Genomic DNA, 140,356 nt, shown 5'->3' on the forward strand with positions numbered 1-140,356 from the left:
AGTTATTAATCACCAGCGCTAGGAGGTTAGAGCGCACTGCCTATAAACCACAGCAAGGCCATTTTGGCTTAGTTTTAAGATTGAATTAATTATTCTAACTAGAAACAGGTTCACGGTTGCAAAGCATTCCCAGCGTTGGGCTCTGGAGTTTGGGTTCGGGCCCATCTGTAATTGAAGACATTCCCCCTGTGTCTCTTTCCATATGTCTACACTACATTTGGGAGTGAACCCCACGCAGCCTGGGTTCACGAATGACTCATGCTAGCGTGTCGACATTGCAACTCAGGCTAAAGCTCGAACTCTCAAGTCCCATCCCTCCCCACCCCGGCTTGAGAACCTGAGCTCCAGACCAAGTCACTACACCCGCACAGCTCTTTTTAGCACGCTAGCGCAAGTCCCATTAGCACTAGTCTTTGAACCCGGGCTGGGAGGTTCACTCCAAGCTGCACTGTAGACATACCCTAAGGGGTTTGATCCTACAAAGTGCCAAGAGCCTCACGAAGCACCGTAGGTACTCAGCACCTCGCAGGACAGAGCTCCTTGTGGGATTGGAACCTAAACCAGCTAGACCAGGGGTGGGCAAACTTTTTGGCCCGAGGGCCACATCGGGGTTGCAAAACTGTATGGAGGGCTGGGTAGGGAAGACTGTGCCTCCCCAAACAGCCTGGTCCCTGCCTCCTATCTGCCCCCCCCCCACTTCCCACCCCCTGACTGCGCCCCTCAGAATCCCCAACCCATCCAACCCCCCACTGACTGCCCCCTTCCGGGACCCCTGCCCCCTATCTGCTATCCAACCCTCCTGCTCCGTGTGCACTGACTGCCCCCTTCCGGGACACCCCGCCACTAACCACCACCCCCGGGACTCCACCCCCTATCAACCCCCCTGCTCCCTGTCCCCCAATTGCCCCAACCCCTATCCACATCCCATCCCCTGATAGGCTCCCCGGGACTCCCACGCCTATCCAACTCCCCCCGTTCCCCGTCCCCTGACCGCCCCCCCGAAACCTCTGCCCCCTCCTGCTCCCTGTCCCCTGACTGCCCTCCAGGACCCTCTGCCCCTTATCCAACCCCCCCGCTCCCCACCCCCTTACCATGCCACTCAGAGCACCAGGAGCTCGCAGCTGCCCGGCCCAGCCGGAGCCAGCCACGCCGCCCAGAGCGCACTGAGGCTGCGGGGGAGGGGAGGCAGCGGGGGAGGGGCTGGTGACAAGCCTCCGCGGCGAGGAGCTTAAGGGCCGGGCAGGATGGTCCTGTGGGCCGGCTGTGGCCCACGGGCCATAGTTTGCCCATCTCTGAGCTAGACATGTAATTACTTACCGTCTTTCTTTTGATTCGCCACAACGTGCCTCACCTAAAGCACTATGGTCTTCATGTATTAACATGCACACACATGACTCTATACAAGACAGTAGTAAATAGGCAAGCCTGCCAGAAGCGACCCCTACATGACAAACTCACCGAGCAGACACCCTGCTTCTCACACTGGCGCTTACAGTATGGGGGTGTGTGGAAAGGGTTAACTCCAAGGTTGAGGGCCCCGATGGAGAACACCCAGCCAGGGCGCCTTGTCTATTTCAAACCAAGGGTTACTTCCAAACTGAGCAAGAGATGTTGGCAGTTGCAGCAGTATGGCACAGAGGGAGAGAGACATTTTGCACCTAGGCAGGTCCCAGGCCGTCTAGAGCAGGGGTGGGCAAACTACGGCCCGTGGGCTACTTGCGGCCCGCCAGTCCTTTTTATCTGGCCCGTGAGCTCCGGCCAGGGGCTTGCTGCGCTCCGCCTGGCACTCTGGCCGGGGGAGCGGGGCCGGGGGTTTGGCTGCACTCCGGCCAAGGGAGTAGGGCCGGGGGTTTGCTGCTCTCTGCCCAATGCTCCTCAGTGATGTGCAGTCATTTTCAGCACCATCTTCAGGGAAGATTCTGCACGCAAAACGCCACATTCCTCAGGTATGACCTCACCACCCCTCCCTGTTTCCTATGGCCCCACCCTCGAGAGCCTCGAGTGGAGGGAAACCACCCAGGGCCGCAGCTGCTCCTGTCCGGGTTCTTCTGCATGTAGCACAGCTGCCTTGGTGTCACACTGCCTGAAGGAGTCCCTGGTATCACCCCGTGAAGCCCCCCATGCGCCACCCCTCGTGAGTCCTCTCGCCACACTGTAGTAAAATCCCTTATTATATACAAACTTGTAATGAACACAACCCTGCAAACAGAACTCAAAGTACAACAGTAAGAACTTTTTTGGGGGGAGGCTGGGGCATAAAGTTACAGGTGAGTTTACACCTGCCTCTTCTTGTCCACATGGGTTCTGGGATAGAGCGCCATGGCTCAAAATTGTCAGGGGCACTGACGCCCGGCAAATCCAGGCTAGAGAGAGGGCCCAGTTTTCTCACAGAGCTGCCATCTTGTAAAGCAGCAGTTTGAAACAAGGGCAGCAGTTAGGATTTTCTTTTCCCTTTCAAAAATGAGTGCTGCAAAAAAAAAAAAGAAAGAAAGAAAAAGAAAAGTAGACAATGAGTGTTGGGTTTTTAACAAAGAATGGAATACAAAATATTTTTTCACAATCGTGAACTCGAAGGCTGTGTGCCTGATTTGTCAGGAGAGCATCGCAGTTTCAAGGAGTACAACTTGAATTGCCATTTTTCAACGAAACATCCTAATTATAGCAGCAATTTAACAACTGAGGAAAGGGCAAGAAAAGCTGAGCCACTTGCCACAAACTTAAAAACTCAGCAAAATATTTATGTGCGACAGGCTGCAATTCTGGAAGCCGCTACCAAGGCAAGTTACGTTCTGGCCTTTAAAATCGCTAAACAAAATAAGCCTTTTGCTGAAGGGGAGTTTTTGAAAGAATGCGTGGCTGATGTTTCTGGCGTGCTGTGCCCGAAATACCAAAACACATTTGAGAACATTAGTTTATCACAAAGAACTGTTACTCGCCGTGTAGAAGTGATTGATGAACATTTGGCTTCTGAGTTGAATAAGGAAGCACAGGGCTTTACATTGTTTTCATTAGCTCTCGCTGACAGCACTGACATTAAGGACACAGCACAGTTACTGATTTTTGTCAGAGGAATTAACGACAAATTTGAAATCACAGAGGAATTTTTATCAATGGAATCAATGAAAGGCACAACTAAGGGATCGGATTTATACGAGAGGGTGTCTGGGTGCCTTGAACATCTGAAGCTCTCCTGGAGTAAACTGGCAAATGTAACCACAGATGGGTCACCAAATTTAACAGGGAAAAATGTAGGACTTTTAAAAAGAATTCAGGACAAAGTAAAAGAAAACGACCATGATAAAGAGGTGATTTTTCTGCATTGTATTATACATCAGGAGACCCGCTGCAAAAATGTCCTGGACATTGATCATGTTGTTTGCACAGTAGTGAAAATAGTGAACTACATAAGAGCGAAGGGACTTAATCATCGGCAATTCATTTCCCTTCTTGAAGGCACTGCCGCCGAACACCAGGACTTACTTTATCATACAAATGGCGGCTGACTCAGCCTAGGAAAGGTATTGAAGTGAGTGTGGGAGCTCAGAGATGAAATTCGCACTTTTCTGGAGATGCAGGGGAAAGAAAATGATTTCCCCGAATTAAAGAATTCAAATTGGGTGTGCGACCTCGCTTTTGGTGTGGATACCTTGGCACATTTAAATGAACTTAATGTAAACCTGCAAGCAAAGAATGTGTTTGTACACGTTTTGTATTCTAGTGTGACAGCTTTCAAAGCCAAGTTAGTCTTGTTTTCAAAACAAATTAAGGACAAAGTGTTTGCTCACTTTCCAACACTGAAATACCTGGAAGTGTCACCAGAGCAGAAAGAAAAATACAGCAAAATTTTGAGTGACTTGCATGGAGAATTTTCTCATCGATTCTCTGACTCTGAGAAGATAGAGAAGACATTGGAGCTGGTGTCATGCCCACTGTCATTTGACTACAAGAAAGCCCCACAAGAATTACAACTAGAGCTCATTGATCTCCAGTGCGATTCCACCATGAAGGAAAAGTACTGTTCAGAAAAACTGGATGAGTTTTATGCCTCCATGAGTGAAACAAAGTTCCCAAATATCTGCAAGATGGCACAGAAAATCCTTGTTTTGTTTGGCTCCACCTATGTGTGCGAACAAACATTTTCCCTGCTGAATTACAACAAATCTCGCTAGAGATCCCAGTTAACTGATCAGCATCTCAGCTCGGTAGTGCGGATTTCCACAAGAATTACACCGGACTTTGATGTCATTGTAAAAAAGGGTGACCAGCTGCATTGTTCACATTAATCAAAGGGGGTGCGGAAAGGCGTTAAGTTTGGTTTAATTATTGTAATACATTGTTATGATGGTATATTTATAATAATAAGTAAGGCTTTATGTTTATTTCCACTAAAATGTATCTGTATTAAATTTGAATATCTCTGAATTGTTAATTTCGTGAGCGTTCTTGGCCCGCCATGAGGCAGTCAGGGGGCGGGAAGTGGGAGGGGGCAGGGGCCAGGCACAGCCTTCCCTACCCAGCCCTCTGTACAGTTTTGCAACGCCGATGTGGCCCTCGGGCCAAAAAGTTTGCCCACCCCTGGTCTAGAGCTTGTTACATGTAATGCCTTGTTAGTACCTTTTTAGGGCATTAACCCTTTGAATCCTGATGGTCTAAGAATTCTCAAATGAAAAGCCTTTAGCTCTTTCCTGGTAGCTTGAGCTACTTAAAAGAAAAAAATAGAAGCCACCCCCCCCCCGGTTTAGTAACATTCTTGGAGTGATAACTGCATAAAATGCTGAAATCACATTAAATGTTAAGGAAAGGGGAGAAATTGGGTTTAGTGATTAATAATAGGATAGAATAAACTCTATTGTTCCTGGGAACTGCCTGCAGCCCTGTCAAAATGAGCTTTTGCACGAGTTTAAATTGCTTGAGTTACTGGAGATCTAACATTGCTCTACAGCAGTGGTTCCCAAACGGGGGTTCACGAACCCCTGGGGGTTTGCAGAACTTTACAGGGGGTTCACCAGAAAAAATTCACTAATGGTGGCCAGAGGACCCCGGGCATGGGAGGCAGCAGGTGGGACCCGGTTGCAGGGCAGACAGCCTGAGCCCCAGGGAGAGCGGGGCCGGGCAGTTGGGGCCAGCAGCCCGAGCACTGGCGGTCAGCAGGGTCCAGCAGCAGGAGCCCCACAGGGTGCAGAGCCCAGGGCCGGCTCCAGGCACCAGCCCACCAAGCATGTGCTTGGGGCGGCGCCTGGAGGGGGGCGGCGCGGCGGGGCACTCCGGCCCGAGAGTGGGGCCGCGACTGGGCTCGCCGCCCTCCCTGCGGCGCTCCGGCTGCCGGGGAGAGCGGAGCCGCAGCGGGCTTGCCGCCCTCCCCCCGGCGCTCTGGCCGCCGGGGGCTCTCCACCCTCCTCCCGGCACTCTGGCCGCCGGGGACTCTCCGCCCTGCTCCCGGCGCTCTGGCCGCCGGGGAGAGCGGAGAGCCCCAGCCGGACTCTCCGTCCTGCTCCTGGCGCCCTGGGGGAGGGGGGTGGCTTTTTTGCCTAGGGCGGCAAAAAAGCCAGAGCCGGCCCTGGCGGAGCCGGCAGCCCAGACCCTAGTGCAGGGCCAGTAACCTGAGCCCTGTGGTGGGCACGGCGACAGCTGAGACCCCAGACATACATGTGACAGCTCGGACCCCTGTCCTTGTTAGATAGGTGAAGTTGGCATCTAGGGCAGAGTGAGCAGGGGCCACGCTGTACATGGGGGGTGGTCCAAGCTAATTTGTCCCTTGCAGGGCACCCTCATACGGACGGACCTCATGGCGGAAGAAAAGCTGTTTGCAAGCCAAACCGGCCGGAAGCACGTTGTAGCCAGTGTAGCAGTGTTAACGTGCCTCAGTAATTGTCATTCTCTCCGGAGAAAGGGAAAAAAAGTGATCCGAGTAACTATAGGCCTATTAGTTTGACATCTGTAGTATGAAAGGTCTTGGAAAAAATTTTGAAGGAGAAAGTAGTTAAGGACATTGAGGTCAATGGTAATTGGGACAAAATACAACATGGTTTTACAAAAGGTAGATCGTGCCAAACCAACCTGATCTCCTTCTTTGAGAAGGTAACAGATTTTTTAGACAAAGGAAATGCAGTGGATCTAATTTACCTCGATTTCAGTAAGGCATTTGATACGGTTCCACATGGAGAATTATTAGCTAAATTGGAAAAGATGGGGATCAATATGAAAATTAAAGGTGGATAAGGAACTGATTAAAGGGGAGACTACAACGGGTCATACTGAAAGGGGAACTGTCAGGCTGGAAGGAGGTTACTAGTGGAGTTTCTCAGGGATCGGTTTTGGGACCAATCTTATTTAATCTTTTTATTATTGACCTTGGCACAAAAAGTGGGAATGTGCTAATAAAGTTTGCAGATGACACAAAGCTGGGAGGTATTGCTAATACAGAGAAGGACCGGGATATCATACAGGAAGATCTGGATGACCTTGTAAACTGGAGTAATAGTAATAGGATGAAATTTAATAGTGAAAAGTGCAAGGTCATGCATTTAGGGATTAATAACAAGAATTTTGGTTATAAATTGGGGACATGTCAGTTGGAAGTAACAGAGGAGGAGAAGGACCTCGGAGTATTGGTTGATCACAGGATGACTACGAGCCGCCAATGTGATATGGCCATTAAAAAAGCTAAGGCAGTCTTGGGATGGATCAGGCGAGGTATTTCCAGTAAAGATAAGGAGGTGTTAGTACCGTTATACAAGGCACTGGTGAGACCTCATCTGGAATATTGTGTGCAGTTCTGGTCTCCCATGTTTAAGAAGGATGAATTCAAACTGGAACAGGTACAGAGAAGGGCTACTAGGATGAGCTGAGGAATGGAAAACCTGTCTTATGAAAGGAGACTCACAGAGCTTGGCTTGTTTAGCCTAAGCAAAAGAAGGCTGAGGGGAGATATGATTGCGCTTTATAAATATATCAGAGGGATAAATACCAGGGAGGGAGAGGAATTATTTAAGTTCAGTACCAATGTGGACACAAGAACAAATGGATATAAACTGGCCATCAGGAAGTTTAGACTTGAAATTAGATGAAGGTTTCTAACCATCAGAGGAGTGAAGTTCTGGAACAGCCTTCCAAGGGGAGCAGTGGGGGCAAAAGACATATCTGGCTTCAAGACTCAGCTTGATAAGTTTATGGAGGGGATGGTATGATGGGATAGCCTAATTTTGGCAATTAATTGATCTTTGATTATTAGCAGGTAAATATGCCCAATGGCCTGTGATGGGATGTTAGATGGGGTGGGATCTGAGTTACTACAGAGAATTCTTTCCTGGGTGCTGCCTGGTGAGTCTTGCCCACATGCTCTGGGTTTAACTGATCACCATATTTGGGGTCGGAAAGGAGTTTTCCTCCAGGGCAGATTGGCAGAGGCCCTGGACGTTTTTCGCCTTCCTCTGCAGCGTGGGGTACGGGTCACTTGCTGGAGGATTCTCTGCACCTTGAGGTCTTTAAGCCATGATTTGAGGACTTCAATAACTCAGGCATAGGTTGGGGGGTTATTACAGGAGTCGGTGGGTGAGATTCTGTGGCCTGCGTTGTGCAGGAGGTCAGACTGGATGATCATAATGGTCCCTTCTGACCTTAAAGTCTATGAGTCTATGAGTGCTGTGTTGCTTCAGTGAGACTTGAGTGAATCTTCTCATTTTCTAGTTTGTTGGTTGTTAGCAGTCTCTCTGTGTTATTTTTATTAGACCTTTTGTACACAAGTTCAATGGATAAGTGGCTGAAAAAGGAAAGTGTAAAAATCCAAGAATCAGCTAGTGTTTCCTCAAGTCCAAACTGTGGAAAATCTACGTCTAATGATCATGATGGCCCTGGAAAGTCACTTATAAAGAAAAGAAAATATGACGATGATTATATAAAATATAGCTTTACATGCTGTCAAGGCTGCTTCCCCACTCTGAACTTTAGGGTACAAATGTGGGGGCCTGCATGAAAACTTCTAAGCTTAACTACCAGCTTAGATCTGGTCCGCTGCCACCATTCCCAAGTGGATTCCCTTCCCTGGGAAGCCTTGAGAAACTCTTCACCAGTTCCCTGGTGAATACAGATCCAATCCCCTTGGATCTTAAAACAAGGAGAAATTAACCATCCCCCCTCCTTCCTTTCACCAACTCCTGGTGAATACAGATCCAACCCCCTTGGATCTAAAAACAAGGAAAAATCAATCAGGTTCTTAAAAAGAAGGCTTTTAATTAAAGAAAAAGGTAAAAATCATCTCTGTAAAATCAGTATGGAAAATAACTTTACAGGGTAATCAAACTTAAAGAGCTCAGAGGACCTCCCTCTAGCCTCAGGTTCAAAGTATAGCAAACAAAGATAAACACTCTAGTAAAAGGTACATTTGCAAGTTGAGAAAACAAAGGAAAACTAACACGCCTTGCCTGGCTATTTACTTACAAGTTTGAAATAGGAGAGACTTGTTCAGAAAGATGTGGAGAACCTGGATTGATGTCTGGTCCCTCTCAGTCCCAAGAGCGAACGACTTCCCAAACAAAGAGCACACACAAAAGCCTTCCCCCACCCAAGATTTGAAAGTATCTTGTCCCCTTATTGGTCCTTTGGGTCAGGTGTCAGCCAGGTTACCTGAGCTTCTTAACCCTTTACAGGTAAAAGGATTTTGGAGTCTCTGGCCAGGAGGGATTTTATAATACTGTACCCAGGAGGGCTGTTACCCTTCCCTTTATAGTTATGACACATGCATTGATGATCAAGAACGTCCAAAACCACTGTGTGTGATTTGTGGTGATGTTCTAGCAAACAGCAACCTCAAACCTTCTCTGTTTCGGCGCCATTTAGAAACCAGGCATCCTGCACAACGCGACAAGCCTGTTGATTTTTTCAAGCAAAAATTAGCTGAGAGGAAAAGTGACATTACCAGTTTTATATCCAAAGCAAGTACTGATCATGAAAATGCACTTCAAGCGTCATACCGCATGAGCTACCGAATAGCCGAAGCCCATACCATAGCAGAGAGCTTGATTGGTCCATGTATAAAAGACGTAGTTCATTGCATGCTCGGAGAAAAGGCTGCAAAAAGGATTGACATGGTACCTTTGTCCAATAATATGCTGTCACGAAGAACTAATGACATGTCAAATAATGTAGAGACCACAATTGTACATAGAGTGAAAAATAGTCCATATTATCCTATACAGTTGGATGAATCAACTAATGTAGCTTATCTAGCTATTTTGCTACTGTTTGTATTTTATGTGAATGAAGGTATGGTTGAAAAAGACTTGTTGTTTTGCCGACCATTGGAAGAACATACAACTGGAGAAGATATCTTCAATCTGACTAATGCATATTTTCAAGAAAAGGAAATAGATTGGTCTCATTGACTAGGCATTTGCACTGATGGGGCCACATCAATGACGAGGAAGTATCCTGGATTTGTAGCTCGAACAAAAAAGGTTGCATCAAAGGTCTCTCTTGGACTCATTGCAGCATACATAGACAAGCACTCGCAACAAAATGCATGCCTGAGGGACTGAAGGAAGTCCTGGACAATGCAGTGAAAATGGTGAATTTCATAAAATCACGGCCAACAAATTCAAGAACATTTCACGTACTTTGTAAAGAAATGGGTAGTATACACAATTGTCTGTTGACCCACACCAAAGTTAGATAGCTCTCACGGGGCAAAATCCTTGTGCACTTGTTTGAGGTTAGAACGGAAATCCTAGTTTTTTTCAACAGCCACCCTTTCCACCTTGCCAGCTGTATAGAAAACAATGTCTGGCTTCAGAGCATAGCTTATTTAGCAGATATTTTCTCAAGAATTAATTACCTAAACTTATCTCTTCAAGGCCTCAATATAACAGTTTTCAACGTGCAAGAGCGAGTTGAATCCATGAAAAAGAAGTTACAGTTCTGGGAAAGTTGTTTGGAAAACAACCAAACTGAATGTTTCAGTAATCTTCATGACTTCCTGGCAGAACATAAACTTCAGTTGGATCAGTGCACTAAAACCAATATAATTGCACACCTAAAAGGACTTCGCACAACTTTCAGGGAATACTTTCCAGCTATGTCAGGCAAAAATGACTGGATTAACAACCCTTTTGATGATACCACTTTCTCAACACAGATATTGAACACTGAGGAAAAAGAGAAATTGATTGAGATCTCCTGTGATTACGAACTGAGAAGGAGTTTCAGAAATCTGTCATTGATCAACTTTTGGCTGAGTTTAAGAAACGAGTACCCCCTTCTGGCAGAAAAAGCTGCTGCAGTTTTGTTACCATTTTCAACAACATACTTATGCGAGAAAACGTTTTCCTTGTATGCACATCTGAAAACCAAATACAGAAACAGATTTGATGCCGAACCAAACCTGAGACTTTATCTTTCTCCAGTGGTTCCGGACTTCCAGGAGCTATGCAGAGCAAGCAAACACATCCATCACGCTGAGGAAATTTAAACTTAAATCCCTGGAAATATTCATTTTTAGGAGGGGGTTCATAAGATTTCACAATTTAGTGAAAGAGCTTTTGCAGGCTGTTGAAGTTTGGGAACCACTGCTCTACAGGGACAGCACCTGCCACGTCTGTTTAACGGTTTCAAAGGACTGTTTTTATTTTGTGGGGTTACAAAACCACCCCCACTATTAGTTCTGAGGCAACAAAACTGCACAGGACTGCGAGTGGCTGGGAGTGAAACGCTAAGGCCTCTGCTGATGCCTAAGTTGATCCCCTGAGAAAGTGGGTGACATTTTCACACAACCAGATTTCCAGCTGCAGCAATCCTCCCCTTGATCGCCCAACCTGATGCAATCCCCTCTACACAACAGAGACACGTCTCGACCAATATAAATGGGTGCATCCCTTTACTCCAGCAGGCTTGCCTAGTCCTTTGAACATTTTTAGATCCCCGTGTGCTTATGACACCGTCCTCCTAAGCAGTCATTTGGATCAGGGCCGGCTTTAGGACCTGTGGGACCCGATTCGAATACCCAGCGGCGGTCCAGGTCTTCGGCAGCACTTGGGCGGCAGGGGTCCACTTCGGGTCTTCAGCGGCACTGAAGGATGCCCTCCCCCCCCCGCCGCCAAAATGCCACTGAAGACCCAGAGTGGACCTCCCGCCGCTGAAGTGCCACCGAAGACCCGGAGCAGACCTCCCACCACCGAGGTGCCGCCACCGGGTGAGTAAAAAAAAATGTAAAAGGTGCCTAAGGCGCGGGGCCCGATTCTGGGGAATCGGGGGAATCGCCCTAAAGCCGGCCCTGATTTGGATTGCTTTCAGAGGTTTGGGGGGGGGGGGCACGAGGGGGTAGAATGCTAGCAGTTTAAGGATTCAGTTCTGCAAGGTTATCCACTGTGCAACTGCTGCTTCTCTTGTTGGCTGCTAGATTGCTACATGCCTCATTCACATGCCTCCAGGGCAGGGAAAGCATATTACCCTGGGCGAGCTACTGGGTAAAGTGATTCTGCAGCACAGTGGTGAATGACAGACTTAATGACAGAGACTATTGGTATGGCAAACAGAGCATGATTCACTCTGAGGGGCAACAGAGTGCGTCACAGCTCAACTACAAGAGCAAATATCAAAAAACAAGACCTTTCCTCTCATGTTAACACTCCTTGCTGCCAAACAAATTACTCTTTGCACTTGTCCGGCACCCCAGGGGCCCGCCTCAGCACTATCTTGGTTTTAATCTCAAATGCATCACCCCTCCCATAGATAAAGCTTTGCGCAATCCTCCAGCTTGTTAATCTACAACGTTTCTTAGAAGCTGTCCCAGCCCATCTTCCCTGCCAGCCCCCTAGCACCTTGCCAGGGGGGAGGGATAGCTCAGTGGTTTGAGCATTGGCCTGCTAAACCCAGCGTTGTGAGCTCAACCCTTGAGGGGGCCATTTAGGGATATGGGGCAAAAAGTGGTTGGATGATTAAATTGGGGATTAGGTCCTGCTTTGAGCAGTGGGTTGGACTAGCTGAGGGCCCTTCCAACCCTGATATTCTATGACTTTGAGCAAAGTCAGCCTTGTCTTGTAGTTAACTCTATTGTCACTCCAAAAGGAGTTAGAAGGGCCCGCAAGGGTCATCTAATCTACCCCCTGCCAAGATGCAGGGTTTGGCTCATCACTGTGGCTCATTCGAGAGCACTTGACGAACTACACACCTACCAGCTAAGCTTGGGGAGCAACTGGCGCACCGTGTTGCATGGCTGAGTGAAGTTTTGGCCCAGGATATCGGTGCAAACCCTTCTCTCTCATACAGGGAGTGTTGTGGGATCTTTCATGTGACTGTCAATACACGGGGGCTGACATGACAACTCTGTTTTCAGGGAATCAGCTGAAACGACCACTACAGGATATACTGCGTGCGCTCAGTTGATCTGCTAGAGTCAGGTCTAGGGGCTAACATTTGTAAGCCTGGGTGACTGTGTTTACACACTTATGTGGCCTGATTTTCAGAGGTGAGGCCCAGTCACAAGTCCCACTGAAGCCAATAGGAAGTTCAGTCGACTCAAGCAACACTAGTGAAAATTGGGCCGTTTATTTAGGTGTGTAAATATAGATTTAAGTGACTAACGTTAGGCAGCCACTTATGAAAACGTTGGGACCCAGAATCTGCTTATAGATCTGGCAGGTCCCAGGCCTTCCTTAAAATCACCACCTTACAGCTCGGTGGAGGAAAGCTATTTTACATATTATTGGCCGTTGTAATGTATGGGCTATAGGGTCTCCCCCTCTGAGCCTTGTACAGCATGACTCAAGGTAATCTCACTTTACAAAAGGAGATGTACAAAATACCACAGTGCCAGAGAAAGGATTCAAGCAGCTGTTAGGTAAAATAGACTATACAGAATATGGTGGTGGTGGTGGAGGAATGTAATAGAGTGGGTTTATTGGCCTTTGGTTAAGATGACTGGCATAACTTCCTTGTCGCTTTGCCAACATCTCAGCACATAGTTACGTGTGCCGAGACTACTTCCTTTTGAGGGTATGAGTCACCCAGTGCAAGGAATGAAGCGCATTCTTCAAAAGATAATAAACATACTATGACAAGAAGTGTAAACCCTGGGACGTGTGGCAGCAGATATGAATAAGCTGCAGGCAGAGCGGCACACACTCCAATTATTCCTGCCCTACAGACAGCTCCTGAAATAGTCACGGTCTTTGCAATGCACATTTTGGAACTGGTTCTGCTCAAGTCAGCACACCCGCTGCAGGGAGCTGACAGTGCACAGAACTGGAATTCGATTTCTTCCCCTTCACCTAGATCAGTGGTTTTCAACCTGTGGTACGCAGACTATGTCTAAGAGGTCCAAAAAACGTTGATGTTACCATAGAACAATGGTTTTCAACCTGTGGTCTACAGACCCCTTAGGGTCCACAGACTATGTCTAAGATTTCCAAAAGGGTCCACGCTGCCATTCAAAATTTGTTAGGGGTCCACAAATGAAAAATGGTTAAACCCCCTGATCTAGATACACATCCAGCTACTTCACTATGTTCATTACCTTTCCCCAGGGTAAATGAAGTCTCTCACCCTTGATAAAAGAGGGATATCTAGACACATTAAATTCCGAGTCCCCTAAATCCATAGGGTTAATAATGGATATATTATATAGGTGCTACCTGAATTCCTATAGACAAATAAGATGCATGACCGCCCCTTATAAAATGGTGCAGTGGTGGCCCGAGCTGGAACATGATTTGCTGTCCACAAATTGCTATAACTACCTCTCTTCTCTTTACCAAAGGTTTCCGCATAAATTGGTGCCATGTTGTATGCCCACTAACAAGTTACAAATCACCTTGTTCTTTTATTATTTATTTTGCGGTTGGACCGGTCCTAGAAGCTCCAATCACAGACCCGGAATTCATTGTGCTAAGCAAAATACCAATTCAGATCCCACCTTAGAGGATTAACACTGGAAGACTATTCAGAGAAAACACTACTTGTTCTCTAGTTTATCTTAGGCCTGGTCTACACTGGGGGGGGGGTCGATGTAAGATATGCAACTTTAGCTACGGGAATACCGTAGCTGAAGTCGACATATCTTATTCCAACTTACCTCCCGTCCTCACGGCGCGGGGTTGACGGCTGCGGCTCCCCCGTCGACTCCGCTACTGCCGCTCGCTCCGATGGAGTTCCAGGGTCAACAGGGAGTGCGTTCGGGGATCAACATATCGCGTCTTAACGAGACGCGATATATCGATCCCCGATAAATCGATCGCTACCCGCCGATACGGCGGATAGTCTGGACGTACCCTTAGATGTAAACTTTGCCACTTGCGTTCCATTTGGATGGATTTTTCTCTGTCACTTAAGAATTCCTTTCAGTTTCTGCCAGCCCTCGCGCCAGGCTGTTGTGTTTATGAAGCAATACAACGGAGAGGGATTCAAGTCATGCCCTTCCACCCCCCAAAAAAGTGTTCTTTAAATTAATAATTTGAACAATTGCTCTTCATACGGAATTACACAAACCCCTTTTCTTATCTCAAACCATCATTTAGGACCCAGAGAAACTGACTGTGCCCAATGACAGGGTTGCTTCTAGGTTCATGGCCAACAACAGCTGAATCCTTGGTCAGGTGCACAGGACTAATGGGTTTTATTTGGCTATCTCCCCCTTCAGGCCCAGCACCGCCTTCAGCAGTAGTGCTCAATGCCAACGAGCAAGGCACTGCTAGCACAACACAACCGCCGGCCTGCCTCAGGCCTACCTTCCCCCGGGTAGGCCGCAATGCCTTGAGCTGTTTCTGGCCCTAGCCAGGCTCCTCTCACAGAATGAGGTCTGCTCACCCTCCCCACCAGCCCCCCCCCAACTGACCCCTCTTAACCCCTCCTTCCAAGCCTGACACTGCTTGCAGGGTGTAGCAGGGTGGGGCTGACTGAGCACACGTCAACTTATTAACCCTTTCCCGGCCTGTGTGGGGTTTGTATAGTCTGCCACGCACCCCTTTGAAAATGATACTGTTCTGGGGCTATAAAGTGACCTAGTTTTTGTCTAAGTCCTATTCAACACGCTTGCAATCACCTTTACTTGTTACAGATTCCTCCCCTCACCCCCGCGCCTCAGAATCAGTAGCGTAGCTAGGGGGGGAGCAAGGGGAGCGGCCTTTTTAATTTTCATACTCACTCGGCGCCACTTCCGAGTCCTTCTGCTTCTGGGTCTCACTCGGCGCCTGCTCCAGCCCCTGCTTCGGGTCTCCCCCATGGCCCCTGCCCCTGCTCCATCCCACCCCCCAGCCCCCTGAAGACTGCAGCCAGGCCCGACCCTGCACTCACCGCATGGTAAGTGAAGCGACCCGGCCCCAGCCTGCTCCGCTCCCCTGGCTCCCAGCTGTACCGCTGGCAAGTGCTGGGGGGGCGGTTCACTGTTCCCCCTCCCCTCAAGCCTGGGAGCCAGTTCACAAACTTGAACAAACTTGAACTTTGTTCAGAAACAGTTGAATGTTTCTTGTTGTGAGGAGCTGTCTATTTTCTTTACTGAAAAGAGAATCTGACCAGACTTGTGATCTCTGTGGCGGCAAAGTCATGTCTGGTACAGACAAATGTGAATCTTGCCTGTTTGACCATAAGCCTCTGTTATTCATGGAGGAGCTAGAGGTGCTTGGGGAGCTCTGAGCTATGAGTTGCCGACTTGACCCGTGTCCTGCCAGGCTGGTAAGATCAAGTAGGGAAGTACTGAGTCTGTCAATCCCTTCCTTTGGTTGGCCCTTGCTGAAGAAACCTTGTGTAGTAAGTGAAGGCCCTGATAAAGGCCCAGTATGAGGCCTGAGGCCTGAACTAAAGTAATGGTCAAGACTTCGCTAACATAAAGCAAAGTTAAGCTGTGAGCCAGAGGCAGGCCCTGCTCACAGAAGCGGGCAAGGAAAGGGCTGATGTTGCATAAATATATATTCACCTAGCAAAGTTAAAGTATAAACATGGTACCAAGACATACCATACGGGAACATTCCACAGATAACATGGAACAGGCCGACCCATCCCAATGACAGGGGCAAAAGGGTAAAATGATGGATAGAGTTGTTTTGATCGAACCAACACGTACAAGGTGAGAGGCGGCACCTTACTACGTAGAAGGGTTGTACCTTGCTGCGTAGAGGGGTTGCACCTCAATACGTCAGGAGTGATGTGTAACTTGTTTGTACCTGTGTATAAGAATGTATCCCTGGGGTGGTGTCTTTGTCCGGCCGAGGGGGCAGTGGAAAGTCCCGCCACTGACTGAGCCAGATCCATTGCCAAGAGGCACTTTCTCGTAGTATGCCCGGTAGACTAAGAAACCTACGGGGAACTGCAATTGTGTCCGAGGTCACAATAAACCTGGTCGACGTGACTTTGCATCTTACTAGACTCTGTGGTTATTGGGGGTTCTCGTCGGGTTTGCTGTGTCAGCTATTTGCGCAAAGCTGGGGCAGCACACAGAGGGAACACACGGACGCGGCCGAGTGATATCAACATAGGAGAAAGCAGAGCACCATACCGGTAGCATCTGACAACAATCTGGATATTTAGATAGCAGCAGTGGCCAAGAATAAAGTTAATCTCTGTTTAGGAAGAAGGTTGTTAACTTTTTTCCTAGTTACATATGCAACTTTAGCGCCCTCATGGCCAAGATGGAGTCTGGTCTGCAGGCAGCTCTGGCCAAGAGAAGGCGTGCTCAGGAATGCAACAAGAAAAATCTCTTCCACCCCAGGGGCACCTGTTCCAAACCCCCCAGAGTGAACACACCCACCCCACAGGAAAAGTACAGTGGATATAACAAGGGAAATATTTATTTACAGAAGGATGAGAGGAGAAACACAACAAGGGGAAATATAGGAGCAGTAGGACAGGGCTGCATCCAAGCCAAGGCCCTACGGGCCCAGTGGTAGCGCAGTCTTGGGTGCTCCTGGTTGTCTTCGGCGCCTGTGAACTTTCCCCAACAAACCCCTCCGGTGCCCTCTTCTGCCGTTCTCTGCAAAGCTGCACAGAGCGACCCCCTCCCCATTTAACTAGCTGCAGCCTCCCTCCTTGTTCCCAATGCAGAGTCCCAAGCCCCAGTACTCACAGCCCCATGCAGCTCTGGGCAGCCGTGATTCTGGGTCCAGCTCCGGCCTGTCCTTCTCGGGCGATTCCTCCCTGGCACAGTGCTCCTCCTGACTTCTGTCCTGGGGTGTCCCCGATCGGCCGCCCTGTCCTTCCCAGGCTTCAGGCAGGTTCTCTGCTGCTCCCTTTGGGAGGGCCTGCAGGCTGCTCTCCCTCGCCCTCTAAGCTCCAGCGCCACCCCCTGGAATTTCCCTCTTTTTTTCTTACGCTCCCCCTCCCAAAGATTTAAAAGGGCCCTGCTCTCTAAACCCCAAAGGGGTTACACATAACTTGCCATGGTCCATGCCTGATGGGAGTCTTACGATGCACTGTGGTGGCTCAGTCACAGGGAGAGACTGTGGTGCATCATGGTAGACAGTGTAGTTGGGGAGCAAGGCACGTAAAGGAGAAAGGCAGCATGAGGGAACTGGAATTATAACTTCCTTGAGGCGCGATGGCTGCTCAGTTGGACACAAAGATTGTTGACTGAAAATGAAATATTTCATTTTTGACTACACGAACCAAAATTAAAATGTTTCTGTTCAATGAAAAGAGGCCCAAGCAAAATATTGGGATGTTTCTGAATAGAGATTTTTGGGGGAATTTATTTTTCTGTGAAGAATTTCACCTGGAGCTAGTGAAAACTCAGAATTTCCAGAAAGTTTGACATTTTGAATTTTGTTTTCAAAATGACCTGGCTGCCGTGTGGACAGTTTTTTTAATTAATCACATCCGGGGCATTTTTAGCCTTCCAAAATGGGTGGCGCCTTTTTTTATGTGTTCGCTCCCCCGATGTTAGAACCTGGCTACGCCACTGCCCAGAATGTCTACATGGCTTCAGCTTACGCCAATATGTCTGCGTCAGCCAAAGAATCAGCCCGCTGGACATTCCCCTTCTCCTACAGCTGCAGCGGTGGGATAGATATTTGAGTATTGATGTACTTTTAACATACCAGGAGCCAGCTACTCAGGTGGCGTGAATTGGTGACACTCCACGGTCATCACAAGGTCATACAGCTGAGAGTCTGGCCCGATTTTTAAAAAAAATATGTATTGATTTTAAACTCAAAGGGTCAGGCTACACCTATGACTGTACATGTGTTGTACCATAACCCCCCTCCTGTCCACACCTAAATCCCACAAGCATGTGGCTGAAAGTGAGTAATGGGGGAGTAAGCTACCACGTCTGAGGGGTGTGGGTAAATACATACCTCCGGCTGTGGCATGGCCCTGTACCCATGCCAGTGTGCAAGGTGGATAGGACTAGGGGGCATGTACTAGGTCTCAAGTTTCTTCCATCCTCATTCCTATAACGCACTGCACCCTTTTCTGCCTGACCCTTACCCAATCGATTTCTCCAGTTTGTCAAGATCATTTTGAATTCTAATCCTGTCCTTCAAAGTGCTTACAACACCTCCCAGCTTGGTATCATCCACAAACTTGATAAATGTACTCTCAATACTATTATCTAGCTTGATTGTGATTCAGTACAGTTTTCCCACCACTTGTGCACCCACCTTATAGTAGGTTTGTCTAGGCTAGTGGTCTCCAACCTTTTTACGCCCAAGATCACTTTCTGAATTTAAGGGAAACCCAGGATCTACCCGCCCCTTCCTTGAGGCCCTGCCCACTGCCCCCCCGTCGCTCACTCTCCCCCACCCTCACTCACGTTAACCAGGCTGGGGTAGGGGTTTGGGAGGGGGTGCAGGCTCTGGGCTGGGGCCGAGGGGTTTGCAGTGTGGGAGGGGGCTCTGGGCTAAGCCTGGGGCAGGGAGCTGGGGTGCAGGAGAGGGTGACGGGTGCAAGCTCTAGGAAGGCATTTGGGTGCAGGAGGTGGCTCCAGGCTGGGGCAGAGTGTTGGGGTGCAGGAGGGGGTACAGGGTGCAGGCTCTGGGAGAGAGTTTGGGTTCAGGAGGGGGCTCCAGGCTGGGGCAGAGTGCTGGGGTGTAGGAGGGGGTTTGGGGTGCTGGCTCTGGGAGGGGGCTCAGGGTTGGTTTGGGGTGCTGGCTCTGGGAGGAGGCTCAGGGCTGGTTTGGGATGTAAGAGGGGGTTTGGGGTGCTAGCTCTGGGAGGGGGCTCAGGGTTGGTTTGGGGTGCTGGCTCTGGGAGGGGGCTCAGGGCTGGGGGTGCAGGAGGGGGCATTGTTAGACCCACAATAGAGGTCTCCCTATGGGATGGGGAGCAGGCAAATACCAGGCACAGTGTTTCCCGGAACATAACAAGATTGTTTTTGAACAAATAGTTCTAGGCCTTAAGTTCCTGCTTCGGTTGCCAACTTGCAATGCACATATTCATGTTAAGCATGCGTCATTCATACCAGGCCTCAGTCACCTATACCATATTACATGGATATATGAATCACAATGTATATTGATGGGATATATATATATATATATATCCATCCCAACATCCCCCCCTTGATACATGATTAATGCCATTAATTATTGTATCCCTTTATAATTTTGCAAGCAATTAAATTTATATATATATATATATCACTTGCTCCAAAACGTCTTGTCGCTTTCTTATTCAGCAATATAAACATAGCATAATAAAGGTTAACAAAATCATTAACACAAAGAATATGACAATAGAATGTAGCATTAAATTTAGAAGAGCTGTGAAACTGGGAGACCATCCTTTAAAAACATCATACCAATGAAAAATTGCCAATTCTTCCCCTTCTTTCTCCAATTTTAATATTTGACCATTGTGGATCAAAATGTTTATTTTTCCCAGCTGAGCAGACTTAGATACATCTTTTGCATATTGATGAAAGCGAAAAAGTCAGGCAATCAATTTTTCCTATTGTTTCCAATGTATTCCCAAATCAAAGGACCAGTCCACATCTTTTGGTTCCCAATTTCCTTTTTTTTTTTTTTTTTTTTTAAAAGAGGACCTCGGTAAATAATTCGATTAATAATGACCTCTGTTACATTACATTTACATGACTCAATTGGGCCTTTTACTGTCATACTTCCCCAAAATACCTGTTTTTCAGCGGTTACCACACAAATACACCTGTTGCCTAAATCAAACACTCTTGTGTCATTAGAGGCTAAATATTGTATGGTACATTGTCTGCTTGAATGGTTCAAATGACATCCCTCTAGGAACCAAGTTAGTTGTGGGCAAACTCATTTACTTCGTCCCCAGTCTTCACAATGTTTCGTTAATTTTACTAATTTATAATCTTCTTGACTGAAGTGTGTCCCACTTACTTCTATTTGCTATAACTTTTCATTAATAATTATTGACAACACCCCGGCCTTTGCTGCTTTTCTTTGCGTCCCTGTGTTGTGTAACAGCATTCTGCCTTTCCACTCTCCCCTCAGAGTGGCTTGATCCCAATTAAACTCCATATATTTCTTCCATCCTGCAATTCGTTGATTCCATATATGAGGATCTTTGTGTGACGGGTTTGGTCACAGAGACCCCCTTGGGCCTGTCACCTAACATGCTGGAATTACCTCTGAGCCCATTTTCCCTGCCAGTTTGGGACTCCAGACCCTGCCTTGTTGAGCCAGACATGCTAGCCTGCTGCAACACAGACCCAGGTCTGGTTCACGCCCCCAAAACTGCAGACTTTAACCAAAAACTGCTCAGCAGGTCACCTATCTCCAGCACCCTGACACTCAGTTCCCAATGGGATCCAAATTTTGCTCTGTATAAAGCTTATAAAGGGTAAACTCATAAACTGTCCGCCCTCTATAACACTGATAGAGAGATATGCACAACTGTTTGCTCCCCCAGGAATTAATCACTTACTCTGGGTTAATTAATAAGCAAAAGTGATTTTATTAAGTATAACGAGTAGGATTTAAGTGGTTTCAAGTAATGACAGACAGAACAAAGCAAGTCACCAACCAAAATAAAGCAAAACACGCAAGTCTAAGCCTAATACATTAAGAAACTGATTTCAGGTACTATCTCATGCTCAGAGATGTTCCAATAAGCTTCTTTCACAGATTGGACTCCTTCCTAGTCTGGGCCCAATCCTTTCCCCTGGTACAATCCTTGTTAGTTCCAGCAGACATCTTAGGTGGAAAGCAGGGGTGTTCTCATGATTGGGACCCTTTTTGTTCTGTTCCCCTTTTATATCTTTGGCACAAGGCGGGAATCTTTTGTCTCTCTGGGTCCCCACCCCTCCTTCTAAATGGAAAAGCACCAGGTTTAAGATAGATTCCAGTATCAGGTGACATATTCACATGTCCTATGAGACCCCAGACTCCATTCTTCCAAGACTGGCTGCACACACCCAGGAAGGTTTGCAAGTAAACAGACCATTTACAACCAATTGTCCTAGTCAATGGGAGCCATCAAGCTTCCAAACCACCATTAATGGCCCACATTTTGCATAATTACAATAGGTCCTCAGAGTTATACATCACATTCCTAGTTTCAGATACAAGAATGATACATTCATACAAATAGGATGAACACACTCAGTAGATTATAAGCTTTGTAATACCTTACAAGAGACCTTTTGCATAAAGCATATTCCAGTTACATTATATTCATACTCAGAAGCACATTTCCATAAAACATTATGGAGTGCAATGTCACACTTTGAACCACTCAAAAGGCCATTGCCCATTACTTAACAGATTAACCATTCTCTCTATATATTGTATCCCATAAATTTGTGTCTATACACATTGTATTGCTAGTACAGTTTTATTGTCAATCTCAGACACACCAAATAGATTTACATTTAGAGTAGGGTGACCAGATGTCCCGATTTTATAGGGACAGTCCTGATTTTTGGGTCTTTTTCTTATATAGGCTCCTATTACCCCCCACCGCCTGTCCTGATTTTTCACACTTGCTATCTGGTCACCCTAATTTAGAGACATTTTCAAGGCTTGGGCTTGTTTCAACGGGAGTTCCACACTTCTTATTCCTTGTTCTGATAATGCACCAAAATTTTGTGTCACATGTGTCTGTATAGCCCCCAAAAACTTACCCAAAGATGACATTTTCCCTTGTAACGTCTCAATATCAAATGAGTTTAAAACTCCAGCTCTATCACCAATACTACCTATGATATATTCCCCTATACCTCTCTTATTTCATATAGTCCTGTCTCCCCACTGTTGTTGCCACACTTGTAAACCAAATCTCTTTTTCTCCGAGGCTTAACACTTCATCTACCAGGGGTGCTTCTTCAACTAACTTTGGTTTCTGGAAGTGGGCATTCATGCTCCTCTCCTTCCTTCACGAGGGCATACGGTAACATCATTGCTTGTTATTCTCATAAGTAACATCTCTGCTAGTTAACATCAAGGTCCATTGGGCCATCCTGGCATTCAATACTCCTTTCCCCTGCAGTTTCCCTGATAAAATATACTTCAGGGAAGAGTGAGGGGTTGTGCCAGTAGTCAAAGCAAAAGCTTCAATGGCCCACACAGCAGCTAAACATTCTCTTTCACAGATAACAAACTGCTGCTCCGTAGGGGTTAATCTTCTAGACTCATATGCTACTGGTATTAACTTTCTGTCCATTTCCTGCATTACTTGTTTTAAATGACAAAGTGTTTTCTTGTTCGGGCTCCCACTCCCATTCTACTTTCTTTTTTAGTAAACGCCACAAGGGTCCAGTTATAGCGGCAAAATTCCAGATGTGTTTCCTTAAATAGCTAAACCCTCCTAACATCACCTCAACACGTGAGAATCTTCTGGCCTTGGTAAATTCATTAATGATTTCGCCTTTGTTGATCTACCTGAATTCTTTGTTCCCCTAGGGAAATAATTCACTCTCCTCTGCACTAGCTGGGCTCTCTCTTTATTAGCCTTGAAACCCGTTTCCTGGATGAGTCTCAGGACTTTTTTAGTCAGCTCAGTCACCTCCTCTTCAGTGTCCCCCCACACTAATATGTCGTCTACATATGAGGTGACTTTCTCCCGATCCTCTTTGAATAATTAATCCAACATTCGCACCGCATGTTGGTGCGCAATAGCTGGAGTGCAGTGTGGGCCCTGGGGAATTCTTTTTAAAAAGTACTGTTGTCCCTTAAAATAAACGCAAAGCAGGCCCAAGAACTGGGATGCAATGGGATAGTGAAAAAACAATTTGCCAAATCTATGACAGAGAACCATTTAGGGGCCCCCTGTATTCTTGCCATCATTTGAGGTAGATCTGCTACTATTGGTGCCATGGGGGGTAGCTTTATTAATTTATTTAAAATCACTGTCAATCTCCAATCTTCTAAGGCTTTTAATACGGGCCAAATTGGGCTATCGTATGCGGACTTCCCCTTTTCAGTCATTCCCTGTTGTTCTAACGATTCAATTATTTTCTCAATTTCTGCCTCTGCTTGCACAGGATATTTATGTGGTCTCTGTGGTGGCATTTCGTCCCCCACAATTTTAATACACGCTTTGATTTTACCACATTCTGCTTTATTCTTAATCCATACATCGGGCAACTCCTTTACCCATATCCTGTTGATCCAATATAATCTTCTCCACTGTGTCTGAAGCACATGTTCTTGGAATGTACCCGGCTGTCAGGACACTTTCGGTCCAGCTGGGCACACACCACAGAACTCCATGAGTTAAATCCAAAACTAACCGATTCCTCTTCAGAAAAGGAGTCCCCAATATTACTGGCTCAGCTGCCTGATCTATCTGGAGCATCTGTTCTTTACAACAAAAGTCCCCCACTCTCTCTGAGTATAGCTATTTCTACTGAATGATACTTTTTTCCCCGTCACTCCTGCCCCAATAAAGGAGGCTGCTGTAATGATCTCTGACACATATCGAGTCAAATCACAACCTCTATTTACAAGATTTACACCCACCCCACTATCCAATAGGGCATCTTTGGGGCCATTATCTCCCACAATGACAGTTGTCCTAGGCCTCCCGTTTGAATCCCATCGTAATCTAGTTACCATCTCCCACTCCTGAGGACCCATTTCCAGTGGGAGCAACTTGTCATCGGGGCTTCCCTATAGATCAGGTTTCTCTGAATCCTCAGCTTGCACAGCTACAAGCTTTTTCTGCTCCTTAAACATTTCTTCTTCCATCCTTTGCATTTCTTTGATCAATTCATCAGTATGGCTCCCATTCCACTTATCCATATCGACTCCCCTCAATTTCAAAAACCTCCAAGTGATATTCTGAATCACATCTGCTCCCTTCTGGGGCTCATTTTGATGATTCCGTCCTCTACCTCTTTGGGGTGGGGTGTTTTGTCCTCTACCTTGACCTCTTTCTCTCTCACGGTATCCTGATCTATAAGCACTCTCATCTGAATATGTTATTGCTTCAACAAAAGGTACTCTGGGTTTCAATCCTTCTACCTGGCTTCCCGCTTTCATCATTCATTGGCATACTATCCAGTGCATCCATAACAATTAACCCCTCATCCAGGGCTGCTTGATTCATCAAATTAGTAGACATAGCTAATAAATTTCTGTCCAATCCCTCAAACACATCATTCCAAAATCCCCTCCGATTCAAATCAACTGCCATCAAACGATCAGCTGTGACATGTCTGGTGACCTCCATCCTGGAATTAGTCACCGGTTGTATTTCTCCAGCCAATAATCCCAGTGTTATTCTCCTTAACAGGTAATCCCTGGGTGAGTCTCCAAGCTTCATGTAATCTGCACTGGAGAACACCTTCATGGGTCTTTGATCTATCTCTTTCCCTAACCGCATAATAAATCGTGGTATCAATTGGTGTGCTTCTAGCTGCCTGTCCAAAGCATTTTTCACCTGATCTACTGCCTGTCTAATCTCTCCAGTGGTAGCTGCCCTGATTAACCGATAAGATTCACTCATATTTAAGTTCTCTTAATTCTGCCCACTGTACTAGCTATGTAGCTACATTTTTCATATTTGCTAGGCCTAATGACTTTACCATCAACTGTAAGTATGACTAACTCGCAGGAGTTATTTGTGTCTGCTCTGACTGTATTGCCCCCACTGTATCCTTAATAGCGATGTCCCTTCTATCACTGCTACCAACTTTTCTGGCTTAGGCTCTCCCGGCCAGTTTCTTATTTCTTCCCTCAACTTAGTATAAAGCCAGGTTTCAGAGTAGCAGCCGTGTTAGTCTGTATCCGCAAAAAGAAGAACAGGAGTACTTGTGGCACCTTAGAGACTAACAAATTTATTAGAGCATAAGCTTTCGTGGACTACAGCCCACCCGAAGAAGTGGGCTGTAGTCCACGAAAGCTTATGCTCTAATAAATTTGTTAGTCTCTAAGGTGCCACAAGTACTCCTGTTCTTCTTTTTAGTATAAAGCCCCTCTCGAGGTTGGTCAAATTCCCTTTTGACCCCCTCGCGGATCCTCTCCAAACCAAATATCATTGGAATCCAAATCTCTCTTTTTGACACACAGTCTCAACTTGCAGCTCCTGTATTTTCACTTGCTTTTTCAATGCTGCTATAGTTTCCTGGCACCCACCATGAGAAAGGAATGAAACAGTTCATTTGAAATTTGCGTAAGGAAAAGGAAGAGGCGATTACTAGCCTATCACTTGATGGTCTAATTTATCTTTGTCTGCTTTAATCTCTTCCCAATCCATCATTCTTTTCTCCAATTCCCTATGTTGTTTCCCCATTTGTTCTGAGTTTACAATATCTGTGCCTGCCTCACTTCCCGCTCCAAATTTTCCTGGCAAGTTTTGAAATTCTCTTGTAATATTTGTAACGCTGCACAGATTCCCCCCTTACATGCAATTGCCCTTTTTACAGCTTGCCACAACAGCCATACTACAGCTGTTTGCTTTTTACTGGCATTAGGCTTGTACAGCTGTACATATTTCTCAAACATGTTTTCTAAGGTATCAAATATTACATATGGTTCCACTGCACCTTCCATCCAAATTCAATAATCACCTTCTCTACCAGAGAAGAGGCTTTAACTTTAGTCCACTGGGGTGCCTTTCCCATCCCTTTACTTCTCTTCTTAAACAGTGTTTTAAACATTATAAATTACACTAACACCACATGGTATTTCCCCACGCGTTTTTTTCTCTTGCAAATTTCACAAATAAAGAGTCACCCTTATTAGTCTTAAATAACTGTAAGACCCGGTCATTGAAAGACCGCGTCTTGAAATCCAGCACTCCTTAATATCTCCCCCCGTCCCGCATTCTCCACCACGTTAGACCCGCAATAGAGGTCTCCCTATGGGATGGGGTGCAGACAGATACCAGACAGTGTTGATATATAATACTCTAAATGCTCTTTATTGATTAGAAAACAAAACCTTACTCACTCCACCTTCACACCCCAAACCTACTATACCAGAGTCCAAAGGTCAGAATGGTCCTGATGGCCAGTGGAGATGCCTTCTGGTCATAAGATCATAAGATGCGGGGAGCCGGTGAAAACCACATCTATATCCACACAGGGCTCTGGATCAATAAATCTCCAGTTTGCAGAAATCATAGGCAACCATTTATAGTCCATTCCATTGCATCATCAGTTCTTTGCCTTTGTTTACTAGGCCTTCTAGCCACACAATTCCCAAGAGACAATCCTGGGTGGGCCACCATGATCCAAGGCATGTCATATCCTCCAATTCTTATACAATTTTATATCAGTCCAGCTGGTGTCGTTTCCTTTTCTACTGATTCTCCATATTTTTCCCGGAAAATAACAAGATTGTTTTTGCACAAATAGTTCTTGACCTTAAGTTCTTGTTTCGGTTGCCAACTTGCAACACACATATTCATGCCAAGCACGCATCATTCATACCAGGCTTCAATGGGCTCAGGGCTGGGGTTCGGCCTTCCACTGGGCAGCACTTGCCTCTAATGGCTCCCGGTTGGCAGCACAGTGTGGCTGCCGCTAAGGCAGGCTCCCTGCCAACCCTAGCCGCCACGCTGCTCCTGGAAGGGGCCAACAAGCCCCTGAGGTGCCTGGCGGAGGGCGGGAAGCACATGGCTCCGCTCCCCCACAGCTCCCATTGGCCATAGCTCCCCGTTCCTGGGCAGGCAGGAGCAGCGTGCAGAGGGAGACCCTGGTCCTCCGCCCCCGGGGCCATGCTGGCCACTTCCAGGAGTGGCATGGGGCCGGCAGGGAGCCTGTCTTAGCGGCAGCCCTGCTGCACCACCGGAGATCGGGATCAACTGGGAGATCATCTAGGATCGACTAGTCTATCACGATCGACCAGTTGGTGACCACTGGTCTAGGCTATATATATAGGCTATATAGACCACTGGTCTAGGCTGGTCTAGATATATCACATGTACTGCTTCCCCACCCCCATCCATTAAGCTTGTTACCCTGTCAAAGAAGGGTATTAGGTTGGTCTGACATTATTAGTTCTTGACAAATCTGTTGACTGTTACTTATCACCTTATTTTCTTCTATGTGCTTACAAATTGATTTTTGATTATTTGCTCCATGATCTTTCCTGGTACTGAAGGTAAGCTCACTGATCTGTAGTTCCCTTGGTTGTCCTTATGCCCCTTTTTATAGATTGGTACTCTATATGCCCTTTTCCAGAACTTGGGTATCTCTCCTGTCCTCCATGAGTTTTCAAAGATAATCGCTAATGGCTCAGATATCTCTTCAGTCAGCTCTTTGAGTATTCTAAGGTGTATTTCATCAGGCCCTGCCTTCTTGAAGACATCTAACTGATCTACATATTTCTTAACTAGTTCTTTTCCTATATTAGCCTCAGATCCTACCCCATTTATGCTGATGTTCACTATGTTAGTTGTCCGATTGCTGCTAACGTTTTTGCTAAAAACAAACAAAAAAGGCATTTAACACTTTAGCCATTGCTGCATTTTCTGTTATTGTCTTTCCCTCTGTGACGATGCGGTTCTGGCGGAACCCAACTGAGAGTGCCAACTCAGGACAAATTGCTCAAACAGGGCAGTTACAGCCCAAGGCTGGGGTTTTTCCACCTCTAAGGCAAACCAAACCAGCCAGACTAAGAGAACTTCGGTCTCACCCCACTGGCTAACCGCAAGTCTCACAAGCAATTTCCTTAGACACTCCAGTTTCCCAGTATCACCACCAGTACCACTCGTTATGGGGACAAATGGTTATGAAAACCAATACCCAAGTAAAAGAGAAAAGGTTCTCCTGATCCCAAAGGACCAAGCCCCAGACCCAGGTCAATATACAAATCAGACCTTACCCACAAATCACGCTGTTGCCAATCCTTTAGAATCTAAAATCATAAAAGGAAAAAGATAGAGATGAGAGTTAGAATTGGTTAAATGGAATCAATTACATACAGTAATGGCAAAGTTCTTGGTTCAGGCTTGCAGCAGTGATAGAATAAACTGCAGGTTCAAATCAAGTCTTTGGAATACATCCCCAGCTGGGATGGGTCCTCAGTCCTTTGTTCAGAGCTTCAGTTTGTAGCAAAGTCCCTCCAGAGGTAAGAAGCAGGATTGAAGACAAAATGGAGATGAGGCATCAGCCTTATATAGTCTTTTCCAGGTGTAAGAACACCTCTTTGTTCTTACTGTGGAAAATTACAGCAAGATGGAGTCTGGAGTCACATGGGCCAGTTCCTGCATACTTTGCTGAGTCTCAAGGCATATTTGCCTTCTCTCAATAGGTCCATTGTATAGCTGATGGTCCTTAATGGGCCATCAAGCAGGCTAGGCAGAGCTAATCCCAGCTTGTCTGTGATGTCACCCAGAAGCATTGCATAAGTTTGCCATACAGACAGTGTAGAGCCAATATTCATAACTTCAACTACAAAACTGATACACACATATAGACAGCATAATCATAACCAGTAAACCACAACCTTGTCTTAGACACCCCATTTGACCCCCTTTATACAAGATTTGGGTGCCACTACAGGACCTTGGTTGCAACAATGATCTTTATGGTCCCAGTTTATGTCAATAACGTCACACCCTCCTCATTGAATAATAGGCCTACTCTGTCCTTGGTCTTCCTTTTGTTTCTTACGTATCTATAAAATATTTTATTGTTACTTTTTATGCCCCTAGCTTCTTTAATCTTATTTTTGCCATGGCCTTTCTAATTTTGTTCCTACATACTTGTGTTTTTTTATATTTATCCTTCATAATTTGACCTAGTTTCCACTTTTTGTATGATTCTTTTTTTGAATTTCAGGACATTGAACATCTCCTGGGTAAGCCAGAGTCGTCTCTTACCATTCTTACTATCTTTTCTACACATTGGGATAGTTTGCTTTTGTGTCCTTAATAATGTTTCTTTTAAAAACTGCCAAATCTCCTGAACTTTTTTCCCCCTTAGACTTGCTTCCCACAGGATCTTACCAACCCATTCTCTGAGTTTGCTCAAGTTTGCCTTCTTGAAATCCATTATCTTTATTCTGCTGTTTCCCCTCCCACCATTCCCTAGAATCATGAACTCTCTCATTTCATGATCACTTTCACCCAAGCTGCCTTCCACTTTCAAATTCCCAACCAAGATCTCCCTATTTGTCAGAATCACACGGAGAACAGCCTCTCCTCTAGTTGATTTCTCCACCTTCTCTAATAAAAAGTTGACTCCAATACATTCCAAGAACTTGTTGGATAATCTGTACCCTGCTGAATTATTTTCCCAACAGATTTCTGGGTAGTTGAAGTTCCCCATCACCACCAAGTCCTGTGTTTTGGATGATTCTGTTAGTTGTTTAAAAAAAGCTTCATCCAACTCTTCCTCCTCCAGGTTAGGTGGTCTATAGTAGACACTTATGATATCACCCTTGTTTTTTATGCCTTTCATCCTTATCCAGAAACTTTTGACAGGTCTGCCTCCCACTTCTATCTCAAATTCAGTGCAAGTACACCTCTACCCCGATATAACGCTGTCCTCGGGAGCCAAAAAAATTTACCATGTTATATTGAACTTGCTTTGATCCGCCGGAGCGCACAGCCCCTCCCCACCCGCAGTGCTGCTTTACCGCGTTATATCTGATTTCGTGTTATATCGGATCACGTTATATCGGGGTAGAGGTGTATAAGGAAGGATGGTCCAGGGTATAAGGTACTAGCTTAGGACTTAGGGGACCAGCAGCCTTCCTGTGGCACCTTGGGCTGGCTTGGTACCATTCTAGAAGATATTCTTTAGCCAAACACAAGTTATTGGCCTCAGTACTAGGGTGACTGGATGAAATTTAACGGCCTGTGTTATAAAGTTCAGACTAATGATCTAATGGTCCCTTCTGTCCCTTAACTCTATGAAAGTCACTTAAGCTTCTCTATGGCTCAGTCCCTCATCCGTACAAAGGGGATAAGAGCACTTCCCTATCTCAGAATGGTGTTGTGAAGATAAGTTTATCAAGTACTGAGGCATGCTCACATACTATAGAAATAGGGACCAACAAGTATCTCTATCGATAGATAGTAGCATATGTCAATGTTAGCTGGAACTCACAACATGCCTGGGTGTTATGGGGCCCCCAGGCTACAACCTGGAACTGTGGGATCGCTGTGCCCACTTAAGCAACAAACCAGGCTGGAGGGTTATGATGCTTTGCCAGTGATAAGCAGCAAACCCCTCCAGGTGCTGTTGTCACTCAGCCACCAGCATGCAGAGGCACACCCTGCTAAGTTGCATGAAGGCTCCTCCATCCCATCATGAACCAAACACAGGGAAACTTCAGCAAATCTTCCAAGCCCCCAGCCTCGCACTCCAGAAGTATACTGTCTTACACTGCTCAAGACCTTCTCTTGAACAGTGAAAGCTTATTAATTCACACTTAATCAAAGGAAAGTGAATATGCACAGCGTTTGTAACCTGAGCATATTTCCCAATCACTTTAGACAAACTCACTGATAAGGATAAAACATTAAAATAAGTTTAATAACTATAGAAAGATAGATTTTAAGTGATTATAAGTTATAGGCATAAAGGTAAGAGATAGTTACCAAAGAAAATAAAAAGTAAGTATACAGTCTAAATCCTAAACCTTATTAGACTAAGCAGTATTTGGATCAAGCAGTTTTTCTCACCCCACTGGATGTTGCAGGTAGGTTACAGTCCTTAATACACAGGCTCACTTTCCTTCTCAGCCTGGGACCAGTCTCCTCAGTTCATAAGAACAGCTGTATTGGATCAGACCAAAGGTCCATCTAGCCCAGTATCCTGTCTTCCGACAGCGGCCAATGCCAGGTGCCCCAGAGGGAATGAACAGAACAGGTCATCATCAAGTGATCCATTCCCTGTCGCTCATTCACAGCTTCTGGTAAACAGAGGCTAGGGACACCATCCCTGTCCATCCTGGCCAATTGCCAGTGATGGACCTATCCTCCATGAATTTATCTAGTTCTTTTTTGAACCCTGTTATAGTCTTGGGCTTCACAACATCCTCTGGCAAAGAGTCCCAGAGGTTGACTGTGTGTTGTGTGAAGAAATACTTCCTTTTGTTTTAAACCTTCTGCCTATTAAATTCATTTGGTGACCCCTAGTTCTTGTGTTATGAGAAGGAGTAAATAATATTATCTTATTTACTTTCTCCACACCTGTCATGATTTATAGACCTCAATCATATTCCCCATTAGCTGTCTCTTTTCTAATTTAGTCTTATTAATCTCTCCTCATACGGAAGCCATTCCATACCCCTAATCATTTTTGTTGCCTTTTCCTGAACCTTTTCCAATTCCAATATATCTGTTTTGAGATGGGGCAACCACATCTGCACACAGTATTCAAGATGTGGGTGTGCCATGGATTTATATAGAGGCAATATGATATTTTCTATCTTATTATCTATCCCTTTCTTAATGAGTCCCAACATTCTGCTTGTTTTTTTTTTTTGACTGCTGCTGCACACTGAGTGGATGTTTTCAGAGAACTCTCCAGGATGACTCCAAGATCTCTTTCTTGAGTGGTAACAGCTAATCTAGCCCCCATCATTTTATATGTACAGTTGGGATTGTTTTCAAATGTGCAGTACTTTGCATTTATCGACACTGAATTTTTTCTGCCATTTTGTTGCCCAGTAACCCAGTTTTGAGAGATCCTTTTGTAACTCTTCACAGTCTGACTGGGACTTAGCTATCTTGAGTAGCTTTGTATCTGTGATGTTGCACTCTATATGATTTTATGAAAATATGCTAATGAGTGTGAATATAATGTAACTGGAATATGCTTCATGCAAAAGGTCTCTTGCAAGGTATCATTACAAAGCTGATAATCTACTGAATGTGTTCATCCTATATGTATGAATGTGTCATTCTTGTACCTGAAACTAGAACTATGAAATATAACTCTGAGGGCCTATTGTAATTATGTAAAGTGTGGGCCATTAATGGTGGTTTGGAATCTTGATGGCTCCCATTAACCAGGACAATTAACTATAGATGGCTCTGTTTTACTTGTAGGTCTTCCTGTATACCTGTGTGCTGGCAAGTGGGTAATGAAGTCTTACAGTGACATGTGATCATGTCACCTGAACTAGAATCCATCTTTAACCTGGTGTTTTTCCATTTAGAAGGAGGGGTGGGAACTCAGAGAGGGACAAAGGCATGATTTCACTTTACAAAAAACATGTTGACTCTTCCTAGGGTGACCAGATCAGTGACAGGAAATATTGGGACGCGGGTGGAGGGGGGGGTGGAGCAAAAAAAAAAAAAAGCTGCTTTTGCAGGTGCCGGCCGTGCCGTGGCTGCTGCCCCTCCCCCTCCTCCCCCCGGGCACATGCGGCACGTCCCGCCGCCCCACGGGGAAGGAGCCGCGAGAGGCGCGGGGCTCCGGACCCGGGCAGCGGCGGGGGAGAGCGGATCAGGGCCACGCGAGTGGGCACAAAGTTTATTGGCTGGGGGGGACCCCGGCCGGCTCCTCGCCCTGCCCTGTAGGGGGGTAGTATCCCAACCCCGCGCCAGCATGTCCCGCCGGCCGCCGCAGGCCAGGTAAGGAACCGAGTCCCCCCTCCCCCCGGCTCCTCAGCTGAGCGGCATTCCTCCTCCCTCCCAGGCTTGCTGCTGCAATGCCGGCGCAAGCCTGGAGGGAAGGGGTGGTGGTGGCCAGCTTCCAGTTCCTGCGGCTTGTAAGTACGGGCACCGGGCAGGCAAGGGGGGCTGGCAAGGGGGCTGCTCCCCCAGGAGGGTGATGGGGGGGCTCAGCTGAGGAGCCAGGATGAGGGGGTAGAGGGCGACTCGGCTCCTTACCTGGCCTGTGGCAGTCGGTGCGACATGCTGGCGCGGGGCGGGGAGCCGGCCGGGGTCCCGTCCAAGCTGATAAACTTTACATGGCCACTCGTGCGGCCCCGAGTCGCTCTCCCCCACCGTTGCTGGGGTCCGGAGCCCACCCTCTACCTCCTGGGGGAGCTGCCCCCTGGCCAGCCCCCCTTGCCCGCCCAGTGCCCCTACTCACCAGCTCCAGGAACTGGAAGCCGGCCACCACCCCCTCCCTCCAGGCTTGCCCTGCCATTGCAGCAGCAAGCCTGAAAGGGAGGAGTGCCACATGCATGGGGAAGAGGCGGGGCCAGGGGGGTGATTTGGGGAGGGAGCCAATGGGGGATGGAGGGGTCGGAGTCGGGGTGGGGGGGGCAAGAGCCCTTCCGGGAGGGCAAAATTGCTTGTTTGTCCAGTGTCCCGACCGCACATTGGTCGGGACGCGGGACAAACAAGCAAATATCGGGACAGTCCCGATAAAATCGGGACGTCTGGTCACCCTAACTCTTCCCCAACAAATCATGTTCATCTATGTGTCTGACAATTTTGTTCTTGACTATAGTTTCAACCAGTTTGCCCGGTACTGAAGTCAGGCTTACCAGCCTGTAATTTCCAAGATCATCTCTGGAGCCTTTTTAAAAATTGGCATCACATTAGCTATCCTCCAGTCATTTGGTACAGAAGCAGATTTAAATGATAGGTTACAAACTATAGTTAGTAGTTCAATTTCACATTTGAGTTCCTTCAGAACTCTTGGGTAAATACCATCTGGTCCTGGTAACTTATTACTGTTTAGTTTATCAATTTGTTCCAAAACCTCCTCTAATGAAACCTCAATCTGGGAAGTTCCTCAGATTTGTCATCTAAAAAGAATGGCATGAGTGTGGGAATCTCCCTCACATCCTCAGCAGTGAAGACCGATGCAAAGAATTCATTTAGTTTCTCCGCAATGGCCTTATCGCCCTTGAATGCTCCTTTAGCATCTCGATCGTCCAGTGGCCCCACTGGTTGTTTAGCAGGCTTCTGCTGTACTTAAAAATGTTTTTGCTATTACTTTTTGAGTCTTTGGCTAGCTGTTCTTCAAATTCTTTTTGTCTTCCTAGTATGTTTACTCTTTATTTTCCAGAGTTTATGCTTTCTATTTTCCTCACTAGGATTTAACTACCACTTTTTAAAGGATGCCTTTTTGCCTCTCACTGCTTCAAGTCTTTGTCTTCCCAATGTTGCTGCCTTCAGCGTAGGTGAGGGAGTAGAGAGGTAATCGTGCATGATGCCATTGTCCCTTATTTTCATAGAATCATAGAATATTAGGGCTGGAAGGGACCTCAGGAGGTCATCTAGTCCAACCCCTTGCTCAAAGCAGGACCAATTCCCAACTAAATCATCCCAGCCAGGGCTTTGGCAAGCCGGGCCTTAAAAACCTCCAAGGAAGGAGATTCCACCACCTCCCTAGGTAACACATTCCAGTGCTTCACCACCCTCCAAGTGAAATAGTGTTTCCTAATATCCAACCTAGACCTCCCCCACTGCAACTTGAAACCATTGCTCCTTGTTCTGTCATCTGCCACCACTGAGAACAGCCGAGCTCCATCCTCTTTGGAACCCCCCTCCAGGTAGTTGAAAGCAGCTATCAGATCCCCCCTCATTCTTCTCTTCTGGAGACTAAACAATCCCAGTTCCCTCAGCCTCTCCTCATAAGTCATGTGCTCCAGACCCCTAATCATTTTTGTTGCCCTCCGCTGGACTCTTTACAAGAAGGATGTGGAAATATTGGAATGTGGGGCCCAAAACTGGCCACAGTACTCCAGATGAGGCCTCACCAATGTCGAATAAAGGGGAATGATCACGTTCCTCAATCTACTGGCAATGCCCCTACTTATACAGCCCAAAATGCCGTTAGCCTTCTTGGCAACAAGGGCACACTGTTGACTCATATCCAGCTTCTCGTCCACTGTGACCCCTAGGTCCTTTTCTGCAGAACTGCTACCTAGCCATTCGGTCCCTAGTCTGTAGCACTGCATAGGATTCTTCCGTTCTAAGTGAAGGACTCTGCACTTGTCCTTGTTGAACATCATCAGGGTTTTTTTGGCCCAATCCTCTAATTTGTCTAGGTCCCTCTGTATCCTGTCCCTACCCTCCAGCGTATCTACCACTCCTCCCAGTTTAGTGTCATCTGCAAACTTGCTGAGAGTGCAGTCCAAACCATCCTCCCGATCATTAATAAAGATATTAAATAAAACTGGCCCCAGGCCCAACCCTTGGGGCACTCCGCTTGAAACCGGCTGCCAACTAGACCTGGAGCCATTGATCACCACCCTTTGAGCCCGATGATCTAGCCAGCTTTCTATCCACCTTACAGTCCATTCATCCATCCCATGCTTCTTTAACTTGGTGGCAAGAATAATGTGGGAGACCGTATCAAAAGCTTTGCTAAAGTCAAGAAATAACACATCCACTGCTTTCCCCTCATCCACAGACCCAGTTATCTCCTCATAGAAGGCAATTAGGTTAGTCAGGCATGACTTCCCCTTGGTGAATCCATGCTGACTGTTCCTGATCACTTTCCTCTCCTCTAAGTGCTTCAGAATTGTTTCCTTGAGGACCTGCTCCATGATTTTTCCAGGGACTGAGGTGAGGCTGACTGGCCTGTAGTTCCCCGGATCCTCCTTCTTCCCTTTTTTAAAGATGGGCACTACATTAGCCTTTTTCCAGTCATCCAGGATCTCCCCCGATCGCCATGAGTTTTCAAAGATGATGGCCAATGGCTCCGCAATCACATCCGCCAACTCCTTTAGCACCCTCGGATGCAGCGCATCTGGCCCCATGGATTTGTGCTCATCCAGTTTTTCTAAATAGTCCCGAACCACTTCTTTCTCCATGGAGGGCTGGTCACCTCCTCCCCATACTGTGCTGCCCAGTCCAGCAGTCTGGGAGCTGACCTTGTTTGTGAAGACAGAGGCAAAAAAAGCATTGAGTCCATTAGCTTTTTCCACATCCTCTGTCACTAGGTTGCCTCCCTCATTCAGTAAGGGGCCCACACTTTCCTTGACTTCCTTCTTCTTGCTAACATAACATTTTATACCCTCTGTCCATGTGCCTGGAAAATACTAGCCCAGACATGTCCTGGTGGACCTTGAGTCACAGAGTTGAGCAATCCCCATTGTGTGATGCTTGTGCAACTCTCTTACAGAATTGTAAATCCCCCGTTTACAACTCCCCTGCTGATTAATGGTTGTTTAATGCCCGCTGGCCCGTGGGTCACCTCCTTTGTAGTCTCTGGAGAACTAGCAGTGGGCATCTCCCAAACTCAAAACATATTTCAACCACCATACAGCAAAATCTCATAACTTCATACACACTAACAGACAGAACAAGGGGTTTCAGCACATCATGACCTTTCATATGATATCTTACATAGCATGCTTTGTATGAAATATCATAACCACATATGAATGATGAATATGGGTGTTCCAGGGTGCTACTCTGAGGAACAGTCTGTCACACTGGGGTATTATCCCCATTTTACAGATGGAAAAATCTGAAGCAGAGACTTGCGCAAGATTAATGTCAGAGTCACAATGAAAACCCCCAGAGTTCTTAGCTCCCAGTCCAATGTTCCAGCCACTAGATCAGGGGTCGGCAACGTTCGGCACGCGGCTCGCCAGGGGGAGGCCGCAGCCAGCACATCCCTCGGCCCCCGCCACTTCCTGCCACCCCCATTGGCCCGGGACGGCGAACCGCAGCCAGTGGGGGCCGCGATCGGCCGAACCTGCCACGTCAGCAGGTAAATAAACTGGCCCGGCCCACTAGGGTGCTTACCCTGGCGAGCCGCGTGCCGAACGTTGCCGACCCCTGCACTAGATTCTACCTCTTTCTCCATTATATGTAATCTGAACATCAGTAGCACCTGTAAGAGCTGCAAAATGTTAGGAAGCAAAGACTGAATACACAGACAAGCTATTTAATGAATAACCTATATGTCAGTGAATACATGTTAATAATTCTCATGTATTTTCTCATTTCAGACAGTTTAGTTAGTTACGATTAATATGGACAGGCACACCTGATCTGGTATCATTTCACCCAGGAAGTTTTGTGATATGGGAGGCAAAGGTCACAATTTCCATGCCTGGATACAACATCTAAGTGATATCATGACTATCTAGATCAATTGGAGAGTTTAGTCTCAATTTTATGCCACATCACCTGCCACTTAATTCACTCACTGGGTAATTTGATCAAAACCTCTAGAAAGAAATTACATGTGATAATTTGATTGCTATTTATTGCATAGGGAGGGGGCTTATATTCTAAATGCAAGAGTAGATAAAGAAGACATGGGGTAATAAGAGCCGGCAATGCCAAGATGTATTATTCAGATATTATTGCTGATGTTTTCAGCATGACGTTATTCTGAGACTCTCTACTGACCACACAGAGAACAAGTCCAACTGCTTATTCCAAACAAACAGCAAGGCACTTCCACCTGCACAGTGGAAGTTTTATAGTTACTTCAAGCTGGGAAAAATATTATCAACTGTATTGCAATAATGCCTAGAGGGCCCATCTGAGATTAGGGACTCTGTGTGCTAAGCAATATACAAACACATAAGAAATTGTCTATTGATATTGAAAGTGTTCTGGAGCAGAGACTAAAAGGTGGATGGGGAAACAGAAGCACAAGGGAGTGAATGAACTTGTCAAAGGTCACACACCAGGTCAGTGGCAGAGCTCAGGTCTCCTGACTTGCAGTCCAGTGCCTTAGCCATTGGACAACACCACTGGACTGCAAGTCAGGAGACCTGAGCTCTGCCGCTGACCTGGTGTGTGACCTCTGGCAAGTTCATTCACTCCCTTGTGCTTCTGTTTCCCCATCCACCTTTAGTCTCTGCTCCAGAACACTTTCTTGCTGTAGTAGACAAAGCCTGGAGCACTGGGCCTCGTGCAAGATTTAAGGCCTGAACTAGAAGCTGGGAACCAAAGTCAGGCCATGTATTAAAGCAGATACTTACGAGATCACTGTTCAGTCACCTTGATCGATCGGTCCATCAGCCCTCACAGAGAGAGCGCCGATCACAACATGCCATTTATGTTGTTCTAGCCAGTTTTTCAGTCACCCACTGGCCAGGGTGTCAGTAGCACCGGACACCCAATCAGCATAACAGCCCAGAACCCCTGAGATCTGCCAGCCTTAGCTTCCCAAGTATCCAGGATTACAGGCACACGCCACCACACCCGACTTGCTGTTCAGTACATGAATTTAATAAAGCTGGTGCTAGCTTACTAGGCATTAGATATTTACATAAATATATTTCAGTTAGTACAGATATATTCCAATCTAGTACAAGATAAGACGGTTTGACAAAATAATGAATAAGGATGTTTTATCCACTATATTAGTCATGAATCACCTAAGATGGTACGTAAATGGTTTGTCTCAGTCTATAAATGTCAGGTTACCTTGCCTGAACCCTTTGTCCAGCCTAGGGAGATGCAGAATGTCCCACTGCTACTGAGCTGAGTCCCTGCCACTGGGCACTCATGTGTTAGTGTACCCGTAGACATTGATCCTGGAAGCAAGTACTGTGTCTCGAGGACAATAAACCTTGTTGAGCGCCTTCACCACCGAACCGTGCCAGTGGTCTTTCTTTATGAATAACATTGAGGTCTGCTGAATTAACATGCTACAGTATCTGCTAATACGGATAACATTGGAGCTCCAAGGACAGAAGCATTAAGCAACCTGAACAGCGTTACCAATGCAATGAGCTTCCAGCCTTCAACAATTACCTTGGGCTGTGGTAAATGCAGTTCTTTCTTTGTTTGTTTTTTAAAGCATCTACTGTGTTTGAGTGTAAGTGGTACAGATTACCACCAAATAGCTCATCGTCCAAATCATCTAGCTACCTTATGTAGCAATGTACAGGAAAGATGATAATATAAACAGACTTAGCCCATACTTGCTGTCACTATATTGCATTGGTTTGCTAATTTTAAAACCTCGCTTTTATCTCCAGCAATATCATAAATACTAGAAAGCAGAAGTTATTTCTGCCAAGCACAGAAATCCAACATGGGGTTCACCACCATGTTGTAACAACTGGGCCTACAAATTACCTTAACTGTAAACTCAATAGTAATAAAGTTTATGAAGTATTGCAATAACCTATAACAATAAATGTTGATGGGGAAAAGGTGCAAACAGGAGTCACAAAGATTAGTCGGAACAAAAAGAGCTGCTATTATAACTCAAGGACTGTGTAAAGGTTGGTAAACAAGGGAAGTGGGGGACTGGAAATTAATTAACCAAAACTGGTGCGTCGGAAAACAGGCCTAATTGATGAACAAACTAATGAAGGGATGGGTTCCGCCCATCACTCCTTTTTGGGGTCTTTAAAAGAAGAGTGTCAGAGGGGTAACCATATTAGTCTAGATCTGTAAAAAATGACAAAGAGTCCTGTGGCACCTTATAGACTAGCAGAAGTATTGGAGCATAAGCTTTCGTGGGTGAATACCCACTTCGTCAGACGCACGAAAGATTATGCTCCAATACTTCTGTTAGTCTATAAGGTGCCATAGGACTCTTTGTCGTTTTTAAAAGAAGAGACGTTGGTAAGGGAAGTGGAAGCGGACTATGCTCACCGTATTTCTTCTCCTTCCTTTCTCTCTCTCCTTTTTCCTTCTGTCTAATAAGAGTCTGGTTTAGTCGGTGAAGACTATGTTTTTCAACACGGCTGTATGCCCAGAAAGAGGCAGCTAAACACAATGTTCTAAACAGCCTGCTGCTGGTCTGAATTTGCCAAGTCTCCAAGTAACGACAAGACCGTGTGTTCTGCCTGTGTTTTTCCAGCAGTGAGGCTGCAACTGAGAGTCAACACCAAACCCACAAGCTGCATTTTCTGGCTCTGCTGTTCTTCTCTCTCCCTTCTTGTATGTGTTTGTCTTGTTTCATCTCTTAGGAAACACAGAGAGACTTTAACAACAGCCCAAGCCTATCTCAACTATTTTCTCTTTTCCCAAAATAGGAAAGTTACCACCATCTTTAACACCATCTAAAAGACCGTCAGACAAGGGGGAGGCTCTTTCTATAAACTCTCTTCAGCTAAAGTGAAAGTGAATGAAGGATGTTGTTAAAATAGAAGCCTTAATACTTTATTTTTCAAATGATTTTTAACCATTTCCCGCCTTTACTGTATCTTTAATAAAAGGTCAAAATAATGCTTAATGATGTATTTGTCATGGTACTACACAGGCTGAAGTCTTTGTATATCAAAGCCCCAACCCCTAACGTTGGGCAGTGACAGGGTCATTTTAGCACCTTCAGCTCTGGGCCTATTCCATCTAAATTAATACAACAACCCCCATGTCCCATGTGAAACATCCACTGCTGAAGTCAGTACCATGTCCCAAAGGCAGAAGGGTATCATACTGCAGTCCTGGGGTGAGGGAGGAGGCCAAAACTGGATTAAATGTTCTTTCCAGAGACTGACTAGATACAGTACATTCCTTTTTTACTTTAACTAATGCAGTGCTGCCATCTAGTGACCGGTTATCCATGCACTGCAGTCAAGAATTCCTTTTTAAGCTCATCTAGAAATTAACAGGGACTTAAATTAGTTCAAGGTGCCACTGGATGGGGCCTCACAGCTCATCACAGAAAACTGCTGGAAACTGGGCCTGTTAGTTAGGCGCTCCCTTGTTTAAAACGATGGATGCTGCCACATACATGCTAATGACCTTGTGCTTCCCTAGGGCCTTTCACTCTGAAGGGGCCCCTGGTGCTTTACAAATGTAGCTGACTGATGTACCAGCTAGACACAGGGCTGGTCTACATGACTGCTTAAATCGAAGCAACTTACATCGCTCAGGGGTGTGAAAAAGACACCCCTTCCCCTCCCGAGTGACATAAGTTACATCGACTTAAAGCGCTGTCCACACCGTGCTATGTTGGTCAGAGACGCTCTCCTGCAGACCTAACTCGGAAGTGGAATAATTATGCCAATGGGAGACCGCTCTCTTGGCATCTTCACCAGACGCGCTACAGCTGCACGGATGTAGCGTGGTAGCGTAGACTGGCCCAGAGATCACTTCATCCCTCACTGGGATGCAGCTGCAGAAAGCAGCAGCTGTTTGATCAATACACAGCACTGTTACATGGCCTTACGGACCTGGGAGCAAGGAATACTTTTTGTAAACTGAAGCTGCAGGGGGAATTTAAAGGTGGCAGGATGTAATCACCCCATCAGAGATCTGCCCTCTTATGAAAGGCAAAGGATTTTTACAGATAATTCCTAAAAGCAACTGGGGGTGCATAAACTATGTAACGAAAGGGCAATGAGAATGTACCTGTGTATCTGGTGGTTCCTTGCATGCTCTCCCCTGTTCCACTCCTCTCTACCTCCAGTCTGTCATTCTAGCACTTAAATGACTTCTCTGCTTCTCTCTGGGACGTCAGAATGGGGGGAAAACCAGTGTGTTGCCATAAGGCACATTGTATTCCAGAAACAAAGGCAAACCTGCTATAATGATACCAATTGGAACCAGATCACATGCTCTCAGAGACCGGACACGGAAAAGTTTCAGACAGACATTCTCTGCTCAAGTTAGGACCAGATGAAAACAAGAAATTAATCTAGAATCATCCACATTTGTCCGGGTTAGGTGGACAGCGACTACATGACTTCACGGGGCTCACATAAGAAATTGCTTTGGACCACATTGAACTGACCGGAAACGGTGTCCCATGAAATGCATATATCCTGTAAGGTACACGAACAAATAAGACAGGGTGCCCAAGATCAGGCTCCTTCTGAAGTATGTTTCTCCTTTGATCACTGTCATAAATATTGTACAGTCAAATCGGATGCTTTGGTGCTGTAACAATTCTAGAGTAAAAAGCCCAGAAGTAAGTGTGTTCCTAAGAGGGATAATCTTGTGTCTTGCTTCCTCAGATACAGGGCTAAATCCATCATTAAAGCAATGCATAGTGTGCTTTCATCTCTAATGAGATCTTCAGTAAATAAATACAATCAAAAACAGCTTTTTCTCCAATTAAAAAAAACCCCACTGTTTAATATAAACAGGCTTCTGTTTTTATTACGTACTTGATCACAGCATAAGACACTCTGGTTTTCTACGATCATCATCCTGAGGTTTAAATGAAGAACTGATTTTGTTTGTTTGTACGGGGAAGAGAGAACCAAGGATGAGAGAAAGAGGCAGAGATGGAGAGACTGGGGAACACCCAAAGATTACATGTTAAAAGAAAGACGTTCTCGACTTGATGCACGGGAAGTTAGCTATTCCTCCCCGGAGATGAGATTAGCCCTATGAAAATTAACTCCAGGAATGAGTTCTTTCATTAGTAATAAAATGCTTTTACATCATCTCCCTTAGTTTTGCATGTTCGTCTCAGTTTGCCCAGTGACCAGAATGCATTGGGATAAAGCTTAAATATTGCAAAAAGTCTGGGCAATCATAAAAGCCAGTCACCTGAATGTGCACCACTGACAGAAACTAGCCACCCTGAGGGGCAACATGTGGGACAAGCGTGCCAATGTTCAGAAAGAAAATCTGTCAAGTCCAAGTGCATCTAGTATTGTACAAGTTACGCAGTCCGGGTTTCTTACAGTGAAACGTAATAGACAGCCACTTGGAACATACATCGACCACGGTACCCTCTTGTAACAGAGGGATAACCCCAGACCTTATTCACAGCGTCCTCATGAACAGCTCTTGTCTTGTCCTTCTTCTGATGAGCTTGTCCAAGGACAATCAACTTCATTTCTCCAAGGACCTCAGTAACAATACAGAGATGCTAGCTACAGACCTCCTCACTTCCAACACGTCGGAGCCCGATCTAGGACATAAAACCAACCCCTTCCTGTTTTCAAAACAGGTCATAGAGGACAGCAACGTGCCTCGGAATTTCTAACGCTTCATCGACGACATCCATGGTCAGGACCAGCTCAGGTGAAACGGTTAGCTGTGTCAAGGGGCCGAGACGCTGCTGCACGCAAGCATGGCACAGGTAGCCACCTTGGTCTTTGCTGCCATTGCTCTGTGGGAAAAGAACCAGTAGGAAATTGTAAAAGGAGGAGGATTGGAAAATACAGAGTCTCTGCCTCCCCTCCCTCAGACATACTGGGCCATTGAACTCAGACACGGGATGAAACAGGAGTTGGGGACATTGCTGTTGATTCAGATCCAGTGTGTTTGGTATCTGTCACCTATTTGTCGCTAAAGAAACCCCTTATAAAGCAGCCTGCGATAAAAATTATACATGCAATTTCATTATACCGGGGCCTTATCCAGTGGGGGTGATGAGGGCAGGAGGGCTCAAGGGACAGGTATATAGCTATGTACTTGTATGGCTCCTATCACAGTGGTATCATGCACCTGTCAGACATGGTTAATGAATGTTTTACTTCCCCACCTTCCTGGGGAGTCAAGTAAAATTATCTCTGTTTACAGAGGGCGAACTGAGGCACAGAGAAATCACGAGCCCATTCCTCAGCTGGGGTTAAATTGGCGCTGCTCCATGGACGTCAACATAAGGCTCTGTCCCACAGTGACTTGTCCACGGTATCGCACCAAGTCTTTGGCAGAGCTGGGAACTGATCCAAGATCTCTGGAGCACCTTAACTCCAAGGCCATGCTGCTGAGATAACAAATGTCTCATCCAGGTTCAAACCCAGCCCTGTTTGGTAGGGGTCAAGATTATTCTATTTATCAACCATCGTCTATGGGAAAGGAAGTGGTGGGTCCCAGGCCAGAAGGTAGGTGTCAACAACAAAAACACACCCACAACTGGCACAAACTGAGCCCATTTTAATTTTTGGGTATGTCTACACTGCAATTTAAAACCTGCAGCTGGCCCATGCCAGCTGACTCGGGTTCGCAGGGCTCAGGCTAAGGGGCTGTTTAATTGCAGTGTAGACAGTCAGGAGCGGGCTGAAGTTCAGGCTCTAGGACCCTGCAAGGAAGGAGGGTCCTACAGCTTGGGCTGCAGCACAAGCCAGAATGTCTGAGCCTCACGAGCTGGAATCGGCTGGCACAGGTCAGCTGTGGGTTTTTAACTGCAGTGTAGACATGCCTGAGAAGGCAAGGCTGGAACGAGCCATGAAGACTAAAATACCCCTCAGAAGCCTAGAGACCAGGACAGGGCTGAGTTACAATGGCGGATGATGGCTGCCTTGTGCCTGTCCATTTTGTGCACAGGCAGATCTCATCTGCTACTTCTGTGATCATGGCTAAAAGCATGGGTGGCAGGTATCGTAGGCAGGGGAAGGTGTTGTCTTCCCAAACAGCTTGATGTCCCCCTGCCCATGCTCCACCCCCAGTCCCCAACCTGCCTGCTGTTCCCTGGGACAGGCAGGTTGGGGGCTGTGGTTCACCCCCGAGGCCGCGCCATGGTGCCCATCCTCCTGGTGCTGGGGCCACGCTGCCTGCCCAGCGCGGGGGCCTCTCTGGCTGTGCCACCTGCTCTGTGCTGGGGCTGGCAGCTTGGCTGGGGGACACATTCTGGGATGCGGGGGCCAGCTGGCCAGAGGTTGGGCCCAGCAGTGCAGCCCGGGGAGGCTGGGGCATGCCGGCCGGGGGTTGGGCTGGACGGCACCGCCCGGCTCTCCAGTGCTCCAGGGCTGGGGGTGTTAGCCTGGGGCAGGGGCCAGCGAACAGAGAGGGAGCTGGGCTCCAGTGGGCGCCGAATGGGTGGGGTCTTGGGCAGAAGGCGGGTTGGGGGGGCTAGCTTCCCCAAGCCAGGGGTTCACCCACCGCCCATGGCTAAAAGGCTGGTAAGTGACATCTCCAGGGCTATCAACCTGGCACATTTCATTGGCACCAAGGTCACAAAATACAACTAACAAGCAGAAAGGAGAGGAGAGAGAGGAGACTTACGTAAGCGAGGGGCACTTTCTTCATGGTTAGAATTGAGTCAGCAGGCACAGCGTTGTGGCACTGTGACACGGAGCAATGAATTGCCCCTTCCTTTAAGGCCTCACTAGTCAACTCTGGCCGCAAGAAATACTCCTGAAAAGGGAAAGAACAAGGCGTGCGGTGAACTCAGGGCATCGGAATGTGTTGTGAGCAACATTAGAGCTTAAAAAAATATCCAACCGCAAAAAAACACTTGAAAGGAAGGAACTGGAACGAGACTATGAGGCCTGGACATGCAGGAAAGGGAACATATACACTTGTGGTGAGGGAGAGAGGCAGAATCAGATACGAGTCTAAAAGCAGTAGTTATTCATCACTGAAGCTGCACTTAAAACCACAACATCAGGAAACGGGAAGGCTAAGAACCAAATATCTCCTCAGTTACTCTGGACCTAAACTGGTGTAACTAAGAGGAGAATTCAGCCCATTGTTCAGGGAACAATATGAATCTTAGTTTCCCTCCTTACTATATAATTTAACTGTCCTTTATTCTGCTCCTATCCAGTCACCAGACCTCCTAAACCCCTCAAGCATGAGACACTTTAGCACAGATGTTATGGGGAGTGTAGTGAGGTGGTGTGGTTCCCCGCCGCCCCGGAGAGAGACGAGCCCCTCCGGACACCAGAGTGGGCGGAGCTCGTGAGCTCTGAGCCCGCCCCTCAGAGGGTCAGAAGGTGCCCTGGAAGTATAAAGGCTCAACCTCAAAGCTCATATTCCTCTGGCCTAGGCCGCAACTGGGAAGCGCCAGTGATCTGCGGTCTATGCAAGAACTGGCCCGATCTGCCCTGCGCTCGCTACCCCGGCACTTTGAAAAATCAGCGCCTATGGTAACATCCCCCTCCATCTGCTCACAGATCTAAGTTACAGTCACTTTGCCATGGCATGTTTAACTCACCCCAGCCAAAGTCAAAAGATATTCCAGGGACTTTGTCATTAACAGATGCTTTTTGGCACGAGTCACTGCAACATACAGCAAGTTCCATTCATCTTCAGCAGACATGTCTAGGCAGAGATTAGAGAGAACAAGTCAGAAAAAAAAAAAAAGTGTTACAAGATAACTGATGAAACTTCAGAATTTGTTCTGGTATTTCAGCTAGTTCTAATTCACTGCTGAATTAGGATGAACACTTAAAACAAGAGCTGGGTATGTCACAGAAATATGGTTGGTGTCTCTGTTAAGAAGGAGATAATATGCAGAGTAGCATGGCTGCATGGTACCCTGCCATGTGTTTGTTACACAATCATGACAGGACTTGTGTAAGACCTCAGTGACAGCAAACAGAACCAATATTCTCTCCCCTTGGGGCATACACATTCGTTGCTGATCAAAGCAGGAACAATGCATGTTCCCTGAGTGATGAACCTGCCCTTACGTGCCAGGCCCATCTCCCAAGCACAGACTTACACAAAGGAACTGCACCACAAGTGAGAAGTCAGTGAATGACAGCAAGCTTGAGAGGACATTGCTAGGTACAGCCAGAGACAATCCCAAGCATACCTCCAAAGAGTGCTGACTGAGGGGGTGTGCCAATGGGCCACCCTATGCATCACCTTTCCCTTTAGGGAAAAGAATGGTTCCAGTATAAAGGATCTCCCTTACCAGTGATAAAGTGAGGCAGCCTCTGGAGATTATGCCTGGCACAAGGGACTTTCATAAAATCATCTGCAACCAGCACAGTATCAAACTCCAGGCCTTTGGCTTTGTACACGGTGCCTATCACATAATCTAGAACCAAAACACATCAGGGAACAAGGGCGGGGGGAGAGAGAGAGAGAGGATATCAGCCAATATATCTGTACTGCTGTTTTTATATCTTGTTATTTACTGAACACTATGTACAGATTAACTTCCTATGTTCTGCATTTATAGTTTCACTTGCTTTTAAATGTGAACTGGAAGCCAGACAGAATGGGGGGAGTAATATCTTTTATTGGACCAATTGCTGTTAGTCTAATAAAAGATATTATCTCACTTACCTTGTCTTGCCAATATCCTGGCACCAAGACGGCTACATCAACACTGCAAACTGAAAGCAAAGCAGAGAGAGAGGGAAAAAACCCCAGACCAGAGCTCCTCTCCTGCACTAATCCACTAACCCATTAACGAGGACTGGCCCCCCAAGAAAATGCCCAGTTGCCTCACACCCCAGTCCAGACCTGAACTTAAACAAGAATGATTTGTTGTATTTTGATAGTCCACCAGTATTCTTCCAGAAATCACTGCAAATTTAAGCCAGTATCCAAGATAAGGCATTAGGTCAGACTGCTAGATCCCAGGAAATACTGACTGAATCCTCATTCAGCTCCAGCAGAACCTCACTTATCAGTGCTCCAGTGGAAAATTCATTCTACTGTGACCCCAGGAATGTCCCAGAAGGAGTTGTCTTATTCCTTCCTGGGCGCAAGACCATCTTGGACCAAGTGCACTATTTCTGAGGAGCAGGGGGAAGTGAGGTTGGATTAAAAAAAGGGAAACAATTTCCTTCTTGGGGGAAAAAATACAAAAAAGGTGCGTTTTGCTTTACCTGCAAATGCTATATTTGATACGTGACTGTTCTTTATCCTCGCCACCAGCTCGGGAATGCGGACATTGTATTTCTCCACTATTGTGATCTTCACCTCCAGCTCCCTGTCTTCAGTTTTGGCTGCATAGTTCTTTAAACCCTGGAAGCCATCCTTTTCAACCCACTTTTTGATAAAGTGGTCATCAATTTGGAGTTTCACTAGTGAGAAGTGCATTGGATAATGTCAATACACAAGAAAGGCACCATTGGTCGCATTTTTAACTTCAAATGAAATGGATATAGAGAGAGTAGGGGAGACCGGTTGGAGAGAGCACTGGACTAGGACTCAGGAGACTTGGGTTCTATTCCCAACTCCAACCCTGGCCTGCTAGATGAGTTTGGGCAAGTCACTTCACTGGGCCTCAGTTTCTCCATCTGTAAAATGGGCATGATGATACGGACCTCCTTTATCATAAAGCACTTGAGTTATACCGATGCAAAGTTCTATATAAGAGCTAGGTATGATTAGCAGTAGCAAATGTCTCAAAAAACCTATGTTTATTATTTTTCTAAATGGTAGATGTCCTTTTGGAGATACTGGGATACTTTTAGGTTAGCAGAACAGTTTATAGGGTGGATTCTTACAGAAGTCAAGATATTCTTATAGCTATGAAGATGGCCAGTGATGGAACAGTGGTGATAAGCTGAAATGGATATGCCACATTCTCTTTCCTGACAGAAAGGATTTCCTGTTCACAAAGTGCAAGTTGGTGGCTGTACTGGAGGAAAAGATTCTTGGATTGAAGGGACAAGTAGAGATGCTGCTGAAAATCAGTGAAGCTGAGGCTTTCCTAGACAGCCAGGTTTGGGAAACAACAGGCTCAAGGGAGCATGACGCTTGCCAGCCAGGAATTGGAGAGAGAGGAAGTCAGAGAGGAGGCCTGGTGGTTCACAACCACGAGACGCAGGAGATCATGGCAGCATTCTACACGGCTGGAGAAAGAGGACTGGGATGAATTCCACACAGCTAGTAGCTTTAAAATCAATACCAGGTCCTCAGCGTGGAAACTCTGGAAAATACCTCTCGAGATCCAGCAGCTCCAAGGAAATAGGGAGATGTACAGGATACGCATGTGGATGGCAGCTCAGCCTAACATGTAAGAAAATCAAGCTAACTTGCAAAGAGTTCTCCAGCTACCCAAGGAAAACAGACAATCCTTACTGGAGATTCAATACTAAAAAGAATCGGAAAAAGGGGGACAGGACGACAACAGGATAGTGGGCTGAGACACAAGACTCCACTCTAAAATTGGATAAGTACTGAAGTCAACAGGCAAGGATCCATTGGAGATGGTTCATATAGGCACTAATGACCTTGTGTTGTGGAATATCGCCTGGATAGTAGATGACATCAGGGAACTTGAAAGCATGCTGAAGAAGAATGTCCAAGGGGAATCTTCTGTGAGATCCTTTCTGTCCCACACGCGAAGGAAGACCAAAGGCAGAAGATTCTGGAAGTGAACCCCTGGCTAGGTAAGCCATGGAGGGTTTTGGTTTCATGGAACACTGGTCCACCTTCTATGGGGCATGGGGGTTGTATAGTAAGAATGGCCTCCATCTCAGTAGAAGGGGGACCAATTTTCTCTAGCTAGCCTGTCCCCAGGTAGTCAGGAGAGGATTAAACTAATAGCAAAAGGGGAAAGAAGATATGAGTGCTCAGCACAAAAATCGAGATGTTGAGAACAAAATTAATCAATGAACCAAAGGGCACGAAAAGAAGAAATTCCTGAATTGCCTGCACACCAATGCTAGGAACCTGGGTAATAAACAAGAGGAATTGGAATTGCTCATTTAGAAGCATAAATTTTTATCTCGTTGGTATTCCTGAAACCTGGTGGGATGATTCGCAGGACTGGAATGTTAAAAACAATGGTTAAAACCTACTTAGGAAGGACTGAGTGGGCAAAAGGGAAGGGGAGTGGTCCTCTATGTCAAAAATGGCATTACCTGTTCCCGATTCACTGATAACTTGGAAGAAATGATCTTGAATGCTTATGAATCAATGTCCTAACAGATAAAGCACAAGTTCTAGAAGGCTGGCAGAAAGCGAACGTTGTGCCAATTTTTAAAAAGAGTAAACAGGATGACCCTGGTAATTATAGGCCTGTCAGCCTGACATCTATCCCGAACAAGATACGGAGCAGCTGATTTGGGACTCCATTAATAAAGAATTAAAGGAGGGCAATGTAATTAATGCAACTCAACATGGGTTTATAGAAAACAGATCCTGTCAAACTAACTTGATATCTTATTTTTATGAGACTATAAGTTTGGCTGATAAAGGTAACAGTGTTGATGTAATACTTTGACTTGACCTTTTGATTAAAAAATTAGAACAATATAAAATTAACATGACACACATTAAATGGATTAAAAACTGGCTAACTGATAGGTCTCTAAATGTTTCCAGGGGGTTACCAGAGGAATCAGTTCTTGGCCCTACGCTTCTAACAATATGCATTTTAATAGGACTAAATGTATACATCTAGGAACAAAAAATGTCAGCCATAATTACAGGATTGGGGATTCTATCTGGGGAAGCAGTGATTCAGAAGAAGATTTGGGGGTCGTGGTGGATAATCACTGAACATGAGCTCCCAATGTGATGCTGTGGCCAGAAGAGCTAATGCAATCCTGAGATGCATAAACAGGGGAATCTCAGCTAGGAGTAGAGAGGTTATTTTACCTCTGAATTTGGTACTGATACAACCGCTGCTGGAATACAGTGTTCAGTTCCAGTGCCCACAATTCAAGAAGGATGTTGATAAACTGGAGAGGGCTCAAAGAAGAGCCGTGAGAATGATTAAAGGAATAGAAAATGTGTGTTATAGAGATAGATTGAGCTCCTTGAGTCTGTTTAGCTTAACAAAAAGAAGGGTAAGAGGTGACTTGATTACAGTGTAAGCATCTAAATGGGGAACAAATATTTAATAATGGGCTCTTCAATCTAGCAGAGAAAGGTATAACAAGATCCAATGGCTGGAAGTTGATGCTACACAAATTGAGACTGGAAATAAGGCATAAATTGTTAACAGCGAGGGTAAATAACCATTGGAGCAATCTACCAAAGGATATGGTGGATTCTCCAACACTGCCAATTTTTAAAATCAATATTGGATGTTCTTCTACACAAGATCTGCTGTAGGAACTCTTCTGGGGAAGTTCTATGGCTTGTGTTACACAGGAGGTCAGAGTAGCTGATCACGATGGTCCCTTCTGGCCTTGGACTCAATGACTGAATTTATGAATTAATTTAGGGTGGGACAAATCACATTTTTAACTTATAGACAGCCAAGATCCATGCAGTTTAACCCAATCACATAGAGGTTATGTTCTTACACGAAGGCACTTCTCCTAATGGCTCATATTCTAAAGCCACTCCCATATTAAATGCTGCAACTAAGTTTCCATTATAACCCCTGATTAGCTCCCAGGATCCACCTAACATCAATAAACAAACACTGGTCAATTAGGTCCAAGGTGGAGGTAGTTTGTTGTGGGTTTTTGTTTTTTTTTAAAGTGAATTGGACAATGTTTTTCTGAATGACACCCTAAAACTAAAAAAGGTGTTGACCAGTGTGCAAAATGTCTAAGAAATACCTCCATTTTATGTCAAAGAAATGGAAAGGATAGAGATAAAACAGTTTACTGGACTTTTCTAGTTGAGACCAAGAATCTCAGGATCTGAAAGCGTAAACTGTTCTTATGACGTGAGATTCCACATTTCCATGGCACCAGTAGAAACACAGAAATAACCATCACCGATAGCCGTTCCCATCTCACAACCACCCAGAAGCTGAACAAACAACACGATCCCCAGTCACATGAAGTGAAAGAGGTTTACATGTATCAGCTGGGGCAGTTGGAGATATGGTAGAAGCTAGAAAAGTTAACACCACGGTACATACCTTTAGGGGAAGAAGACAGGAGAATATACTCACATCTCACACGGGCCTCTTCAGGTTGAAGGAGTTTCCAAATATCATGAATTTTGTCTAGTCCAAAATTTTTAGGCCCCTAAACAGATAAAGATTCTCTTAAAATTGACCTAATTGAAGGTTATACTTAAAGTTTACAAATGAGCTAGTTTCCTGCCAAAATGTATCAGATTCACCAGCATGCAAATAGAGAAAAAAAACTCAAAAGACTCGAAGGTGAAACTATATTCCTAAAGTGCACACTATAGAATGCATGATCAATATGAAACTAGAAAGAAATAATCTAGCCTAAAACTAGTGGATGATCCCAGATGAGACACGCCAACCAACAACACACAGAATGAGCAATGGAAAACAAAATCCCAGCTGGTCATCATGTAGGGTTACCATAGTTAACAAATAAAAAAAAGAGGACCCCCCTGGCCCCGCCTATTTCCCACCCACAGCCCCGCCCCAATCCCGCCCTAACTCCGCCCCCCACTCCCAGCCACGCGAAAAGGGCTGCCCGAGCGCTACCGGCTTCACGGTTTGCTGGGCAGCCCCCAGACCCTGCGCCCCCGGCCGGCGCTTCCCCAGCGCAGCTGGAGCCCGGGAGGGGAAGTGCCCAGCCAGGGGCGCAGGGTCTGGAGGCTGCCCGGCAAACCATGAAGCCGGTAGCGCTTGGGCTTCAGGCAGCCCCTATGCCTCCGGACCCTGCGCCCCCGGCTGGGCACTTCCCCTCCCGGGCTCCGGCGGCACAGGGTCTGGAGGCATGGGGGCTGCCCGAAGCCCGTAGCACTCGGCTCTTAAACAGAGCCGAAGAGTCAGGGGAGGAGCAGAGCTGCCGCGGGAGAGGAAGTGCCCGGCCGGCATTTTCCCGGACATGTTCGGCTTTTTGGCAATTCCCCCCGGACGGAGGTTTGATTGCCGAAAAGCCGGACATGTCCGGGAAAAAACGGACGTATGGTAACCCTATCATCATGTTTTGTGGCCAGGAATGTATTTTGTGGATTAGTTTGCATTAGAACTGGTTGGGAATTTTTTCATCACAATGATTTTTAAAGAAAACGCAGTTTCAATTTAAAAAAAAAAAAATTCCGTGGGAAAATGTCAATTTTGCAGTAAAATTTTGATTTTCCAACAATTTTCAGTTCAAATAGAAATATTTCTGTTTGTTGAACTGAAACAAAATATTTCATTTCAAGTCAGTTTGACATTAAATTGCATTTCCCCTATTTTTCTCCATGGAAGTTGTAGTTCTGGGTGCTTCATGACTCTATTCTCTCATATACCCTTGGCTCCATAGCTGGACTTCATCTCCCATGATGCACCACATGCTGTCCCCTCTGAGCTGTGGGATGCATCATGGCAGTCACAGGACCATGGGGCATCATGGGAGATGGAATCTGGCCAGAGAGCCCAGCTAATAGGGAAGAATGAGGCCATGAGTCACTGGAACTACAACTCCCACGAGACAGCGGAGCATTAAAGGGAACTGCAGTTTGATGTTGCAATTTGATTCAACAAACCAAAAGGAAACTGTTTTGATAATGATGAAACCTTTCATTTAAAAATCAAAAGTGTCAAAACAAAACATTTCCTCATTAAGATTTTTTGTTTTTTTTAGTTTTTTGTTTCAGGAAATTTTGAGGCTTTTCAGTCCAACTCAGGATGCAAAAATATTGACACATCAGAATTTCCCATGGGATAGTCATTCCGATTTTTGCTCAGCTTTAGTTTACAGCTTCATGAGTAAAGGAAGGACAAGATGGTCTAGTGCTTACAGCACAGGATTGAAATTCAAAAGATCAGAGTCCTATTCCTGGCTCTTCCACAGACTTGTTGAGTAACCTGGGCAGGTCACTTAACCTCTTTGTGCCTCCAGTTCCCCACTGGTACAATGAAAATAACTCCCCCATTTTGCATAGGGATTGGAGGGCCTTAATTCATAACTCTTTGTAAAACACTGAGTGCTTCAGAAGGATTGTGCTATTAAAGTGCACCTGCAAAATTTGAGCATGCAACAGCATGAATAAATGTTTATGCTCATACTACAAGTGCACACACACTTTTTGCAGATGCAAAATTAGTATGAATTTTGAAAACATGACTCCCAGAACTTTTTAGTCATCTGTATCTGCAGACCTGAAAAAAATTCTACATAGAGATAAAATGCAAAAAAATCAAACACCTTGTCGATACTACTAGTACCTGTTCAGTTATTATTATGAACATTTTTTCTGGGTTTTACAAAATGCTCAACAGATGAAAGCCAGTAGGCTCCTGTGACAACAATTTGAAAATTAAGAAAGTTAACTGAAACCACAAGAACTACATCAAAGCGTTTGGTGCTGGCTTAACTCTGCTTTCACTGAAGTCAATCGGAGCTTTACCAATGACTTCAATAGCAGTGGAGTTAGGACAATGCTGAGTGCACCGATATGCACCGATAACTTCTACAGACCGACGTACACCCAGAGAAGCTTGGGAATTAAGAGTTAGGCTTAATATTGCCTCCTTCACAGAAGTATAACTGAAAATTAGGTGTCACTACAGATGGGCACGCAGAGTTCATATAGGTCCCAATGTTCACAGCTTCACCTTGATCCACTATAATACCTTTTTCCCATTAGTGAGAGAGTAGCTGCTCTCACCATGAATTAGTTTGCTTCATGGCTTACTAGATAAATTCATGGAGGTTAGGTCCATCAATGGCTATTAGCCAGGATGGGCAGGGATGGTGTCCCTAGCCTCTGTTGGCCAGAAGCTGGGCATGGGCGACAGGGGATGGATCATTTGATGATTACCTGTTCAGTTCATTCCCTGTGGGGCACCTGGTATTGGCCACGGTCGGAAGACAAGATACTGGGCTAGATGGACCATTGGTCTGACTCAGTGTGACCGCTCTTATAGACTCTGGAGGGTCTGGGACACTTACTTCAAGACAAGAGTTTATACTTGTGACTGAAACTGCTTAGAGAGAGGACGACTCCCAATTAGAGTCATTTCAATGCCCCCTCCCCAAGAAGCTTTCACAGCTTCCACATACAATGTAAGAAATCTGCCCTACCCCAAGCAAGTGTATTTTTGTTGGTCTCTCTCCTCCAGTAATTGTCACTGCGTTCTCAAACACATTGAAATTGCCCCGTGATAAGAAAGCAGTCTTTCCATTCGTGCTGCCTCTGACATCACCTGGGAGATGGAGAAAAGGCCCAGTAAGTCAATGCAAGAAGAAAACCAGTATGAAATTATTTTTAAAAAGCATATATTATTATTATTTGTATTGCAATAGTGCCTAGGAGCCCCGGTCCTGGATCAGGACCCGTGCTAGGCGCTGTACGAACACAATTTAATTTCTTACCCTCTTGATTTCCACCCACTAACATCTTATTCCGGATTTTCTTGCAGACATCCAAGATAGTAGATCCAACGTAAGCTATTTCAGGGCCAAATCTGAAACTCTACAAGATGGAGCAAAGGAAGCAGAGATCAGGCAAACAGAAGTAATTTCCCATGTACTTTTGGTGTGGGATTTACACCGGCTTATGAAACAAAGCTGACCCACTTTGATTAACCGACAACATGGGACGTTTTCTTGCTGCTGGCTCTTGGAAGAGGCACGGTCATTCCTTTGTAAATTTTAAACTGAGGTAAGCATATTACTGGAGAGAACGATGGGTCTTCAGCACCGGAATACACATGTACACACTGCCCAGTCTTACCTGTGTGAGATAGAAGATGTGGGTGTGTGGCACTGCGAAGAGCGCATTGACAGCACCTCGGAAGGTATAGATCTGTTGGTGTGGGTCTCCTACAAAGATTATTCCACAGGTCTGGGACAGCACAATGTCCAGGATGGCTGCAGCAAAAAGCGAAGCATGAACGAAACTCAAAGGGACCCGCTCGCCAAACCAAAACAAACTTCACGTGGTTAAGAAAATGGCTCCAGCCCAAACAAGCAAGTGGGAAATAAGCAAGCCCTTTAACCACATCACTGATAAGAAATTATTAGAACATATTGATGGTTCTGTGGTTAAGAAACTGAACTGGGACATAGGACGCATGGGTTCAATTTCCTTCTCCACCGTGGACTCCCTGTGCGACTACATTAGGCAAAAATCACAAACTGTGTTTTAGTTCTCCAACTGTAAAGCCAGAACAATCCTTCCATTTCCCTCACCCCCGCCACTTTATCGGTCTTGTTTACGGAGACCATGAGCTCTTCAGCACAAGGATTGTCCCCTATGTGTTTGTATAGGGCCTAGCACAGGGGAGGGCAAGCTACAGCCCACGGGCTGGATCTGGCCCGTCAGGGCTTTCAATCCAGCCTGTGGGATTGCCAGCCCTATGGTGCAACGAAGCTAAGGCAGGCTCCCATGCCGCTCCCAGAAGCAGACGGCACCACGTCCCTGCGGCCCCTGAAGAAGGCAGGGGCAGGGAGAAGGCTCCGTGCGCTGCCCTTGCCTGCAGGCACTGCCCCCCACAGCTCCCACTGGCCGGGAACGGGGAACCGCGCCCAATGGGAGCTTCAGGAATGGTACCCGCAGACGAGGGCAGCACGTGCTGGAGCCGCCATCCCCACATGACCCCCAGGAGCCACTGCCGGACATGCTGGCCACTTCCAGGAGCGGCAAGAGCCAGGTCAGGCAGAGAGCCTGCCTTAGCCCCGCTGTCACCCCGGAACTGCTCGAGATAAGCAGCGCCAGGCCGGAGCCCACACCCTGAACTCCTCCTGCACCCCACATCCCAACCCCCTGCCCTGAGCCCACTCCTGCACCCCAGCCCCCTGCCCTGAGCCCCCTCCTGCACCCTGCACCCCAACCCCTTGCCCCAGCCCTACATTTTCCCCACACAGATGTGGCCCTCGGGCCAAAAAGTTTGCCCACCTCTGGCCTAGCACAACAGGGTCCTAATCTTGATTGGGGCCTCAAGGCACTACTTATAAATAATACTGATGATGCTGTACAGAAATTGAAGGCATTTGTGAAAAACATAGCCCCCCCACACACACATGCGCCCCCTTTACCCTCAAACAACCAGTTCCATATGTGTGGGTTAGTGATCTGAGCACAAGCATAGAAACCAAGTTCCCCTCCTAGCTCAGTTACCAATGCCCTCGGTGTCTTTATTTCCCTATTGGGGGCACAGAAATAATGGGGTTAATTAGGTCCTTATTTGTTCAGATGGTCTCCTGCCTTAGTCACCTGGCGTGCAGTCTTGTGCTTCATCCACAAATATGGCATCATATGCAAAAAGCTGCGGCTTCTTAAGCTGCCAAAGCTTCAAATACCCTGGAAGAAGGATCAGACTATCAGGTAATTCAGATGTAAAATTACTTTGTTTCATGAGACACTATCAATCTAAAATCCAGTCAGTTTTTAAAGAGTGAATTAAAAGCAGTTTCTGACCACAGATTTTGTGGGTTGATACATATTATTTATTTGCTCCTGTACGCTGCCTTCTCCCTTGCTGCTTGTGGAAGACAAACCACCAAAGGGGAAACTAACTACAGTTTCTGCGATTCTGACCATACTCCAGGAACTAGCGAAGGCACACAAGAGCTGTTTGCACAAAGCAAACTGGGAAAAGATAGGTTTCTTCTCCCTCTGATTGCGGTCAGTAAAAGCCATCGCAGGTGTTACTATTTTTGCTGTTTAAACTGATGATGTCCCTTTTAACATCTGTACTCTCTGTGACAACATACCATCCGATGTCATTTTGCAATTCAGTTCTGTATTTCCATTTAGCATTTTCATATTGTCCCATATCCGTCTTGCTTCTTCAACAATGATCTGGAAAGAAACACCAGAAGAATCCAGGTAGATTTTCATGCACAAAACTTCACTCTCAGCTGCCTCAAGTACTTTGGTATAACTGAGATGACCAATCTATAGTGTGCGGCATGCCTAATCACATTATCCCTCCTCTGGTATCCCCAATGACTCACCTATCAAGCTTCAGTTTCTCACACAGCCCTGAAAGATCATAGCCATTCTTCCCCTGGCTTCCATCTCTGACCTCATCTCCTGACATATTTCCCTCCTGTGTGGGCCCTCCACATGGCAAACAACACTGAGCTCCCCCTGCATGGGGAACTCCCTCCCCAAAACGTATTGGTTAAATCTGTCCAATCCTAATTAAAATCGCCCAAAACAACAGTTCTATAGAGCAGAAACTCAGGATACGCATAGGTCAATCCAGAGTCACCATGTGACCATTTTGCTGTAACACTTTTTCTTCCTCACCAAATCCTCTTGTTTGTCAGCCATCATATCTAAAACGTAGGCCCCAATTCTGCAAAAAAACTTGTGCATGGGAATAGTTCCACTGGCTTCTAAGGGTGAATGGGAAGTTCCGTCTTCATGCCTATTCATCCCTTGGCCTCTCTGGTAAGTTTGCCCATTAGTCCCAGCTGTACAGCCTGGTTTGCTTGTGTGGTGTAGGCAACGTTGGGATAACTGGGCCCACAAATGTATCCTAATGGTAAGCTCAATTGTAAAAAGTGAGTGAAAGTTCATAGCAGGTCGCAATAACCAATTACAAATGTTGATGAGAAAAGGTGCAAAAGAGAGAGACTAAATTAATCCAAACAGAAAGGGCTACTGATATAACCCAAAGACTGTGTTAAGATCGTGCCTGGTAAACAAGAATGGCGTGGGACTGGAAATCAATAGACTACGCTTGGCACGTCAGAAGTTAGGCCTGATGGGTGAACAAAATGGGAGGATGGACTACTCCACTCATCACCCCTCTTTCGGGGTCCTTAATAAAAGATTTTTGGGGTAGGGACTGGCAAATCAATTGGCGGAATTCCGGCAGGAGGGGGAAGGCCATCAGGCCTCTGTCCCACTCCACTCCAAGGACGCTGTCCTTCATCCAGGGATCCCGAAGGTCACTGCATCCATGTGAAGTCCAGACCCTGACGTACCAGCGGGAACACCTGGTCCTCATTGCTGAACCACCTTTACTATCCTGTCTCTTCCTCCCCTTGCGTCTGTTTATAAAAGCAGGAAAAGTAACCATCCTTTACATCTCTAAACTGAGCAACAAAACTAAGCCTTTCCTCCACACTTAGAAGGGTTGTCCAACAAAATAAGGGACTCTAGCTGATGTCCGTTCTTTAAAATGGTCTTTTAATAAATGCTGATTACGTTTGTCACATGTAATCATTTAATTTCAATAACTTGTTTTAGCTTTTTCTCCCCACCACCCGTATTTTAGTTGATAAATTCCTAAATTTTGGCATCATATTCTTAGAGTATGTCTAGGGTAGGAACACTACAGTAGCATAGACACTACACTGATGGAAGGGGTTCTTCTGTCACTACAGTAAATCCATCTCTTCGAGAGGCTATAGGCAGGTCAAGGAAAAGTTCTTCCACCAACCTAACGATGTCAACACTGGGATTTAGGTCGGCTTAATTACATTGCACAGGGCATGAAATTTTCACAGCCCTGAACAACGTAGTTAAACAAACCCAACTTTGTAGTGTAGACCAGCCCTTTGTGTGTTTGCCATGAAACAAATCGAGGTGTTTGTATATCCAACTCCAAACCTTGTCTAACACTGTTTAATGTTGGATAGTGACAGAGTCATGTCGGCACCTTTAACTTTTTGGGCTTATATATTTCAGCTAAATTAATATGCCAGCACTTGTCACTGGGAACTGGATTGAGTCCAGTATTTAATTCTCAGCATGCAGTCATTTAGTAGCCTCTGTGAAATGAATTTCAGTCAGCCAATTCTGACCGGAGGTGAATTTGAAATGGTGATCTAGAGGTGGAAGACTCATTATCTCATTTCCAGACCCCATTTATTGAGGGTTAAAAATTGTGCTTTACAGGAAATAATTTGAAGAACTTAAGTCCTTGTGAAAATTCATTTTATCAACTGACAGAGTTTTGGCCTCTAGAAATGAATCTCTATTATGTACTTGGATACCGAAATCAAAAATTACGTATTTGAAGAAATTAACATGTTAAGTGATCATTATAGGCATTCAAAATATTAAAAAAACAAAATAAAAACTAAAACCCTGGTTAAAAATAAACCTGTTCTAGACTCTTCCTAAATGTTAAAATGATGTGATTTTAACAAGTGTATGGATGGGTTAAAACACAAAACTCAAATAAAAAGTCCCAGCCAAACAACTAACTACTGCCAAAGTTTTGTTCAGCCATACAGCTACTTTTAAACACAGTAAATGAACTGTATTCTTAAGCCAGAACTGGCCCTCTTAAATCTATCCAGTTATTTTTATACCACTGTCAACACTGTAGTAGTGGAATGCCTTCCAAATATTAACAGAAATACATGGGATCTCAAGTTTCTCCCTCTGTTCCTCGTACGTATACTGAGTCTGGTCTAAACCCACTGGAAAAGTCTCCCAATGACTTTAAAAGACTTTGAATCAGAGCTACGATGAGTTTCTTGTCTCATCTGCTGCAAGGGGATCACACAAGGAAGACATATTCCTTTTTCATAAACCAACCGAGGGGAAACAAGAGAAATGCATTTGATTGGTAATTTCCGACTGCTGAATCGTAAGGACCACTGTATCACTGGAGTCTGTTTTAATGCATGTTCCATTCCTTCCCAGCTGGACTCTGGCCTCTCCATCAATACTCACTTGCTTCTCTTCTTCACAGACTAGGACCCTCATGCCGTGTGTATTTTTGCACCATATGGGGGTGTGCTCCACCGATATGAATTCATCTGGAGAAGCAAAAAAGCTTTCAAGCGTCTGAGTTACTGTCTTTGCTCTTACGAAGAGAGATTGTCCCATGCGATGTTTGAGGATGAAGCTGATCGTGTAGGGTGACAGGTTGGAAAAATTTAGTTTGCCTTTTTCATTATAGCTGTGCCACAGACAAAAAAAAAAAAACAACAACATCACATTATTAGTTTGCACGAAAACTTATCTGAGAAGTGTCGTAGCCTTTCCTTCTATTACTAACGCTCAAAGGAGCAAAGAGGAGCTATCTATGGTATTTATATGGCCCTCCCACATTACCTCAGATCTGGGAACCTCACAATCCTTAATGTATCTACCCTCACAACAGCCCTATGATGTAGGGAAGTTCTATTATCCCCATTTTACAGATGGGGGAAACTGAGGCACACAGAGAGGCTAACTGACTTGCCCACAGTCACATAAGGAATCTGTGGCAGGGCAGGGCATTGAACTCACATCTCTGGAATCCCAGCCTAGCATTACCACCACTGGGCCATCCTATATGAAAGAATTCAAAAATTGCTGGTTGCAAACTGGTTTAAAGATGACATGTAAGGGGTTGAAAATTGAGTGCCAGCCCTTGTTTGCTTCTTCCTGATATCTAAGAAGTCTGGAAAAGCTATTTCAAAAGAAGGGCTCTTTTTCTTCCACACCTTATACCTTAGAAATACCAGGGCTGTCAATTCTGGTCTTCCATGTTTTGCTGGAGGTCTTTATGGAGGACCTAGATATGTTGATTTGGTGTCCACACAGCCCTTGACTGAAGGAGTGGAAGATGCTGAATTTTTAACAAAAGAGGTTCTCTTTCCAATTGTTTATTGAGGCCTTCGGGTTAAACAAGTTTTTAACAAACAACAAAAAGCCTTTAAACAGTCTCAATAAAAAAAAAAAAAAATCCTCTCCCTGCTCAGGCCTTGTCTATATTCCAAGTTGCTCTTGTTTATCTTTAAACCAGTTTAAAACTGATTTTGTTAAACCAGTGCAAAACTGTGTGGGCTAAAGCTCACTCAGGCCTTGGCTACACTTGCAAGTTAGAGCGCATTAAATCAGCCCCCGGCGCCTTAACTCCTGAGGTGTCCACACTGGCAAGGCACTTAGAGCGCTTGGACTCTGCAGCTGGAACGCTCCTGGTAATCCACCTCCACGAGAAGCATAGAGCTTGCTGCGCCGGGGCTGAAACGCCCGGGTGTCAGTGTGGACGACGTGTTGCATTGCTGCGCAGTGATTGGCCTCTGGAAACATCCCATAATCCCTTGAAGTCAAGTGGCCACTCTTGTCATAGTTTTGAACTCGGCTGCAGGCATGGGGATAACCCCTTTCAAAGCTCCGTTTCTGACAGCAGGCCGCTTATCTGCTCCGGGACAACGCAAACCATTACTGTGGAATGCTGCTGGCGTGGGGCGGGAGGGGGACTGATGTCAGAGTTTCCCCCTGCTGCTGTCTTGAACTTACAAGACAGCATGATGACACACACTCTCTGCCCCCCAAACACAGTCTCTCCCCCTACATACACACAACACACTGCCTCATTCCACTCCCTGCCCATTTGAAAAGCACGCTGCAGCCACTTACACACTGGGATAGCTACCACAGTGCACTGCTCTCTGGGGCGTTGCAAGAGCTGCTAATGTGGCCACGCCACTGCGCTTGCGGCTGACAGCGCAAACAGACAGCAGTGCTTTCCCGGCTGCTGTCTCCAAGGGCTGGTTTAACTCCCGGCGCTCTACATCTGCAAGTGTAGCCATGTTTAAACAGCATTCAGAGTGTGTCCAAACAGGACTTTGCATCAGTTTAACTGAATCAGTTTAACTAGCGGTGTGATTTTAAACTGGCGCGACTTTCAATATAGACAAGGCATCAAAAGCCAATTCAGGAAAGCACATGTTTAATTTTGAGGATGTGCTCAAAGGGACATAAGGCAGTCTGATTATATAGTTTCTCTAGTGTTTTAATCCTATCAGCAATCCAGGCATTCACAGGCTCATCCAAGAAGAGACAGGGAAGACCAGACACAAATTTCTAGCGTAAAAAAAAAAAAAAAAAAAAAAAAAAACACCCACGGAAAAACAAAAAATCCCTCACAGGTCTTCTTTAAACCTCATAAAGGAGCAACGAAAGGGACTTTTTTTTCCTTTTAACCTCACAAAACAATGAAAAAGAAATATAAAAAGTGATGCCCCTAAACAGAAATGCAATTCAAATAGGATGTTTTACAAAATTCCCTGCAAGATGCCCATGGCCATTTCTTTTATTCACCCTTTTTAAATATTAAAAATTAAAGATTTCTATGCCAATTTAGTGCCCTTCAAAGTGTGGCATATATTATCCAGGAGGCAACAGTGCAAACTTCCCCCATGCACTGCCATCGACTGATATAGATTCATAGATTCTAGGACTGGAAGGGACCTCGAGAGGTCATCGAGTCCAGTCCCCTGCCCGCATGGCAAGACCAAATACTATCTAGACCATCCCGGATAGACATTTATCTAACCTACTCTTAAATATCTCCAGAGATGGAGATTCCACAACCTCCCGGGCAATTTATTCCAGTGTTTAACCACCCTGACAGTTAGGAACTTTTTCCTAATGTCTAACCTAGACCTCCCTTGCTGCAGTTTAAACCCATTGCTTCTTGTTCTATCCTTAGAGGCTAAGGTGAACAAGTTTTCTCCCTCCTCATTATGACACCCTTTTAGATACCTGAAAACTGCTATCATGTCCCCTCTCAGTCTTCTCTTTTCCAAACTAAACAAACCCAATTCTTTCAGCCTTCCTTCATAGGTCATGTTCTCAAGACCTTTAATCATTCTTGTTGCTCTTCTCTGGACCCTTTCCAATTTCTCCACATCTTTCTTGAAATGTGGTGCCCAGAACTGGACACAATACTCCAGCTGAGGCCTAACCAGAGCAGAGTAGAGCGGAAGAATGACTTCTCGTGTCTTGCTCACAACACACCTGTTAATACATCCCAGAATCATGTTTGCTTTTTTTGCAACAGCATCACACTGTTGACTCATATTTAGCTTGTAGTCCACTATAACCCCTAGATCCCTTTCTGCCGTACTCCTTCCTAGACAGTCTCTTCCCATTCTGTATGTGTGAAACTGATTTTTCCTTCCTAAGTGGAGCACTTTGCATTTGTCTTTGTTAAACTTCATCCTGTTTACCTCAGACCATTTCTCCAATTTGTCCAGATCATTTTGAAGAATCATCCTACAGCTCTGAGACTAATTCAGTCCTTGGTTTCTCTGCTGACCATAGAGGAAGACGCTGGCTGGTGGCCTACATGCTGAGATTCTGAACAGCACACTGCTCTACGAACAGGGAAACGAGAAGATTGCTACTTACTATTTGCCGACATTCGCGTACGCTAACGAATGGAAAGTCTTGCACATAACGTTAGGGGGGAAGACACTCTTTCCGCTCTCCACGATGGCCTTGTTAAATGCCACATACAGAAAGCGGAGATGGGGAAACTTCTCTGCATACTTGACCAAAGTCGAGGTCTTTCCCGTACCTGAAGAGCAAAAGAAAGAAAGGTGTCCTTGTGTCAGAATCCTACCTGTATCCCCAGCATGTCTCTCCCATCAGGCTCTTCATCACCCCATATCATTAGCCTAGCCTGCGCAATGTGGTTGAGATTTTCAAAGCCAACTAAGGCATTTAGCCAACCAACCTCCAGGGAAATTAATGGGAGGGGCGTGGCTAAGTCAGCTTTGGAAATCTCAACCTGTAGCCACAAATGTTATGAACAGTTATAAAATCACGCAGTACTTTTAGAACACTCCAGCTAACCTATCTGACATGAGAACCTTCTGGGAAAATGAATTGCACCAGTTGTCTAGACAGGTGGCAAGCGGAGCTTACTGTCTTGTGTGGGTGTGTTGGAACAGATAACACCCCACCAGCCAGTCAGGGGCTAAGCAACTCCTGTGGTCACAATCAGACCAAACTCACGTGGCAAGTCAGGCTTGGAGGCAGGCGCTCAAAAGGGAGGACCTCATGCAGTTGAGGCGGCACTCAGAAGCAAGCAGAGCCAGGGGCCCCAGACTGAGACCCTGTGCCTTGCAAACGCTGCCTGCCTTGGCCCTTTAAGGAAGACGACGGGCCAATCAGTTTTTCTGTGTTGAAGCCCTGTTCCCAGATTCAGCCCCAGTCTTTACTTGCACTGAAGAGTGGGAACCTCGACTGCCTATGGGGCCTGACAGATTGCTTCCCTCTCCCTGGCTCAAGGAAAAAGGCTATGGGAGTATTTTCCTGTTGTCGGGACTGCTTTCTATCCCCCAAAAGGGGACGGATTCCCTAAAAGGGGCAGCTAAAGGACTGTCCCCCAGACCCAGATCAGAGGTTTGCAGCTACGTAGAGAACTATGCATGACATAAGCAAAGTGCCCTCTCTCACCCCCAGGGGGCGACCTCAGGACGTAACATTTCACAATGTGCTCATCACCCTCCCCCACCCCTTTTCTATTATTTCTACCTATTGCATCATATTATCCTGGTCTGTGTGCTCTCCAGGGCAGGGGCTGCTGTATTTACCTGTTTCCATAGTGCCTAGCACAAGGGAACCCTAATCTAAAACTGGCACTACTGCGATACTGCTACTAAGAGCGAGGTCAAAAATGTATTTCCTTTTATAATTTACTGCCCTTCATTTCTTTTTTGTGCTATTATAAGACACCCACTTTTATTCCACTTGTATGAGGAGCTAGAGTTGTGTACGAATAGTCTGAAAAGCTGCTTTATTTCCTGCCTATATGTTTATACAGGTGTTTGATTTCTACACAAAAAAAAAAAAAAAAAATTACCTCTTGATTCATTTTTGTTAGTGGTAAGCAGTGTTTGCCATGTGCACCTCCTCAGCTCCAACAAAGGAAAAACAACAGACAATTAAGCAAACTCCAGTTCTAATAAGCCTTTTTTTTTTTTTTTGGATAACGCATCCCTGCAACTTGTTTCACAGTCAGCTTTCTTACCTGCAAATGCCATAATTTTCACTACTTGACCAGGCAAGATTGTGTGGTTTAGGATCCTTTGCTGTTCGTGGGTTAGTTTTATGTCCAGCTTATTACTAAAAATAAAATAAGAGCAAAACAATTATTTTTCTGTGTTAAAATACACAACCGACAAGGAACATACAGCAATGATGTGCATGCGCATGGAACTACAACGCCCTCCTGTTGGAGAGGCTGGACTGGGGAGAGATAAGAGGCAGCCAACTCAGACAGGAAAAGGCTACAGCGGTATAAGGCCAGAGATAACAAGGGCCAGAAGGAGGGTTGTAGCAGTGGGGACCATGCAGAACGGGCAGATATTGGAGAGAAAAAAAAGCAACATGACTGCAGATGGGAGAAAGAAGGGGTGTGACCTTGCATAAGGTCACTCGAGAGCCTTTAAGCCTAAGTCACTCAGGTGCGAAGTTCCACTTCCAAAAACGACTTCAGCTCCTAAATCTCACTGAAAAAATTCAACGGGACTTAGGCTCTTTTCAACATTTGACCTTTAACCTCTCTGTGCCTCACCTCAGTTCCCCCGCTATAGCATGGGGGATCGTTATCCTTTATCTCGCAGAGAAGCTGTGAGGTTTAATGAATGTTTATAAAGCAATTCAGCATTTCAGTGTTGTTTTTATAAATAAAAATATAATTAATTGTAATAACCCTACCCAGCAAACTACCTTTTTCCAGAAAGTTGGTGTGAGACACTGAGAGAAAATTCCTCCATCTAAGTATATCCTGCTAATTCTTCCAAAGCCATTCATTAACAAATGACTATTCCCAGAAAACTCCCTTTCTACTGACTGCAACTGTGAAAGAACCAGAGTTAAATGAAGATTTCTGGGCATGGGAACAGAACTATGGGCTGGGAAACAAGAGGGTTGAATCCCACATGTTCAAAGTATCTATGGAATTCCCATCACCTTACCTGTGAGGTAGGGCAGTGCTATTATCCCCATTTTACAGATGAGGAACTGAGGCACAGAGAGGCTAAGTGGCTTGCCCGGGATCACCCAGGATGTTTGTGGCAGAGCAGGATTGAATCTGAATTCCCAAAGGCCCAGACTAGTACTCTAACCACTGGACAATCTCTCCTTTAAGTAGCAAGGTTTCAGCGACTTGTATCAATACAGATGACAGTATGGAGTTTGCGTGGGCAAGCGACATATCAGCAAATGTCTGATGGCTGGTTTGCCATCTCTTGAATAAGGAGGCAATGATAATAAACATGCATTTATTAAAATTATTTTCTTTGTGGTAGCAACACGAGGGGTTGAGGTCCCATTGTGCTAGGCGCCAAACACACAAAACAAATAAGCTTTTCTAAAGGGACCATCAAGCTTAAATTAGCCCAGCCACACTCCCTTCATCCCCCAAAACATCCCCATGGACAGGGAGGGGGCAGGAGTCTGCCCCTGGAACTCGGGGTGATAGCAGTCATTTTAGCCAGCAGTAGTCATGTTATAGGCAGATAACTGTGTTTAATAGATGATTCTTACCAACTGCGGTCATTGTAATGAGTAAAAACCCCTCATTTTAGTAAGAAAAATAAAATACATTGAATTTTTATAGCTTATGGGTCTGATTCTGCTGTCCCTCTGTCGCAGATTAATGACACTCCAATGAGACAAAGAAGCTACTCTGACACCAGTGAGAATGAGACTCTGTAAACTAGCCCTTTCTGTGAAGTGTTTGCTCAGTCTCCAGGACTTTACAGGGATCTGTGTATTTGGCCCTCTCATTTAGATTAAATACATGAGCAGTACCTGGGCCAAGTGCCTCTTCCACAGTTTGAACTGGGTGTTTCCAGCTTTGTCGTCTTAGTAACAGGGCAAGAGTTCTCCATCAAATACAAGCAGTAGAAAATACTGTAGTGAAACCTTACAGAAAATATAAAGACAGATAACAAATCTAATGTAAGAGGATCTTTAACAATGCTCAATTAAATGTCAGTTACCTCCCTTTGCCCCTACAAAAGACCCCAGAAGTTGTTTATGCTGCCAATAAAGCAATATTTGGAGAGCTCGCTAGCTGACTTATCCAATAAGGTGCCAGACTGGACCAGAGGACTTCAAATTTGTTTCTGAGATGAGTAAAACTGCACATGGAAAGATAACATAGCACCTCCAGCAATAAAGAGCTGAAGGTGCTGAGGAAAACAGCCAACCAAGATCATTCCTGTTTCAGTGGACAGACTGGAGATTTCCCATCACTATATAACAAAGTGTCCTAAGAGGGCAGCATTTGGGATATTAGCGTACCCAAAATTTTCATCAGATGTGTAGACAGCCATCACTTACACAAACAGAAGAACAAGGCAGGCCACAAACATTCAAATGAGTCTAAACAGGGAGACAACATTATCATTTAAAGTGCTGTTATAGTCTGAAAAGTGAGTGTAAAAGCGGCAAAAAGGGGCTCCCTGTTTACTGCCACTCATGGACCCAAGAGCAAGTTCACCCACCTTGTAAAAAGATTATCTTTATAACCATCCGCTCCACAAACATAACCAAGGATTGGCGAATCAAGCTGGGTCCTTTCCTTCTCATGGGTCGACACCTGTAGTAAATATTCTGCAACTGAAGCCTAATTAATCACCCCGTTGCTGATATCTGAGTTATACGAGAATCCAGATCACTCGGAATAATAATCACAGATAGCATTTTACATTATGTCTACACGATGCTTTGATTAACGAATTAATCCTTGCGACACTCTCAGAAAGTGCATTAAAAAATGCAGGTAGAGATGTGAAGTGACTTGCCCGAGGCTACGTGGTGAGTCAATGATAGCTGACTGAAACTCATAACTTTCCTTAGGGTATGTCTACATTACCCGCCAGATCGGCGGGTAGCGATCGATCTATCAGGGATCGATTTATCGCGTGTAGTGTATACGCAATAAATCGATCCCCGATCGCTCTCCCGTCGACTGCTGAACTCCAGCTCGGCGAGAGGTGGAAGCAAAGTCGACGGGGGAGCCGCGGCCATTGATCCCGCGCCACGAGGATGCGAAGTAAGTAATTCTAAGTTGATCTATGATACGTCGACTTCAGCTACGCTATTCTTGTAGCTGAAGTTGTGTATCTTAGATCGATTCCCCCCCCCAGTGTAGACCAGGCCTTAGAAACTCACTGCTTCTCATAGCTGGGTTAACTCTGCTGTGCTAAAAGGAGGAGAAACAGCAACTTGCTTTCATAACTGGGATAAGCAACGAGGACTCCAAATACACATACGTGGTTGATCTGCTGTGTATGGAAGTATTTGTTTTATACAGTCACTTTTCTGAAAATAACAGCACTTAAAAACCACCCTGAACTACTAATATACTGGACTCTTAGCTGCTGTGAACTAAGTTCAATGGGGCAAGGATGTGCTCACAATAAATAAGCATTCCAGCTGCAGATTTTCATTTTAAGATATGAAACTCTCTCCCTCCTCACCTGTTACTTATATTGATGCCCTTCTCCCTCATTGCATTCAGCAGTGTGGCCATACAGTACAACATCTCAGTGATGTCCAGGACTGAAAGGGTAGAGCTGGGTCTCCTAAGACAAGCCATCAGCTTCTGGATGTCACGAACGCCATCAGAGAAGAGCACAATAGCTGCCATCACGGCCCACACGTTCACAGCCTAGAGAGGGTGATGGCAAAAAGAAGAATGGAGAGAACCAAGAGGACTGCACAGTTTGTCTACTCAAGGTGTTGGGGGAGGAGGGAGAGAGAGGCAGGCATTGTGAAAAGATCCCTGTGATTATTAATAGCATCAGTAACAAATTTCCTCAGCCAATCCCCCCTCTGCCCCCCCGGCTATTTAACATTTCCTATTTACGCTAACAACTTATCACCGTCAAATGCTTTTATTTAGGAAAACCCTTTATGCCCATTGCCCACAAAGTAAAATGTAAGACAACCCCCTCCCCCCCCCCCAAAGGAACGTTTAACCTACCCCCGCAGTGCCCTCTAAATCAGGCAGTCTCTGGATGATGCATATTTCTGCCTTGGTAAACAGGTGGTGCTGCTTCAAGCATCTGAGAACTGCTTCGGGGTCCATTCTCCGGGTAGCATTGGAGGCGGCCATATACCTGTGAAGAAAGTGCCCAAAAGTCAAGGAATGAGTTAGGTCATCTACAGTACCATTAAGCCTGCCCCGTTGTGTACCCCATTTAGCCTACAGTATGCATGTAGCCAGATGGGCTCGATCCCGCCAGGCGCACTCTGGCTCCGATCTAGCAAGGCACCTAAGCAGGTGACCAGTTCCTAGCCTCATTGACTTCCAGGGATTAAAAAGTGAAGCACGTGCTTAAGTACTTTGTGGGATCAGGGCCCTGGATTGTAAACTCTTCAAGGCAGGGATCGTGTCTTCCTGTATGTGTAGACGGCATGTAGCACACTGTGGGAGTATAAATGATAATGCATAGGGAAAGGAGATGAGAGGGAGCTGTGATCCTCGCAGCCATTACTGCTAATAATGAGGATGGCCTGTGGAAATCCAGCATGCACTGATCAGAGAAAAGATCACTTCTTTTACACGTTGGGTTTTTCAGTCTCTCACATCTTAAAAAAAATCCCACTACTTTTGACCCCATTTACTTCTCCAACTTCCACCTCATCTTCCTTCTCCCTTTCATATCCAACCTCACTGAATACATAGTTTACAAGTCACAGTCTGGAGTTCCTCTCCTCCACCCTCTCCAGTCTGGCTTCAGGCCCAGGCGCTCCACTGAAACCACTCGCCAAAGTCTCTTAAGACTTCTTCCTAGACAAAGCTGAGAACCAGTACTTCAGCCTCAGCCTCTTTGCTGGTCAGCTGCTTTGGAGACCATTGACCATGCTCTTCGTCTTGCAATCATGTCTTCCCTTGACTTCCATGACTGTCCTCCCCTGGTTCTCTTTCTCCTCCTTCAATTGTTCCTTCAGTGTGTCTGTCGAAGGATTCTCCTCATCCCATCTCCAACTTCCCGGGGAGGTTCCACAGCAGTCTGCCTCCCCCTATACCTTATTTCTGGGTAATCTCATCCACAAATGCAAATTCAGACACCATCTCTATGCTGATGAGTCTCCGACCTACCTCTCTACTCCAGCCCTGCCTCCTTTTGTCCACATTAAAACTGTGGCCTGTCTCTTTGACATCTCCTTGTGGATGTCTAGACATCAGCTAAAGCTCAGCACAGCTAAAACAGAGCTTTTACTCTTCCCACCACTCCCTTCCTGGTACCTCTTTTCTCAATCACTATGGACAACACAGGGTGGATAAAAATTGATGATTTATTAAAAAACAATAAAAAGTCTGATTTATTTATTTAAATTAAACACTGGTTTGTTTTTAAAAAAATAAAAAAAAAAAAATTAAATTTGAAATTGACAACCTATTTTAAGGCCTACATTTATTATAATCTATTAAAATCATTTAAAATAAATACAAAATATAATATTAAGCAGAAAATGTTCGCTGCCAAGTGTTAAAGTCAAACCACTGAAGTCACCAGCTAAGCACCTGGAACCAGTTTGTTGAAATGCTAAACCAGCTTTTGACAGCAGTAGCCTCTTCTACAGGTACAGAGAGAATATTTTCTTCTTATCTGTTTATTCAGCTAGTGCAGTTCACTGACTGGTTGATTCAAGGTTAAGAAATCAGTGGGTGTTGAAAAAGCAGGAAAGTTTGTTTTCTTCTTCCAATCTATTAACAAGAACTGTGTGTGAGAGGATGAGATCTACTAGCTTCAAAATCTTGAAGGACGTGGTGACCAGAAACAATCAATACAATTTGCTAATTACAGTTCATACTTCCTTTGTTTAATAAATCAGTTACTTTTAAATGAAAAACATGTTTTGGTAATCTTTTTTCTTATGTACCCAGAATATTTAAAGGTTACAAAATTAAAATGTTGTTTGTGCCATTTTAACTGAATTTGAGTTTCCATCCAGTGAGAGTTTAATGAAAATCAAAAGTAAACTATTAATCTAATAAATAGAGGTGCATCATTCACCATTTACTATCATAATAAAAAAATTAAAATTAAGAATGAATATATGTTAAGGTAAGCTATGTAATTGTTTAAATAAATGTGTATAGATATAGTGTATCAAGACTAGCGAAAAGAAGCACCAAATTTAGTGTGAAGGCTATATTTAGTTGCCAATCAATATGTTTTAATGCTTATCATTTGTTAACTAAGTATTGGGCACTTAATTTTAACCCTTAGGATTCTGGACCAGCACTAAATAGTTACATCCAATTGGTTGGCATGTCTGTCTAGTTGGCTGTTTAGTGGTTTAATGGTTATCAGCCAATGAGCATCAACCTTTGATTAGGAAAATAAAGTACAAATGCAAAACATGATTAAAGTCGATTTAAAATCAGTGTTTGCTGGTTTAAATCATGATTAAAATAGGTGACTTAAATTGCTTTGATATGAAATCAACACTCGCTGGTGCACCACCATTGTGCCTGTCACCCAGACCTCTCTCTAGGTTCTCAGACCCAGGCTGTACTTAAATCTTGCAGACTCTTTCGGGATATCATCTCTAACATATGGCCCTAACCATCCACACAGCTCAAACTCTCAGCCAGGCTCTCATCATCTTACGTCTCAATTACTGCAACATCCTTCCCTCTGGCCTTGACAAATGCCATCTTGCCCTGCTCACATCCATTCAGTATGGTGCCACAAAAATAATTTTCTTAGTCAATCGCTTTGACCACGTTGTCCCAATCTTTGCAGCCCTTCACGGGCTCCCCCTTCTCTACTGCATCAAACACAAGCAATTACTCTTCACTTTCAAGGGCCTCATGACCTATTCCTCACCCTACGTATCATCTCTCATTTGCTATCTAGATGTCAACTTTCACCTCCAATCGGCCTTTCTGCCAGCCTCCATTGCCCACTTGTTAATATTTTCCCATGCTGCTCCTCGCACTTGGGAGGAGCTCCCAGCAATCACCTGCAAAGCTAACACGTTCTCTTCCTTAAAACTCTCCTTTGCCACGTTGCCTACAAAACACTTGACAATGGTTAGGCCCCTGGTGTGCTGAGGCCACTGCCTACCATGCTGAGCTATACTGTCTCATTGTTTCCTTGGCTTCCCCGTCTGTCTGTATCCATCTGTTATCTCATACTTAGACTGTAAGTTCTTTGGGGCAGGAACTGTCTTTTTGTTCTGTGTTTGTACAGCGCCTAGCACAACGGGGCTCTGGGCCGTGACTAGGATTCCTAGGCACTACTGTAATACATGTAATAAATAATAGTAGCCAGAAAATGGAATGATTTGGAAATTTAGAACATCACCTCTAGGTTATCTTTTTATGGCATAAAAACTTGAGTGGTCAAGGCATCCGAGTAAGAGAAAATGGAAACAGGAGATTTTTGGGTGGAGTGGGGAGAGCGAAGGCGGCATTTTTTGCCTAGCCCTGGAGGTCCACTGATCATTTTTACTTCTCATAATTAATTCCTCCTCCCCCCTGCACACCCCAATCATGTGAAGCAGGTGGTAGATATGTGAGAGGAAGTTAATCACCTTTCTTGGCAAAGCACAGCATAAAATGAAGGCAAACCCACAGCAACAGACTGGAAACAGGGCAAAGCACCGCGGGGCTGTTTCCCCCACCTGCTGACGTACAGCTGTAAAATCACACGATGAAACAGACTCACCTTATAAATCCCAGCATGCACTGATCCTGCTCTTGGGTTATACCGTAATGATCCAGAATCCATTCAACTGTGAGCAGAGCCTGGGCCTCCTTCATGAGGTACTGACGATACAGCTTTTTCCACAGGACAAACTAAAATGCAAATCAATGCCTCTATCTGAACAGCACCTTACAACCCAAAACACTTTATAAACAGGCTTCTTCTGACAAGCACTAAGAAGCAGCATTGCTCCTGGGGGAGACATGTAATATCAGTTTAGCAAGACCCAGCAGCTCGATAAAAACAAGCAGGTGGCTCATGATGGGGCAAAAAGAAGATGGAGAAAAAGGAGGGATGGAGGAGGAAAGAGTGAAAATTCCTGCTCTTTGCAGTCTAAGAACTTGTCTACGAAAGGCTTGTTTCTCTAGAATTTCTCACTATAAGTACTCCTGGCTTAACCACATAGGTGAAGCACCAATGCTGGCAAGCCACTATCAGCCACCCGCATTTTTAACACTGTCACTCAGACCTACTTTGAATAGGATTAGAAAATATAGTGCTTCAGACATCCTGTGGCTCTCTGGAGCCTGTCCACACAAGCCCTCCCACTGTAGCTACCCCTTTGGGTAGACAATGCTAAGGGCTCATCATCTCTTACTGTCTCCAAATCTAAAACAACTCCCAACAAGTTCATCATTATTTATTATTTGTACTGTGCAATCATGGACCAGGGCACCAGTGTGCTTGATGCTATACAAACAAAGAACTAGAAGATGGTTCCTTGCCTCCAAAAACAAACGGCCTGCCTGTAAGGCAAGTGATAATAGGTGGATGCAGGCAGATGGGATAGTGCCTGGGACCAGTGAGACAATACTGCTCAGCAAGATAGCCAGTGGTCACTGTGCACGAGCTAACAACAGAGGGATCGTGGCAGAGGGCAGTTTTAAGGACAGTGGGATGGCCTTGCAGATGTTTACAGACAGCTTCTCCAAAGCAGGTGGAGCCCACAGAGGAGAAAGCACAAAGGTAACGGTTCAAAAATGTAACTGGTGGCCGATGAAGGCTGGAGCCACTGACCAGGTGGTGATGGTGATGGGGGCAGGAATTGAGGATGTTCAGTGTCACCTCCTAGCAGACACTTGGCACCCCACAGACAAGGCTTCACAAAAGAGTGAAGTAAGGGGGGTTATGGCGATTGCTGATGGGATAGATAAGTGGATTCAAAGGAAGAAAGAGAGAGGTCACTTAGATAAGGGAGAACGTTCCTAGTGCATCAGCAAGAATGGGACATGATATAGGCAGCAAAAGAATCTGGATTAAATCAGTAAAACAACACTCTCACCAATGGATCACTGATAATCTCTCTCCAGCGATGACACACCAAGCTCAGGTTCAGACAGAGATCAGTCACAGGGAGGAAAGCAAAGATAATGCTCAGGACTTCATTGGGCAGCTGGTCAATGTGTCCTTGGGGTTCTTTACCGCATGAAGTCCCTAGGAGCCCAAAATATGAATCAGGAATTGGATCAATTTCTATGACATCAGGGTCTTGTCTGATTTGTGTGTCCCCTGGAAAATACTTGAGGGAACTGTCCATCGTGGGCTTTTTATCAGTCCCACCACATCTACTGTCTTCTGTATAATTGCTCCCAGCTCCTTCTGAGCAGAGAGGCCGTTTCCTAGAGGCCACAGGACCCCAGGGAGCCGTTTTAGCATCTCCATCACATCCAAGGAGGGCACAGTGATCCTCCAACCCCTCGTCCATGAAGAAGGAATCCAACGACTCTTCTTTAACTTCATTGCTTTTTGCCACTTTGTTACCGGTGGGTGACTTCTGACTGACTTTGAAGTAATCAGTGATGCTCCTCTGATGACCCTGTCCTACAGCAAAGACAAGAGGAAAGCACACAAGCAAAATGTGTTTCTCTGTGGGTATCCAATGCCTGAAAGCCTCTAGGAGCCTTTAAAACAAAAAGGCAACACGCTAACACCCCGCTACTCCCTGCCCCCCACCATGATCTTTACACACAAATAAATACGTAGAAAGAAAGATGTAATTTCTACTTCACATTAATTATTTCCTCTGAACAGACAAACACGGTGACAAAGGAAGGAAGCAGAGAGATAGGAGGATAAATAAAACCACTGTGGTCAACCTCTTAGATCAGCATAAAGCCCTTCCTGCTGCAGTTTACTTTTCAGATTCCGGCGAATAAGAAAACAAGTTGAAACAACAGTGAAGCCGCAAACTGTTCCGAGCTTAATGTGAAAAATCGCAGCATAAAACCCTAAATCACCATTACTCAAATGTGGCCACCAGCGGATTTTTTGCAGCCATAACAGCCTCCTGGACAGAGACTGGGGGGACAAAGCGGCAGTGCCACCCTGCAGCGCCCAGTTTTTGCTCCTGGATGTGCTCCCTTGACGTTTGCTGGCACTGCCAGCAGGGTTCAGTGCCCTGCACCGTGCAGCCTCCTTGGGGGCTCCAGGCAGTGCCTCTGGAGAACATGGCGCTGGCGTGCACGGCACCAGAGGAACCTGGGGCTCCGCAGGCGGATGATGAGTTCCTGACCTTCCTTCTTGGGGGTGGCGGGGCTCGGGCTTCAGCCCCGGGGCTCCCACTTCAGGCTTCAGCCTGAGGCGGCAAGGCTCCGGCGTGGAAAAATTGTCAGAGAGGCCACCAGCAAGAGTCAGTAGGCGCACTCTGAGGCCACCAAAATTTTGTTGCGAGAACCCTGACCCTAAATGGAACATGCTTTAAATACTTATTGAAATGTTAAGAAAAGAGATCAACATTTTTAAGAAAAGTAATAAAGCTAATAACCAGCCACCCATTGACCTGACTGCAAAAAGATTATAGCATGGAAGTGAAACTGAAAGTATACAATGGACTCGACCCTCAGCAGCCCGTCCTTTCACTAATACAGCAACTCACACTAGCCAAACCCCTAGAGGTGCACTTCACCTAAGCAATCATATTTTTGGTTTGGATATTAGCGCATACCTATGCTGACATTAGACACCGTTACTGGTCCACACAAGTTCCATACTCTTCCTAGTCTGCAACTCACAGCCATTATTTTGTGCTTCCTAATGTTTAATCAAGAGGCAGTGTTGGAAAAACAAACGGGGCCAAGATTTTCAAAAGCAACTACTGATTTTGAATGCCCAAGTTGGCACGCCTTACAGGGCCTGAGCTGAGCACCCAAAATGTAAAGCATCCAAAAATTACTAATTTTTCAAAAATGACTTGGCTGAAGACATGTATTCAGAGTCTACAATGGAAATGAAGCACGATCCAGCAGTTAAGAACAGAGAATCAGGAGCCCTGAGTTCTAGTCCTGACTCAGCCACAGACTTTCCAAAAACGTTTAAGTGATTTAGGAATCTAAGTCTCGCTTTCAAAAGCAACTTAACCACTACTCAGGCTCCCAAGCACCTAAATCACTTTTGAAAATGAGACTTGGACGCTTTCGAAACGTGTACCCCATGTGTGGAAAATGGATAGAACAACAGTTCCCTAATTCACAGAAAGGTTGTGAGGATTCATTAGTTAATGCTGTGAAGTGCACTGAGATCCCTGAATGGAAGGTGCTATAGAGCAGTGGTCTCCAAAGTGGGGTGCGCAAGAGGATCCTTCAGGGTGCACGGCAGGAGGAGCGTCGCCGTAGCAGCGCCGCCGCTTCGGCAGTTCGAGTGGGAGTCCCTGCGTGCTCAATATTTTTTACTGATAGGGGTGCGCGATCAAAAAAGCTTGGAGACCACTGCTATAGAGTATTAGCCAACAAACAATTAGAGAACTAACTAAATGAGAATGTATATTAAATAATGAATATCCAAGAGTATCTCCATAACTGCAGATGCTGCAGTGTCTCTCAATTAGGGCTGCCATGTGCAGCAAGCAGGCTGGTCTAATGTGGCTGGTGAGTGCAGCTCAGCTTTTCAAAGCAAGAGAAAGGCAGGAGACATTTGGAGTTGGTGTAAACCAGGACTTAACGCAGCCCTGGTGTGGGACTCACCCTCCTTGGGAGGAGAAAGGATTCATGACTCTAAAAGTAGCTCTCTCCTAAGTCGCTTGCCATTGCTTACTTAGACCACTGCTTAAGTACAGTGATACCAAAGGGTGATTACAGTATGGATCAATCAACTTCTTTCATTGTGGACATTCAATTAGACCTCCTCCACTGCTCTTCCCTCAGTAACTGCTCACCGTAATTGGGGTTAAATTCCACCCGTTGCACAGAGGCAATATTAACAGCTCTCAGCTCTTAACCTGTTTGGAAACACTGTACCTTCTTGCTGTCTCTTGGTTCTGTACGTAGGGTAGAGGCCCCTGTTTAGATCTCCGCTCGCCCGTCTTTGACTGAAAGGCTGCGTCAGGGAAGATGAGCCTTCTCCGCTCTGGCTGAATGCTTCACAGTCACTGGCTGTAAGGTGCTTTCGTTTAAATGCTCTCACTGTCACCAACATGAAAAGAAAATTGCACGGCTGTTCATTTAATTAAGTTTATGTTTATTTTCAAGTGACATGCTGTGCCTTTGGTAGACTGCGACAATCAGTTCATTAGGGATCAGTTAATTTATAAAAGCCCTGTGGGACGATCCCCACATCTTAGCCAACGTACTCTCTTTCAATAGCCTATGCAGAAATTTATACAGAGCTTTGAAGATATACTGTAGAGTAAAATACATCATCATCAAGACACTTTGCAACATTCAAAGCTATGTGGAAATTATAAAGTTTACACAATAACTTCACTCCTGGTGTCTAATTCATCACTGTACAGGACTTTGGGATATCCTCCGGTATGAAATGGCTACGCCACTGTAGACAGATGCTATAGCGACAGAAGGAGTTTTGCCAATGCTGTAGTAAATCTGCCCCCTGGAGAGGCAGTAGCTAGTTCAGTGATCCCCAACCTTTCTTGTCTGGCGGGCGCCAGACGACGAGTCACCGCGGACCGTGACCGAGAAGCGGCACGTCAATAGGCGTCGTCGCCGAAATGCCGCCGACAAGTAGCGTCATCCAGAGGCATCACCGCCGAAAATCGGCAGCATTTCGGCGGCGACGCCTCTGGATGACGCTGCTTGTTGGCGGCATTTCGGCCGATGCTCGTCCGCTGGCCAGTACACAGATGCACATAGATGCCCTGGTGGGCGCCATGGCGCCCGCGGGCACCGCGTTGGGGACCACTGAGCTAGACCAACAGAAGAATTCTTCCATCAACCTAGTGGCATCCACACCTGGGCTTAGGTTAACTCTGTTTCTCAAGGCTGTGAATTTTCCACACCTCTGAGCAACATAGATAGGTCAACCTAAGTTTACAGTGTAGACCAGGCTCAAGTCTAGGGATCTGGTTACAACAGAAAAAAACTGTAATGTAGATGAGTCTTCAAGCCTGTTGCACAAATGGGCTAAAGCTTTGGCTATATCCAGGACATTAGGCCTGTTCAACTTCTACCTACACTCAAAATCTGAAAACTGGTAACTGGGCCCCCTGCTCAGATATATTTGCAGTGTAGCTCTTATCTTTACTGTTGGCAGTAAACTAGAAAACCTTGTGAGCAATTTTAAAATGTTATACTGTAAACAGAAATTTGCAAGAACACATCTATTTTGATAACAGGGACTGGCAAAGATAGATGACCTAACTTCCAGTTACAGAATTATGAGTTAAGATCTAAAATGACCATGTGCAATAATACTTCCAGCTGCACTAAAAGCATCCAACCCACACTGATCACTTGGCTTCAGTTTTTAGTACTTCATTATATCACACGGTAGAGAATGAGATCCCATCCCATAAACCATACCCAGGATATCTATGAAGCCAGTAAGTGCTTTTGGTTTACATTAGCATCAAAAGGTCAAGTCATTTTCCTTCACTTCTTCCTCTACCTCAGAGCCATTACACACCACTAAGAGCTTTAGCAACGACCCCTGGGGTTTCTGATGCCTTATACACCTCTACCCTGATATAACGCGGTCCTCGGGAGACAAAAAATCTCACCGCGTTATAAGTGAGACTGCATTATATCGAACTTGCTTTGGCCCTCCCTGTTCCTTGTTCCCTGACCGCCCCCTCCAGAGACCCCCGTCCCTAATCATCCCCAGAACCCCACCCCCTAGCCAACCCCCCTGTCCCCTGACTGCTCCGACCCCTATCAGGCACTCATCAGCAGCAGCGGGAAGCGGAGCAGCCCGGCCCCAGCCTGCTCCACTCCGCCAGCTCCCAGCTGCGGCGCTCCGCTTCCTGCCGCCAGTGAGTGTGGGGAGGTTGGAGAAAGGACGCCCTCCCGCACTCCCCGGCGGCGGGAAGCGGAGCGACGCGGCTGGGAGCTGCTGAAGTGGAGCGGGCTGGGGCCGGGCTGCTCCACTTCCGCTGCTGCTGGTGAGTGCGGGGAGGATCCCTTCCCCCAAGGTCCCTCCACCGAGCAACACGGCTGGGGCCAGGGCGAGGGAAGTGGAGCGGGCTGCTTCCGGCCGCCCCGCTAATCCCCCAGGCCACTCTGGAACTGCGGGGCCCCCAAAAGTGCTCCCCCACAGCTCCTGCCCCCCCGACCCAGGGGGAGCCCCTGACCGCCCCCGAGACCCTCTGCCCCTTATCGAACCCCTCGGCCCCGACACCCTTAACACGCTGCTCAGAGGAGCGTGTCAGAGCTTTACCACCTTGTATGCGAACCTGCGTTATATCGGGGTAGAGGTGTACAACCAACACTTCACGCCCCAAAACATACCAGAAGCAAATGTCTAAGGAAGAAAAAATGATTTGCTCAAGATCAGATGCTTCTGAAAAATATTCCAATTAAAAAAAAAATTGTTTCTCTCTTAAAAGGAGAGTGGACACAGAAGTCAAAGTAGGAAATGCAAATACTTCATTAACAGGAATACCAATTTTAATTATTATTTTAAAATCAAATCATAGCATTTTTGCTTTAATGGTTGAAAATCTTAAAGATCCCCATGCTATCATAGCTCAGTGGTTTGATCATTGGCCTGCTAAACCCAGGGTTGTGAGTTCAATCCTTGAGGAGGCCATTAGGGATCTGGGGCAAAAATCTGTCTGGGGATTGGTCCTGCTTTGAGCAGGGAGTTGGACTAGATGACCTCCTGAGGTCCCTTCCTGCCCTGATACTTTAAAAAAGACCAAAAACTGAATAAAGCCCCCCACCTTGGGAACACTATCCAGGGCATTAATTCTCCAATGCAGCACCAAGGTTCCTATAAGCATTATCTATTCTACATGCCTACCGCGCTCTCTCTGCCCGGTCCCCAAAGCAGACCCCACCCCCGGGGCCTATCCCTGCCCTCAATGTAGACTCCCCCCAACTCGATCCCAGCCCCGAGTACAGACCCCTCCATACGCAGCTCCTATCCCTGCCCCCACCTCAATGCAGACCCCGATCCCTGCCCCCAATGCAGATCCCTCCACCCTGATCTCTGCCCCCAGTACAGACCCCTCCCATTCCAGGCCCGATCCCTGCCCCCACCCCAATGCAGACCCCGATCCCTGCCCCCAATACAGACCCCTCCCATTCCAGGCCCGATCCCTGCCCCCAATGCAGACCCCGATCCCTGCCCCCAATGCAGACCCCGATCCCTGCCCCCAATGCAGACCCCGATCCCTGCCCCCAATGCAGACCCCTCCACCCTGATCTCTGCCCCCATTCCAGGCCCTATCCCTGCCCCCACCTCAATGCAGACCCCGATCCCTGCCCCCAATGCAGACCCCTCCACCCCGATCTCTGCCCCCAGTACAGACCCCTCCCATTCCAGGCCCTAGCCCCGCCCCCACCCCAGTGCAGACCCCGATCCCTGCCCCCAGTGCAGACCCCCCGCCCCGGCCCTAGCCCCGCCCCCGGACAGAGTCCGAGCCCCGCCCGAGCCGAACCAGCCTCACTCTGGTCCCGCCGGCGTTCGGAGCCTGCCGGGGCCGCTCGGCTTCCCGACTCCGAACTCCTGCTCGCGGTACCGCCCTGGCTTCCCGGGATCCCGCTCCCGGCCGCCGCCTGACTGACTCCGCCGCGCGCCAATCAGAGAGCGCGCGGCCGCAGCCCCATCCAATGAGACTCGCCCTGGCTCGGTGAGGGGCGGGACGCGGCCAAGGGACGAGCGAAAACGTTCCCGGAGTTTGTTTACTTCCCCCCCCCGCCGCCCACCCCCGTGTCCCGTTTAACCTTCGCGGGGGGGCGTCACGCTGGGGCTGCCGGGAACATCAACAGCCCCGCCCGCAGGTCACACGCCGTGATGTCATCGCAACGTCACCCGTAGTTGTGACGTCATGGTGATGTCATGTGGCGGTGTCAGGCTGCGCCGTGGCGGCCTCGCGCGGGGGTGACGTCACCCAGCAGGGGTTGGGGGTGGGGCGCGTCACCACGGCAAAGCCCCAGGGACCCGCAACGTCTGTGTAAATAACGCCCCTCAGGCGGGTGGGGCCGGGTCACACGGGGTGCCAGGGCCCCAACGTCTCTCGACGGGCCGCTGCCCCGCTCCGACAGACCCCCCTCCACCCCCAGCATGCGGGGGGCAGCCTGGTCACAAGGGGCAATCGAGGGCAATGGGCTGAAGGTGCTGGCGCCGGGAAGCGATGGCCCCTCTCTCCTGCCACCGCCGTACGTTGCGGGGGGCGTTAGGCTCCCATCGGACGCGGCCAGCAGTGCCCGTTGGGGGAAGCCGGGTGCCAGACTAGTCCCGCCGGTAATAATAATACCTCGCTCTTTTCCAGCGCGTCTCCTCAGTAGATCTCCCAGCACTTTACAAAAGAGGTTGGTATCCCCATTTTACAGATGCAGAAACCAAGGAACAGATTGGTGAAGTGACTTGCCCATCATCACCCATCTGGCTACCAGCAAGGCAGGGACTTGAACTAAGGTCTCCAAAGTCTACAGTTGCTAGGGTGACCATATTTCCCAAAGAGAAAACGGGACGCCCTGAGCTCCTCGCCCGAGGGCCTCATCCAACCCCTGCTCAATGCTTTTGTCCGTCGCTGGAACCCTGCGGGGCCCCCCTCAGGAGGCTGTTGCCTGTTGCTGGAACCCTGCCAGCCCCCTCCCCGACATGCTGGAACTGTCCACCCCCCCTCCTCCCCTAGGAGGGGCTGGCATCTCTTTCCCCCCACCGCACGTTCCACCACACCGCACTTTTTTGACAAAAGTGGGGATTTGTCCCATTTGCTCTTGCTGGCAAGAGCAAACAGGACAAATGCCTCCTTTTGGGGAAAAAAAAGTCGGGAGGACCAGGACAGGGCTCAACAAAGGGACTATCCTGGCCAAAATGGGACATATGGTCCCCCTACCAGTTGCGGCTCTACCCACTAGCCTAAAATAAAGTGTCAGGGCAAACAGTGTTTGTCCACAAGAAGAAGACAGCTTGTGTCAGGGGAAGGAATTCAGTGCAGCACAGCCCTGCAGCAGCAGCTGTAGAAGCCGTCAGTGGACTCTGGTGGGTCCGATGTGAGCTTTTAATCCTTTTAATGTGACTCATACAAGTAGCTTGGGTCTTTTTCAGTTTGTGTAGCTGATCCCACAAGCTTTTTTAGCTTTGTTAAGATGATAATTTTATGGCTGAGTGTTGAAAACCCTGGTATTAAATAATAACTGCTGTCTTTATGCATAAGATCCAATACTGACTTATTTACTGCATCTTCAGTTCAGGTATGGGAGGGAGCATTTTTATTTATAAAAGCTTTTTTTATGACACTGATTGTAAGAATTTCTTATCCACTTAAGTTTCCCTGCCCACGTAGGAACCTCCACTTGCTCACAAACATACACCGTCTCTCGATATTTTCCTGTGGACCTTTTAACCCGGTGATGTCAGATATCAGAGACTTGCCACCTTCGATTCATTTGGTGGGAGACACCTTTATTTTGGATTTATATTAAGACTGTTTTTATGATAATAGAGTTTCCAATTAGCCTTTAAAATCTCATCATTCATTTTATTTGGAACTCTCTCTGTCCCAAACCTGCTTCTTGTTGTTTGTTTTCATGTCTTAGGAACCACACGTTTCTCTATGGCTGAAGCAGAAAATCAGAAACAACTTCTCAGGCTGATTCAAGAAGGCAGGCTAGACCTTTTCAAAGAGGAGTTGCAGAGAGACAAGGAAATGAGCAAGGAAGTGAGGCGGAAACACTATGGGAAATCTGGGGACACGCTACTGCACTATGCAGCCAGGCATGGTCACCTGAATGTTCTGACCCATTTAGTAGAAGCCTTGGAAATGGACATCGAGATGTTTAATAATGACTACAAAAGGCCCCTCCACGAAGCAGCTTCCATGGGTCACAGGGACTGCATGTTGTATCTGCTGGATAAAGGTGCAAGGATAGACTGCTTGAAAAAGGCAGACTGGTAAGTCACTGGCTTGTTTTACTGTAGGATCTGGCTAATGTTTGAAATGTGTTTGTGGGGGGAAGGGGGGAAAGCATTGTCTAATAGTTGGCACATAGGTCCAGGAATCATAATCAATCCAGATCTCCCACTGACTCACTGAATGACGCCAGTCAAATCACTAACTTTCTTTTGCTTGTTTTTCTGCCTTTAAACTATAGGGTGCCCAGATAAAAGAATGAGTGAATGAGAAACTCATGGGCAGATAATAATACCTACTTCTGAGTGGTAAAGTGAGCCTTAATTAACTGATATTTGGAAAGCACTTACAATGGCTAGCACAATGGGGACCTGATAACACAAATAACGATACGGTAATACAAATAATAATAATATTCTCAGATGAAAATTGCTATATAAATGTAAAGTATTCCTGCAAGGGAATGAAGCTGCATTATTCACCCAGGTGGTGGAGGGACAGGATTTCCATCACATGAGGCAGCAAAGAATTCTCAGTTAATATTTAAAGTTGAAATTAGAACATGAATAGGAGGCACTGACCTAATCCTTATCATTACAAATCATTAGTCAGTTTAGTACTCCTGACATTGACATAATAAGGGTACGTCTATACCCAGCCGCTAGTTCGGCGGCTGGCAATCGAACTTCTGGGTTCGACTTATCGCGTCTTGTCTGGACGCGATAAGTTGAACCCGGAAGTGCTCGCCATCGACTGCGGTACTCCAGCTCGGCGAGAGGAGTACCGCGGAGTCGACGGGGGAGCCTGCCTGCCGCGTGTGGACCGAGGTAAGTTCGAACTAAGGTACTTCGAACTTCAGCTACGTTATTCACGTAGCTGAAGTTGCGTACCTTAGTTCGATTTGGGGGTTTAGTGTAGACCAAGCCTTAGTGAGAGTAGGGGAAGAAGATACTTGTCTCACATAGCAAATCTAGATATGTTGATATCTTTATATTCCCATGGCACCTTTCATTCCTACAAATTCCAAAAGCAAGAATACATACTTGTATTCCCTGGCCCTGGAATGCAGTTGCATTGGGATTGAAGATGCATACCAATCAGTGGCTTTTTGCTAAACTATGCATAGTATATATAGAGAAGATTAAATCTCTGCCTACTTGAGAATATATCGTGCTTTCTGTCAATGTCAAAGAGTTTTGTCCCATCTATGCTAACAGTTAAATTGTTAAATCATTGCTAATATCAGGTTAGTGTGGTAAAAAGATAAATGTAAGAAGTAGTATTGGAAAACTTCCTGAAAGTGAGATCTAGTATTCCCTTTATTTATTTACCCAATTACTAAACTCTCTGGGGGCACAGATACTATTCCTGCCACGCATGACAAAATTGGGGGGCAGGGAAAAGATTCACCCTTAACAAAAATATACATCCACTCACCCCATGCCCCAGTTTAAAACCAGAGACCTGATCTACACTTAAAATTTATACTGGGTAGCCGTGTTGGTCATGGTTGTGGAAAAACCACATCCCTCGTGACATAGCTATGCTAACCAAATGGTCAGTGTAGACGCAGCTATGCCGAAAGAAGAGTGCTTCTGTCAGCATCTTACAGCAAAAAAACTTCAGGACCAGACTCCAAAGAGAAACTGCTGAGTTCCAGTTCATTTGCAAATTTGACACCATCAGATCAGGATTAAACAAAGACTGTGAATGGCTATTCAACTACAAGTTTCAGAGTAACAGCCGTGTTAGTCTGTATCCGCAAAAAGAAGAACAGGAGTACTTGTGGCACCTTAGAGACTAACAAATTTATTAGAGCATAAGCTTTCGTGGACTATAGCCCACTTCTTCGGATGCATATAGAATGGAACATATAATGAGGAGATATATATACACACATACAGAGAGCATAAACAGGTGGAAGTTGTCTTACCAACTCTGAGAGGCCAATTAATTAAGAGAAAAAACAAACAAAAAACTTTTGAAGTGATAATCAAGCTAGCCGAGTACAGACAGTGTGATAAGAAGTGTGAGAGTACTTACAAGGGGAGATAGTCAACGTTTGTAATGGCTCAGCCATTCCCAGTCCTTATTCAAACCGGAGTTGATTGTGTCTAGTTTGCATATCAATTCTAGCTCTGCAGTCTCTCTTTGGAGTCTGTTTTTGAAGTTTTTCTGTTGTAATATAGCCACCCGCAGGTCTGTCACTGAATGACCAGACAGGTTAAAGTGTTCTCCCACTGGTTTTTGAGTATTTTGATTCCTGATGTCAGATTTGTGTCCATTAATTCTTTTGCGTAGAGACTGTCCGGTTTGGCCAATGTAGGTGGCAGAGGGGCATTGCTGGCACATGATGGCATATATCACATTGGTAGATGTGCAGGTGAACGAGCCCCTGATGGTATGGCTGATGTGATTAGGTCCTATGATGATGTCACTTGAATAGATATGTGGACAGAGTTGGCATCGGGGTTTGTTACAAGGATAGGTTCCTGGGTTAGTGGTTTTGTTCAGTGATGTGTGGTTGCTGGTGAGTATTTGCTTTAGGTTGGGGGGTTGTCTGTAAGCGAGGACAGGTCTGTCTCCCAAGATCTGTGAGAGTAAAGGATCATCTTTCAGGATAGGTTGTAGATCTCTGATGATGCGCTGGAGAGGTTTTAGTTGGGGGCTGAAGGTGACAGCTAGTGGTGTTCTGTTATTTTCTTTGTTGGGCCTGTCTTGTAGGAGGTGACTTCTGGGTACTCGCCTGGCTCTGTCAATCTGTAGATCTACACCACACGATCCATTGTCTACAGCCAAGCTCTAAGATATAACCGCATTTGCTCCAATCCCTCGGATAGAGACAAGCACCTACAAGATCTCTATCAAGCATTCTTAAAACTACAATACCCACCTGCTGAAGTGAAAAAACAGATTGACAGAGCCAGGCGAGTACCCAGAAGTCACCTCCTACAAGACAGGCCCAACAAAGAAAATAACAGAACACCACTAGCTGTCACCTTCAGCCCCCAACTAAAACCTCTCCAGCGCATCATCAGAGATCTACAACCTATCCTGAAAGATGATCCTTTACTCTCACAGATCTTGGGAGACAGACCTGTCCTCGCTTACAGACAACCCCCCAACCTAAAGCAAATACTCACCAGCAACCACACATCACTGAACAAAACCACTAACCCAGGAACCTATCCTTGTAACAAACCCCGATGCCAACTCTGTCCACATATCTATTCAAGTGACATCATCATAGGACCTAATCACATCAGCCATACCATCAGGGGCTCGTTCACCTGCACATCTACCAATGTGATATATGCCATCATGTGCCAGCAATGCCCCTCTGCCATGTACATTGGCCAAACCGGACAGTCTCTACGCAAAAGAATTAATGGACACAAATCTGACATCAGGAATCAAAATACTCAAAAACCAGTGGGAGAACACTTTAACCTGTCTGGTCATTCAGTGACAGACCTGCGGGTGGCTATATTACAACAGAAAAACTTCAAAAACAGACTCCAAAGAGAGACTGCAGAGCTAGAATTGATATGCAAACTAGACACAATCAACTCCGGTTTGAATAAGGACTGGGAATGGCTGAGCCATTACAAACGTTGACTATCTCCCCTTGTAAGTACTCTCACACTTCTTATCACACTGTCTGTACTCGGCTAGCTTGATTATCACTTCAAAAGTTTTTTTTTTTTTTCTCTTAATTAATTGGCCTCTCAGAGTTGGTAAGACAACTCCCACCTGTTTATGCTCTCTGTATGTGTGTATATATATATCCTCAATATATGTTCCATTCTATATGCATCCGAAGAAGTGGGCTATAGTCCACGAAAGCTTATGTTCTAATAAATTTGTTAGTCTCTAAGGTGCCACAAGTACTCCTGTTCTTCTTTATTCAACTACAGAAGCAGTTTCTCCTCCCTTGGTATTCACACCTCAACTGCTAGCAGAGCACCTCACCCTCCCTGATTGAACTAACCTCGTTATCTCCATACTGATTTATACCTGCCTCTGGAAATTTCCATTACTTGCATCTGAAGAAGTGAGGTTCTTACCCACGAAAGCTTATGCTCCCAATACTTCTGTTAGTCTTAAAGGTGCCACAGGACCCTCTGTTGCTTTTTACAGATTCAGACTAACACGGCTACCCCTCTGATACTCTGTCAGCATTGTTAATGTTGTTTGGGGAGGGGCTGTTCCTACACCAGCAGAATTCCTGGTTTGGTCAAGGTACATTGCATCTACAAGAGGGGCAATGCCAGCATAGGCTCTGTAGTGTAGATATAACCTGAGAAAATTGCTTAGACTCTTTATGCTGTAAAAATGGTGGAGGCCTCTTTGTTTGGGACTTTGAAAACAAGGCTAGACAAAGTTCTTCAGTTTGTAGCGTGAGGAACGATACAATACTGCCAGGAAGATGGAGCAGGTGATGTCTTTTTCCATCTCTAACTTGTGTGGTTCTTTACCTACCACTGGACACCACATGCAGCAGGGGGTATGGAAATAAGTGGAGAATTTTCAAGATTTCAGTCTAAGGGATTTTTTCCCTTCCTTTTGTTATACGTTATGATTTATTATGCACCCATTCTTTAACAAAATGCTGATTGGCCTGTATTTGGTCAAAAGTTACTTACTTCACTCAAGCCAATGTCACGTTATAGTCCCTTAAACTGGCATGTAGGCTGACAGAATCGGGTCAGTGAAGGTGCAGCTAAAGATGACTGTGTGGCAGCAGCCCAGCCAGCCAAGCGGCAGTCTTCTGCTGCAAATTGCATGCAATTTGGAAAAAGCAGCAGAGGGTCCTGTGGCACCTTTGAGACTAACAGAAGTATTGGGAGCATAAGCTTTCGTGGGTAAGAACCTCACTTCTTCAGATGCAAGTAATGGAAATCTCCAGAGGCAGGTATAAATCCGTGTGGAGATAACGAGGTTAGTTCAATCAGGGAGGGTGAGGTGCTCTGCTAGCAGTTGAGGTGTGAACACCAAGGGAGGAGAAACTGCTTCTGTAGTTGGATAGCCATTCACAGTCTTTGTTTAATCCTGATCTGATGGTGTCAAATTTGCAAATGAACTGGAACTCAGCAGTTTCTCTTTGGAGTCTGGTCCTGAAGTTTTTTTGCTGTAAGATGGCTACCTTTACATCTGCTATTGTGTGGCCAGGGAGGTTGAAGTGTTCTCCTACAGGTTTTTGTATATTGCCATTCCTGATATCTGACTTGTGTCCATTTATCCTCTTGCGTAGTGACTGTCCAGTTTGGCCAATGTACATAGCAGAGGGGCATTGCTGGCATATGATGGCATATATAACATTGGTGGACGTGCAGGTGAATGAGCCGGTGATGTTGTAGCTGATCTGGTTAGGTCCAGTGATGGTGTTGCTGGTGTAGATATGTGGGCAGAGTTGGCATCGAGGTTTGTTGCATGGGTTGGTTCCTGAGTTAGAGTTGTTCTGGTGCGGTGCGTGGTTGCTGGTGAGAATATGCTTAAGGTTGGCAGGTTGTCTGTGGGCGAGGACTGGCCTGCCTCCCAAGGTCTGTGAAAGTGAGGGATCATTGTCCAGGATGGGTTGTAGATCACTGATGATGCGTTGGAGAGGTTTAAACTGAGGACTGTAGGTGATGGCCAGTGGAGTTCTGTTGGTTTTCACACCTCAACTGCTAGCAGAGCACCTCACCCTCCCTGATTGAACTAACCTCGTTAACTCCACACTGATATATACCTGCCTCTGGAGATTTCCATTACTTGCATCTGAAGAAGTGAGGTTCTTACCCACGAAAGCTTATGCTCCAATACTTCTGTTAGTCTCAAAGGTGCCACAGGACCTTCTGTTGCTTTTTACAGATTCAGACTAACACGGCTACCCCTCTGATACATGCAATTTGGAGTAATCAGTCTTCCATGGAAGGAGCTGGGTAATGCAATGGTCTTGCCAGGACTAAGGCACAGACCGTATATGACTATACAGCATGCCCTCTGAGATGCCAGACTGCTTGAAGCAGCTGTTAAAATAAAGACACCATGTGTGGCTCCCTAATGGCATCAAAGAGGAGGTGAGATTGTAAAACGAAAGAGAAACATTCTAAGGATGAAGAGAGAGAGACAGCCTCCAGGGTATCTGCCCTAGATTGAATTGAAGAAATCTCCCAAGAATAAATAGGTTATAATCCCATCCTGGGAATAAAAGGGAGAGGATTTAGTGGAGTGTGGTTCAGACTTGTCAATTCTTCATTATGTTAGTGTTTATATGGTCCAGTTAGACTGAATTTAACACCTCATTGAGCTGAATGTGGTGCTGCCTGGTAGGGATGGCACCTTTGCTCCTGCTGTTGTTTGTCTGGAGACATGTTAGTGCAGCAGAGGATTAGTTTAGGTTGTAAACTGCTTGGGGACAGGGACTGCGTCTTTTGATCTGCTTAGAGCACACGAGAATGCTCAAAAAGTACCCACTGCAAGGGTGAAAGAAATACTAGGAGACTGCAAATGTAGGGTCCTGACCCTGTAATCACTAGGCACGCTTGCATATGAGTAGTGCCATTGAAGTCAATGGGATTACTCACATGTGTAAGTTAAACATGTGCATAAGTGAGTGCAAGAATCAGATGCTAATCAGACGGTGCCCAAAGTGTGTCCTGATACTCAAATGTGGACTGTGGCCACAGCTGATCAAATGTAGTTTATTGCAGTTACATTAAAAAATGGGCGATGCCATCAAATCAAATATTATTACAGTTGTATGCACTTATTTTACCTACATATAAAAGGAGGGTCTTGCTGTTAGGACGTCAGACTGGGTGTCAAGCTAGGTGGGTTCTGTTCCTGACTCTGCCAGATTTGCTATGGCCTTCAGCAAGTCACACTGTATCTCAGTTACCCCATCTGTAAAATGAGAATAATAATTCTTTACTTCTCTACTGGACATAAGTGTGGTCGTTAATGCTTATGAGGGACGCTGAGATTCTCAGATGGAGGGGTCACAATATTAAGTACAAGTAGTCATTACTTTTATCATATAGACCAATTGGGGGTGGTCCTCAAGGCCTTAGGAAGATGCCAGTGCGATCCACAGTCTTAGCAAGTATTCACATCACAGTGTAACAAGAACAGTCTTGAATGTTTAAAAAAAAAATTGTATGAAGCATCACACTTGTGCTGATTGCCCCGCATAAGTATCTCACTGTGAGGCTAGCGCATATTGACTTGGAAAAGGGGTTTGTCCAATTTGTGATTTGTTAACTACAGTCCCACCTGTCGATGCTGATGAAGGGAATGGGACAGTAGGGGGTAAAAAGTACTGATCTGACCGGCTGCAGCTACAACAGATTTCAGAGTAGCAGCCGTGTTAGTCTGTATCCGCAAAAAGAAGAACAGGAGTACTTGTGGCACCTTAGAGACTAACAAATTTATTAGAGCATAAGCTTTCGTGGACTACAGCCCACTTCTTCGGATGCATATAGAATGGAACATATATTGAGGAGATATATATACACACATACAGAGAGCATAAACAGGTGGGAGTTGTCTTACCAACTCTGAGAGGCCAATTAATTAAGAGAAAAAAAACTACAACAGAAAATCTCAAGTACACATTGCCTTTCTTTTCTCTGTTATTTTAGTGGAAAACAAGAGTGTGTTGTTATGCCAATATGCACATAAAATTGATTGGTTGCTTGTGATGAGAAGATTTTCCAGTGTCAGGCCTTTAGCTCTTTCTCCAGTTATTCTGCTGTAGCAATGTTTAAACTGGTTTAAACTCACTTGGGCCCAAGTGGTACAGCCAGCCAGGGTGCACAGTGAACAAACTAAGTGAGAAAATGGTGCTCTAGAATCTGTCGTGAGTTCATATGCTGCACCTGTATAGGCATGTTGATGATCAGCCAAACCATCCACATGTAGCATTGAGGAGAGAATCCCGGACTTCGATTTCAAAAGCACCTCGATTGCTTGAACTAAAGGAGATCTCCCCTAGCTTGTAGTGGCTTTAGTAGGTCATCTGTCCTGTCTGTAGGCTGGCTGCAAGAGGATAAGATGATAACACCGCGTTTACTAGGTCCATAATCCTAGTCCACACTGGCTGGCCAGACTGTCATAGAATCACAGGCCAGAAGGGAAACACTAGATCAGCCTGTCTGACCTGCTGTATGTCACAGGCCACCAACACCATCCAGCACCCTCAAACTAAACCAACAACCAAAACGAGACCAAAATATTGCAGCCCACAAGAGACTAGACTGTTTCATGCCATAGGCAGAGAACAGGAGGGACCTGCTGGAGGCCCCTGCAAATGCCAGGGAAATGATTGAATGAGGTATACCCAGATAATCCTGGCAAGTAACCTGCACCCACACACTGTGCTAGAACCCTCTTTGGCCACAGCCAACCTTAAATCTTGCTTCAAACTCAGTTGTTACAGCAATGGAGTCTGGATCGTAACGGGCTAGCTGTGGAGCAGCTGGTGGTATAATGAGGATGCATTGTGTGTTTATTCTCCCTTCTCTTTTTGAGGACTCCTCTCATGATGGCTTGCACCAGGAAGAACCTGGAGGTGATTAAAGATCTCATTGAGCATGGAGCAAACCCGTTGTTAAAGAACAAAGATGGCTGGAATTGCTTCCATATAGCAAGTCGAGAAGGTGATCCCCAGATCATCCAGTACTTGCTCACTGTGTCTCCGAGCAGCTGGAACACAGAAAGCAAAATAAAGAGAACTCCTCTGCACACGGCAGGTATGGACCCTACTTCTAATGGCCCCAGAAGAGTTTGTGTCATTCAGGGATTAGAAGCGCATAAGGCTATAATTTTTTATCACTTGCAGTTGCCCCTAAAACAGCAGTTTTGATCTGTGCCTGTGTGAAGGGTGACAATGTATTCCTGCTAGGGGTATGAATAATCAGTGTTGGGGCTGTTACTAAACTGGGAGCATACTTGGATTAGCATGCAGGCCTGATTCTCCACTGCCTTGCATGTTATATAGTCCTTTTACACCTGTGCAAAGTGTGCCTTATATTCTAATAACATTAGTCATGTGCATGGTAGGGAGTGGGGTCTAGTGATCGGATCCTCATTCTCTCACTCGCTGTCCCTTAACAGCTTTGTGCCACAGTTTAACAATCTGTGAGTGGGGATAATACTTACCAGGCCTCACATGAGTACTTTGAGGATTAATTAACTAAGTGCCCCAAAATTTTATTAATGCAGAGTTAAGGTTGCCTGGCTGTGTCTTGTGCCCTTCCAGAACATTGAGTTCTGTTACACTCAGACCTCTGAAAACCAAGAAATGAACAGTTAAGGTTCACATCACCGCCACAACACAACCTTAATTCTGCCCCTCTGGAGCTGGCAATAGCTCCTGGGAATGGGTCAGTAAGGATGGTGCAAAATTTAACAAACAGCGAAGGGAAATGGTGGATTTTCCATCTCTTGCAGTCTTCAAGTCAAACCTTTCTGGAAGATGCTAGAATCAAACACAAGGTATTAGATGCAACACAGCAGTAACTGTATGGAATTCTCTGACATATGTTATATAGGAGGTCAGGCTAGTTAATAGTCCCTCTGGCCTTAAAATGTATGAGTCTATAATAAGTAGATATGAGGAAGGACTAAGAGAACATGCCATCATTGTTTGTGTTGTGTTCCATAGATTGGAATTCCAGCATTTAATGTGCAAGTGCTGCAGTTGCATTCACTGTGTGAGGTGTACTGAATGATAGAGGGACCAGTTAGAATAGCTTGGCAGAGCTGTGACTGCAGTATGACAAAAGGCCACGTGTACCTTCTGGTATCAAGTATACCTTATTTCAGTGCTGAGCTCTGTAGGCTGTGTCAGTAGCAGTACATAGGGGTCTTCGTGCCGTGGGGACTGTCAGCAGGGTGGTGGTCTGTGGGGCTTAGGGAGGGGTGAGTGAAGGCCATGTATCAGAAGGAATCCTCAAGGCAAGGGTAAAGGGGTGGTAACATTTATCAAGTCTAGGGTCGTTGGTGGGGAGTGGGTCCGTGTTTGAGTGTAGGCCCAAGTGTAGAATAGGTAGCTCCAGTTTGCGACACTTGATCTAAACCTGAGTTTTGCTTTAGCGAAGAGAAAGTGTTAGACTTTGTCCAACGGTGCTCACGTGCTCTGTTCTCAGTGTTCTGCAGAGTGCTAGTGTGTGCTATGGGTGCACTAGATCATCATTCAAAGAGAGCAGACAGCGTAAGGTTGCCTTGTGGGGGTGGCTTCCACCTTCTGTACTTCCTGGATTTCTGAAGTTTGTTTGCTTTCCTTTAACTCTTCATTTCCTGGCTTTCAGAGGTTTGAATGCAGCTGAACTAAATATTCTTGAATCTCACGAGGCACCACTGGGTGACCATAACTCTGCTCCTTGCCACTCCATGCCCCTGGTAAGCTTGGCAGGGGCGTGGGGAGGTGGGAAGATGGTGTGGCTGTCAAGAGTACACATACCAGCTGGAGGCAGGAGAGGGGGGCAGGAGGATGGAAATGCAGATCTGGGCCTGGTGTATGGGGAATGAGCTCTCATGTCCTGCAGCATAACAGACTCAGGTGTGAAATCGCCCATTCATCTCAATGAGATGTTGTCAGCTGAATGAGACCATCCCATAGGAGATGAATTTAGCCTGTTACAATAACTCCTTACCCTGGTCTCAGCACTGTCGGAGGTATCTTCGAGCCTGCCTGTTCTCAGCTCCCAAGCACAATCTCAGTGCTGTGTGTATGTGCCTGTTCCATGCACCGAACATGCCTGTTCCCAGGTCCCCATCCTGGTCTCAGCACTGGGGGGGCATGTTTTGTTTGAATGGGGGACAGAAATAGGATGTGTGGATATGGGGAGGTTGGGGAGGGGACAGAGTTGAAAGCCCCACACCCCTATTGTATAGTTCTGGCCCCTCCTCCTTTCCTCCCTACACTCCCCTGCACTGCTCTGACCTCCCTTTACCCCTAGAAGCAGCAGCATTGGGTGAAGGGTGAGCCTCCAGCCCCTTCCCCGCTGCTGGAGGCAGCCTGGGGAAATGGGATGCTCTGCTTCCTCTAGATCTCAGCTCACATTGGGGGGCAGAGAGAGTGGCTCCGTCCCCCTGCCACCCCCCCAAATAAGCAGGGCCCTGTAGATACTGGTTCACACATGGGGGTGCCCAGCTCTCCCCAGGGCTGGGGGTTGCTGCTGCCCCAAGCCCCCCTCCCATTTGTGTGAAGTGCATTCCCATTTGGCACCCAGCTGTCGTTCTGAGAGATGTGGGTGTGAATGGGAGACATCACCTACCTACCCCACCACCACCCTGCTCAGCAAGGACAAGAGAAACGTCTAGATACCCAAATTAGCTGTCAGGATTATGCTGGGTCCTGAAGACATACGTAACAAAAAGATAGTCTCTGCCCCAAAGAATTTGCAATCTGAGTATAAGACAAGACAATGGGTGGGTACCACAAAAGACAGGGAGCTCATTGTGACTGATCAGTGCTATAAACTGTGGCCACAACACATCAGCTTCATTGTTCGACTGTTGCTATTACAGGGTTGCCAACTTCCACAATTTTATCATGGCCCTAGTGATTTTGGGAGTGAAAACACAGCAAAAGGCGCCAACTCGTGAATTATTCAGAATGGCTGCCATCTCCTATAATTGTCCGTGGGGCTTAGCTTTGAAGCCAGCAAAATGGCCGCTATTTCCCTATGGTCTATCTGCACGTGGAAGGAGGCTACCCTTAATAAAGTTGGCTGTCACCTCCCACTGCTTCCAGTGAGATAGAAGCCGTGCCCACAGGCTGAATGGCTGCCACAGTATGGCCCAGAGGGCTGGATAGAAGAACACAGGGACTGTGAGGACTAGCAGAGACACTGTGAAGGGTGGGCGAGGAGAATGATGAGGAGCAGGGGGCAGATTTAGGGGTTGCAGATGAATGGGATGCAGGGGAAGGCTGAGAAGGGAGTTGCAGGGAGGGGGCAGGAGGAAGGCTGCGGGCAGTGCAGAGGAGTGGGAGGAGCAAAGGAGTATGGGGGACAGGAGGGAGGCTGAGGGTGTGGAGAGAACAGTGATGGGGCAGGAGATGGAGGGGATTCAGTGGCAGCTCCCCAGCTTGGGGGTGATGATGGAGATGGTAAAGGGAAGTCCTGTTCCGGCAGCCAGGGGAAGGCAGTGTTGCCACCTCTCGCAAACTGATCATGTCACAGGATTTGGGTGCCTGCAGGATAAACTGTTGCAGTGACATGAGAAACTCTGCTGATCTTATGATTTTCAGGGCTGGGCACAGGGGCAGAACTCTGTGAGGGGACCTTGGGGCTAAGGTCCTGCCACTGAGCCTTGCCTTCACGGCCCTACAGCAGTGAGAGAGTCCTAGGGCAGCTGGAGGTGGGAGATGGGAAGTCAGGGAAGTTGCACTGCTAGGTCTCAGGTAGCGAAGTCCCAGGGTAGCGGGAGGCAGGGAAGTGCTGCTGCTGTATCTAGACAGAAGACAGTAATAGGAAATGGATGGCAGTTCCCCTGTCCTAGGGATGAGACAGAAGTCTCCATCTGGGCAGCCAGGGAAAAGTGTTCATTTTTGGGGAGCATTAGAGGTTGACTTTTCAACCCGAAATTGTCACACACATATTGGCAGAGGAATAGAGGGAAGTTAAAAAGTTAAACGACGGACTAAAAATCTCATGATTTTTTTCAATTTTGTGATTTTTGAGGGTCTGACTTATAATTTTTCATCTCTTGAGATTGGCAATGCTGCTATTAAAGCTAAGACTATCACTTCTGTGCAACATATGCTGAGAGCCCTTCTTCAACTGCAGTTCTGTGTTTGGTTGTGGGACCAAAACATTTACGGTGTTGTCCTGCTTAATCAAAATGAGTAAATAATCTAATATTAGCAGCTGTGAGTTTGGTTTTATTATATGAAGGTGGCCTACAAAGGAAAAAAAATAGGGTTCCTCCCCCATTTTGCTGCAATATCATGTATTAAGAAGCCAGAGAGGATTTTACATTTGCAATTCAGATCCCTTTTACCATGGGGTTTTTTCCCTAGGAGACTCGATGACTGGAGATGTGCTAAGTGCATGTTCCTAGCATGTCTGTTCTCAGCTCCCAATAGTCAGTGTGTTGTGCATGGCACAGAACCAAACATGCCCAGCTGAATTATCAAGGAAGCAAAACCTGAGCAACTGAGAGTGGAAGGGAATATTTTCCAGATTTCTTAAAACTCTTTGTTCTGTGCTAGTCTTGCTTCGCACCTATTTAACTTAAAGGCCTAACAAAGTGGGAGAAAAAAATCTGTTTGTTAAGATTCAAAACACAGACACACAAAGCTTCCACTTCACTTCTCTCTCCTGTTTTGTCTGGAGGGTCCTTGGAGGACATAGAGACGGTTGGATATTCCTGATACGTCTCATATAAAAATAACAAGCAGTAAAAGGTTTTAATTAAGAATCTTTCAGGGCTTCTTTATACATCACAAATAAGCCCAAAGGGGCACAGACCCACTTATTTTTCCTTTGTAGGTGGGAGGAAACATGAATTACCATCCACTTCCTCTCTCTCGCAGCAATGCACGGCTGTTTTGACGTAGTGAAAGCACTTCTTGAGCGGTAAGCAGGCTTCCTGTCCTAATTTTTTTGTGAAATTTAACCACACACACACACTCTTTCTCCCTTCCCTCCTCCCGGCCCACTCCCCCCTTCCATTTACAGCACATGGCCTGCTTGATTAAACAGACACCGGGAACATTGATGCCATTTAGAAATCCCAGCTGCACGTTTGTAAGCCCTGAGAACCTATCAATTGCCTCTCACTTTTCACAGCTGATTATGGTGATTTCTGATGTATTTACTCTCCAGCTTGCCTCAGAATTCACGGTGACATAGGCCCCAATTACATAACAAGGCTGGGTCTTTAGGACAAGGAGAGAACCATCTGGGCTTAGTGTAATTCCTCTGGGCTTGACTGAGCCCAGCTACTGCATTTGCCTGCACCAGTGAGACCCACTGTGCCACAATGCAGGGGTTCACCCTGAGATGAGGGCACCACCTTCTTTCTTGCTTTCCGCCAGGGGTAGTTGTATTTTCTGCCTGGGGCTCCATACAGTTCTGGCCGCGGAGAGTCTGCTGGGAAGCTGCATTGAATCATTCTGGCCACACTTCCTTCCTGACCAGCGTTGCCCACTGTTGAAGCTGCACTGGGAAGAAGGGAGGCTGTAGCCATCTCCATCCACAGCCTCCCCGGTATCAGACTTCACACCCCTCCCAGCCCCACTAAACCCTGGTTTACAATTGGCATGGGGTGGATTTGACCCACTGTGTTGTCATTGGGCCAGATTCTCAGTTTTGACTCAGTCTTTACTCAGGTTGAATTCCCATTCACTCCAGTGAGAGTTCTGCCTGAGTAAGGTCCTTGGGATTTGGCTCGCAATAATGATGTATGTAGCGCCATGTTTGGGGCAGTTCATCCCTGTGCCAGCCCATGGCCTGTGCGCCACTTATCTCCCATAGAAGTTCTATTCGGAGACTTTAAGTGTGATGTAAGTGGCGCATAGACCTTCTGCCCCTCTTATGCCTGGGGGAGAAATTCACCCTGCAGGAATTGAGCCAAACAGCTCCCTGCCCCAAAGAGCTCAAGTTCACTCTAAAGACACATGCCAGCACCCAATACGATACAACATAGGACAAAGAGAGAGGGGCAGGTGATCATTTTAGCTGGAATGCCTCACGTACAGATCTAAAGCCTTCTGGTCAAATATAATGAGACACTCCAGCTACTGTGCACTGCTCCAACAACACAAAGCAGCCCAAGCGCACCAGTCTCAAGCACGTGTTTTATGATCTTTCCAAGGTGCCCGTATGAACCTGACAGCAGGGACAAATGCGGAGTGACTCCCTTTATGGATGCGATACAGAACGGGCACATCGACATAGCCCAGCTGTTTCTAGAAAAGCATAAGGTATGTTGTCAAGAGACCCACATTGCCTTTTCTCCAGGTTCCAGATACAAAACGCCACCCACCAAAGAGAACAATATTAGCTCTTGTACTTGTATGGGGCCATATCTGGAGGACTTTACTCAGGCAAACTCCCACTGAAGCTAACACAAGGATTGAGTAAAAAGTGAGTGGTGTGGCTAATGACCAGAATGTGTGCCCATGACTCCCACGGGTAAGCTGCTACCAAGTTATCATTGGCTCAGTGGGGCTACTCATGAGTAGCAAGGAGGCCTTCACAGCCTGATGATCAATACTTAGGCCCAGATTCCCCAAGGTATGTAAGCACCTAACAACCAATGATTTCAATGGACGCTAGGTGCCTAAGTACCTTTGTGAATCCGGGCCTTAGAGCTTTACCTCTTCGGAATGATTTGTATAAATACTTGCTAGGTAACAGACCATCACAAACACTCCTGTGACATAGGGATGCAAGTCTCATCCCCGTTTTACAGATGGGGAAACTGAGGCACAGAGTGGGTAAAGTGACTTACTTGCCCAAAGCTACAGAAGGAGCTGGTGTCAAAGCCAAGATTAAAACCCAGGCATTCCTGGCTCTCTAGCCTATGCTTAGACCATACATGTAGAGTTTCTTCTGGCAGTAGATTTCTGAGGACCAGTAGATTTCCTGCTGTTGCTGTGTAGGAAGTGAACTTTCCCTACCTATAACAGCTATAGCTCCCAGTATTGCTTCCCAATGACCTCTGATTTCCTTCTAAAACAGAGGTGGGCAAACTACAGCCTGTGGGCGACATCCAGCTCGCGGGACCGTCCTGCCCAGCCCTTAAGCTCCCAGCCGGGGAGGCTAGCCTCCAGCCCCTCCCCTGCTGTCTTCCCTCTCCTGCAGCCATGCCACCACGCAGGCAGCGCTCTGGGCGGCAGGGTTGTGCACTCCTGCCGAGCAGCAAGGCAGCGTGTCTGGCTCCAGCCGGGTGGCGCAGCTGCCAGACATGCTGCTCTGAGTGGCATGATAAGGGAGCAGGGGGGTTGGATAAGGGGCGGGAGGTTTGGGAGGGGCAGTCAGGGGACAGAGAGCAGGGGGCAGTTGGATGAGGCAGAGGTTCTGGGGGGCAGTCAGGGGACGGGGAACAGGGAGGGGAGGGTTTGGATAAGCATGGGAATCCCGGGGGGCCTGTCCGGGGGCGGGGGTGTGGATAGGGGTCAGGGCAGTCGGGACTGGCAGCAGGGGGGTTGGATAGGAAGTGGGGTCCCGGGGGGCGGTTAGGGGTTGGGGGTCCCGGGAGGGGGTGGTTAGGGGACAAGGAGCAGGGGGGTTTGGATAAGTCAGGGGTTCTGAGGGGGGCAGTCAGGGGGCGGGAAGTGGGAGGGGTTGGATAGGGGGCGGGGGCCAGGCTGTTTGGGGAACCTTCCCTACCCGGCCCTCCATACAGTTTTGCAACCCCAATGTGGCCCTCGGGCCAAAAAATTTGCCCACCCCTGTTCGAAAAGGATCATAGGGCTGTTGTTAGATCCAGTTGTATATTCAAAATAACAAACACTTCATTACTTATGTACTGTTGTCAACATCGACTATGAAACCCTCAAAGAATATTTTAAAATCGAATTTATTTCTCATGGTGTGTGAGGTTGGTTTACATTTGCATTTCTCATCGCATGGACAATGGGAAGAGCCTGTTCGTTTTCTAGACAGTTCCATTTCTGGTCCTCGTGCGCTAGCTTGGTGCTGCAACGTTTGGATGGCAAGTGCTAAACAGGCAGGACTGCCAACTTCCAGTTTTCAAAAATCAAGTGTTAGGCCTCCAAATCAGGACATGGGCTTAAGAACCATCAGATTTTAAAAAAAAAGTTGTCAGGAATTAGGGTTTGCCGCTGAGCCTGAGACCAGCTGGCTCTCCCTCCCTAGTGAGCAACAGAGGCCTCGCAGCTGAAGCACAGGTGGCTTGCAGCAGAATCACTTGATTAGCCAGACAGCCCAATTGGCTGGAGGAACCAACAGATGTGCTCTTAAGCCCGACAGCAGCATTAGGCCAATGGCTGCTCAGTGCACATGCCTGCAAGCTGTAATCGCTCCTGTGCCAGCCCTGCTCTAGTCCTTGACTCTGACTTCTAGTTCTTGACGGCCACTGCTCCCACTACTAGGCCTGACTGCTGCTGCTCGAGCCATTGGGCCTAACCACACACCTCCTGGTCCGTGACAGCATTAATGCATTTTGCATTCTTTTTACTTGCCTTCTGGTCTTCAAAATTTTCTATGCGTACCATCAAAGCTAAAAACATACTTGTGTTTTAAATGAAAGCTGTTCACATGACTCCAGAAGCTGGGGTTTTAAGAAAAATACTAAATATAGGCACAAGACTTGCTATAAAATTGTGAGACCTGGCAGCACCGAAAAGTGGAATGTTTGTTTGTCTTAAACTGGTTCAACTGAAATTTAATGAAAAGAAATAATGGAACAGTATGATTATGATTAAGTATAACACACATGCCTAAAGGCCCTCATGAGAATTGGGGCTCCTTGTACAAACACATTTGCAAATCCAAATTTGACTTGACAGTGTCCCTTTACATGTTGGGACCAGATTCCATTGATTTGCTAGATGTTTATCAAAATATCAGCATACTGCGAAATGATGACCTTGTTGTAGCTAGACTACTGTGTTGCATGCATTTGGAAAGACAATGGGCCTGTACTGGTTTTATAAAGGTGTAGCTTTATTGCTGTCAATAAAGTTTCTCCTGATTTACACCAGTGGAAAGGAGAACTGGGCCCAAAAGCCTTTGCTAATCATTTCCAAAGCTTGGTAAATGAGCTGATGCAACTGTACACACACAGGTTTTATACCAGCATTACGTAATCCTGCTGGACTAGGGTGAGTAATTTTTTTTGATGGCCGGTTAAAATATCATGTGTTTTCATTATTGTCATTGTCATGGCAATGGCCGGACATGTCGTTTGTACACAAGTTGGCAATCGTTCATGGCAATTTGGCAAAGCTGTTCATGGTTCCTTATTTCCCACCCGCTAGGCCTGTTATACAGCTGCAGATGCAGTAGGTGCTCAGCCCTTGCACCAGGCAGCAGTCACGGCCCAGGACGAAGCCATCCGCTTCCTTGTCTCTGATCTCGGTGTCAATGTCAATGAGAGAGCAACGTCAATCCAACTCACGGCGCTACATTACGCAGCCAAGGTTTGTTTCCTTTCGATTGCTCCCTGTGCAATGCGGCTGTAAGCTGGCATGCCATAAGAGAGATGACGGGGTATGTCAGCATGGTCTTTGCCCTGAGTGCCATCTGAAGACTGGCTCAGTTAGTACCGTGCAGAATGGTACAACTTCTGCCATGGGCGGCGGGAGAAACCCCCCTTTGGGGAAGCTAGCCCCCTGGGCCCACTCCTTCCACCCGAGGCGCCCTCCCGCCAGAGCCCCGAGCGTCCTCCCTTCCTTCCCCCCCCATAGCTGGAGGAGCCCCGGCCGACCCACCTCAGCTGCACTGGCTGGCCCGAGCCGCCCCAGGCCGCCGGCCAGCCCGAACCCCGAGCTCCAGGCCACCGGCTGGAGCTGAATCCCCACTGGCTTCAGGGGAGAGGGGGAGCGAGGGCGGGGCCTCAGGACAGAGCATGGGCGGGGCCACGGCCTTCAATACCTTCTGCCCATGACTTCTGCCATATACAGGAGTTGCCCTGTACACACCATAGGAGTTGCCCCCCCAATCTGTTGTCTGCAGGGGTCTGTACTGATGTCTGCTAGCTGAAGGGAGCCAATGGGAGCAGTAGGTACCTAGCACCTCTCAAGACCAGGAGTCAGCAGGGCTGACCTTTGGCATGTATGTTTGCTTGAGGTTCCCCTTGGTCATGGACTGATTCAGCAGCTTAATTTGCCAACTCACCAGTAGTTGGAGTGGAGATGGAAGTAACCCAGGGCTTGAATTTCCTCCTTATCCTCTTCCTGCCTCCCTAGCAGTTTGGGACCATGCCCTAGCAAGTTATTAGTGCAATTATCAATTTCAGACCATAGCACAATACCCTACTGAAACAGCCACAGTGGTGAGAGGGGAAGCCCTTTATGCTAATAGGTTGGGTTAGATTCTGGCCAGACCCTGGGCAGGTGTACAAGGTCTGAGAGGCGACAAGGAGCTTCCCACACTCCCATTTGTGCCGCTTGCACAGGGGCTGTCTTGATTTCCAATAAAGGACTAGAGTGTCCTCTCCTTCCTACTACACCTCTGTGCCCCTAGGAGATGAAAAGGGGGAAGGACGGCCACGTTGCGGATGGGCTATGGCTCTTTGCCCACCCTCCCTGCATCAACCAGCAGGGCTGGCTGAACACAGAGGATTGGTCATACTGTACTAAGAGCGGTGGCATTGTGGCTTCACCATTGTGTTCTACCCAGGAGCCCGGAGGCTGTCATCTGGAATCCCTCCTGGGGGCTCAGGAAGTACAGCCCTGCTGCATCCCTTCTATTATTGTGTGTGTTTGCAGCAGCCCCCAGGATGTGCTAAGTGCTTTCTAGCCACACAAAGAGGGATGGTCCCTGCCTGGAGGAGCTCAGAGGCTCAGGAACTCCAGCACGCAGCTTTGAGGGCACAGTCTAGATGCTTTATCCTTCTTTTACAAATGCATCAATGGCCCTTACGGAGATGAATAACCTTATTCTCCTCTATCCCGTCCCATCCCATCACCTCCATGGTAGGGTGGCTCCCCACATAGGTCTTTCTCCCAGCTTATCCACCTTATTCACTGAGAAATGATGTTGAAAGCCCTCTTGGCTGCCGGGGGTGCATTTCATAGCGTGTGTTTGGGGGGGGTGAATGTAAATGTGCTTTGGAAAAGATCCCCGCTCTGCCATGGCAAACAGCTACACCAGCTGATCTGCAAAAACGTTTGATGGTTGTTTCTTCCTCTCTGAGAATCGGTGTCACTTGCATTGTGCAGCATAATTTCCTTTAGGGTTTTTTTTTTTTTTTTTTTTTTTGCATTTATAAATACATTAAAATCAAATTATGCTTTCAACTCAATTTGCTGCTAAGGCCGTTGTAGCTAAGCCATCTGCTAGCTCACGACTTTTATTGCTGTCAGTGTGTGCCTGCAGTAATGCACTGGGTGCTGTGAACAGGGGGAATATGCAGCTTGTACAGTCAATGGGAAAGGGGAGGTACAAATACGGGCTATCCACATCCATGCTGCAGAACAAAGCCTAATTAGCAAGGGGTGAGGAAGAAACAGCCAAATCAGATGCATTATTTAGGGGAAATGCAAGGGTTAAATTTTCCTCTGAAGCATCCAAAATTGGCTACAGCCAGAGAGAAGATCCAGGACTCGATGGATCATTAGTCCATGTCACTGAGGCAATCTCTGTTCTTCTAAGATTCTACAAATATCATAGAAATCCTTTGGAAAATGCCAGTGCCCTACGGGCTAATGCCAGTAGATAGCAAATCCAGCTCAGTTGGAAGCTATTAATAAGACATAGGTCTCTGAGCTAAAACGCACACACCCACTAGTGGCAATCCTAGACTTCTGTAGCAATCAGACCAGATTTCCAGTATGGGAGAAAACAGGTTCCTAATGAAGCCTAATCCTTTTAACAAATCATCAGCGGCCAGTGTTTGTATTGTTAACAGTAAATCGGGATTCTAGGGCTGATTGGCCCGCAGAGGATAAAAGCAGTTTGATTCAGGCCTGGTCTACAATTTAGGTTGACATAGCTATGGCACTAAGGGGTATGAAAAATCCATAGACTTGAGCACCATAGCAATGCCACCCTGACCCACAGTGTAAACACAGCTAGGTTGATGGAAGGATGCTACTGTATATCTAGCTACCATTGCTCATGGAGGTAGTGTTCCTACGGTGACAGAAAAGCCCCTTCTGTCTCTGTCGGCTGTGTCTGTGCTATGGGGCTGTGCAGCTGTAGTTAGGGTGACCAAATGTCCCGATGTTTGGGGCTTTTTCTTATATAGGCTCCTATTATCCCCCACCCCTGTCCTGATTTTTCACACTTGCTGTCTGGTCACCCTAGCTGTAGTCCCTGTAGTGTAGGCATGGCCTTAGTCATTCGGTCATAGCGATGGTTGGAGGGGAAAGGCAAGATCAGCTGATACCTTAAATGCACTAACATGCTAACAAGAAGCCTCTTTAGACCTTGTCACTAGGGGTCATTCTACATGAGCTCTCCTGCCTTTGCTAGCATGGCCCTTTGCTAGCATGTACTGGTGATAGAGCAACAGTGGGAAAATTCTTTAAAATCCTCAGAGCAGACACAGCCTTTCAGTCCTGGAGCCTTTGAATTCCACTTGGCATGCCAGTTAAACGCTATTGAATAACAGGACTGGTGGCATTTAGAGGCTCCAGGATCCTGGTGTATTTTCAGGAGGATCTTCCAGGATTCACCATTGCCCTGCTATGGTCTCCCGGCACTGCTGTGGCAGCACAAAGGGACAGTGAATATAGCTTATCTGCTAGTGCAGGATTCCCCCTGAATAGGTAGAATTGCTGAGTGGCATAGAGCTGTCCTAATAGCTCTGTATGTGCGTGGGAGATGTTCCTGGGGAAGAGGCGATGTGGCAGGAACACAGCTGTGCTTTGGCAGTCTCTGACTGCTCTTGGGGATATTTTTCAGAGTAGCAGCCGTGTTAGTCTGTATCCGCAAAAAGAACAGGAGTACTTGTGGCACCTTAGAGACTAACAAATTTATTAGAGCATAAGCTTTCGTGGACTACAGCCCACTTCGGATGCATCCGAAGAAGTGGGCTGTAGTCCACAAAAGCTTATGCTCTAATAAATTTGTTAGTCTCTAAGGTGCCACAAGTACTCCTGTTCTTCTTGGGGATATTGGCAGCCAAGTACAACTTACTGCTGCTCTAAGATATGCCAGGGGCTGAGGCAGACCCTGGTTGGCCCCAGGATCAGGGAGCCGCAGCCCTCACTTCTCTGCTCCTTGACTGAACACAAGAATCTGCACCCGTATCTATAGCTCTCCACAGGTTTGCCAGTTTGCTTATGGTGGTGCTCATTGGCCATATAGCAAGCTCTTATAAACATTGCTTTACAGAGGAATTTTTCTATTCCCAGTCCTATAGGTTATATTAGGCTCACAAATGAAAGATTTAAAGGGCTGGTTCACGCAACCGATGTGTTTGTGCTTAAAAATGCAGGAAGGACATACAAGTACCGTCCAAACGCTGTTGTCCCTCGGCGCTGATCTACATGCTAAAGACGGGAAAAGTCGATCTGGTAAGGCCCTCTGGTAGGTTGGTTGGTTGTTGTTTCTAGAGCATCAGTACTGCAGAGGGCAATTTAAAAACAGGTAAGAAGACAGGATCCCTGCCCCTGAAAGATCACAGCACAGTGTGTTTAATGCCTAATCTGCAACCAGTGCCAGATGTATGACTTGTAAATGAATAGTAAGTGGAATTTGGATGCAAAGCTAGTCACCGCAGTAATTGCATTGCGTTGGCAATGTCATCTGTGCACAATAATAAACGAGTCACCCTTCGGATTAATGTTTCTAAAAATGAAATGGTTTTCAACGCAGCCAAAACTGGCAACTCATGGCTTCTCCGGAGTGATCAGGTTGGTCTAAATACTTGTTTTTAGAATCCTCATGAACAATCCCCTAATCAGCCAGTCAATCAGTCAGTCTCTTTCTCTCTCCCACGTATGCTCTCTCTCCCAGTCTACACATAGATCAGGTGTGTTCAGACTCTGTTACACTCACCTGCCCGGGTTACAGTGCAAGTGGTTCTGGTCACCTGTACAGCAGCATTTTTTCCTCCATGACCTTGAGTCAGCCACTCTTGTTCATCCACTCCTTGATGCCTTACTGTATTAGTATCGGCGCGTTCTGGCTTCATCTGGACCTCTGTCCCACACTGCCTCAGCTGTTTGTGCTAGTGACAGAGGATTGTGAGTGTCTGTCATGGGGTATCCTCCTGTACAGAGAGCTGTGAGGTGCTGAGTGTCTCTTGCAAGATGCTGAACATCCTCAACTCCCAGTTGATTTGAGAGCAAGTGGAAGGTTCTTGGCGTCGAGCAGTATTGGGCCGAGAAAGGAGGCAGGCAGACTGGCTAACCTAGCTATCCGGACAAAGTGCAGACAGGACCTCCTACCAGTACAACAGCCATGCTAGAACCCAGTTAAAGCCCGCTCAACACGCTGCAGGCTTGCTACTCTGCAAGACTGACACATGGTCAGAGCGATCCCTTGGGTTTGGCAAATCGGGGTGACTGCTCCGGGCCCCACGCTTCAGTATGCGTGGGGGGGGGGGGCGCTAGGCCAGCCCAGGGGGGTGGGGTTAGGGGTGCGTGGGGGGCCAGGCCAGCCCGGGGGGGGGGGGGGGGAGGAGTTAGGAGTTCGGGGGTTAATGGGGGTCCTGGTGCCGGCAGCAGGGGTCGGGCCCACACTCACCAGCAGGAAGTGCGCGTTGTATTTATTTGTCTTGCTTGGCCGCTGTTGCACCAGCCGCCAGCGTCCTAATGCCAGCGCCAGGCTGACCCCATCCATTGCCCTTCCACCCTGGAGCCCTCCCTTTTCTGGGACCCCCCAGCACAGGGGGGCCCCTCACCTCTAGCACAGGTGCCACCCTGTGACTCTCCGTCGTCCCTCGTCACCCAGCCCTAGTGTCCCCGCCCCACACCAGATTTCACCTGTATAAAAAATGTTAAGGGGGGCCCATACAGGCTGATTTGTCCCAGGCCCCGCAAACCTCTCCCCCCCACACACACACATATGTTACGTTGTATGGTTAGGGACTGTGTGCCAGATCTGCAACTGATCCTACCTCTGCCTGGCTCCACTGAAATCAATGGAGCATCTAGCCATCAATGTACACCGGAGCTGATCCTGTGTGTTCCATTCTAGCCCCACACACAGTACAAATCTTTTCGTTCCTTGCCAGGACTTACTGGGCCAGATTCTGTAGGTTGCTGGGGCCAATCTCCTGTTAAAGTGGCAGCCATCGATTGGAGGATCTTGGATTGTCCTTCCTGCTAGTGACATTGTACGTGATTAGGCGGATGGTGCTTTATTTGAACGTGGCAGCTCCTTACTGTGCAAAACAAACGGAAACATTCTTATTTCATTTCCCGCCGTCGTTGTCTGCCTCCATAATGGACGCAGCCGTGCAGTTTCAAGGCCCACCACTGCAGAATGCAGGGCACTGATTGCATGTGATAATTGAAAAAGGAATTAAAGTCATTGTTCACCCATGGCCAGTTTTTCCTGGATTAATTCCCTTTGCTGGGAGTCTGACATTTGCGTTGCATATGAAATACAAATCCCTGTTTGCGGATTTCATTTCCATGTCAATGTCCTGTCTCCTTACAGCCCTGCACATGGCCTGTGCGGGCCAGCACGCGGCCTGTGCGTGGCTTCTCCTGCAGGCTGGATTGCAGGACTCCCTGGACGACACTGGAACATTTGCACGGCAGCTTGCCAAGAAACCGGACGTCCTACAGCTTTTCAAGGGAATAAATGTTAGCACATGAAACTGACAGAGGAGAGAATAAAAGTTTGTTTTCAGCATCACTGTTTTGTGTTGTGCCAGATAGAACTATTAACAAAGGGCCAAATCCTGAGGGCCTGACTCAGGCAAAGACAATGGGAGTTGTGCTGAGTAAGGACTGAGTAAAAGAGCTCATTGGAAATATAGTAGGAATAAAGCTACATACGAATGTCTCATATTAAATAGATTTTGACCCAAGGGTATAATGGGGATAATACACTCCATAGGATGGGACTTACAGACACTTGTATAGTGCTCCATCATCCTAGGATCTCTACCAGTCCCCACACCATCTATTTGGTTGCTGGGTTGGTTCGCATACACTTAGGCCTGGTCTACACTAGGAAATTAGGTCAGGATAACTATGTCACTCAGGGATTTGAAAAATCCACATCCCTGAGCAATGCCGTTAAACCGACCTAACCCCTGGTGTAGCCAGCGCTCCCACCAACCTAGCTACTGTCTCTTGGGGAGGTGGAGTACCGACGCTGACAGGAGAACCCCTGCCGTCAGCGTTGGTAGCAGCTTCATTGAAGCACTACAGTGGCACCACTGCAGTGTTTTAAGTGTAGACAAGTCCTAAGTATCTCTTTGTCTGTCTGTACTGCGCAGAGGGGTCCACATCTTCATTGGGGCCTTTGGACATCACTGTAATATAAATGTTTAATAGTAATAGTGCTACAATTGGATGGCTGTTCGATGGCCTGTATGAAATGACCTGGCCAATTTCTGGTGGGACAGCACAAAACCACTGCCACAATTGGCAGCTGTTACAGAGAGGCCCAGGGTGGCAGAGAACCAATTACCCTTTCCCCTAAGAAATGATCCCCCTCAACCATCTAGCTCAGGATGGAAGAACAGTGGTGAGTAGCATGGGGAAGCTTGTACAGCCTCTGCCCATGTGATATGCTTTCTGTGGAGCAGGGGCCTGAGCCAAAGCCCGTTGAAGTCAACAGAAACAGTGAAGACTTCCACTGGCCTCTGCATCAGGCTCAAAGAGAGAAATACATTATCCAAGACATGCATTCATAGATTCCAAGGCCAGAAGGGACCATTGTGATCCTCTGATCTGACCGCCTGTATAACACAGGCCCTTACAACATTTGCAAAATAATTCCTAGAGCAGATCTTTTAGAAAACATCCAATCCCAATTTAAAAATGGTCAGGAATGGCGAATCCACCACGACCCTTGCAGTCAATCTGACACTTCTCACCACCATTAAGAAATCCTCCTCTTTGAAGTATTCAGGAAATAAGCCGTATGCTTAACACTCTCCTTGTAAGCTTCTGACAGTTTGGGGTAGTCATAAATGCTAGAGCTACTGTAGTTTAGATTTGATATTTTTTGTTTTTAAAGCCTGTAAAACACGCTCATTCTGGAATTCGATAGGAAGCATCAGAGCAGATGCTGTCTAATTTCATGGGAGGGAGGAACAGGAGTACTTGTGGCACCTTAGAGACTAACAAATTTATTAGAGCATAAGCTTTCGTGGACTACAGCCCACTTCTTCGGATGCATATAGAATGGAACATATAATGAGGAGATATATATACACACATACAGAGAGCATAAACAGGTGGGAGTTGTCTTACCAACTCTGAGAGGCCAATTAATTAAGAGAAAAAAAACTTTTGAAGTGATAATCAAGCTAGCCGAGTACAGACAGTGTGATAAGAAGTGTGAGAGTACTTACAAGGGGAGATAGAGTCAACCTTTGTAATGGCTCAGCCATTCCCAGTCCTTATTCAAACCGGAGTTGATTGTGTCTAGTTTGCATATCAATTCTAGCTCTGCAGTCTCTCTTTGGAGTCTGTTTTTGAAGTTTTTCTGTTGTAATATAGCCACCCGCAGGTCTGTCACTGAATGACCAGACAGGTTAAAGTGTTCTCCCACTGGTTTTTGAGTATTTTGATTCCTGATGTCAGATTTGTGTCCATTAATTCTTTTGCGTAGAGACTGTCCGGTTTGGCCAATGTACATGGCAGAGGATGGGTATAAATGCACATCCCCATTTCATGTGTAACCCTTCTGCCAGGTGGAGTTAGTACCAACAAAGGCTGATTTCAATGCCTAAGGGATTCTCTTAACAACAGAAAATAGAACCGGCCTGAGCCCTCACCCAGTAATCTGGGAAAACCAAACACCACCCTTGGGCACCTCTAAGAACAATACTTCCCCTCTCACAAGCACTGAGTCTTTTTGCAACAAACTAAAACTTTCGTTACAAGGGGAAAAGGAACCCAATGTTAATTTGGGAAAACACCACAACCGAAGGCAAATACCCACCTCACAGAGCACTAGGCACTGTCCTTTGCCTCCGTTTCTCCCTGTCAGTGCAGTTTCTATGTAACCTTTCACTGTTTCTGCACAAAAGCTAAGGCTTAGCTCCTAAACTCATATAGGAATCACCAACAGGGACTTTTAATTGAGTCTAATCAGCTCTGTTATTAAATCTGGAGTGGAACAGGTCAAATGGTATCTAGGCCTCCTTAGGTAGAGTCCCCAATAGCATATATAAATATTTACCACCACCACCCCCATCTCCTCTTTGCTAGGGTTTGGCATCCCTACCCCCCTGCTTAGCAAGTGAGGTTCAGTTTAGGGTAACCCCCTTAATCAGGGCATGTTAAGCACAAGTCTGCTGTCTTTTACTCGTACAATGAGAATAACAATATTTCTATCACCCCTGCATTCGAATACTAGAGTGATTTGTAACCCAAACCAGCCAAAATTGATCATTTTGGCAAAGCAGCTCCATCATTCTGCGCACTGAGGCAGAGTAGGCATGTCTATGCAAACATGGCCTGCTCCTGAAGTCATTGAAGTTGTCAGAGGAGATCTCATTCAGGCCCTGCTTCCCCATGTAAGGGCATAAAGAACAGGATTCTGCAACTTGTTTAGAGCAGATGCTAAAAGAACTGTAGCCAGATGTGTTTTGTTCTGCTTTACTTTCAGCGCCAAAATCCTGCGCCTGTTGGAGTTAATCAGGCCACAGTTTGTCCCAGAATATGTGTTACAGAAAGCGTGTGAGTCAAATACTGAGGCCTTGGCTACACTGGCAATTCACAGTGCTGCACTTGCTGCGCTCAGGGGTGTGAAAAAACACCCCCCCCCCGAGCGCAGCGAGTGCAGCGCTGTAAGGCGCCAGTGTAATCAGCGCTGCACGCTCGCTCGCAGCGCTATTCCCCTCGGAGAGGTGGAGTACTTGCAGCGCTACAGCGCTGTGAATCCGCGAGTGTAGCCAAGGCCTGAGCTTGGATGTAGGTGTGGAATTCTCAGACGAGCCATCGGGGTCCCTGTCGGCAGAACTCGGCCCAGAGAGCCTGATCGAACTCCCACTGACGTCAATGGAAAGTCTCCCATTGGCTTCAGTAGAAGTTGTCAGGTCCTAAATTAGCAGCAGTTTCAGGGTGGGATCCCATTCTTCATTAATGACAGGTTTCAGAGTAGCAGCCGTGTTAGTCTGTATTCGCAAAAAGAAGAACAGGAGTACTTGTGGCACCTTAGAGACTAACAAATTTATTAAGTCGTGGATTACTGATCACACTGAGTGCCAACCCCGCAATAATAATTTTGGAATATTTCTTACAATGAAAAGTGTGCTTATAAATATGAGAGGGAGAAGGTGGGTGAAGTAGTATCTTTTACTGGACCAACTTCTGTTGGTGGAAGGTACAACTTTTCCTGCTACACAGAGCTTTTCCTAAGGTCTGGGGAAGGAAGCAGAGTGTCTGAGCTAAATACAGGTTGGGACAGATTGTTAAACAGCAGGGGTAACACATACTGGAGGTGGTCACTTGAAATGAAGAACAGGAGTACTTGTGGCACCTTAGAGACTAACAAATTTATTAGAGCATAAGCTTTCGTGGACTACAGCCCACTTCTGAAACTTGAAATGAAGTGAGCAATTAGGGGTTAGATTGTTATGCATAAAGGGTTTGAAGTGGGCCATTAAGGGTAGCAGGCAGGGTGGTTTGTTACAGATTTTATTGTAATGAGCCATAAAAACAAGTGTCCCTGTTAAGTCCAGGGCTTTTAGTGTCTAGCAGAGTGAAGCATGTAAGTTCTCCGGGGTTGCCTTTTGAAGGTGCTGTGCGGGTTTCCTTTGAGGACAAGTATCGAAAGATCAAATACGGAGGGATTGTTTGTGGAAAGTGTTCGCCCACAGGTGGTATGGTGTTTTTGTCTGTTATCATTATATATCCTTACATATATTTCCTTCCTTAGGAATAGAGCTGAAATTGACATGTCGGTATTTGTTATATGACAATAGTACCATATCAGTCCCAAACCTTTGTGGACTAGAATCCTTGGATGATGCCACTGTCGCTCTGAAATAGCCTTTGTAAACTAGCTGCTGCAGTTGCTACCACGCCAGTGGAGACAGCCCAGTGCATTATGGGTTTCTCTTTTGTAAGCGCCATAAAAATAATGGCTCCTAGGTGTCTTGAGGGTTTTTTTTAGTATATTTAAAATGCAAACACCTGGGATAGGACCCCCCAAGAGAGGAAGGGGAAGTTCCCCACCCACATGACCTCCCTTAATTAGTTATACAACCCACACACTCTACCATAATCTGTCTGCCAACAAGGGACCCTCGAGAGAGACATTATGAAGAAGAACAGGAGTACTTGTGGCACCTTAGAGACTAACAAATTTATTAGAGCATAAGCTTTCGTGGACTACAGCCCACTTCATCGGATGCACAGAATGGGACATATATGGAACTTTAAAATCTCTCTTCTGTGAAGACGTTTGTACTCTAGGTGGCTCTTTAACATTTCAGCCCAATCACGCGGCTCTGTATGAGAAGAATGGGTGTGTATACAAATAGGGATGTAGGCACCGATTCTGCTACCTTTCCTCATGCTGGGTAGCACTTGACTCCACACAGTCCCATTGATTTCAGCTGGAACGACTCCAGCTGGGTGAGTAAGGGTTTATGCATCTGGGGCCAGATGAAATAAGCAATATTTAGGTGCCCAGAAATGCAGATAGGTGCCTACTGCGATTTACGCTTTACTAGAATCCAAGTTGCATCCTTTGGCACCTAAATACCTTTGTACTGAACCCTGCAAGCTGCTCCATGGTAGTGGAAGGGTCTGCAGAATTGCCAGTTCTCACAATTTTATCATGAGTCTTGCGATAGTTGGGGAGGGGGGAATTTAAGCCCTGGCAGCTGGAGTTAAGAGATTACTTGAGAATCTCTGCTTTTATTTAAAACAGGACATTTCTAGCCCTCATGGCTGCAGAGAAGAGCTTGAATACATCTCCCCTTGTAAGTATTCTCACACTTATTATCAAACTGTCTGTACTGGGCTAGCTTGATTATCACTTCAAAAGTTTTTTTTCTCTTAATTAATTGGCCTCTCAGAGTTGGTAAGACAACTCCCACCTGTTTATGCTCTCTGTATTTGTGTATATATATCTCCTCAATATATGTTCCATTCTATATGCATCCGAAGAAGTGGGCTGTAGTCCACGAAAGCTTATGCTCTAATAAATTTGTTAGTCTCTAAGGTGCCACAAGTACTCCTGTTCTTCTTTTTGTGAATACATGAAGTAAATGCATCCGGAAGGCCCAGAAACTGGAAGGCAAAGAGACCCACCTTCCCCAACATCTACGATTTTAAAAATCTCATGTTTTTAGAGCTGATCTTGTGCTTTTGGGGCCTGACTCATGATTTTTGAACACTTGACATTGATAATACTGGTTCTGCACTTCTGGAATAGTTTACAGGATCAGGGTCTAAGGAGTTAAGCTCCTTGTATAAAGAAAAGATAGAATAACTTGTCTCTGGCAAGTCTCAGAGGGGTAGCCGTGTTAGTCTGAATCTGTAAAAAGCAACAGAGGGTCCTGTGGCACCTTTAAGACTAACAGAAGTATTGGGAGCATAAGCTTTCGTGGGTAAGAACCTCACTTCTTCAGATGCAAGGGCAATGTCTCTGGCAATATTTATCATTTATCCTTCTTTTGACTCTTTGTATTGATATTTCATCCAATAAAAAAATTCACAAACTAACTTGTCATCATTTGTACAGGGTCCGCTATATGCATTAGAAAGCAAGTAACCACGATACAGCTGCACACCTGGAAAAGTAGACAGCGGAAAACCCACCTTGGATTCATTAGTATTACTTATATTACTGTAGTTTGTAGGAGCCCTACTCATGGATCAGGACTCCATTGTGCTAGGCGCTGTACAAACCCAGAACAAAAAGATGATCTCTGCCCCAAAGGGCTTACAATCTAAGATAGATTTTTGTTTTACAACCCCATATGGTCTTGAAAGGCCCAAATCCTGGGCCCGCAAAGTGGGGGCCATAGAATCAAAAGGAGTTTAAAGGCCAAGGATCTGCAGTTCAGCGGGGATTAAAGGAGTGAAAACCGGGTGGAGGGAGATTGATGTTCTGTGGAGAAAGCGCTGTGTCGGGTTTCTGTCTGTGGATCACTGTTTGGGAAGAGCAGACAGGAGCAGGGCCAGTGGGCTGATGCACAATGTGGTTCTGCTGGCACAGGACCACATGGTCGGGCGGGGAACATGGCGGCCACATTTTATATCACATCAATCAGCTGTAGTTGGAACCATGGCGCAGCTTTGCTGCTGCCTTGAGGTGGGAGGGGTCATTCCAGCTCCCACCTTCTACAATTCCTGCGTAGTTCTCCCCCTGCACAGTTTTCCTCTGGTTTTGCTGGCGGCGTGATCAGGATTGGAGCCAAAGTGCATCTTTACATAAAGCCCTTGGGCAAGGCTGTTGTATATAGCACCGCCTGCCATTGTTTGATGGCTCCTTAAAAATATATACAGCTTGAAGGACAAATCTAGAGCATTCCCTTGGCTTTATGAGCAACCATACACTTCCGATAAGCTTTCATACTGTGACAGGTTCGTCCCCATTATTTATAGAAACTCAGCTGCACGCTGAAATCCAGTGTTCCCAGCTCTCATGATTTTGTCATGAGTCTCATGATCATTATTGTTTCCCTTAAAGCCCCAGCTCCTGGAGTCACATGGAGCTGTGATGATTTCAGTCTTAAAGAAAAAGTCAGTTTACAGCCCTCGTGGCGGTGGAGGAAGCTTCAAAATGTGACTCCAGTGCACCCTAAAGGCTCAAAAAGCAGAAGGCAAATCAAAAGAACCCCACATTGGGGGACCAGATCAGCGCTATAAAATATCGGGACGCAAAGGGGGAGGGGGGCAAAAAAAAAAGAGGGGGGCGGAGCCAAAAAAACAAAAAAAAGGGAGTTTCAAAGGGGCCAGGGGCCTTAGCAGGCCCCGGCCACGCATGCTGCCCTCCTCACGGAGCCTCCCGCCCCCTGGCCCGCCATGGGCATATGCGGCGCGCAGTGGGTCCGGGTGAGGACAGCGCGGAGTGGGCAGGGGCTGGGTGGGCGGCGCGGGCCAAATCCCCGCTGCTGCCGGGGAGCCCCGCTCCTCTCCCTCCCACTCGTGGCTGCAGCTCCTTCCTGGAGCACCTCCCGCCGCGCTGGCACATGCGGCTCACGTCCCTCGCTCCTAGTCTCCCTCCCGCCAGGAGGGAGCCACTGGACGCGCGCCGCATGTGCCCGTGGCGGGCCGGGGGGCGCGTCCCGCCGGGAAGAAGCTGCAGCCGCGAGCGGGAGGGAGAGGCGCGGGGCTCCCCGGCAGCAGTGGGGATTCGGCCCATGCCCCCGCGCCGCCCACCCGGACCCTGCTCGCTCCGCACTGTCCCCGCCCGGACCCACCGTGCTGCCCCGCGGGCTGCAGGGCTGGAGCAACCTCCAGGCTGCGCTCCCAGCCCCGGTGTGCAGCGGCCCGGGTAGGAGCCCTCTGGTGCGGCGGGGGGGCTCAGAACTGAGCCCTCCCGTCTCCCTCCCTTGCCAGCCCCCCTTTGCCCGCCCAGTGCCTGGGTGCCGGAGCTGACTCACCAACTCCAGGATCCAAGCACCACCGCCACCCCCTCCCTCCAGGCTTGCGCCACCATGCTGCAAGCCTGGGAGGGAGGAGGAATGCTGCGTGGTTGGGGAAGAGGCGGGGCCAGGGTGGGGATTTGGGGAGGGAGCCAATGGGGGAAGGAGGGGGCGGAGCCAGGGCAGGGGACGCAAGTGCCAGAGCGGAGGGCAAAATTTCTTCTTTGTCTAGTGTCCCGACCAAACATTGGTTGGGACGCAGGACAAAGAAGCAAATATCGGAACAGTCCTGATAAAATCGGGACGTCTGGTCACCCTAATCCCACATCTATTATTTTTACATAATCTCATGATTTTAAAGTCAGTCTCATGATTGTTGGTGAGCCTGACTCATCATTTTTGAGCATTTGGGGTTGGCAATCCTGGAAATCCTTTTGCTTTTTGCATGGTCTCATCTATGGCACATGGTCAACGGTGTGGTGCAAAGGCGGGTTCAGATCCCGGCTCTGCTGCTGACTTCCTGCGAAACCTTGGGCACATTGCTTTACATCTCTGGGCCCGCTTCCTCCTCTGTAAAACGAGGATAATATTTTCTTACCTCACCGGGTCGTTGTGAGGATAAGCTGACGGAAGTGTGAGGTGCTCCGATACTACGCACCAGTACCGGAGAGAATCTTGGCAATGCAGGGATTTTCCAGTATGACCGACGGAACTCCATTATTAATCATGTTTATAACACTAGGGCCTAGCCCAATCTGTTCCACCTAATATTTAGCTGTGACTCCCTGAGTACATTTCCCAGACCTTGAGGAGGTCTTGTAGCTTGAAAGCGTGTCTCGCTCATCAACAGAAGTTGGTCCAATAAAAGATATTACTTCACCCATCTTGCCTCTCTAATGCTCAAGGACACAACCAGTCAGTGGCAGAACTGGAAACACAACCCAGGCCTCCTAAGTAACAATCTGGTGCCCTACCCAGCGGAACGTGCGGCCTCTCCGGGCATGTCGACACATACAGCACTGCGGTGGTGCAGCTGCACTGTGTCTGGTGAAGACGCTCTATGCTGACGGGAGAGAGCTCTCCCGTCGGCATAATAAAATCACCTCCGCGAGCAGCAGAAGCTGTCGGCGGGAGAAGCTCTCCCGTCTGTCCACACCGACGCTTATGTCGGTGTAACTTGTGTCGCTCGGGGGGTGGTTTCTTCACACCCCTGAGCAACAAAAATTATGCTGACATAAGTTGTAGTGTATGCACATAAGAACGGCCAGACTGGGTCAGACCAAAGGTCCATTAGCCCAGTATCCTGTCTTCTGACAGTGGCCAGTGGCAGGTGCCCCAGAGGGAATGAACAGAACAGGTAATCATCAAGTGATCCATCCCCTGTTGCCCATTCCCAGCTTCTGGCAAACAGAGGCTAGGGACACCATCCCTGCCCATCCTGGCTAATAACCGTTGATGGACCTATCCTCCATGAACTTATCTAGTTCTTTTTTGAACCCTGTTATAGTCTCCGAGACATAGCCTCATAATGGTGAAAATGCATCCTGTAATCTGATTAGACTGTCTTCATCATTGACAATAGAGATTGGCTCAGGATATCTAATCAAGGCCTATCACTGGGTATTTGCAGGCATTTCTCCAGACCCCTTTAACCTTCCCTTAGAGAGTTACACGGCTTTGCATTGAGCGCTCCTGTAGCACAGGCATCATCCATTAACGTTTTCTAGGGGGACAAATGCGGTGTATATTCTCAACCCCCTGAGCGCTCCCGGCCTGTATTCTGTAGCAGAGACAGGCTCTCATTAGCATTCCATACGTGTCAGCATGAGAGTGCCTAGCTCCGTGGCCTTAAAACCCAGGCATTTCTGCAGTGCAACATTCTACCGAACTCATCTGTATCTAATCCTGCTCCTGTCCCTACGCGACTGGAGCGTTACAGCCCATAGGGATCGTACAGACAGCCACCAAGAGTTACTTTATTCTGTTAAAAATGCAGTGGTGTCTAAGTGGTTCAAATTACAGGCCTGTAACTCTCAGTGATATCAAATATTCCTGAGGCTTTAATGGCAAAGGCCAGGAGGGGGTTGATAAATGGGAGACAGGCAGCAGACAGCGATAGGGACTGTGGCCTGGCCAGATGAGACAATCAATGGATGTCAGAAAGACTTGACAGGAGCGAGTGGAGGTTTTGTATTTGAAGCATTAAGGAAATTCAATCTGGAAGCTAATTTCTTCGAACAGAGTAGAATCCTCCCTGCCACCAGCTGCTCTCAGCAGCACCCAGTGATACCATATGACTTTTATGGGCTATTTTAGACCTACTCGGACTCTCATTAAAGACACTGGGAATCTTTCCATTGACTTTAATAGGGGTTGGGTCGGGTGCTCACTCAGGAAAGCACTTAAGCCCATACATACAGCTAAGCACCTACTTAAGTCCCATTGACAGGAATACGATTTCAGCACATGCTTAAAATTAAGCCCGTACTTAAGAGCATGATTGAATTGGGGCCTTAGGTCAAATAAAAATGAAGCCAGGATACTTGTTGGGATTATATCCCTGCTCTTGAAAAACCTGTCTTGTGATTTATCATCAGTACAGTAGCCCCTGGAGCCCCTGATCAAATTGTGTCCCACTGTGCCAGTTCAGTATCTTAATTATGCATCTGATCAGAGAGATGGCACCTCCATTAGCACCTCACTGGATTTTGGTTTGGGACACATTCGGAGAGAACAGTGCCAGCTGTTGGATCATCACGCAACACTGCATCTTCTTGTGACGTCTCTTATCCCACGGTGCCCATCTCTGTATAGCTTGAGAGCTATCAACCAGCACTCCTCTTGAGGGGATAATGCTTGCAGATAAATGTAAGCACGTGAAGGGACAAGACAATTGTTCTCCCCTTGTGGCCGCTACATGTCTTTATTTTCTTGGCTCAAGTAAAAGTCAAGATATAAAGAATCTTGGGGCTGTTCAGTCTGGAAATGCTCATCCCCATAAATACTGATTGTCGCTTTGCAGACAACGTACTGTGGACAGTTATCAAACTGATAATCTCATAGCAGGGTATTCAGGGACGGGACGCTGGAGTTTGCAAAAAAGACCTTCCCCGTGAGAGCTTCCAGAGAATTTGTTTCTCTTTCTGGTGGCTGCGTAGGCCGGAGTAGCAGCTTGGAACATATGTCGGAGCAGTGGTTGGGAGACTCTTGTGGGGAATCTGACAAAGGCAAGAGAACAAAGGTTGGAGATTTACATAGTTTGGCTCACATTCATAGGCTATGAAGCTAGGACAACAGGCACCTTCTTTTGTTGCTCTGGGTCCAAATCTGTCACTGTTAGGGTACATCTACACTACCCGCCGGATCGGAGGGTAGCGATTGATCTATCGGGGATCGATTTATTGCCTGTAGCGTAGACATGATAAATCGATCCCCGATCGCTCTCCCGTTGACTGCTGAACTCCAGCAGTGCGAGAGGCGGAAGCAAAGTCGATGGGGGAGCCGCGGCCGTCGATCCAGCGCCGCGAGGACACGAAGTAAGTGATTTTAATTCGATCTAAGATATGTCAACTTCAGCTACACTATTCTTGTAGCTGAAGTTGCATATCTTAGATCGATCCCCCCGTCCGCCCCCAGTGTAGACCAGGCCTTACTCTCATGAGTAACATAGAGAATTTTTCACTTGACCACAGCTCAAAGAGCCAGGAAGCAAACGGTCCCACTGAAGACAATACCTAGCCTCATCTAGGGCTTTTCATCTGTCAATCTCAAAGCACTTTCCAGGAGAAGTCAATATCATTATCCCCATTTTACAGATGGAGAAATGGAGGCAGTGAGGGGAAGTGATATGCCCAGGGTCACTGTGACAAGATTTGCTATCTTAGAGCGCCCCCTCACAGCAAGACCCAGCCCTGTGGCACTTCCACCTCAGCTTCCTCACAACCAGAGGTGCTGAGTTTTTCTTTTCCCCGGGGGTGCTCCACCCTGATCTGTCCTGGGGCCCCGCCCCCACTCCACCCCTGTCCCTGAGACACCCCGCCTGCTTGCTGCTCTCTGCCCTCCTCCAACCCCCTCCTTCAATCGCCAAACAGCTATTTGGCATCGCCACCAATCAGCTAATTGTGGGTGCTGCCAAACAGTTGTGGCTGGTGGGTGCTGAGCACCCACTATTATTTTTCCATGGGTGCTCCTCTGCTCACAATGATCTGCAGCCTCTTCCTGCAATAGATGGGACTTGGCCCTCTGGCCAAGCCACTTCACAGCATTTAGCCCCTTCTAGGGCACAAGAGTCCCATAGTCCAAGCCCACAAATAGTCTCACAAGGAAGATCTCCAACCTCACTGGGCTCAACCTTCAGTTCCCTTCTCGCAGCCCGGCTCTCTCACACTCCCACCACCAGCGCCTGGCCTCCAATCAGCCCAACCATCCATGTCAGATCTACCCTCCTACCAAGGGCCTCTGGCCAGCCATAGCAGTCAGCCAGCTCCTAACTCAAGCCCAGCTTCTTGCCTCACATCGGAGCTCCTGTCTGCTCTCGCCCAGCTCGCACTGAATTGACAGGCTTTCTTCCTCAGTCCCCAAGTGCTAATCCAGTCCACACTCCTCTGGCTCCTCTTGGGCTCCGTCTTTACCACCCCAGGTTCCTCTCGACCCAGGTATCCCCAGCTCTCAATTCCCAAGCCCAACATCAAAACACCCTGTCCACTCTGCTCCCCAGCCAGTACTTGACTGTGGGGTTTCTCCTCCTTGTAACTCCCATGCTTTGCGCAGGGGTAGCCAGGCTGGGCGAACTGAACAGGCCTGACCTGCCCCAGGCCTCCTGGCTTCAAAGTTAGCCACCCAGCAAACCAGTAGCAGAACCCAGGTCCCTCAAGTCCTAGTCTACTGCACTATTCACTAGGCTACACTGCCTGGAGACAGTAAGGTGCTTCTCGACACAAGTAACAGGATCAGAAACCGGCTGAGAGCAAAGTACTGCTCAGTGCAAATAAGGGTGGCAGAAATGAGGACTAAATGAACACAGCACAAACATTAACTCCGAAAACATCATTGAAACTGAAATGAGAAAACGCTTGGCACCCTGGGAAGATATATTCATAGTCGTGTGTGCACAGATCACCGACCCCAAGTGTTCAAAAAATCCCCAATCAGGCCCCCCAAAATGATGAGATTGGTTTTAACATCATGAGCTTTCCAACAATAATAATAAATGTGGGGTATTTTTTATCTGCCTTCTGTTTTTTGAGCCTTTAAGGTTCATGTTTTCTCAGTAGCCGTGAGCGCTAGAAAGTTCCTTTAATAAACGCTGAGATTCTCCCATAATCACATGACTCCCGGAGTCTTTAGGAGACTCATATGTTGAGACTCGTGATAAAATTGTGAGAGTGATCACCAGGACAGATGGAAGGTGGGCCGGATAGCTCAGGGCCTTGGTACTGGGTTAACTAGCCTTTCTGGGTCTGCGTTGCCTGTTTGAATCTAACCCACATTAGTGGTCATCAGTACCTTCTCCAGCAGGGCCAGGACTGAAGCAGCTGGAGTGAAGGTTCACCAGGTGATCATCAGACCATACTTTTTTCTCATTTTATATCTAAAATGTAGATTGTGCTTCGTTAAAAGGAAGGGATGGAGTTTCCGGCATGAACATGAATAGAAATGCCATCCTTACATTTTGATTCACCTTCATTGCAAACTTGTATTTTTATATGTAAACATTCCTCTCCATTGCTGCAAAGCCAAACCCTGTGGGCCCGCTCCTCAGCCAGATATCAGTGAAACTCTGCCAGTTTCCACCAGCTGGGGATCTGGTCTCTGGTGTAGTTCATGAGAAAGTGAAATTGACTAAACAGAAAGTGAAAGTGCACTGTGGAGTTCCACTATTCAAACTGAGTGAAATACAGGAAGTAAAGATGAATATTGAAAAAGTACATTTATTATTTATATTAAAGAAGCACCCAGTGGCCCGAACTGAAATTAGAGCACTATTGTACTAGCCACCGTGTGGACACATAAGAAGAGACAGTCCCTGCTTCAAAAGCTTACAGTCTGACTAGACAAAGGATGGGAGGGGAAACTGAGGCACAGAGGGGTGAAGTGATTTGCCCAGGGTCACCCAGCAGGCTCGTGGCAATGCTGGGAATACAACCTAGGTGTCCTCAGTCCCAGTCAAGTGCTCTCTCCAAGGGATCACACAATGTTGACGAATTTTAAAATATCTTTTCACTTTCAATCGGCCTGTGGCTTATTTGTAACACACGCCAGCCACTTAAACATACACATAAGGGCCATGACTTTCAAAGAGGAGGGCCTGACATTAAGCACCTGTCTCCATAGTTAGATATCTAAATAGTCATCTACGGTAGTTATCTCTCCCCCATTACTGTTGTACCTGAGCGCCTCACAGTGTTTAATATATTCACTTTCATAACCCCTCTGTGAGGTAGGGCAGTGCCGTTAGCCCCATTGTACCATTCGGGAACTGAGACACAAAGGGGATGTCTACAGCTTGGAAACTCTGGGTACGTCTGCACTGCAATTAGACACCTGCAGCTGGCCAGTGCCAGCTGCTTCAAGCTCGCAGGGCTTGGGCCAAGGGGCTGTTTCATTGCTGTGTAGACTTCTGGGTTCTAGGACCCTACAATTAAACAGCCCCTTAGCCCAAGCCCCACAAGCCCAAGTCCCACAGACCCAGGTCCACAATGCAGTGTAGACATACCCAGAGAGACTAGGTGACTTGCCCCAGGTCACAGACAGCAAGATATTAAACCCAGGTCTCCCAAGTCCAAGGCTCGTACCCTAACCATTGGGCCACCCTCCCTCTCCACTCATTAAAAAAACCGTTCGGCACCTTTCAATCAGACCAAATATTTAGCTATCTCAGTATGGACGTAGGCAGTTCATTTTAGGCCTCTGTTTTTGAAAACCATGGCTTGCTCCTTCATGTTGATGTTGCCTTTCTAACCACATCCTGGCTGTCATGCACAGGGCTGAACGGAAGAGCACAGTTTGCTGCCTTTATGCGGGATTTATTGGCTCAGAGGTGCCCTGGAGTAAAACAATTTTAAAAGCAGTTCAAAGGTTATATCAGCACATGCATTTAGGCCCACGCGGAAACAATCCTCAGCATTACGAGGAAGGGATCAAGGGAGGCTCAAGTTTGGATCGCTTTAACCGTGTCTGAAAACATGGGTGGGTTTCTTGGCATTGAGAATTCTTCTGTGTGGCCCTTTATTCAGATTTCAGATGGCTGTACTGACCTTTTCTCTTTGCATTCATCCTCGGCTCAACCTCTCCATGCCTGCTGGGCAAACGCCCCCACAGTCCTTTCTCTCCAGCTCAGATACACAGCTGCACTCATTTCTGACCACACTTGCCAGTCTGACACACCCGATCCCCGAGCTTGTTGAAACCAATAACACATAATCAAATAGGCTGAGACACATTTTCCGTTGCTTTATCTTAGCACTGACATGCCCTAGGAACCTGCTCTTGATGGTTCTTCATCAGAATCCTGATAGTTACAATGGTATGATGATTGGGTGTTACATTTTATTCAGATCAATTTATCTTCCTTGTTTCTCTGCTATGGGCAGAGAAAGCTGCTCCCGGAACTGGAAAGTGCAATTCACTCAGCTCTGACTATTACAGCCTTCCTGGCTCTCCTGGGCCTTGCATTAATGATTGAACGTACAGCTGAGGATCTCAAAGTAATTCACAAATACGCAAGCCTCGATCACCCCCTCCTGTGAGGGTGGAACCTCTGAGGATGGGGTTTTGGGGTGAGGAATCTCCATCCCCCCAGGATCTCTGCAGGTACTAGGGGATCCACATGTAGCAAAGACCATCCATGTGGAGTTCCTGTGCCTGTATCCCGGTTCTGGGCTCCCCTGAACCTCCCTCAGCTCCCTGACAGCATGGCTCCTTGGCATCTTCAAAGCAGTGCACCCAACTCCCCCAAGAGGCAGAACATGGCTATGGAAAAGTGACTGCCGCCTCAAGTCTCCTGCATCAGCTGCAGGCATTCGCTGGGCTTTGCTGTTGGTCCAACCAGCAGTAACCTCCAGGTGAATGTCCCCCGGGGACTCCTTTTGGACACGTGGTAGCATGCCCCACAGCATAGCATGCTCCCTATTCCTCCCACTATAATCCTGCACCCCAGGGCCACTGAGCCCCAACTCCATTGAGCTCGAGCAGAGAGGCCTCCACAACGTCCAAGGAAGTGAGGAGAAAAATATCGGGGAGCCAGTCCACCCCTCTTCTTTGGCACCACCAGCCTCTGCCCAAGCTGGGCCCCCTCCATATTCCCAGAAGCAGAGAGGGTCACAGTTCAGAGCACCTGCACCTGTATTTCCCCTCCGTAGTCCAGTAAGGGCACTCTTAGGTTTCTGCTCCCCAGCTGTCACCTCTTTTGGGGAGAGCCCCACATCTCTCCCCTTTCTGACTGGGGGCTTTCCCGGCTGCACAGTTCCCTGCCTACACTGTATTCCCAGCAAGCCAGACTGGCTAGGCTGGTCTGCATCGGTGCAGTGCTTACTCTTTGAATGCTATGAACAACGTAATTGCCCACAGCTGTAAGCTACCGCACAGCCTTTTCTAAGCAAGCACATTTATTCTTAAAGTGAAAGCATTACAGAAAAAACATATTAAAAACAATAAGAGAACCTACCTGGATGATAAGAACCTTACCAGAGATCTCCCCCAACTCCAACAAGGGCTCTGGGAAGATCCAGTCCTTCAAACCCCACAAAGGGGTTTTCATGTGGTTACAAGTTCATAACAGCTTTTAGCTCAGAACATGCACCCCTATGCATAGGTTAGCCTTCCCTTTCTACAGCTTAGGTCCTCGATCTCCTGAGAACGTGAACAGGTAATCAGCAGAAAATGGTTCTCTCCTCAGGGCATAGCTTCAAAAGATTGGGTCTGGAGGTGGGAATTTGCATTTGCCTCCCCCCCCCAGGTATTTACTATGAAACCCTCTTAACTTTCAAAGGGGTAGCCGTGTTAGTCTGGATCTGTAAAAGCAGCAAAGAGTCCTGTGGCACCTTATAGACTAACAGACGTATAGGAGCATGAGCTTTTGTGGGTGAATACCCACCTCTTCGGATGCGCATCCGAAGAGGTGGGTATTCACCCACGAAAGCTCATGCTCCTATACATCTGTTAGTCTATAAGTGCCACAGGACTCTTTGCTCCTCTTAACTTTATTTGTCCCAAAAGTTCCTTCTTGTCTGGCACATCGTCTTCTGAAGCTTGTAACACTTCCCAGGGTTTACATAGGCCACGTCTCCCCCTAGAGAAGTTATACACAATCCCACAATAAAGCATAACCTTTGCATTTATAATACAACGGTCTCCTAGAAATATTGCCGGAAACTCATGTTTTGAGAAAAAACAAGCAGGCTCTTGGCCAAGAATTAATGCAATTCTGTGGCTGAGTAATGAGAGACCCACACTTCTCTGAGACTACTTAGATTATGGCCTTTCTGGGGCAGGGACTGTCTTCTGTGATTTGTTGGTAGCACCTTGGGGCCCTGATAATTGACTGGAGTGCCTAGGGCAGTGATCCCCGTACTTTTGAGGGTCGCCCCCCCCTTACCCCTGTCCGCACTTCCTTCCCCCCCCCCCGCCCCGAGCCGGAACTGGGAGTGAAGACGTGACTCCGGGGAGAATGTAGACAAGGATAAGGGGGCCAAGGTTGGGGCTGCAGCTGGGGGTGAATCTGGGACAAGGAGCGGGGCAGTGGCCAGGGATCGAGGCTGGGGGAGGGGACGGGAGCAGAGCCACAACCGTGCTGTGGTGGGGGCCAGCAGCTGGGCCTGTGGCCAGGTTTGGCTCCGCTCCCGGCCTCGCTCCCAGCCTCGGTCCTTGACCAGGAACAGAGCTGTGGCCAACGGCCGAGGCTGGGGGCTGATGTGCGGCTGGGAGCAGAGCTGTACTGAGGCTGGGGCCAGGGCCAGGAATGGGGCTGGGAGCCGGGGACGTGGCTGGGGGCGGGAGCAGAGCTGGGGGTGTGGCAGGGCTGGGTGGCACTCCCTCCTTGCCCCCCATTGGGGCTCACCTGTGCCCCACTGTGCCCCCCCAGGGACGTTCCTCCATGCCCCCCTAGGGAGGCACACCCCACAGTTTGGGGACCTCTGGCCTAGGCACTAACCTAGGAGAAATCAATAATTGCGAGGTTTCAGAGTAGCAGCCGTGTTAGTCTGTATCCGCAAAAAGAAGAACGAAAGCTTATGCTCTAATAAATTTGTTAGTCTCTAAGGTGCCACAAGTACTCCTGTTCTTCTTTTTTCAATAATTGCGATACACTTGTTCTGTTAGTCACCATCTTAGAGCCTTCTCCATTTATCCCTAATGGACAGGAAATGCCATCCTCATCCTAGGAATTGGTAGGTGGTGGAAACTCCTCCGCACAAAAATATGTTGCCTGACAAAAAAAAAAAAAAAAAACCCAAAAAACATAAAAACTGCTCCACCTTGTCTATCTCAAGGGCCAAATCCTGGTTTTATTGGCATCAGGGGGATTTTTGCCATTGGCTACAATGGGCTCTGCAGTTGGCTTCAAACTATGAGACATATTTTATACAAAAAAAGCCCAACACTGAAAAATATTTTCTAGACGTGTTTGACAAGATTCAGTGTAAATGGGAGACAAGTGGAGGTGACAACTGAGAAAGTAGACGTGAGTGGGAAGTGAAAGCGACACTTGAAAAGGGAAGTACAAATAATCTATTATTATAATAGCCGCATTGCTCTGATTAAGACTGAGCGGCTGTGCTGTTTCCATTATAAATCTCTCTTTTCAGGGCTTGGAAACCCAGCTAGTCAAAGTTTGAGCTGAGCTGAAATATGGCAGGAAAAAAGCCCTCACTCCAGGAATAAATCTATCATTTGGTGTGCTGATCTTTCTAGGCGGTATTTAAAGGCAAATAAAGGAAATTAACATTTTAATGGTCTTTTATATGGTAGGAAGGGCAACTTAGTGGATAAGGTCCTGGATTCAGACAGAGTCTTACGGTGTGACCTTGGGCAAGTCATTTACTCTACCTGTGCCTGCGTTCCCCATCTGTAAAATGGGGATAATACTTCCCTATCTCTCAGGGCTGTTGTAAGGATAAAATCCATGGATGACTGTGAGGAGCTCAGGTACTCCAGTGATGAGGGCCACATGTGCAAACAGAGACAACCTGATAGTCCACGTCTTAACACTTGTGATAAATGAAGGGAAGGGGGTAGCTCCCTTTTATGGACACCCAGCCAGCCAGTAGCTATAAAATCCCTCTCAGTAGCTGTTTCTCTAATTGCTCTACCCATAAAGGGTTAAAAATACTCACTGCTATGCATAGGTAAAAGGAAGGAAGTGGGCACCTGGCACAAAAGAGCCAATGGGAAGCCTAGAACTTTTTAAAAGTGAAAAAGACTCCCCTTTTGTCTGTCTGTTGTTCTCACGGGGAGAGGCGGACAGGGCAGCAGCTATGCTGTAAGAAGCTTGGGCCAGGTATGAACAAATCCTAGAAACTATTCATTTGAAACCCCAGATATGTAAGTAGATCAGGAAATGTCTAGGAAGATGTGATTAGGTTTATCCCTTTTATTTTGTTATGGCTTGTGAATTCCTCTGTGGTAACCCCCGGTGCTTTTGTTTTGCTTGTAACCTTTAAGCTGGACCTCAAGAAAGCTATTCTTGGTACTTAATCCTTGTAGTTGCTCTTTTAAAATCTAGCACTAGCCTGAGTTCCCAGATGTATTTTCTTTCTTTTTTTTTTAATTCATAAAATTTACCTTTTTTAAGTTACAGAATTGGATTTTTGTGTCTTAAGAGGTATATCATAGAATCATAGAAGATTAGGGTTGGAGGGGACCTCAGGAGGTCATCTAGTCCAACCCCCTCCTCAAAGCAGGACCAACAACATCTAAATCATCCCAGCCAGGGCTTTGTCAAGCTGGGCCTTAAAAACCTCTAAGGATGGAGATTCCACCACCTCCCTCAGTAACCCATTCCAGTGCTTCACCACCCTCCTAGTGAAATAGTGTTTCCTAATATCCAACCTAGACCTCCCCCACTGCAACTTGAGACCATTGCTCCTTGTTCTGTTATCTGCCACCACTGACAACAGCCGAGCTCCATCCTCTTTGGAACCCCCCTTCAGGTAGTTGAAGGCTGCTATCGAATCCCACCTCACTCTTCTCTTCTGCAGACTAAACAAGCCCTGTTCCCTCAGCCTCTCCTCATAAGTCATGTGCCCCAGCCCCCTGATCTTATTCGTTGCCCTCTGCTGGACTCTCTCCAATTTGTCCACATCCTTTCTGTAGTGGGGGACCCAAAACTGGACGCAGTACTCCAGATGTCGTCTCACCAGTGCCGAATAGAGGGGAATAATCACTTCCCTCGATCTGCTGGCTGTGCTCCTACTAATGCAGCCCAATATGCCATTAGCCTTCTTGGCAACAAGGGCACACTGCTGACTCATATCCACTGTAATCCCCAGGTTCTCTTCTCTGTAATCCCCAGGTTCTTTCCTGCAGAACTGCTGCCTAGCCATTCGGTCCCTAGTCTGTAGCAGTGCATGGGATTCTTCCGTCCTAAGTGCAGGACTCTGCACTTGTCCGTGTCGAACCTCATCAGATTTCTTTTGGCCCAATCCTCCAAATTGCCTAGGAGTCTGGACCCTATCCCTACCCTCCAGTATAACTACCTCTCTCCCCAGCTTAGTGTCATCTGCGAACTTGCTGAGGGTGCAATCCATCCTATCATCCAGATCATTAATAAAGATATTGAACAAAACCGGCCCCAGGACCGACCCCTAGGGTACTCCTCTTGATACCGTCTGCCAACTAGACATCAAGTCGTTGATCACTACCCGTTGAGCCTGACAATCCAGCCAGCTTTCTGTCCATCTTATAGTCCATTCATCCAGCCCATACTTTTTTAAATTGCTGGCAAGAATGCTGTGGGAGACCGTATGAAAAGCTTTGCTAAAATCAAGATATATCACACCCACCATTTTCCCCATATCCACAGAGCCAGTTATCTCATCACAGAAGGAATTGTGCACCTGTTGTTTAATTAGCTGGTGGCAACAGCTGATTTCCATGTTTTTTCTTTCTCAGCTCTTCCCCGGAGGGGTGTGTGAAAGGGCCTGAGGGTACCCCACAGGAAAGAATTCCCAAGTGCGCTTTCCTGGGTTCTCAAAGGGGTTCTTCACTTGGGTGGTGGCAGCATCTACCCATCCAAGGTTAGAGAAAAGCTGTAACCTTGGGAGTTTAATACAAGCCTGGAGTGGGCAGTGTTAATTTTTAGAGTCCTTGTGGGCCCCCACCTTCTGCACTCGAAGTGCCAGAGTGGGGAATTAGCCTTGACAACGCTCGAGAGATGGGTTTGGCATATGTGCTCTACTGCCGAGCAATCGTAAAAGAGAGTGTTATCCTGCGGTTAGAGCAGGGGTCTTGGTGTCCGGATTCCTTCATTCAAATGCTAGCTCTGCCATTGGCTCACATCTAGCTAAGGTACTTACATGGCTCCACCACCACAGGATGAGATCGCTGTCTTTAATGTATTTATCCTCACAATTCCTCTGGGAAGTAAGGAATTGCTGTTATCTGCATTTTACAGATGGGGATCAGAGGCATAAGGAGACAAAGGCCCAGATCTGCAGAGCTGCATAATAACTTCTATTGAGTTCCATGGGAGTTAGGTGCCTAAAAACCTTGGAGTATCTGGGGCTAAGTGAGTTAGCCAAGATCACACAGGAAAGCTGTGGCGGAGGAGGGACTTGAACCCAGATCCTCTAAGTCTTAGGCTACTGTTCTAAACCAGTGAACTACAAGTTGTCCCATCTACCTCAGTTTTCCTATTTCTAAAATGGGTATACATGTTATCTACGTCACTGGAGGTTTGTGAAGGGTAATTTAGCAATATGGCATGGGATGGGGGGTTATGACTTCCAGTCTGAGATACTTGTTTGAAAGTTTTCTCTGTTCTCATTTTATATGGTAACCATCTGTGGCCACTAGAAACTTCAGAGTTGTCACTATTCTGCACACATTGTGGTCATCCTGAACTTCATGATAGCAGTGGAGAGCTAACGGAGATGATCCTACTCCATATACAGGACCCCGACTTAAGCTAAAATGCCAGCACTATAGGGCAGATGACACAATGGAGCAGTTAGGTTCCTCTCCATAGAAAGCATACACACACATTCAATACACTGTACTCTGGGATGCAAAGAGACCTTTAGTATTGGAGAAAAATTGATTCAGCTTTTATGCATGTTACAGGATCCAAAGAGTTAATTTTTTCTGCTTCAGATTACCCTCAGACAATAAAAATCTCACAGCAGTGTCACCTGACAATACCTCATTCAACACTTGACTGGATTTAAAACCTGGCCAGTGACATGTAGGCATTAATAGACAAAGAGACAGATTGCATGGCAGGGTGATATTTACCTCCTTTGAATACAAGTGGCTTTTAAATCATGTTTGGTTTTCCATCCAGTTCTTGCTAGACGAGGTTTATTTGTGGATCATTGTTATAGGAAACAGGTCTGGATACTGGTGTTTTTAAGAAGTATTGCAATATCGTTTGAAGGTTTAAATGTCTCCCCCAATATAAAAGACACTATTCAATTGCTGCTCTCCCAGTGTCATTGACACTGTATATAACTGATCCTCGAGAGTAACCAACATCCATCATACAGTTGATACCTTGTTCCACTGTCCTGAGAATCCCCTCTTATTTAGGCCGTTGGGTAAATCATAACAAGGCAGCTGCTGTCCTGTGCTGTCACTTCCCCCGGAAATAAAACTGCTTAATACACCAGCAATAACTTCCCCAGGGACTCAGGTTCTTTTGAAGGCCAGATAGAGAAGTCAGCTTCATTTGTAAGCAGAAAGGAAAAGGGGAACCTAACGTTGCTTCCGCAGAGACAGGAGGGGAAGCTGTTTGATACAGTGAAGTTAACATGGGGCATAAGTGTAAACCCAATTCAGACACCTATGGAATGTTGAAGTGTCCTGGCATTCTATGGGAATCAAGCTCTCCTCTCTGGTCTCAGGAACCTTTACGCATGTGAATGGTCTCACTAACTCCAAGGGAATTATGCCCGTGCCAAAAATGTAGTAGTAGCACTGGTAAAACATCCCAATTACTTTTCTTTTCTTTTTTTCAAAATTTCCTTCCAAAACGCTTCAGGCAGCTTTTTGGAAGAAGGGTCCGAAAAAAAAACCCCACCCCACCAACAACCCCTCGCCACCCCCGCCCCACAAACACGCACACATTTTCAGTTTCTGAAAGCCGTTTTTGGTAAAAGAAAAGTTGGTTTGGGGTTAAAAAAATAGTTTCCGAAACCAGAAACTGAATATTTTTACCCCACCCCGCCAAAATTCCATTTCTTTTTTCATTGAAAAGCCAGAAAAACCCAACCACAAGGAACATTTTCATTCCAGAAAAGCCATTTTTCATAGCACAATCGTTTGAACAAAAAAAAATATTCAACTGGCTCGATCCAGTAAAAGTTCGCTCCTGCTCCCATGCAGTTCAATGGGGAAACTGCCACTGACTTCAAAAGGGGCAGAACTGAGTTCTATTTTCTGAAGTGATTTGCTGGTTAAGGGACTTAAAGCAGAAGGCAGACAGAAGAACAGGAGTACTTGTGGCACCTTAGAGACTAACAAATTTATTAGAGCATAAGCTTTCGTGGACTACAGCCCACTTCTTCGGATGCATATGCATCCGAAGAAGTGGGCTGTAGTCCACGAAAGCTTATGCTCTAATAAATTTGTTAGTCTCTAAGGTGCCACAAGTACTCCTGTTCTTCTTTTTGCGGATACAGACTAACACGGCTGTTACTCTGAAACTTGTCAGAAGGCAGACAGGATTCCTTGATTCTATTCGCAGCTCTGCACAGAATTGCTGTGAGACCTTATAAGTAAGGCTACGATTTAGTCACAGGTATTTCTAGTAAAAGTCATGGAAATACCCCTAACAAAATCTTACCTGCTGGGGCCGGGGGCAGTGCTCCAGTGGATGCTGCTGCTCCTGGGGGTGGAGGGCAGCCTGGGGCCCTGCTGCTGCTGCTCTGGGAATGGGGCAGCCTGGGGCCCCACCGCTCTGCCAGGCGGGGAGCGGCCCCACCGCCTCCGCTCCAGGCCGGGGCCAAGCCAGGACCCCACCGCCGCCGCTACTCTGGGCGGAGGGCAGCCTGGGGCCCCACCACTGCTGCTGCTCCTCTGTGGCACCGCTGCTGCTCCCAGACGGCTGCTGTGGGGCAGCGCCCGGGACCAGTTGCCTGGGGCCGCTGGAGCAGCGGCCGGTGCGGCTGGCCCCAGGGTTGCCCCAGCTGCTCAGGCGGGCAGCTCTGGGGTCAGCCGCTGCAGTTGTGGAAGTCCCGGAGGTCCGGAAAGTCCCGGAATCCATGACTTACATGACCGCCATGAAAGATTTGCACCCTTAACTATAAGCATGCAAGTACTCCCATTGACTTAACTGGTATTCGCATGCATAAAGTTAAGCACATGTTTAAGTATGTTTCTAGATGGCGGCCACCATGAGATCACATATTACTAAGAGTTCCCTTTTTTTTTTTTTTAAACTCTGCTGCAATGCATTTGTTGGGTGAGTGTAGAAATACACATAAGTAAACTAAAGATGTTGTGATGCCATATCCTTGACGCTAATTTGCAAATCACTGTAACCTGCAGTGAGTTCCCCAGCGGTCAGTGTGAACGGATGAAGTTATTTCATAGATGTGTAAATTCCCATAGCAGAACAAAATATGGAAAACAAACAACGTTGTTGGTTTTTACATATTGGCTTGCTTCGTTTTGCACTTCGGCCCGTACCCAGAAAGGCAGATCTTTGAAAACTTGTCTTGGGAGAACGTGCGCTGCACCTTGCATGTCCTTCTCTGGGAGCAGTGCTAGTGACTGCGTAGAAATAACTCTGTGAACTGGGTGAGCAGGGGGTTAGCCCCATGTTTGTTTTTCAAGGTGTTAATGAAGAATAAAGAGGAATGAGTCTTTCTCTGACACACTTCCAGCTGCTATACGTTTCCTCATGTTTCCTCCTTAATCTCTTGGATTCAGTGACTCTCACCTGTTACTAAAAAGAACAGGAGGACTTGTGGCACCTTAGAGACTAACAAATCTATTTGAGCATAAGCTTTCGTGGGCTACAGCCCACTTCATCGTATGCATGCAGTGGAAAATACAGTAGGAAGATATATATATACACAGAGAACATGAAACAATGGGTGTTACCACACACTCTATAATGAGAGTGATCAGTTAAGGGAGCTATTATCAGCAGGAGAGAAAAAGAACTGTTTGTAGTGGTAATGAAAATGGCCCATTTCCAGCAATTGACAAGAAGATGTGAGGAACTGTAGGGCGGGGAAAATTAAGCATGGGGAAATAGTTTTACTTTGTGTAATGGCCCATCCACTCCCAGTCTTTATTCAAGCCTAATTTAATGGTGTCCAATTTGCAAATTAATTCCAATTCAGCAGTCTCTCGTTGGACTCTGTCACCTGTTACTGAATTTCAACTATTTTTACTCATTTATCCAAACAATACACAAGAGGCAGTGCAGCAACGTCTGCTCATAACAGCCTGATACCTGAGCATGCAGGAAAAAAGCCAACAAGGCAATGAGACTGGGCTGAGAGTCTAGGTTCAGTTTCCACCTCTGTCACAGTCTTCCCATGTGACGCTGGGTGTGTCACTTCTTGTCTCTGTGCCTTAGTTCCCCATCTGCCAAATGTGGTTAGAAATAACATGCTTCCTTTCTCCCACCCCTTTATCTGGGTTGGCTATTTAGATTGTAAATTCTTAGAGGCAGAGACTGTCTCTTATTAAGGCCTGCTCTACACTAGAAAATTAGGTCGGTTTACCTACATCGGTCAGGGGTGTGAAAAATCCACCCCCCCCCCCCCGAATGGCATAGTTAAGCCAACCTAAGGGCTTGTCTACACTACAAAATTAAGTCGACTTTACCTAATTTGATCTCGAGCCTCCAAATTAATTAAGTCGATTGTGCATGGCCACACCATGCTCATTGTCTCGATGGAGTGCGTCCTCACTTGCCTGCATTGATGCACAAAGCAGTGCATCGTGGGTAGCTATCCCAAAGTGCAACTTGCCGCAGTATGTTTTGGGAAGTTTGTGCAATGCCTCATGGGACCAAAACATTGTCGCAGGGGAAAATGGGAACATTGCGTCAGCATCTCATGAGGCACTGTGCTCAACGGCAAACAACCCAATGGTTTTTGCGCCTTAAAACTGCTGCACGTACGCCATAACCCCAGAGGCATGGAGCCTGCTCAGTTGTGCACTCTTGCTGTGAGCATCTCAAACACCTCACGCCTTCTCCTGCAGTATTTCCAGAACCAAAGTAAGGTCCACCACACGGAACATAGCGATGTCCTGCAAGCAGCCCTGCTGCAAGCCATTGAAAAAAACAATTCACAGTTGCTGCTGGCTGTCACAGAGCAGCTGCACTCTGTTGAGCGCCGTTTCTGGTCCTGTGAAACAAGCACTGACTAGTGGGACTGCATCGTTTTGCAGGTATGGGATGACGAGCCGTGGCTGCAGGACTTTCGAATGCGGAAGCCACCTTCCGGGAACTTTGTGCAGAGCTTTCCCCTGCCCTGCAGTTCAGCAACACAAAAAGGAGAGCTGCTCTGACAGTGGAGAAGCGAGTGGCAATCGCTATTTGGAAGCTTGCAATGCCAGACAGTTACTGGTCAGTGGGGAATCAATTTGGAGTAGGTCAATCAACCGTGCGAGCTGCTGTGCTCCAAGTGTGCAGGGCCATTAATTGACTTCTGCTACGAAGGGTAATGAGTCTGGGAAATGTGCAGGACATAGTGGATGGTTTTGCTGTGATGGGATTTCCTAATTGCGGTGGGGTGATAGATAGCAGGCATATCCCCACCTTGTCACCAGACTACCTTGCCAAAGAGTACATAAACCAAAAGGGATACTTTTCAATGGTGTTGCAAGTGCTGGTGGATCACAGGGGGCATTTCACCGACATCAACATAGGATGGTTGGAAAAGGTTCATGACACGTACATCTTTAGGAACTCAGGTCTGTTCAAAAAGTTGCAATCCAGGACTTTCTTTCCAAACCACAGAATGAACATAGATGATGTTGAGATGCGTATAGTTTATCCTGGGGGACCCAGCCTACCCCTTGTTCCCATGGCTCATGAAGCCATACACTGGCATTCTGGACAGCAGTAAGGAACGGTTCAACTATAGGCTCAGCAAGTGCAGAAGGGTGGTTGATTGTGCCTTTGGTCGTTTGAAAGGGCGCTGGAGAAGTTTACTAACAAGGTTGGACCTTAGTGAAGAGAACATCCCCGTGGTTATAGCTGCCTGCTGTGTGCTCCATGATATCTGTGAAAAAAGGAGTGGAAATTTTCCGCAGGGGTGGGCAGTTGAGACAGATCGCATGGCAGCCATTTTTGAGCAGCCAGACACCAGGGCAATAAGAAGAGCACAGCAAGGCTTTGAAAAGCCGTTTCAATAATGAGTCACAGTAACGTGAGCTGCTTGTCTGCATTTTGCTTTCCCATACCTTCACCTGGCTTGTTTCACTGTCCCTGTAAAGCCAACCCCCTGCCCAAGCCCACTGCTTCTACTCAATAAAGAACATTTATTTCTCGAATCCATTTACTTTATTTAACAAACATAAGTAAAGAGGGAGAACAGAAAAAAACGGTAACCTTGGGGAAAAGGGGTTGTAAAGTTGGAACGGGAGAAACATTTTCAGCTGTGTAACATAATACCACATTCCAGACCATCAAAGGTCTGTGAATAGGCACCTTCTGTTCCTTGTACCCTTCCCCTGAGTTAAGTGAAAGGGATAATGGACTTTTCACCCATGCCTCAGGGAATGCTTGGGGGAAGGTGATTCTGTGACAGGTGATACTGGCTGGCTGTCCACCAGGGTCTGCATAGGGACTTTACCCTCCTGCTTCTGTTCCTGCAGTTCAACCAGACGCCTCAACATGTCTGCTTGGTCCCTCATCATCTGAAGCATCTCATCCTGCACCGCATGCTCTTACTCATGGGAAGCTTTCCTGCTCTCCATGTCCATGTCTAACTTCTCGGGACAGTGAAATCCTCCACGATCTCAGCTCTGTGTCAGCTGTCCCGGAGGCGTTCATTATCTCAGTGAACATGTCCTCCCGTGTTCTCTTTCTCCTCTTTCTAATCAGCGAAAGTCTGCTTTCAGGTGTTGATGACACACCGAAAGATACATTTCCAGCTGTCAGTCAGGTGAAAAAATAAAGGAGCCATTTTACATAAATAAAATGTTTCCGTAGCAAGGCCGTTTTCATAAAAAAAAAACCAACCTCTTATTACACTAGGTGCAAGCCATAACATAATCAGAATCCGTAACCATTCACTGTGCTGTTTTGCTGCTCCAGCCATGGTGAGTAGGCCCCCTCCCGGGTCATAGGTGACCGCACTTTTAATGAAGTTTATGGCAGGCTCACGTTGGGAGCTAGTCGAACAATGGCCCTTCCCCATAGCACCACAGGAAGCCGAATTACACAACACTGCACCTGCACTACCTCGCAGTCGACCCATGAAAATCGGATTAAGCGCTATGCCTCTCGCAGAGGTGGATTACAGAAATCGACATTAAAGGCGACTTAGGTCGGCGTAAAGGACCCGGTAGTGTAGACACATCCATTAACAGGTCAACTTAATGCAGCTTCCTTCCACCTAACTTTTTAGTGTAGACCAGGCCTAAGTCCCTGTGTAAACAGTGCTAGGTCAATGGAAGAATTATTCCGTCACCCTAGCTACTGCCTCTTGGGGAGGTGGATTACCTATGCCGACGGGAGAATCCCGCCCATTGATGTCGGTAGTGTCTACACTGAAGCACTCCAGCAGCACAGCAGTGCCACTGCCGCATTTTAAGTGCAGAAAAGCCCTAAGAGCTTGGCGGGAGAGAGAGTTTAGCCTAGTGGTTAAAGGATGTTGGTGGAACTCAAGCAATCTGGATTCTGTTTCCAGCTTGCCCCAGCGTCCCTACGTGACTTTAGGCAAATCACTTAGAACCAATTTTTCAAGAGTTTAGAGTTTAATTACCAGTGGAGCTGAGCAGTCGCATCTCCCGTTGATTTCTACAGCAGTTGTGGGTATGCGGCAGTTGTGAAAAATCAAGCCCTCGGGGTCTCATATCGGACACCCAAAAGGAGTGGGCACTTTGGAAAATGTGTCCTTTAACCTCTCTGTGTCTGTTCCCCTTGGTAAAATGGGGATAACAACACTTAACTCCCAGGGACGTTGTGCAGATAAGGGTCACCATTCAACAAAGCCCTGGTACACCTGCTGAACTTTAACTTTTAATTCAGTGGGTCTTCTGCGCGTGCTTAAAATTAAGCGCGTGCTTAAGTGCTTTGCTGAATCATGCTGAATGTTAGTAAAGGGCTGGGAGATCCCTGGAGATGGAATGCACCATAGAAGAACTACAGAATTATTCTAGTTTTCAAACTTATTTAAGACAAACAGTGACCAAAAAGAAGACAGTATTCATTGGATTCGAAAAGGGGTGCAGGGGGAGGCATGGAATGGGTATCAGAAAGAGGGAGATCACGCAAGACCTAAAATCATCTGGTCAATAAAAGGTGACGTGGGCCTTCTGCATTTTTACTGCTGGTCTCTTGCACAGAACTGGGCTTTGGGATGAATGATTTCAGCAAAAAGAGCTACCCAGCGTAATGAAATATGGGCGGGGTTTATGCTAGCATAGTAGTGATGCAAGAAACTCACTAATGCTGCTTCTTGCCCCCTCACCCCAACCTTTGTACGGTCTAATTCACAGCTGAAGGCAGCACTGATGGAAATTAAAACTAATAAATAATGCTCTGCATTTCTAATGTGCCTTCCATCCACAGATCTCCAAGTGCTTTAATAAATATTAATTAACAAAGCCTCACCACCTTCCCTGAGCAGATACGTATTATTTTATCCCCGTATTCCAGGAGGGGAAACTGAGACTCGGAAAAGGTATGTGAGGAGCCCAAGGTCACATAGCAGCTCTGTGGCAGACTCAAGAACAGGACCAACCTTTAGTGATGAGTCTACCCTACCCTAGTGCTGTTTCTGTGCTGTACTGTATCTGTTCAAAGGATGGAGGGCTGCAAATTCGGAGGCTGCCACTCTGACACCTTCGGCAAACAATGACTTCAAAAAAACATTTAAAAGGCCTGGTCCTGCACAACTCCAGTTTCACATCATTGTCATGCCATTGATTACAATGTAGTCCAGTCAGTGTAAAACTAGAGTAAGGCACTGGGGTAAGAATGAGACCTCAAAAGTTTTATCCATCTTTTCTCCCATGATGATGGGAGGCAGTGTTGCCTAGTGGATATATAGCCCTGGACTGGGCCTCAGGACCTGTTCTCTGCTGCTGGGTGACCTTAGGTTAGCCACTTCACCACCCTGTGCCTCAGTTTCCCAATCTGTAAAATGGGGATAATGATACCTCTTTTGTAAAGCGCTTTGAGATCTACTAATGAAAAGGGCTAGATAAGAGCTAGGTGCAATTATCAGACACAAATAATTGTCCCTCAGAGCATCTCAGCTGGACTGCAACTTCCCTTTAGTTGCCATTCACATTCTGTTAAATTTTTAGAAACAGTCCAGGAAAATTGCTTCTCATATTAATCAAGAACAAAATTAAAACAGACACCTGTCTCTGTGAACCCTAATTCAAGGAATTCCAGCAAGTAGCTCACAGCAATTGTCTTTTGGGAACAAAGCTGCTGTAGATCCGTTGCTTTCTGTGCATGTGCATTTCCATAAATAGCCTTAGTAGATACTTCAGGTTGTTTCATTAGCATAATAACACGAATAGTGGGGTTTTAAAAAGCACTCAGCGTTAGCCTCACTCTGTTCCCATTGAAATCAGTAAGGCCCATTGACTTCGGTGGGAAGAAAGTCAGGCCGAAAGCTGAGCACTTTTGAAAAATCCCACCCGGGGCTCTCGTTTATTGCTTTGCATCCAAGGATTCCAAAGTGCTTTGCAAAAGCGGATAAGTGTCATTATCTCCCATTGAGCAGAACGAGAAATTGAGGCACTTGGGAGGAATTAAACTAATAACCCAAAGCCAGCCCGTGGCAGAGACAGAAGTAGAAGTCAGGTCTCCTGCCATACTCTATGCATGGGACTTTGTCATTGCGTCTAAAGCTGAAAAGTTCTGGTGCTTGTATATAAAGGTAAAACTGTCTGCAAGCCTCTTTAATGCGGGGAAAAGGCTGGGCTTGCCATGGAGGCTACATGCCTAACCCCTCGGGATGTTGGGGGAGACCTTGTGTTCCTTTGGATGACTGTGGGCCTCAAAGGGACTCGGATCTAATCTCTGAGCTGGAAGAATAGTATCTATGACTTGGGGGACCAGTCAGGCTAGGGGAAGGGTTCGTAGAGGTCTGACAGGGGTGTGAAGGACGGTTGCTGGGGAAAAGAATTTGAGGCAGTTGCTAAAAATGGGAATAAAATGTGTCATGGGAAGTGCGTAGGGACCATTTCCTAATCAGGGCTACCATGCACGTATATATTCACTACACACCCTTTATCCAGGGGCCATATCATGCTATACCCGATCCATGACTCATGTGGCTTGGAGGTGCAGGCTCCCCACAATTTATCTAGGAAGCCTGGAGGGGGGCATCTTGCTTCCGTCATGCAGCTGAATAGTTATTCCATGGGTGTCCTGGTCCTCTCATCCAAAAAAGCTCCAGGAAAATACAAATCTTACACTGTGTGCAGTTTATCCTTCTCCTCCTCCTTTTTCTTCTATTGTGGTAACACCTAAAGGGCACCCAGGTTAGGCCCCATTATTCTCAGCGTTGTATAAAATATTGAAAACGACAGTCCCTGCCCAAAGAGCTGACAATCTCAAAGACAAGGTGGATGAGACAAACAAGGGGGTGAGAATGTGAGCAGGGACAAAAATAATTGAAGGTGCTCAACTCTTAGCCAGTCAGGAGCTGTAATTACCACAGAGATAGATGTTTAAACCCATTCAACAAAGCAAGGGGGGAGGGAAATTTATGTTGCACTATAATATTATTATGTAACAATACACCTAGAGGCTCTAACCAAGATCAGACTCCATTGTGCGTGCTAGGCACTGTACACACATCGTAAGAGACAGCCCCTGCCCTGAAAAGCTTACCAGCTAAATAGACAAAAGAAGCATTTATTATCCCCCTTTAACAGACAGGGAACTGAGGGCATGTCTACACTTACCTCCGGAGTGATCGATCCAGCAGGGGTCGATTTATCGCGTCTAGTGAAGACATGATAAATCGACCGCCGAGCGCTCTCCTGTCAACTCCGGTATTCCACCGGAGCGAGAAGCCAAATGAAATTAATGGGCAGCAGTTTTAAAACAAATAAAAGGAAGTTCTTCTTCACACAGCGCACAGTCAACCTGTGGAACTCCTTGCCTGAGGAGGTTGTGAAGGCTAGGACTATAACAGGGTTTAAAAAGGAACTAGATAAATTCATGGAGGTTAAATCCATTAATGGCTATTAGCCAGGATGGGTAAGGAATGGTGTCCCTAGCCTCTGTTTTTCAGAGGGTGGAGATGGATGGCAGGAGAGAGATCACTTGATCATTACCTGTTAGGTTTACTCCCTCTGGGACACTTGGCATTGATCACTGTCGGTAGTGGGCTGGATGGATCTTTGGTCTGACCCGGTATGGCCATTCTTATGTTCTTATGACCTACTGCAGGGAAGACACCGTGGTAAGTCGATCTAAGTACGTCAACTTCAG

At 46.7% G+C, this 140,356-nt stretch overlaps 2 protein-coding genes across 6 annotated transcripts; one reads left to right on the plus strand and one right to left on the minus strand.

Annotated features, from left to right (window-relative positions):
• Positions 1–42,216: 42,216 nt before the first annotated feature.
• On the minus strand, positions 42,217–80,925 carry FBH1 (F-box DNA helicase 1). Of its 2 annotated transcripts, XM_054015338.1 has the most exons (21): positions 80,827–80,925; positions 77,219–77,383; positions 74,269–74,807; positions 72,948–73,078; positions 69,245–69,380; positions 68,739–68,929; positions 67,063–67,176; positions 65,276–65,370; positions 63,649–63,817; positions 60,196–60,424; positions 57,270–57,357; positions 56,770–56,856; positions 55,288–55,424; positions 54,927–55,026; positions 54,636–54,757; positions 51,590–51,665; positions 47,610–47,807; positions 46,685–46,810; positions 45,980–46,086; positions 45,046–45,177; positions 42,217–43,207 (listed from the first exon to the last, which is right to left on the minus strand). In XM_054015338.1, coding segments are annotated over exons 1-21 (3,114 nt in total). In that variant the 5' UTR covers positions 80,828–80,925; the 3' UTR covers positions 42,217–43,036. The 2 variants fall into 2 exon arrangements, with proteins under 2 accessions (XP_053871313.1, XP_053871322.1); XM_054015347.1 differs by lacking the exons at positions 72,948–73,078; positions 74,269–74,807; positions 80,827–80,925 and having other exon boundaries at positions 77,219–77,301.
• Positions 80,926–80,993: 68 nt separating this feature from the next.
• ANKRD16 (ankyrin repeat domain 16) lies at positions 80,994–107,678 on the plus strand. 4 transcript variants are annotated; one of them, XM_054015403.1, is made up of 9 exons: positions 80,994–81,009; positions 81,652–81,691; positions 82,925–83,279; positions 91,753–91,973; positions 96,767–96,809; positions 98,050–98,158; positions 101,183–101,344; positions 105,310–105,388; positions 107,481–107,678. In XM_054015403.1, the coding sequence occupies exons 3-9, from the start codon at positions 82,942–82,944 to the stop codon at positions 107,639–107,641; spliced, it is 1,113 nt and encodes a 370-aa protein (XP_053871378.1). In that variant the 5' UTR covers positions 80,994–81,009; positions 81,652–81,691; positions 82,925–82,941; the 3' UTR covers positions 107,642–107,678. The 4 variants fall into 4 exon arrangements, with proteins under 4 accessions (XP_053871378.1, XP_053871368.1, XP_053871397.1 ...); XM_054015393.1 differs by lacking the exons at positions 80,994–81,009; positions 81,652–81,691 and adding an exon at positions 82,216–82,367; XM_054015422.1 differs by lacking the exons at positions 80,994–81,009; positions 81,652–81,691; positions 107,481–107,678 and adding exons at positions 82,216–82,367; positions 107,053–107,364.
• Positions 107,679–140,356: the final 32,678 nt, after the last annotated feature.

Source organism: Malaclemys terrapin, chromosome 1, assembly GCF_027887155.1.
Source record: "Malaclemys terrapin pileata isolate rMalTer1 chromosome 1, rMalTer1.hap1, whole genome shotgun sequence".
In the NCBI taxonomy this organism is placed as follows: Eukaryota; Metazoa; Chordata; order Testudines; family Emydidae; genus Malaclemys; species Malaclemys terrapin.

Excerpts from the sequence above, each read along its gene's own strand:
- ANKRD16 (XM_054015403.1), top strand. The coding sequence starts at position 82,942 with ATGGCTGAAGCAGAAAATCAGAAACAACTTCTCAGGCTGATTCAAGAA. Across the intron at positions 98,159-101,182 it reads TGTTTCTAGAAAAGCATAAG|GCCTGTTATACAGCTGCAGA; the intron begins GTATGTTGTCAA and ends CCCACCCGCTAG. Across the intron at positions 101,345-105,309 it reads CGCTACATTACGCAGCCAAG|GAAGGACATACAAGTACCGT; the intron begins GTTTGTTTCCTT and ends TTAAAAATGCAG.
- FBH1 (XM_054015338.1), bottom strand. Across the intron at positions 73,079-74,268 it reads AGATTATCAGTGATCCATTG|TTTGTCCTGTGGAAAAAGCT; the intron begins GTGAGAGTGTTG and ends TTTGCATTTTAG. Across the intron at positions 51,666-54,635 it reads CAAAAATACACTTGCTTGGG|GGGCCTAAAAATTTTGGACT; the intron begins GTAGGGCAGATT and ends TTATCTGTTTAG.